This window comes from Lycium barbarum, chromosome 12, assembly GCF_019175385.1.
Source record: "Lycium barbarum isolate Lr01 chromosome 12, ASM1917538v2, whole genome shotgun sequence".
Taxonomy (NCBI): Eukaryota; Viridiplantae; Streptophyta; class Magnoliopsida; order Solanales; family Solanaceae; genus Lycium; species Lycium barbarum.
This window is the reverse complement of record NC_083348.1, coordinates 66,052,606-66,196,784: the sequence shown is the minus strand read 5'-3', so window position 1 is coordinate 66,196,784 and position 144,179 is coordinate 66,052,606. Positions and strand designations below refer to the sequence as shown.

Below are 144,179 nucleotides of genomic sequence, written 5' to 3'. Positions count from 1 at the left end.
CATCTCAAGGTTTAAAGTTCAAGCTTTTAGAATCCTATTCAAGTTTTGGAGCATTTACAGGTATGTGGGGTTTATATCTATTTGTGGGAACATCGTTGTTCTGTCTCACGCCACGTTTTTCCATGATTATATGAAAGTTCACTAAAAACCAGGGTTCTAGACATGTTTATGATAACGCTAAGCTCATGTACCATGATATACCATGTTGTAAGATTACTTCGTTATTGTGTTCTTAATATTCTATTCTGGCTATTGTGAATCTGTTTGTAATCCATGAAAACTCATACTTTGCATTCCATGGGTTCTTACTTGCAAGATATGACCTATTATGCTTATATTCATTAAAATCCTACATGTCTCCATGTTTCATACAAGTTATTTTATATATTATCTTCATGTTGTAATACAAGCAAGAATCGTGTTTACAAGCAAGTTATATAATTCATGGGCTACTAAGCCAGCTATATCCATGTTCATGTTTTAGGAGTTGCACAGATTACCGAGAAGGCTCAGATAGCCTAAAATTACGTATGCCAGCATAGGATAAGGATCGCTCCGCCCAAACGATACCTTTATTTTTACCCATTTTGGTTATTGGATCTATTCATGTTTATGTTCATGTCTTGTACCCGGGTAAGGTACATGATGGCTTAGCTGGACGGGCAGAGATCAAACGCTACGTTCTTACGTGGTGGTTAGATGTCGGTTATACTAATGCTCTCCCATAGATATCTTTACATCCTTAAAATATTTTACTCATGATATACATACATATTCATGTCAGATGATATTCATGTTCATGTTCAGTTTAGAGTTTCAGTTTCAGTTCTATTATTTCCTGTGCCATGTTTATTTCATTCAGTAGCTTTACATACCAGTACAATTCAAGTATAATGACGCTCATTTTATTTGCCTGGGGGCCTGCTTTTCACGATGCAGATTTACAGGACGATGGATTAGCACGTTAGGACTCAGTACATATTAGCTTTTGGTGAGCCCCATTATATTCGGGGGGTTTTGCTTTACTTATGTTATTTCAGTCATGCAGTTAAGGTATGCTGGGGGCCTTGTCTCGTTAAACAGTTTAATGGTCAGATTTATGTCAGCGGTTTCATAGACTAGTCAGTTATGTTATGTTTGATATTCAGAGTCATCTAGCCATTTTAGCTCATTATTATTATATTTGTTCAGACTATTCTGCATTATGATATTGTAATATAGACTTATGATTTATGATCCCACGCTTTACTTAACTTGTGGATATTCATAGTTATTTCGCATCAGTTCATGCCCATGTTGAGTCAGCAAGCCATGTGGTTTGCTCGGTCACAAGCAGTCAGGAATCGAGTGTCGTGTTACGCCCAGGCCATGGTTCGGGGCGTGACAAAGCTTGGTATCAGATCTTAGGTTTAAGTGTCTTACGAATCTATGAAATCGTGTCCAGTGAGGTCACTTTTATATGTGTATGGGCCCCACACATATAAACAATTGACCACCAAGACCTCTAGGATTGTCTCACTTCTTTCGTACTCTAGTTCGTACAATTAGAGCTATGCTTTTAGGAATCCTTCTAACTCGTGCGCATTACATATTTCAGACAATGCTTGCGAAAGGAAAGTACTCTAAGAGGACTACAGCTACCAGGCAGAGGGCTACCACCAACGTTACTCCAAAGGCGGAGCTCAGAATCAAAGGGTTTCAACAGGTACTGCACCCTCATCTACAGGGTGGCCTGGGGAGGTCCATCCCACTGCTACTCCACAACCCAATGCTATTGACATAGATGTTAGGGGATCCATTTGGCCGCTCACCTAAATTGTTGCTAACCAGGAACAACGTCAGGAAACGGCTCCTACCGCAGGTACTAATAGAGGGTCGAATAGCTCCAGGACCTAGGAATTTCTGAACATAAAGCCTCCAGTGTCCACTAGGTTTATTAAGGTATTCTATACCCAGAACTTGATCGATGGGCTTCAGAAAGTCTTTCGTGTTATGCATGCAACGAAGATAGAGGCAGCAGAGTTATGAGCTTATCAGCTGCAGGATGTTGCTTATATTTGGTATGAGACGTGGGAACAGTCCCGCGGAGTGGATGTATCTTCAGTAACTTAACATGAGTTTGTTGATGCTTTCATCGATCACTTCCAGCCGATTGAGGTTAGCGAGACAAAGGCCTACAAATTTGAGAGTCTCAGGCAGAACAGTATGAGCGTGAACAAATATTATCTCAAGTTTTTTCCTTATCTATGTTTTCTCAGTATATGCTTCCCGACATGAGGGCCATAGTTAGGAGATTTGTGTTGGGCCTTACACCTGACTTATGTGGTGATGCGAATATTGCTGCTTAGAACGACAAGATGAATATCACCAAGATAGTTGCCTTTGTTCAGAGCCTTAAGGACCGAATGAAAAAGGAGGAGGCTCTGCAGAAAGAGAAGGATCGGGAATTTAATAAGAGAGTTAAGTCTGCAGGTAACTTCAGTCATGGGTAGGTGGAGGCAGAAAAATTTTCAAGAACATATCATCAGGACCCGCTCCATCTGCAGCCAATGCCCCAGCTTCAAAGTTGAAGAATGGTCAGAAGAGGCAGAATTTCAGTCCAACTTACTCTTATTCTCAGGATAGTGTGGGTCAGACGACTTATGACATTCCGGTTTGCTGTAAGTGTGGTAAGAGACACCCGAGAGTGTGTCACATGGGTATAGATATTTGCTATGGGTGTGGCAAGCAGGGCCATTTTAAGAGATATTGTCCATCAGCGAGACAGGGTACCGGAAGTAATATGGCTCAGTCCACAAATTCAGCGGCACCTTGAAATTTTGAAGCCCAGTCGGGGAATGGTGTGGCTAAGGCAGGAAATGCAGGCGGAGGTCGAAATCGCTTGTATGCTTTAACAGGTCGTCAAGATACAGAGGCACGTGTAGATGTTGTCACATGTACACTAACAGTTTTCACTTTTCACGTATGTGCCCTTATTGACCCATGATCCACGTTATCCTATGTGACCCCATTTGTTGCTAAGAAATTTGAGATTGAACCAGAAAAGTTACATGCAACCTTTGAGATGACCACCCCAGTTGGGGAATCAATAATATTTATAGGGGTTGCCCCGTTTTAGTCTATCATCGCTGAACCACAGTCCACTTAGCAGACTTGGAGATGGTAGACTTTGATGTAATCATGGGTATGGATTGATTATATTTATATTATTCCACCGTGGGTTGTAGAACCAAAATAGTGAGATTTGGTTTCTAACGAACAAGTTATAGAGTGAAGGGAAATTCAGTAGTACCTAGAGATAGGTTTATTTCCTATCTAACAGCCAGAAAGATGATTACTAAGGGGTATATTTATCACTTAGTTCAAGTCAGGGCTACAGATGCCCAGACTCTATTCCTTCAGTCCCTACCAGTTGTTAATGAGTTTCCAGAGGTCTTCCCAGAGTTTCTCGTGACAGGGAGATTGACTTTGGCATTGATCTACTTTCCGACACTCAGTCGATATCCATTCCGCCATACAAAATGGCTCCAACAGTGTTAAAATCCCAGTTAAACGATCTCCTTGACAAGAGATTTATTAGACCGAGTGTCTCACCTTGGGGTGCGCCAGTCTTGGTTGTCCAAAAGAACGATGGTTCCTTACGCATATGCATTGATTACTGTCAGATGAACAATGTCACCATTAGGAACAGATACCCCTTTCCAAGGATAGATAATTTGTTTGACCAACTTCAGGGTGCCCAGTGCTATTCCAAATTGACTTTAGATCAGGATCCTATCAGTTAAAGGTTAAGGAAGTTGATATTTTGAAGATTGTTTTTTCAGAACCCGTTATGGTCATTTCAAAATTCTTGTCATGTCATTTGGATTGAAAAACGCACCACTTGGTTTCATGGATCTTATAAACAGGGTCTTCAAGCCTTATCTTGATTTATTCGTCATTGTCTTCATTGACGATATTTTGGTGTATTCCCGTAGTGAGGCAGAACATATCAGAATAGTGTTGCATACACTTCAGGATCGTTAGCTTTATGCTAAATTCTCAAAGTAAGAGTTTTGGCTTAAGTCAATGGCATTTTTAGGCCATGTAATTTCAGGTGAAGGTGTGAATGTTGACTCTCAGAAAATAGATGCCATAAAGAATTAGCCCAGACCCACTTCAGTTTCTGACATAAGACGTTGCTTGGGTCTGGTAGGCTATTATAGACGTTTCGTAGAGGGATTTTCCTCTATTTCATCTTTGTTGACTAAGTTGACTCAGAAAAAGGTTAAGCAGTGTTTAGATGCATTCAAGCAAAGCTTTGAAGAGTTGAAGAAGAAGTTGACTTCTGTTCCAGTTTTGACGCTACTAGTAGAAACCGAAGGGTTCGTTATATATTGTGATGCTTTGGGAATTGGTGTTGGATGTGTCTTAATGCAGCATGGTAAGGTTGTAGCTTATGCATCTCATCAGCTTAAGACTCATGAAAAGAATTATCCGACTCATCACTTAGAGTTGGCAGCTGTGATTTTTGCACTTAAGATATAGCGTCATTATTTGTATGGAGTGCATGTTGATATTTTCACGTATCATAAAATCCTGCAGTATATCTTCAAGTAAAGAGAGTTGAATCTTAGGCAGAGAAGATGACTCTAATTGCTTAAGGACAATGATGTGGATATTCTCTATCATCCCGGGAAAGCGAATGTGGTAGCCGATACTCTTAATCAGCATTCCATCGGAAGTTTGGCTCACATTGAGTTAGATAAGAGAAGTATGACCAAGGAAGTTCACCGTTTAGCTAATCTAGGAGTTCGACTCTTGGACTCCGAGGACGGTGGTGTTGTTGTTCAGAATAGGGCTTATTCCTCCTTAGTGGCCAAAGTGAAGGAGAAGCATTTTAATGATCCCTTTTTATTGCAGCTGAAAGAAGGGATTCACAAGTATAAGAAAACGACATTTGAACAAGGGGCAGATGATGGTACCTTGAGGTACTGAGGAAGATTTTGTGTTTCAGATGTAGATGGAATCAGAGAGCGAATCATATCAGAAGCTCACAACTCCAGGTATTCCATTCACCCATGTTCTACTAAGATGTATCATGATCTTAAAGAGATTTATTGGTGGAATGATATGAAAAAGAATGTAGCAGATTTCGTGGCTAATGTTTGAATTGTCAGCAAGTGAAAGACGAACACTAGATGCCTGGTCGGTTGGCTCAGAATATTGGTATTCCTGCTTGGAAATGAGAGAAGATAAATATGGACTTCATAACAGGTCTACCTCATTCATCTCGTAGACATGACTCGGTTTAGGTGATTGTGGACTGATTTACCAAGTCAGCGGACTTCTTGACATTTAAGACCATCGATTTAGCAGAAGATTATGCCAAGTTGTATATTCACGAGATTGTCAGATTGCATGGAAGTCCAGTGTGCATTATTTCAGATCGTGTTGCTCAGTTCACAGTGAACTTCTGGAAATCTTTTCATAAGGGATTGGGTATCAAGGTGAACCTCAGCACAACTTTCCACCTCAGACAGACGGCCAAGCAGAGCATACCATTAAGGCTCTTGAGGACATGTTAAGAGCATGCGTAATAGATTTTCAAGGTAATTGGGATAAGCACTTGCCTCTCATTGAGTTTCCTTATAATAACAGTTATCATGCTAGTATTAAGATGACACCGTTTGAAGCTTTGTATGGGCGAAGGCGTAGATCACCTATTGGTTGGTTTGAAGTTGGTGAAGCAGAGTTGTTGGGACAAAGATTTGGTCTATCAGGCTATGGAGAAAGTCAAGTTAATTCATGAGCATTTGAAAACGGCTCAGAGTAGCCAGAAGTCTTATACAGATGTGAGGCAAAGAGACTTAAAGTTTCAAGTCGATGATTAGGCATTCCTTAAAGTCTCAAGCATGAAGGGTGTTATGAGATTTGGGAGGAAAGGGAACTTAGCCCTAGATATATTGGATCTTATAGAATCCTGTGAAGGGTTGGTCAAGTAGCTTATGAGCTTGAATTGCCAAAAGCGTTGGCTGTTGTTCATCCAATATTCTATGTGTCTATGCTGAGGAAGTGTGTGGGAGACCCATTATTGGTTGTTCCAACTGATATTATAACAGTTAACGATGGCCTAACCTATGAAGAGATCCTCGATCGTCGGGTTCGCAAGTTGAGGACTAAGGAAATTGCCTCAGTTAAAGTTTTATGGAGGAGTAGGAAAGTTGAAAAGGCTACATGGGAAGCCGAAGAAGACATAAAATCCAGATATCCCTATTTTTTGAAGAGCAAGTAAACAACGCTCAAGGTAACCCTTCCATAATCCATGCCATGTCTCATGTTTCACGCTTATGTCATGTATCCAGTGCCCATGTTCCAAGTCTCGGTATTCATGTATCCAGGTAACCACGTCATGTTAATTTAGACTCCATGTTTCATGTCATGATTCCATCACGTTCATGTATTCAAGCCATGTCCAGTCCTAATTTTAACAATGACCCATTATTCGAGGAGGAATGATCTCAAAGGGGAGATACTGTATCACCTCATACCTTTAAACTAAGCCGCGTCATTGACTCAGGGATCCCGGAAGCAATAAGGGGGAGTTTAAGTCAAAAAACTAGACTCGATTCTACAGGTGGCATTCGTCGGCCAGATGGACGGACCATCGATTGATCGACGGCCTACCAAAAACACCATCACTAGGAACCTCATTGTGCAAATTCTAAGGACTTTCGCAGACAACTGACGGTACAGACCGTCAATAATGCACCGTCAAAAATTAGACTTAGACCGTCAAATCAACACGATGGACAGTCGACACATCGACGGACTTTTAATCCTCCCCAATAGCAAACAGTATAAATACGACACTTTACTCAAAACAATCAATTTCATAATTCCCAAACCCTAGCACAAAGTTTTTCTTCTCCCATTAATCCAAAAACATCAAGGTAAACCATTCCAAGCCCTTCCAAGTCAATTCTAACATGTATTCATGTAATCTAATAAGGGTTCATCATTCCTAACCTAGGGTTTTTAAGAAAACCCATCTCAAGGTTTAATGTTCAAGCTTTTGGAATTCTATTACAAGTTTTGGAGCGTTTACAGGTATGTGGGGTTTCTATCTACTTGTGGGAACATCATTGTTCTTCCCCAGGCCACGTTCTTCCATGATTATATGAAAGTTCACCAAAAACTAGGGTTCTAGACATGTTTATGATAACCCTAAGCTCATGTACCATGTTATACCATGTTGTAAAATTACTTCGTCATTGTGTTCTTAATATTATATTCTGGTTATTGAGAATCTGTCTGTAATCCATGAAAACCCATACTTTTCATTCCATGGGTTCTTACATGAGAGATATGAACTATTATGCTTATTTTCATGAAAATCCAGCATGTCTCCATGTTTCGTACAAGTTATATTATATATTATCTTCATGTTGTAATACAAGCACGAATCATGTTTACAAGAAAGTTATATAATTCATGGGCTACTAAGCCAGCTATATCTATGTTCAAGTTTTAGGAGTTGCACAGATGACCGAGAAGGCTCAGATAGCCTGAAACTACATATGCCAGCATAGGATAAGGATCGTTCCGCCCAGTTAGGACGATACCTTCATCTTTACCCATTTTGGTTATTGGATCCATTTATGTTCATGTTCATGTTCGTGTCTTGTACTCAGGCAAGGTACAGGATGGCTTAGCTGGACGGGCAGAGATCAGACGCTACGTTCTTATATGGTGGTTACATATCGGCTATACTAATCCTCTCTCACAGATATCTTTTCACACCTAAAATATTCTACTCATGATATACATACATATTTATGTAAGATAATATTCATGTTCATGTCCAGTTTACAGTTTCAGTTCTATTATTTCGTGTGCCATGTTTATTTCATTCAGTAGCTTTACATACCAGTACAATTCAAGTGTCCTGGCACCCCTTTTATTTGCTTGGGTGCCTGCATTTCACGATCCAGATTTACAGGATGATGGATCAGCGCGTTAGGACTCAGAATGTATCAGCTTTTGGTGAGCCCCATTATATTCAGGGTTTTAGCTTTACTTATGTTATTTCAGTCATGCTGTTAAGTCATACCAGGGGCTTGTCCCGTTAAATTGTTTAGTCTTCAGATTCGTGTCAGAGGTTTCATAAACTAGTCAGTTATGTTATGTTAGATATTCAGAGTCGTCTAGCCATTTTGGCTCATTATTATTATTATTATTATGTTTGTTCAGACTATTCTGCATTATGATATTGTAATATTTTCAGACTTATGATTTATGATCCCATGCTTTACTTAACTTGTGCATGTTCAAAGTTATTTCGCATCAGTTCATGCCCATGTTGAGTCAGCAAGCCATGTGGTTCGCTCGGTCACATGCAGTCAGGAATCGAGTGTCGTGTTACGCGCAGGCCATGGTTCGGGGCGTGACAAAGCTTGGTATCAGAGCCTAGGTTCAAGTTTCTTAGGTATCTATGAAACCATGTCCAGTAAGGTCACTTTTATATGTGTGTAGGCCCCACACATATAAACAATTGACCACCAAGACATCCAGGATTGTCTCACTTCTTTCGTACTCTAGTTCCTGCAGTTAGAGCTACGCTTTCAGGAATCCTTCTAACTCCTGCGTATTACGTATTTCAGATAATGCTTGCAAAAAGAAAGTACTCCAAGAGGACTAAAACTACCAGCCAGAGGGCTACCACTAACGTTACTCCAAAGGCGGAGCCTCAGAATCAAAGGGTTGTAACAGGTACTGCCTCATCTACAGGGTGGCCTGGGGAGGTTATTCAGAGTCGTCTAGCCATTTTGGCTCATTATTATTATGTTTATTCAGACTATTCTGCATTATGATATTATAATATTTTCAAACTTATGATTTATGGTGTCACGCTTTACTTAACTTGTGCATGTTCATAATTATTTCGCATCAGTTCATGCCTAAGTTGAGTCAGCAAGCTATGCGGTTCGCTTAGTCACATGCAATCAGGCATCGAGTGTCGTGTTACGCTCAAGCCATTATTCGGGGCGTGACACATATAGAAAGTAATATAAGTTGTAATTTATAGACCTATCCATGTATTTACAAGACTTGACAGCTATGGACCATTTCCTATTTGATTTTCGCACTATCAATTCATGTACTGAAAATGTCGATGGAATTCAAATGTTTTAGTTGGTCAGTTCATTCTTCAAGAGTGCCATGAGTTTGATTATTTTTCCATATAATATCGTGCAGATTGATCCACTACTCCGATATAACAACTTACACCTCTACTATGATTGTGTGACTTGAAAGTGAAAACCCCCAGGCTTACTTCTACTAGTGAGTGTTCTTACAGAATCTTACACCTATACTATATGATTCTAAATATTTATCAAAAGTGCTCATAAGCTGACATGTTTCGTTATCAACATTTTCTTTGAGGGATGGAAGTTAGAGAAGGGAAGAAATACATCATCAAGTGCAAGAAACCTATATGCTAATGTATATATTTTTTTTTATGAAAACAACAATAAAGTTTTTTAGAAGAAAATGACCAAAAAGAACTGAAGAAGAACCTTCAAAATCAATTGTTGTAATATTATTTTTTGGTAATTTGGATTCTACCCCTGATCTAAGAATCCAGTGGTTCATCCTTACAGACTAACTAATTGAGCTATCAATGGATTAAATTACTTTTATTTACTTTTGCTTCGTATCTACTGCCATAGTTATTCTCACAGTTATTACAATGTTGTGTTGTTATGTTTTATTTGTAAGTTATCGTACTTAAACTTCTTTTGATCATCATGTAAGCTCAAATATATTAGTTGTAATGTTGGGCCTATGCACAGCGGGGCCATTTCCAGAGGGATTGTCCATCAGCGAGACAGGGTACCGGTGGTAATGTGACTCAGTCAACAAATTCATCAGCTCCTAAGAATTCTCAAGCCCAGTTAGGGCATAATGCACCTAATTCTGGTAATGCAGGCGGAGGTCGAAACCGCTTGTATGCTTTAGCAGCGTCAGAATATAGAGGCACATGCAGATATTGTCAAGGGTACATTAACATTTTTCACTTTTGACGTTTATGCCCTTATTGACCCAGGAACCACTGTATCTTATGTAACCCCATTTATTGCTAAAAAATATTGGGATAGAACCAGAAAAGTTGCATGAACCCTTTGAAGTGTCTACTCCAGTTGGAGAATCAGTTATAGCTAGACGTATATATAGGGGTTACCTAGTTTTAGTCTATCACTGTAGTTTCGTAGCCGACTTAGCAAAATTGGAAATGATAGATTTTGATGTAATCATGGGCATGAATTGGTTAGCTTCAGGTTATGCCACAGTGGGTTGTAAGACCAAAATAGTAAGGTTTGAGTTTCCTAATGAACCACTCATAGAATGAAATGGCAATTCAGTAGTACCCAGGGGTAGATTTATTTCCTATCTTAAAGCCAGAAAGATAATTTTCAAGAGGTATATCTATCACTTACTTCGAGTCAGGGATACAGATACCCAAGCCCCAAATCTCAAGTCCGTACCAATTATTAATGAGTTTCCAAAAGATCTTCTCGGAGTTCCTCCCGACAGGGAGATAGACTTTGGAATAGATCTACTTCATGGCACTGAGTCGATATCTGCTCCGCCATACAGAATGGCTCTAGCAGAGTTAAAAGCCTAGTTGAAAAATATTCTTGATAAGGGATTTATTAGGCCAAGTGTCTCACCTTGGGTGCGCCAGTCTTGTTTGTCAGAAGGAAAGATGGTTCCTTACTCATGTGCATTGATTACCGTCAGTTGAACACGGTCACCATTAAGAACAGATACCCTTTCTTCAAAATGGATGATTTATTTGACCAACTTCAGGGTGCCTATCGTAATTCCAAGATTGACCTCATATCAGGATACCAACAATTAAAGGTTAAGGAAGTTGATATCCGTAAGATCGTTTTCAGAACCTGTTATGGTCACTTTGAATTTCTTGTCATGTCATTTTGGTTGACAAATGCACCAGCTGCTTTAATGGACTTTATGAACAGTCTTCAAGCCTTATCTTGATTTATTCGTAATTGTGTTTATTGATGATATTTTGGTATATTTTCATAGTGAGACTGAACATGCAGAACATCTTGGAATAGTGTTGCAGACACTTCAGGATCGTGAGCTTTATTCAAAATTTTCCAAGTGTGAATTTTGGCTCGATTCAATGGCGTTTCTCGGTCACATTAATCAGGTGAAGGTGTAAAAGTTGATTCTCAGAAAATTGATGCCGTAAAGAATTGGCCTAGACCCACCTCAGTTTCAGATATAGGAAGTTTCTTGGGTCTGGCAAGCTATTATAGGTGTTATGAAGAGGGTTTTCCCTCTATCTCAGCTCCATTGACTAAGTTAACTCAGAAAAAGGTCAAATTTCAATGGTCAGATGCGTGTGAGAAAAGTTTCGAAGAGTTGAAGAAGAGGTTGACTTCTGCTCCAGTTTTGACACTACCTGAGGGAACCGAAGGATTCGTAGTTTATTGTGATTCTTCGGGAGTTGGTCTCAGATTTATCTTAATTCAACATGGTAAGGTTGTAGCTTATGTATCCCGAAAGCTTAAGGCTCATGAAAAGAATTATCAGACTCATGACTTGGAATTGGCAGCTATGATTTTTTCACCTAAGAAATGACGTTATTATTTGTATGGAGTGCACGTTGATAATTTCACCGATCACAAAAGCCTACAGTAAATTTTAAAGCAAAAAGAGTTGAACCTCAGGCAAAAGAGGTGGCCGAATTGCTTAAAGAATATGATGTATATATCCTCTATCATCCAGGGAAGGCGAGTGTTGTAGCCTATGCTCCTAGTCGGCGTTCCAAGGGAAGTCTAGCTCACGTTGAGGCAGATAAGAGAATTATGACTAAGGAAGTTCACCGCTTAGCTAACATAGGAGTTTGACTTTTGGACTCCGAAGATGGTGGAGTTGTTGTTCAGAACAAGGCGTATTCCTCCTTAGTGGCTGAAGTGAAGGAGAAACAGTTTAGTAAACCCTACTTCTTGCAGCTGAAATAGGGGATTCACAAGCATAAACAATGGCTTTTGAACAAAAGGGGAGATGATGGTGCCTTTAGGTACAGAGGCAGACTATGTGTTCCCGATGTGGATGGGCTCAGAGAGCAAATTATGATAGAAGCCTACAATTTTAGGTATTCATCCATCCAGGTTCCACGAAGATGTACCATGACCTTAAGGAAATTTATTGGTAGAATTATGTGAAAAAGAATATGGCAGATTTTCTGGCTAACTGTCCGCATTATAAGCAAGTGAAAGCCGAGCACCAGAAGCCTGGTAGGTTGGCCCAAAATATTGATATTTCTATTTAGAAATGGGACATGATAAACAAAGACTTTATAACAGGTGTACCTCGCTCAACCTGAAGACATGACTCGATTTGGGTGATTGTGGACCGAATTACCAAGTCAGCATACTTTTCTCCAATCAAGACCACAAATTAGCAGAAAATTATGCCAAGTTGTACATTCATGAGATTGTCAAATTTCATGGGACCCCAGTGTCCATTATTTTAAATCGTGGTGCTCAGTTCACAGCGAACTTCTGGAAATCCTTTCAGAAGGGATTGGATATGTTATATCCTGCATTTTGTACGTTCGGATAATTCGAGATAATTGCGAGAAGTTAAGGGCAAGACCATTTTCCAAAGTTATTCTAAAATACAAGTTATTATGAGAATTATTGGGATCGAAATATTGAGAAAGGTTAAGGGTAAAAATGGAAATTCACAAAAGAGTTTATGGTAATATTGTGGAAAGGCTAGGGGTAAAATGGGAATTTCACAAAGTGTTCAAGAAAATTCTTGAAATGTCACTTTGGCCATGTGACATAAAAAGTGGGCCCCACCCATAGCCATGTGCCCATGCTCTTACTTAAGGGATCAAAGTTTATACAACAAGACAAGTGGATGTATTTGTTATTTTAAGAAAATTCTAGAAAAGGGGAGAAGACCCATGTGTCCACAACTTTTATTTGAGGGACTTAAAAACAAATAAGGATAGATGATGGAAAAAGAAGGATAAATAAGACACATTTCTCATCTTCTTTCCTTAAGAAAAATCAAGAAACTTGGAGAAGCCCCAAGTTGAAGGCCATTTGGCCATGTGCACCCCAACAAGAACCTTGAGAAAAAATTGTTCAAAAATTATTTTCCTACTAATTGGAAGGTCCCTAGCAAAGTGGAGTACCTATTGGAGCAATAAAAATATCTATTCTTGCAAGATTATAACCATGGTCAAGTGAAGAAGTTGAAGGAAAAAGGTAAGAATTAATTTCCTTTTATATGTTATGGATGATTTATGTATGTTGAAGTGTGTAGAAAAGGATTAAATTCATGAAATATGTGTGTATATGTGTTGGCCGAATGGAAGTGGTGTGGTGTAGAAAGAATGGATTAATTTTACTTAGTATTTAGATTGTTGTTGTAATGTATAGAAATAGATGAAAATTCATGAAAATATGAATGTTTTGTTGTGGCCGAATAAGGGGTTGTTTTGGTAAGTTATGGTGAATTGATTTCATTTGATATTCTAGTTGTTGTTGATGTGGATTCTACGATGAGAATGAAAGTTTGATGGCTTGAAATGAAGTTGTAATCGTTGTAGGATTGTTGAAGAGGTTAATGCGACACTAGCATGAATTCTTATAATTGTATGGACGGTATTGTAACATGTGAATTTTGATATAGTTTATGAATCTAGAATAAGGAAAATGTGTTGTTGTTGTCCTTGTTGAAGTTGGAAGATTTCGGACTATGTTGTAAGTTGGCTAGGCCGTTTAAAATATTGTGTGAGTTGCTTGAAGTATTCGTGAGTATCGTTCGAATGGTTTTGGATTAATACTTGAATATGTGAGCAACCATATTGGTTTGATCGTATGTGGTTGGATTGAATATAATTGTTGGTATTATTGTTGATAATGTGGCCGAGTTCCATTCTCGGATTTGTTGTTGTGAAATTGACCGAGTTAGATTCTCGGGGATGGTGTATTTACAGGGGAAATGCTGCCGAAATTTTGGCAGAATATAAATGAATTCATTTGAAAGAATAAGACTAGTATATGGCGATGAATCTAATGATTATGTCAACTTTCTCGAATGTAGACTAACAAGTTTGGATAAATAAGCGTAGCTAATAAGGCGTGGCACAGGTATGTAAGGCTTACCCTTTCTTTCTTTTGGCATGTCCTAGAGCTAAGTAAGGTATGACATGACACGCACCTCGGGGTAATTCTACTCCTTGATTCCGAGTTTGGTTATGATGCCTATTCTCTTTTGTCATGAGTATGTTTCGTATGGTTGAGTCTATTGTATGATCACTAAATGATTAAGTTACTTCATATGGTTTGATATGTATCCGTGATTCCGAGACTCTGTTCGATATGTTCCCGAGGTTGCCTATGATTCTGATTCACTTCTGATATAAGTATGTCTGATATGATCAAGCTTATTATATGATCGAATAATGAGATGAGAATAAAGAGTTTGTTCTGAACGAGTTCTGTAAGTTTTTAATGTCACCAACGTTTGTAAAGGATATTGGATTTGCTTGAAACGTTCGTAAAAGCTCTATGGTAAAAATGTCCGTAACTTTCACATACTAACTCCGATTAACTTGAAATATGTTTATGATCCTTCAAAGGTCGGTATGTGTATGTATATATTGAGTCTTGATATATGTGTATGTGGTTTCGCACTACTCTGTTCGTGCAAGTCTCTGTATGTTTGTTCACTGAGTCCCGGGCCAGAATATGTTCTCGTGCGTATTTCATTGCATTGTTCACCGAGACCCACCAGTAGAGGGCCGGGACACGTTATATGATGATGGCGCCAGATCCGGACCGGATCCCCTCTACCGAGTCCCTTACTGAAGGGTCGGGACATGTTATCCACCGAGTCCCTCACTGGCGGGCCGGGACACGTTACATGATATTTGATGTGGCATGCATGATTTTATCTACCGAGTCCCTCGTTCGAGGGCCGGGACACGTTATGCATATGTGATATACGATGTTGACATATATGATTCTATCCACCGAGTCCCTCACTCGAGGGCCGGGACACGTTATTTGCACATGTGATGTATTATATGGATCGGGCCGTACGTTCCGCGGCATTATTATATTACGTATGACTTTGGCATCTATGTTTTGTGTCTGGAAAAAAAAGCATCTTGATATTCTGGTGTTCTGGTATTTTGGATCTGTACTTCTTCGGATACATGATTCGCGTTTGGAAAATAAGTATTTGGAATTCTGGATAATGTGCTCACCCTTGTACTGCTTGTTTCGATTATGGATCTGTTTTCTGTATTTCATGCTTTGCATACTCAGTACATATTTCGTACTGACTCCCTTTCTTCGGGGGCTGCGTTTCATGCCGCGCAGGTACACCCAGATGAGTTGAAGCTATAATAGAAGATGTCCCAGTGGAGATGGCAAGCTTCATTTTTTCCTGGAGTGTTGCCGAGTCAGAGTTTGTATGATAGGCTTTCTAGACTGATGTTAGAGACTTTGCAGCCAGCGTCGTGGGTATTGGTTGTCAGTCTATAAGCGGCTCCATCAGCCGATATGTCGATCTGTGTTATGTTATAAATTTTGTATAATTACAGATTTTGTTAAGTTTTGAGAACGATAAAAGAATTATTTCGGAAGCTTAATATGTATTTTACTTTTATTTGATTTTCAGAATCCGAAGAAATTATGTGCGTAATAAGAATCTATGGGTTCGCTCGGCTCCGGATATGGGGTCGGGTGCCCATCACACCCTAGAGCATTAGGGTGTGACAGGGTACCCAGGTTAACCTCAACACAACTTTTAATCCGCAGACAGATGGTCAAGCAGAGCATACTATTTAGACTCTTTTGGAAATATTGAGAGCATGCGTCCGAGACTTCAAAGGTAATTGGGTTGATCATTTGTCACTCATTGAATTTTCCTATAATAACAGTTACCATACTAGTATCAAGATGACACCATTTGAAGCTCTGTATGGGCAAACGTGTAGATCACCCATTGACTAGTTTGAGGTTGGTGAAGCAGAATTGTTGGGACCAGATTTGGTCTATCAGGACTTGGAGAAAGTTAAGTTGATTCAAGAGCATTTGAAACCGACACAGAGTATCCAAAGTCTTATACAGATGTGTGGCGTAGAGACTTAGAGTTTCAAGTTGATGATTGGGTGTTCTTAAAGGTTTCACCTATGAAAGGTTTGATGAGATTTGGCACGAAAGGAAAGCTTAGTCCTAAATATTTGAGGCCTTATAGAATCCTGCGAAGGGTTTGCCGAGTAGCTTATGAGTTTGAGTTGCCACAAGAGTTGGAAGTCGTGCACCTAGTGTTCTATATATCCATGTTGAGAATATGTGTGGGAGACCCGTCATTGGTTGTTCCTGCTGACACTATAATGGTTAAGGATGGCATAGCCTCTGAAGAAATCCCCGTAGCATTCTTGATCTTTATGTTCGCAAGTTGAGAACTAAGGATGTAGCCTCAATCAAAGTCCTGTGGAGGAGTAAGAAAGTTGAACAGGCTACATGGAAAGCCGTGGAAGACATGAAATCCAGATATCCTCATTTGTTTGAAGAGCAAGCAGAAAGCGTTCAAGGTACATAACCTTTATATCCATGTCATGTCCCTTACGTATTCATGCCTCACATTTCACATTCACGTTCATGTATTCAGTATTCACGTCTCATGTCCCAGCGTTCATGTTTTCATGAAATCATGTCATGTTAGTTCAGTCCCCATGTTCCATATCATGTTTTCTTCACATTCATGTACTCAAGCCATGTCCAGTCATATTCTTAACCACGACCTATTATTTGAGGACGAATGATCCCAAGGGGGAGATATTGTGACACCTCGTACCTTTAAGCTAAACTATGTTCATGATTCAGGGACTTAGAAACTATGACGCAAGTGTTGGGATTAGAATTTTTGCATCACAACGGTAAAAGGATGTGTTACGTCAATTGTACGGGACGTACTCCAAGCCGTACTTTGTGATCATACATTTTATACAGACCATACTTTAAAGTACGAACCATACTTTCAAGTCGTATTCCACAGTTAAAAAATCACGATCACTAGATCTTGACAATCCAAGTACGGCTCCATTGTACGGGCCGTACATTGTGCCCGTACATTTCTCGATTCAGTGAAAATTATAAAATGTGGGTTCAGTCCAAAATCATATTTTCATATTCTTAAGCCCTAGAACGAAGTGTTTATCCTCCCATCACTCTCATACGCTAAGGTAAGTCTATTCCAAGCCTTTGAAGTGAATTCTAACCTATATCCATGATTTCTAAATGAGAATTCACTATTCCTAACCTATGGTTTTCAAGAAAACTCAACACAAGGATTCAAGACTAAGGCTTTTGGGATTCTTTTCAGGTTCAGATCTTTATACAAATTTTAGAGCGATTAAGATGTGTAGGATTTCTATCTATGTGTGCAAACATCATTGTTTTTTGAGAAAAGACATCATTTCCCCCCCAAACATGGCACGAAAACTCACTTTAACAACTAAACTTAACTGATAATTATTTACCCCCCTAAATAACTTATACAACAATTATTTTGAACCTTACGTGGCCCATACCAGTTGAGAGGTGGGTTTTGTTCACCACTCGCCGTCTGATAGGTCCACGTCATTTTTTTTAATTCCTCAAAATTTATTTTATTATTTCTTTAGTTTCTCCCATCTTCTTCCTTTTTTCCCAATTTTCTTTTCTTTTCCACATCCATCCACGGCAGATCTTCACTTTAATGGAAAATTCAAGTTTCCTCCATTAAAGATGCACTGTGAGCTTCATCACCATCACTTCTCCTTCAATCCATAAATTAACAACATCAAACTATACCCAACATCATATGCTTCACTCCAAAACATCATCATTTTTTACCCATTATTACTATTATTAGCAACCCCATTTCTTTCATAACCATTTTAGAGGCTCTTCCTCAAAATTAAAGACCATCCTATTTGAAGGACAAACTGTGCAATTTCTTTATTTTTCTGCTGTTGCTGCTGCCCCCGTCCCTCCGCCCCTACTCACTCCTCCTCTCCCTCTCCTTCTTCCCCATCGTTTCAAGATTACCACAACAATTCAAGTGAGTCTTTTGCTTTATGTGCTTTGTAACTGAAGATATGAAGCTTGAAAGGACGAATTGTAACAAAAAGTGGAGAAATAAGTGGTTTAGATAAGTGGGTATTGTTTAAATTGGGGAATTTTTAGAAATTGGGTTTGAACAACAACAACACACCCGACAGTGTATTCTTTCTTAGTGGTAATAAAGTAAAGGTGAAGGAATCGCAATGGCATTAAAATCAGTACTCGATTCTTCAATGGCATTAACGTTAACTTATTTTGTTTTTCAATGGCATTAATGTTAACTTATTGTATCTGCTCTCTTCAATTTATCTAGAAAAAGAAAGGAAAAAAATTAAAAAAAGAAGAAGAAAGAAAATGAGGATAGAGAGCAGATACATAGGGAGGATGGGGAAGAAGGAGTTAGAAGCAGGGGAAAGGGAAAAGAATAAGAAAGAAAAGGAAAAAGTTGATTTAAAATAGAAAATAAAATATTAAGAAAATCTTAATATATCATCTGATTAGAAGATGACATCTGTACAGTTGGGACCACTTTTAGTGTTATTTTTTTCCTCCCACGCGCTTTTAAGAAATTGGGTATACTTTCTTGCCACGTCACCCATTAAGGTGGTATTTAATTCAATTGAAAGTTGTTTAAGGGGGTAAATAATTACAAGTAAATTTTAGTTGCTAAATCGAGTTTTGCTGCCAAGTTTCAGGGGGGAATGATGTCTTTTCTCTTGTTTTTCCCACGCCACGTTCTTCCATGATCATATGAAATTTCACTAAAACTAGGGTTTCCAGCCATGTTCATGATAACCCTAAGCGCATGTACTATGATATACCATGTTGTATTATTACTTTGTTTTTTTGTTCTTAATAGCTCACTTTGGTTATTGAGAATCTGTCTGTAATATATAAAACACATACTTTGCATTCCATGGGTTGTTAAATACAAGATATGAACTTTTATGTTTATTTTCATGAACTTCTACATGCTTCCATGTTTTCAAACAAGTTATATTATATATTTATCTTCATGTTATAATATAATCACGAATCATGTTTACAACCATGTTTATATAATTCATGGGCTACTAAGCCAATTATAACCATGTTCATATTTTGGGAGTTGCACAAATTACCGAGGCGGCTCAGACAGCCTGAAACTATGTATGCCAGCGTAAGATAAGGATCGCTCCGCCCAGTTAGGAGGATTCCTTCATGTTTACCCATTGCGAGTTATTGGATCCATTCATGTTCATGTCTTGTACCCTGGCAAGGTACAAGATGGCTTAGATGATCGGGTAGAGATCAGACGCCACGTGATCACGTGGTAGTTATATGTCGGTTATATTAAGGATCTCCCACTCAAAATGTTTTACTCATGTTATATGTATAAATATATATTCATGTCAGATGATACTCATGTTCATGTTTAGCTTACAGATATAGTTGCAATTTTAGTTCTATTATTTCATGTGCTATGTTTATTTCATTCAGTTGCCAACACAATTTGAATGTACTGACGTCCCCTTTTATTTTCCTGGGGGCTTGCATTTCACAATGCAGATTTACAGGACGACGGATCAGCTCGTTTGGACTTCGCATATATCAGTTATTGATGAGCCCCATCTCATTCGGGGTTTTATCTTTATTTATATTTATTTCAGTAATGCAGTTAAGGTATACTGAAGGCCCTATCCCGGTAAACAGTTTAGCAGTTAGACTCATGTCAGGGGTTTCATAGACTAGAATACATCAGTTATGTCATGTCAGATGTTCAGAGTCGTATAGCCAGTATTGGCTCAGCATTTATTATATTTTCAAACTATTTCCGCATCATGATATAAACAGTATTTTCAATATTACTATGATGTCCCATGTTTTATTCCGACTATTCATGTTTTAACTTATATTCGACATCAGTTCATGCCCCATATCGATTCAGCAAGCTATGTGATTCTCTTAGTCACACACAGCAAGGCACTGATTTCCGTGTTACGCCCAGGACATGGTTTGGGGGGTGAACAAATTGGTGAAATGTTGCGACTTCCCAACACAATTGGACACCTTGTCAAGGTTACATTAAAGCACCCCTTCAATAATTCGTCGGTGTTACTTCAGAGGCAGGCATCTGATGTTACGTGAAGGCGTGTCGTTTCACTAATTAAGGCGAAGTATTCCCTCTTTCCCCTATTTAAACTACTAATTTCGGGTTTCAAGAACAATATCTTTCAACTTCCGACATTCTTTTGAACACAAAGCCATTCTTCAATATGTACACTTCATCTTCCTCATCGCTACACTTGGCTGCAACTCAGGCGGCGGGGCTACCCATGGGGGCCCAGAACGACTCTCTAGACCATGAAAACCATAGCTCACCTTCTAACGATACCCAAGAGGTAAACTTGGGCTCCACTACAGCTTAGATCATTCTTCCACTCCACAACTGCTCAGGGGATTTTCATGTTACGCGTCGACTGGAATCTGCCATTACGATTAACTTTTTGGTTACCAGTTCTTGCCTCAATCAGGTAAGTCTGGACTGTTGTTGGGGGCCTGGAGAAAAGATACGCTTGGTTCCTAGGGACGCCAAAATCTCCTACCACTTCGTCGGTAGGTCCACTGTCTATACTTACCCTGTCACTATTGTCTTTACTCTCCCGATCCACCACGTTATTAAAGAATTCTTCCACCGCTACCAACTCTGCATAGGGCAATGAGCCCCTCATGTCTGGAGGATTGTGCAGTGCATTTGGTATTTTGCTGACCGAGCCAATCTGCCTTTTACCTTTGATCACCCAGTCCAATTATACTCCCGTCGCATATTCCGGAGGGGGGGGGGGATAGTGCACTGGCTTCCAGAGCCGTTCGAATCTTGATCACTAATGCCGAAGATGATTATGGTCGTGGATGGAACGATAGGTTTATTATGATACCTACCGATCTTCTGCACAACGCTTCTTCGAAACCATTCCCAAATTTATGGAACTATGCCCGTGAGTATCTTGACCTTATGTTCCTTGTCCTTTAAAGATTCCCCTACCCTGCTTATGCTTTGTTTTCTTTTACAGCGGTCCTCGTGGAACTAGACCACATGCTATGCTTCTTCAGTTGGGTGATGAACCTCTTGCGCTTCTTTATTAGGATTGAAAGGACTTTGAGGAGTATATCTACCGACCGCTAGAGGGGAAAAAGTCACAGTGAGTTTTTAATAAAGACTTTCCTTCCCGTTATCATTTTCTGCTTATCCCAATATTCGGGGACCAATCCTCATGTGAATTTTATGCAAGCTTGCCATCTAAGGGATTATCATCCCGAAAGGCCCCTTCTTGTAAAGAAGCCTGCACCAATCTGGGTCTTGTTGCTGCCAGCTGGAAATGAAGACTTTCTGGGGATACAAACGCGTCTACTTCTGAAGGTATTGGTTCCCGGGTGTGATCTCGTCGCCGAATATTACAGCATTAAAATGAAGCTATGTCGGAAGTGGTGAATTTAGAAGAAGGCGAGGAGGATAGGGCTACTGATGGAGAAGAGAAAGGGCCTTTCGATCCTGTTGCTGACAACCTCAGAGGGACCACGAGCGATGTAAGTGTAGGTCCCTCCGCTCCACCCCTCAAGGGGAGAAAGACGAGACTGATCTGGAGGATCCTCCCTCTTGCCTTGCGGGACTGCTCTTCCAGGTACATTTATTTATTAAGGTTGTCACTTTTTACTTCTAAATTTCTCATCCTTCCACTCGTCTTTATTCGTAAGGCCATGTTTCCATTACTTCAATTCTCAAGACGGTTAGGAGCTCGCCTTCTTCATTCGGAGAAGTGAAGAGGTTAAGATCCGAGAACTCTCACCTGAGGGCTGATCTATCTGAGCTGATGACCCGTAGATCTTTTCTGGACTCCAAAACGAGAGAGAAGCTAAGGAAGCTTGGTCTGCCTAAGAGATAGCCCATCAGGACCTGACAACTGTCTATCGAGAACTTCAGGAGAAGGCAGCATGGGTGGAGGCAGAGAGGTTGGCTGCCCAAGGGTGAGTGCAAGCGCTGGAGGCTTCCCAAACACAACTTAGAGCCCGTAATGTTCGATGGCAGCATCGCCAGGCTGCCTATCAACACTTTTCTAATCGTTTTAGGGACTATGCCGTGCTAAGAACCAGCGCGATATTCTTCTGCACATCAGAGAGGGCCTCATTCAAGATATCGATTCTGCTCTGATGGATGCATAGGTGGATATGGGGGCTGCCGATATTGCTATGGACGACTTCCGTGACCGAACCCCTTTATTTTCTGATGTTTCCTATGGTTCTTCGGATGATGAAGAAGCTGTCCTCTTGCTGAGCCCCTGATTATTGCTCTGCGGGCCTTTGTGCCCGGTTAAAACTGCTCCGATTGTGCCTTTTGATTGTGTTTTTTTTATTGAAGGTTGGGTCTATGTACCCTTAATCTGCTTTTTGTCCAAGCCTGCATGCTCGTAATTATGTCCTTTTCTGAGTTTTTGCCGTTGGATATCGGGTCTTATGTGCCCTTAAAATGATTGTCTGAGCCTAGGTGCTTGAAGGAAAAGATGTTTCCCCCCAGTATTTATATGCGTATGATTGCGTTCATTTGATTTCTTTCACTCTTTGACATGTGCTTTGTTGGAAACAATACTGATTGCAAGTAATGTTGTTGGCTTTTATTTTTAACACTTAGCCGTCGGGGCGTGACCGCTATGCCCATCTACTAGAACTATGTTTATATTCGAGTTTTGGTGTTTAAGCTTAAAAATTGATGACTGGTGCACACATTTTTTCACTTTAGCATTTTGTGTTTGAGGTTATCATTTTTAACTCAATCCGGGTATGTCAGTTCCGAAAATATTTTTGCGGTCATGAATTATTCGTCTAACTTGCAACAAGAGAGGGCGGCCCCCGAATTTCGGTGCTGATGAGTAAGACGTCTCAACCTCATTTAATTGCACAAAGGTACATGAAACATGCACGCTCGGTCTCTAAAGGTCGTCATGTGTTTGAAGCGATTTTTACGGTGCCATATGGCTTCCGAGTTTGGTTTTGCCCTGAACGTTTTTGTTTTTAAGAGATACCTTGTGAATGCTCTTGAAAATAAGTGGGGATTCTTATTTCACATTGCCTAGAGTTTACATGAGCAAACTGCTTGATTGAAGTGCAAAAAATCTTAGTAAGATACACGAGGGCGGTGAAGGTACCGAGTATCGGGTTTGACAATATTTGGTAGAGCTCTCTCCAAGTTTTTCGATTTTTGATCAAATGTGACACGTTTTTGTGCTGTTGCCTCGTTAAAAACCTTACCAGTAAAACCTCTTTGGGAAAAAACCGAGGTCAAGGAAAAGAGTACAACATGTGTCTTCGGTCCTTCTTTCGGCAATCAGGAGGTGGAGAAGCAGGTAGTTCCTCTCAGGGTGATTTCTATCGTGGAGAGGAAGCAAGTTAGGATAAAATAAACAATGTATTTGCGCAATCATACCTGTCATCCTTATCGGAGGTAGTACCTCTTGAGATGGTTGACGTTCCAGCTATTCTTTGATTCTTTTTCGTGCTCGTCCCTGATTCGGTAAAATCTTTTGCCCGCAATCCCCACGATTTGGTATGGGCCTTCTCAATTAGGCCCGAGTTTGCCTGCATTGACGTCCCGTGTTGTGAGGGTGACCTTGTGTAGGACGTAGTCCCCGATTTTGATATGTCTTAAGTTTGTTTTTCTGTTGAAATATCTTTCAACCTTCTACTTCTGCGCTATCATACGCACAAAACCCATTTCTTTCCGTTCTTCGAGCAGTTCCAACCCTACGACCATTGCCTCATTGTTAGATTCGTCTGTGGTTTGGGTGTACGGATGCTTGGTTCCCCAATCCCATAAGTATTAGGGCATTGGCCACATATACCAGGGAAAATAGGGTTTTGCCCGTGCTAGTTTTAGGAGTAGTTCGGTATACCCACAGCACCCCCGGTAGTTCTTCTGGCCATCTCCTCTTGGGCTCCTCCAGCTTCTTTTTGATATTCTGAATTAGGATCTTGTTGGTTGATTCCGCCTGCCTTTTTACACACGGATTGTATAGGGAAGAGGCTATTCGTTTGATTTACAACCCTTCCAGGAATTCGATGATCTTTGCCTCCACAAACTGAGGACTGTTACCGTAGGTTATTTCTTTTGTCACCCCAAACTTGCATATGATGTGATCCCAGATGAATTCAATCACTTCTTTCGGTCGAATTTTATCGAAAGCCTTTGCCTCTACCCACTTCGTGAAATAATTCGTCAGCACCAGCAAGAACCTCACGTTTCCCACGGCCCCTGGCAGGAGGCCTACGATGTTCATCCCCCATTTTAAGAAGGTCCATGGGGCCACCACCGAATGAAGTAGTTCGGCGGGTGGGTGAATCATTGGAGAATGTCGCTGGCATCGGTAGCATTTTTGAACGAAGGCTTTAGCATCCTCCTCTATCCGGGACCAATAATATCCGGCCCTCACTATTTTTCTAACTAGCTATTCGTAACCAACATGGTTCCTATATTTCTCTCATCACGTACTCTTTCTCTATGGGCCCTAAGAATTTGGCTAGGGGCCCCAGGTATGACCTATTGTATAAGTCCCTTTCGCGCATGTTATATCGTGTTGCCTTGACTCTTAGAGCTCTTGCAGCTTTGGTGTCTTCCGGGAGAGTCCCATTATGCAGATAATTCATTATTTCGCTCTGCCTATCCCACGTTAGGCTTGTGGTATTTACCTTATGCATGGCGAGATTCAAGACAGATGTAAGAGGTGCACCACGGAGTCTGATTCCGCTTCCGTTATGCTGGTCAAAGAGCTGAGGTTTGCAAAGGCATCAATTTCAATGTTCATTTCTCGAGGGATTTGGGTGACTGTCCATCGTCAGAAGTGTGCCAATAATATTTTGACTTTCCCAGGTACTCCCACATTCGATCAACCTTGGCTTAGTATTTTTCGAGGATTCGATTTATGATTAGTTGAGAATCACTTTCAGCTCGACTACTTCGGTTCCGAGTCCTCGGACCAGTTCCAAATCTGCAATTCCGGCCTTATACTTGGCCCCATTATTAGTGAAAAGTAAGCATTTTATGGCCTGCCTGATCACGACCCTTGACATGGTCATCAGGATAATTCCTAATCCCGTACCTATTACATTGGATGCCCCGTCCGTACACAAGATCCACTTTCCGGAAGCGGCCTTGAATTCCCGGGCTGCTTCCATCTGAGCACGGGGCATCAAACGCGGACTATAATCTTTCATGAAGTCAGCTAGGGCATGTGACTTGATAGTAGTCCAGGATCGATAGGTGATAACGTAACCACATATCTCGATTGACCTACTCGCAAGCCTGCCCGAAAGCTCGGGTTTGTGCAAGATGTTTCTTTAAGGTAACATTGTTACCACATAAATAGGATGGCATTGAAAGTAAGGTTTCAATTTTTGGGCTATAACTATGAGAGCCAGGGCCAGTTTTTCAAGATGCGGATAACGGGCTTCAGCCTTGGTCAAGGCTTAGCTTATATAACAGACGGGTGATTGCGTACCTTTCATTTCATGGACCATCACAACACTTACCACGGTATCAGAGACAGCTAGTTAGATCGGCAAGGGCTCACATTCTCCGGGGCTCACGAGTAACAGTAGGTACGACAGGTACTTTTTCAAGTCTTTCAACGCCAGCTGATGTTCCGAGGTCCATTAGAAATATTTCTTCTTTTTTAACACGCCAAAAAACTTCTGACAATGCTCATATGATCGGGATATGAACCTCCCAATACTATTACTATGCCGATCACTTGCTGCACCTCTCGGGTACCAGTGACCGTGTTCGGGATCTGCTCAATTGATCGGACATGATCTGGGTTAGCTTTTATTCCCCTGCTAGTCACAATGAACCCAAGGAATTTATCGGGGTTTACTCCGAAAGCACATTTCTCCAAGTTCAGCTACAAATTATGCTTGCGTAGAATATCGAATACTTTCGTAAAATGCTTTATATTTTCCTCTGTTCCCGGGGATTTAACGATTATGTCATATAAATAAACATCCACATTTTGACCTACATAGTGTTCAAACATCCAGCTGGCCAATTGATGAAAGATGGTGCCTGTATTTTTTCAGCTAAATAGCATGACGGTATAACAATAGGTACCATGCTCCGTTATGAATGAAGTCTTTTCTTGGTCCGCCGGGTCTAACCGAATTTGATCAAACTGTGAAAAAAAGTCCAAGAAGCTGTGCAGTTCGTACCCAACCACCGAGTTAACAATTCTGTCAAGACAGGGCATAGGGTACGAGCTTCTTACGCATGCCTTATTTAGATATTTTAAATCTTGATACATTTGAAAGCCATTAGGAATTTTAGGGAGTACCCCCACATTAGCCAGCCAGTCGGGGTATTTTACCTCGTTAATTGTCCCTAGCTAAATGAGTCGAGCCACTTCCTCGTTGATGAACTGGTTACATTCCGCTGATATCGGGTGCCTCTTTTGCTTAACAGGCTGATTGTCCGGCTGCATGATTAATTTATGAATGGTTAACTCTGTCGGGACACCTACAGTATCCACACCCGACCAAATGAAGTTACAAGAATTATCTGCTAAAAAATTAAGTATCTTCCATCGAGACCTGGGGTTCAAGCCCGAGCCTAGGTATACCTGCACCTCAGGGGTTTCTGATCAGCAAGCAATCGAGTCTAGCTTCTCCGCTGTGAATCTCCTTGTATAGTTTCCTCTGGTGCCACGAACCCTCTTGGTATTATGTCTATTGCATCTTTGGAGGGTGGTTTTTATCTGCGGCTCGTTGAGCCTGACCTGGGATCAGACTCCGTGGTCAGGGTTCTGTAATTGCTAGCAACCACTGTCTCCTGTTTCACCTTCGATGGTCGTTAGGGTCATATCTCCTTAATTAGATTATGAATCTCTCTAGATCTCCGCAATTCCGCACAGGGTGGGAAACTTCAAGACCTAATGGTAAGTCGAAGGGACTGCCCTCATGGCATGTAGCCAGGGTTTGCCTAGGACAAAATTATAGGGCATCTCTCCTTCGAGGACGTCGAACAGAGCTTCCGAGGGGATTCCTCCCACACAAGTGACCATCCTGATCTGTCCTCGGGTGGTCTCACTTGATAGGTTGAATCTGGTTTGAACTTTTATTACTGAGATTACTTGTTCCGCCACCTACATCTCTTTGAGCACTCGAAGGAGCACTATACTCACGGAGCTACCTGGATCAATAAGCATACATTTAATATTAAAATTCAAGACTTTTAAGGATATTATCAGTGCGTCAGCGGCTTTTTTCTCTACTTCATCGAAGGTAATGATGTCTTTCGGATGATTTCTTCCCTATTTTTGGGTGGGAGATGGGTCCCATTGCTGCAACTCCTGAGATACCGCCCCCACTAATTTTCCTTCGAAGATTACATTGATCCTTTACTAGGGCCCGTCCCTTTTTTCCCTATCACGCTTATTTCGATTGTCGAAGAACTCCTTTAGCTGCCCCTTACGGAGCAAGTCCATGACCTTGTAACGGAGATATTTGTAATCCTCAGTCAAATGCCCCGGAGTAGCGTGATACTCACACCACAAATCTACGTCCCGCCGGTTCGGGTTGGACCTTACTGCCGTTAGGAATCTGGCCTTCGCCATGTCTTTCATTGCCATGACCAATTCTCCAAATTCCACGTTGAAGTTGTAAAATGCCACACTCGGTGGACCCGAGTATTTTGGCGGCCCATAACGTGGTGCGTCTCTGTCACTCCTGGACTGACCCTGATCATACCGTGACCTGTTGCTTCAGGCCTCGGTCCTTAGAGGGGTACGAGCCGCATACGACTCACACCAATCTCTAGAGCCTCACTGCTTAAATAGAGGGGTAGTTTTAGGCTTTTCCTGGGGGCCTCCCTCTAACTTCGATTCAGGCTTCTATTCTTAGATCATTCTCAATCCCCATCTTAGCAGTATCAATTGTTTACTTCATTCCAGGACTTGGCCGAGAATCCCCTCAGGCTTTCCTTCAGCTTTTTTGATGCGTCTGAACCACTGGTGTTTAACCCATCAGCGAATGCCGCAGCCGCCTAGTCCTATGGAATGGCAAGTAAAGTCATCCTTTCTCGTTGGAATCTTTCTACGTAATTGTGGAGCGATTCATCTTTCCTTTGCTTAATAGTGAAGACGTCCTCTTTGTGTGTTTCCAATTTTCGTGCCCCCCCTCCCCCTTTAAGCTTTCACAGGGGCTTCTGCAAGAGCATCAAAAGAATCAATAGATTTTTCGGGTAAAAAGGTATACCATAAGAGTTTTCCCTTTATAAGCGTTTGAATAAATTTTTTCAGTATGACCGATTCGATCTCGTGCTATTTGAGAACTTGCCCGGTGATTGCTGCTTCGAAGGTCGTGATATGCTCTTCAAGATCCGTGGTCCCTTCATATTTGGGTATTTCCGGCATTTTGAACTTTTTAGGGATAGGTGCGTGTCTCTTCGAGAGTTTCTGCTGTAAATCAGGCCAACTCCACAACTATCTATCCCCACAGACGGCGCCTAACTGTTTTTCGGTGAAAACGGATAGTCGGTTAGAGATTTATATTTAATGGGGTTAAAGAAAAGTGGGTCGTATCCAATCCCGGAAACTCTCCTTTCGGGGTCAAGGTTAGTGATTGCAAGAGTTAGACTGAACGAACTGGGCTTAAGAAATGATAAATGCAATCAAGATAAATATATGTTCAAAGGTAAATGATGAATCCGGATATGTATTGCTTCAGAGAGAAAAATAGGAGATAAGTTACAAGAGATGGAGTGAAGATACCTTTAGCTTACATGATAAGCTATCCATATAGAAACCAAAGCAAGACTTTTCAATCCTAATGGACGACTGATGTGACTCGACTGTACACCCACGTGTTGTTCCGCCATGACACTCTAATCGAGATTCATTAATATGACCCGAGTAGGTGGAAGTGAGTGTCAACTGCCAACTATGGAGGCCTTCCCGACCTCTCCGAGCTCCCGGTTGCGGAAACTAGCCCGAACACGAATTTTACCCCACACAATAAGCATTGCTAGTTTAGATTGTGTTGCGTAAAAATTCTAGTATCCATAGGTGCAGCAAATTGTGTTTCTTTTTAAATGAAAAGTTAAAATTTAAATTCAGACTGGTAAACAGGACATCCGAATCAATAAAAACATAAAACGAATTGTAGGTGGGGCCAGACTTTTAGGGGAATTCCATATATTGACCTGCATTAAATTGATTGACATTAGAGAAAAATGCAAGCCACATTCAATTAGATGTGACCTCTAAATTTTGTAGGACCACATTGAAAACGCAAGAGAGTGCAGTGGCCTTTATTCCCATAATGAAATACGAGTGGTCCTCATAGCCCCTCAATTCCGGTGGGGCCTCTCTTTCTAGTTTCTCGAAGGGGTAATTTTTCCTGAAAAATATTTTTAAATTTTTTATATATATTTAATTGCTCAAGTATTTTGAAAAACATATTCTTGCGAATAACTTTTAAAACTTAGGATTTTTTTTTTTTTGATTTAGAGTAAAAACAATAACTTTCGTAAGTGATATTTCGCACTGATAGTCATTTCCCTGCCTCAAACACCCTATCAACCCCCCCCCCACCCACCCACCCGCACCCCAAATGCTTAACCTCACCTTACTCTACCACCAACCCTCACTCTCGCCCTCAACGCACTCCAAAACATCCCACACACCACCCTTTCAAGCCCAACCCTCTAACCCCACCTCTTACACCCCTTTCATCCTCGGCCCTCTCGAATCCCCCACCACCCACATCCCTTTTCATACCTAGCTCCCTTGACCGCTCGCCCCACCAACCCCTCACCGCCTCCTCCCACTCTTCTACCTTCATAAAATTTGTCCAGATTATATATAAACGTTAATGGAAAAATATTTTCAGTTTACTTACTGAATATCAAATAATAAGTACTCTCTCTGTTTTAATTTGTTTGAACCTATTTCCTTTTTAGTCCTTGTCAAAATGAATGATCTCTTTCCTAATTTGGAAACAAATTCACTTTATGAATGATTTACAGCCATAAAAATTTTCAAGGTTTATTTTGAACCACAAGTTTCAAAAGTCTTCCCTATTTCTTAAATGTCGTGCCCAGTCAAATGGGTTCATATAAATTAAAACGGAGGGAGTAATTTTTTTTTTTTAGAAACTATTTTTTTTAATGCCAAACACACCTTTGAGTCAGTTGGTTCAAATTGAGCATGCTATTTCATTGTTTTTTTTCTTTTGCATATGTATGGAAAACAATGAGACTAGTTGAATAGATAGTACTTTGGTTTGGATCTGCCTATGCTCTCTTTCTTCCTTTAATGTTGCTGCAGGTCAGATTAGGGCTTCGAGTTCTATCTTTTTGTGAGTGAAAAATAAAACTAGGAAAGCGTATTATGGCTTTTTTGCCGTGACATACCGCAGGATAATTAGATTTTTGTTTTTTTAAAATTTTTATTTAGTTTTATGATTTTTTTTATAAGAAATTTTTATTTTTTACACATAAGCGATCTGAAAAAAACATATAACAGATTTGAAAAAGTCATTTTCTTCTATTCAAATTATAAGAGGACAAGAGATCGTATTTTCACATATGGCCTAGAATATGATTAATATTCTCACTTTAACGCAATCAATAATGCTATTGCTATCAATGGAACAGTGTTCTTTTTCTTTCTCCGATTAATATAATAGCGTTAATTTAGTTTTTTCCTACTCCATTTATGAAGTTAAGTCATATATATGTAATTATCTTCTAGAACCTTATTCTATTTTACTGATGGAGAAGTCTGAAGTCCCATATTTTTGGATGGATGGACAGTAAGCAAATCACCCCAACTTGCAAAACACTACAAGTTGAAGGTTAAAAATGCCCCCACTATGTCCTACTCTAGCACTAGAAAGCACAAACACCTTAAAACAACACAACCAATTACAACCCCCCCCCCCCCCCCCGGTTCATTATCATATGTTGAATATTTGGGTTAAATTCACCAATATTCATTTTTCTAACTCTTGTAATTGAAAATTAGCAATTTTCATTGACTTCAAATTTACATGTGAAATTTCAGGATATGGTCATGGAGAAATGTCATGAAGTTTTCTTATAAAATTTAGAACTCTATGATAGTAATTATTTTTTAAATACAAGACCCAAAGAAGAATTATTTTTGTTCCTGTGTATGTTTTGTTTTAAGGTCCCCTCAATTATCAGTTTTAACATTGACCACGACAACTCATCTTCTAATTATGATACTTTCCGTTTCCACTTAACCACTAGACACCACCGCATACCGAATTAGCGAATCATTTTTTTTTCCAGAACTTAGGGTTAATCCTCTATAGATTCTTTACTTTAATTTGAACTAATTATATTCTAAACTAAGTTCGTTTTAATAATTTGGATAGAATATCATGTTGTGACAACTTTCTATCCACCCAATTGAGAAGACTAGAAACAAGTTTACATGTGGTGTTTAGGCAGAGAGGAATGCTGGTATAATGACCTTTTGACCTCTTTTATGAGAAAATGGCAAATAATTCCTTATATCTAAAGGTAGGTTTGAATATAATCTGTTACTTATATTTTTAAGCTGTTTCCAGTCTTAAATTTGCCAAAAATGGAAACTTGTGATTTCCGTTAAATATTTACTGATAGTTAAATTTAACCAAAATTGTGAACGGAAAAAAGATTTAACAAATACCAAAAAAATCCCGTCAAGTTTCAGAAATTGTTACACGAAAAACTTCACTAACAAAAAGTAGACCAAAATAGAATTATTTTACCTTAAAAGACTACATTGAAAGTAGAGCAAAAATTGCTGAAAAAATAAAACTACATCTCTAAATATGGGTTTTTGTTAAATTTATAACCAAAATTCATTAAATATTTGACAAATATAAAAATATTCATTTTTAGTAAACTTAAAAGCAAACTTTTCAAAAATAGGTTAAGAGATTATCTTAAACCTACCTTAACTAAAGAAGTATTTTGTCATTATATCTAATTTAGATGTAGGAGAGATCAAAGTCATGATTAGAATTGTACCGAATAAAGGAAAGAGTCAAATTATGTGTGTAATACAGAGAAGCCAGCTATACTCAGCATTTATGAAAGTGCCAAGTGACCCTTATGCTTAGCTTTGTTAAATTGAAACGATATGATCAAAAGTGATACACATTTCGAGGAAACAAGATTACTGACTTTTATCAATTAGTAGTACCAACAACCTAAACGAAAACACCCACCTTGTGCTACAGTAGTAGGTGATGGACACAGCCGTATTCTTCCATCACCTCTTAATAATTATTTGACTAACTTTAACATGGTTACTCCTTCGTACCATAATAAATATCACTTTAGCCAAAATTTTTATCTCATAATAAGTATTATTTTTAGCAATTATGACATAAATTGATTAGTTTTTTTAATTTTACTCTTAAACAATAAGGTAACATCTAAATAATGATTAAAAAAGCCACATGGTAACTTGATATTGTTAGATTCACAATGTCAAAAGATTTACTTCTTGTGCATGCTCTAATCAAGAGATAAAAGTAATTTGTTTTTATTATATAGGGGTAATTTAGTAAACTTCACATTACATTATTGATTTCTTAATATGAATATTTTTTGCTAAAGTAACACTTATTATGCGACGGAGGAAGTACTACACTGCCTCCCTTCAAAAGTAAGTTAACCTGGTCATAGATTTTGTAAAAATTTGAAAAGAAAAATAAAATTGTGTTAAAAAATAATTTTTAAAATTTAAAATTATGTTTGAACATGCATTTTATTTAAAAGAAAATTAAAATTTTAGAGTGAAAGAAAAGTTTCGGCCAAAAACTGTTCCAAATCAGTGTTTGTTTGGTTTTGTTTGAATGGACCAGCAAGCTTGAAAAAGATATAAAATTCATAAATATCCATTTGCATTTTTTGCAATTGAAAAATTCATGACACTTATTAAAAATAAGGTCGAAAAATAATTAGTGTATGCTATTTCTATTAAAATAAATCGTGATATTTGTGTGGTTATATATTATTTCATTAAGAATAAAAGAAAAGTTTTAAAGTTAAATTATTCTTGATATAAAAGATACAATAATTTTTTAAAATAAATTTAAAAGGTAAGTAAAAAGGATAGTGTACACAATTCGGGACAGAAGAAATTGTAGTTTCGTGACTACAAATATACAAAGTAATTATATCTATCAAAACTCAATAGATGGAAAAAAATTATTTGCAGTTTCTTGTCTCTGTTAAAATTGAAATTCTGACTCTCATAATTTATTCTTTGTCGATTGCTTAAGTCACCCCCTTAGATGTTAACTAGAGTTTAATTGTCTCCTAAGCATATATTCCTTTAATTAAGATTATCTTAGTGGATAGAGTTTTGTCCGTATCAAGCCCACCAAACTCCACTTGCACATAAACCAAAATGCTTAAAAAGCTAAATTCGATATCATGCACTGAATTTTCTATATTAAACCTTTCAAAGTACACTATCAACCATTAAAGTGTTAATAGTACGATTAGTTAAATTAACAATTAAGTCATCAAGTGATTATTATACGAGGAAATCTTTAATTAGACAATTCAATAGTAGGAGCCCACACATCCTATACTAAAAGAGTATTCTTAATTTTACCATGATGGACACATAAAATAGAAAAATCTAATCCCCCCCCCCCCCCCCCCCCAAAAAAAAAAAAAAACTTGGATGTTATGTAATGACACTGTATATTCAGTAGATTCAATAATTTACGTGTAACTGTTAAAAATAATCATATTATGGTAACCTGAAAAAGAGCAAACAGCTTAACATAACATGTCATATTATATTGTTGGTATACAGTATATCATTTAAATCCAAAAATAAGATCAATTTAATAGGAATACTCTTTAAGAACAATGCTACGCCTTTAAAGAGAATATCGATCATTAGAACGTATATAAAATTAATCACGCAGTATAAGTCTTATTTTATCAAAGAAAATCTAATGTGATCATTAAATTACATTATCCGTTAATCGCCTTAAATTAATGCTTTAAATAATGCATGTTCAGTCACTTTGAGCTTCTTAATCTCAGACAAGAATCAAATGAACACTGACCCGACCCGTCAGTCCATAGTCCCTACTACTACACTGCCATTCCTCTCTTTTTTCTCTGACAAATAGCCACAGAAATTTATACAGTTCCTTATTGCAGACATGCAAATTTTTTAATAACTTAGTAAAAAGCAAACAACAGAAAAAAGTGTAAAAGTAAAACAAAGAAACAGAAAGGAAAGGAATAAATGCTCATCAGTTATATCATGTCAAGAAAAAAAAAATTGGAAAAAAAGGGGTAAGGGAGGATTAAAGATCTAAAAAAAGTGCCTGAATCAAATGAGATATAAGTAGCATAATTTACAAAAAGAAAAATTAACAAATTAAATTGCTCGTTGGAACAATCTTGATTCCATTGTTATACCTCATCAAGCTGAGCACTAATCTTTACGAAACAAAGGAGGATAAAAACAGCTCTAAAAACAAATAAACGTGGCTAATAGTACCAGCTTCGACTAATTCTAGTTAAAACCTTATTTCTCCTTTTTTTTTTTTTTTTTCCATCTACTTAAATCAAGATGAAGAAGAAGACCCATTAGTAGCAACAACAGTATCACTTGTGTGAAGTTGGTGAATTATTCCAGCTTGAATATCCTTGTTGTTGTCACTGTTGCTTTCTTGATTATGATGATGATGAAACTCCGAGTCGATGCTGCTGTTATTATGCGTGTTATTTCTACTAACAATACAAAACCCATTAACGTTGTCGTTAGTGTTACCATTGTTGTTGTCGTCTTGATCTAATTTCTTCCCAAAAGTGTTCTTGTTATTATGCATCCATACTTTCAAAACACCCTTTTCAACTCCAATTTCTTTACAGAAATTGTTAACCAGATCTTCATCTCTCTTCTGCATTTTCCACTCAACTCTCTCAGCAAATTCCAACATTTTCACCTTCTGATCTGGTGTGAACTTCGTTCTAAAACGCTTCCTTCCATTAGAATTAGTAACTACCGGAGCTGAACTCGGGTTCAGGTTCGGGTTCAGGTTAGGGTTTTTATCAAAGCCAGCACTTAATGCTAAGAGCATATGTGGTGCAGAAGCAGGATAATAAGCTGATGAAATGGGCGGTGGAGATGGTGAATTAGGGCTACTGTGGTCCCCACGTTGTGGGGGTGGTGGGGGTGGGTGGTGGCGGTGGTGGGGTTGGTATTCAAGTGCTGACGTGGCGATGGGTGGTGGAGGGACCGCAACAAGCGGTTCATCCGGTTCACGGCGGTGGAAATTGCGGTGACATCCACACGCGGCGCATTTTAAGGATGTGGGATCAGTTGGGTTAGCTGTTGGTGAAGGCATAAATTCACCACAACCATCAACAGCATGACCACCTATGCTAGCAGCATGGTTCTTAAGACATTCTTTGTAAATAATTACGACGGGATGGTGATGATGTTGGAGATGGTGAAGGGTAGGGTGATTTTTGCGTTTAAGGACACCATTACTGAAAGGGAAAGGTTTCAGTTTTTGGATCTGAGTAGGGGTTTCAATTTCAGGTTCTTGAGTAGTAGTAGTGGTGGTGGTGGTTGTGGTTGTGTTGTTGTTGGTTAAGTCCATAGCTGATGAAACATCTACTCTCTTTATCTCTTTTCTTAAGAGTTTAGTAGTAGATGATTAGATTTAGGGTCAAGAGTTCAAACAAAAAAGGAACCATCCTTATTCATGGGGAAAGGTTAAGAAGAGTGCTTTAGTAAGTGCGAAGAGAAGAGATGAAAAAGAAATGAAGCGTTTGTGTTTAGGTTTTGTTTTTGGGTTTGGGTTGATGAAGATGATGATAATGAGGATATGACTAGTGATGACCCTAGATAATAAAAAGGCAAACTTTGTGCTTTTGATCCTTCAACTTATGACATGCTATAACTTTGGCCCTTATAATTAATAGATTATAATTCCTTTTTGTTTTCATAGTGGTGTCCAAGCTAACCGCGTGTGTTATCTCCATCAACACAAATATCATGTAACTTTATATATCACGGTTTGGACAGATGCGAGGAAATTATCAGGTGTCTACGTCTCCGCTAAAATTTGTACCTCAAATCTCATGGATCTTAATTCACTTCAATAAAAGACCATATTTTTAAAGAATTCAAACAAGCAATCTTAAATTAATCAAAATACATATTTTCCCGCATTTAGATAAGAAATTAAAAATATTATATTTAGATCTATAATTATATTTCCTTCAAATATAAAAATAGCCGTGCATATTTAACATAAATACATATAAAATTAAGTTCAACAATTAGTAATTTACAAAGTTTATGAAGATTTCACAAATAAAATGTCAAAAGTGGACATCCCAACTAATTGAATGTCTAATATGTGTAATTAGATATTATAAAGATTGAATTAAAATTTATCGATAGTTCGGGGACTAAAAGTGCAATTTCTTTAATAAAAATCTTTGATTTTGTGGTTGTCCTTCTTAACCAATGGTGTTTTTTGACCTTGGTTCCTAATCTAATCTATGGTTAACCTGCAGCTGACCCCACCCCCAACTTGCAGGAATTAAGACTTGGGTGTCATGTGTGTAATAAATACCTCTGATCAGTTAAATGCTTATGGCAATACTCTTGTCGTCTTCTCATTTTGGACAATGATACTTAAGTAATCAATTGCTTAAGTGAGAGGATACAAATTTATCGAAAGGACTAGTGAATTGGATATAATCAATTTGGATTACAAGGTCCAGGAGAGTCATTTAGTGTTCTAATTACTGTCATCGTTTAATTACATGGTCTCCCATCTATCAGACTTTAATTGAAGACCTATTAGTTATAATAATTATAGAGTAGCTCGGTGCATCAAGCATTTTGTGTTCGCGTAGAACTCGGAGAAAGGGCCGCACTCCTAAGAAATAAATGTGATGTAAAAGTTTACCCTAATATAATCATTAGTGATTGATTAGCTCGAACTCCTAATCTATAAATTGTTGACTTTAAAATGAAGACCCGCTAGTTAACCGTTATAAGTGTTATTTTGACTAAATTACTCTAGGTTGAGCAATTCTTTTCTCTTATGACTTAAAATAATTTTCACCTAATTATAAGTTTGTGATAATGTGTAGTTACTCCATGTCGGATCCCTCTGTTATGTGGTCCACACAGAGTGGTTGAGGGTATAAGCGATTTGTCTTTTTTTTTTTTTTTTTTTTTTTTTTATGTTTGTAAACGAATTTCATCTCATAAGCTAATTTTAAATTAAATTAGGTTCAATGTTCATATTTTTTTTACCATACTTTTTGATCTATTGTGTTGATTACAACGTCCTTATAAGTTCAAACAATGCTACTTCTGCTGGTTAATTAATCATCCTACTTGTTAGGACATGATTTAAGTTGTGATAATTATCGATTGAGTAATAATAACTGAACCATAGAAATGGAATTTACTGCAAGCTGTCTGGTGTATTTACTGAACCAACCATATTTGTCAAAGTTACAGTTGGAAAAACAGAGGGTGAACCAGAGCTCCCAATTTTCCAAGACTTTGACTCCATGGTTAAAATTTTTATACACGTTACCAACTTAATACCCATGTGACAGTACCTATCGCATCTGTTGCATCCATTGGAACATAATACTCTGTATTACTATTGAATTTCTATATTTCTATTTTTTTATATATAAGGTAGAAAAGAGTTTTTGTAGTCCTCACAAAACTTTTTCAAAAAATTTCAAAATTTTCAATTAATTATTTCTAGGTCCTAATCTTATTTTTTAAAGTCATTTTTTTTTTATTCTTATGGTCTACTTTTTAAGAGTTGTCGACATTCTGATATCTACCTGTTTTCTATTCAGTACCCGCATTGGTGCTCGCCTAATCCAGATTCGTGTGGCATAGGGCTCAATCGGGAGAAGCGCTCCCTATCAAGGATATTTTCATACCAGGCTCGATCTCGAGACTTCTGATTAAGGGAGGAACAACCCCATCCACTGCATTTTATTTTCCCTGTTGCTTTCTTCTATTGATCTTATCTATTAACCTAAAAAATAGTCATTTCTTCGCTAGATATTCTTGCATCTTGTTGCTCTTTGTTTTCTTTGTTTTCATTTGTTGCTTATTATAGTTTTTTACATGTATGCATTTCTTTTACTTTATATTTGTACTTTAATGAGCTCATAGGTGTTTACCAAGATTAGTACAAAAAAGATTTCATATAGTTTTAAAAATTGTTAAATGATGCCATATAATGTTAAAATAAATACAATATTATCAGTTAAGATCGGGTTATCTTTAAAATCTCTTGTTTGGTACACTAAATTAATCTTTTAAACACATAATGAGTTTGAAGCAGGGCAGAATTAGAGTGTCAGCCACTTTGGTCCAAATTCTATATTTTGTCTTAAAGTTCATTAAATATGTACAAATTATTAATTTAGAACTAAATAACTTTAAAAATTAGGATTCGAAACTCATATATTTCAAATTATGTCTCCGCATTTAATTTGAAATAAATAATTTCATCAAAATGAAAGTTAAGATATTAAAAGAGTGAAATGAAAGTTTTGCTTTTATATATTGAAAATTTACTTATTTGAAGTTTAATTATTACCAACATAAATTATATTTCTTTAATTAAAATATTACTGTACTTTTTATATCTGGAGTTGGGCCCGGCCTTAGCACGGGCCTCGTGAAACTAGTTTGTAAATATGTTCTTGTTACTTACATCATTATCCCCTTTTTGCAAGTGAATTTCATGTCCATATATAACTTCACTTTAGAAAAAATTACTAACTCAAATACTGTTCAAACGTCTACCTGAATAGTTTATTGTTGTTTTAGTCGCCTTGGATCATTTGGTCGACGCTAATTATCTATGAATTACTTATGACAATGTAGATATTAGTATACATTGATTGCTTATTTTAATGATTTTTTAATTTTTTAGTTGCAATCCTTTATATATGGCTAACATATTCCGATTTTATAATTAATTTCACATAAAATAATTTACATATTCTAGGATAGCGAATATTAGCAATGCGGCAAAGGAAAGTTGTGCAGTAGTAAATTATACAGTAATTATTAAGTATATCACTTTATTTTCTTGTATAAATATCCAATAATCTTTTTAAGTATTTTTTGTCTGGGGCGGTGAATCCTGAAATTCTGCAACACTTGACGCTTGTCCAGGAAAGAAACAATAGACCCTCTCACACTGTAGCAGTATAAGTTTTCTATTTTCATATACAGGAATCAATAGGATTATTTCAAATTGTTCAGGCCAAACAGAAAACACTGTGCAAATCTTACGTAAGAATAGTAGCGGCCAAACCTCGAACTTAACCTTTTCCACTTTTGGAGTTTAGTGCATGAAAAACGAGTAGTTAGCAATTAAATAAGTATGATTAAGTCCTCAAAACCTAGCCACGTGTGCTTTGCTAACAACACGTGGACGTGATTATTTAGCTCCAAAAGCTTCCACGTACTATTAGTTGCCATTCTTTTACGTCTTTTTTACTTTAAAAAACACCAAAGTATGATTACGTAATAGTTTGAATTTCTTAATTGTCAGCTTGCCACTTCCTTAATTTAAGTCTTTTTAAACAAGGAATGGATGGGAAAAGAACAAAGGAATCACAGAATCTCAAGAAGCGTAGAACATATGAACATGATCATACTTCTCATCATTGTTTATTTTTTATTTGCTCTTTTGACTCCAAAAAGTTGAAACCGTTTGGGTGCACTGAATCCGGGGCTGAGCTATTTTATGATTTTTTACAGTAACAATTATAGGATTAAGTAACACATAGTACAAAATTTAAGTTTTTATAACCGATTAGTTATTTTAATTAAAATTATCTTAAAAAAAATATTTATTTTGTAATATGGTCTGTTGCTTCAATTTCCAGTCTGAAATGAGGAATTTAAGTTATGAATAACAAATTTTAACGCTCGCAAACCTTCATTTTTTTAATAATTGAAATTCATGTTTAATACATATTTAGATACGCTTTTCAACTTTAATTTTATATGCTCTTTTTTCAAACTTCAATTAAATCATGTCCAAAGACACATCTGAATCAATTAGCTAATTAAGGCTCACATGCCGTGTTAGTTCTTCACAGCATACCTTTGACTTGTGTTTTAAAGTATAAGTCATAAACTATATCCTTAAAGCAAATCACAAATGATATATATAAAAATGGGTCCAATGGCAGCACATTTAAATCTATATATTATTAAAAAGAGGATAGTTTTAGGACAAAAAGTGGTTAATTAGTTAATAATTAGTTAGTAGTTATTGTTAATTAAAATTAATTAAATTAAAATATTTTGTCAAGGAAACATTTGTGGGGTTGAAACTACTGTTCCATGAATCACGATGGAGTCCTAAAACTGTCCGGACTCTTTTTCTTTTTTAGAAGTTATCAACTTTTTTACATTAACTATTTAAACTAAAAAATAAATTTTAATTAAACTAATGTATTTGAATTTAAGTTAAAAGATAAATACTGAGTCCTAAAATCATGCACCATAATCCAAGGTACGTTTAGGACTCTTTTTTTTTTTTTGTGAAGTTATCATACTTTTAATATGAACTATTTAAACTAAAAAATAAATTTTAAATAAAATGATGTATTTTAATTTAAGTTAAACAATAAAAATTTGCAATTCATTTTCTTTTAAATTCTACTTAGGAAAATGAAAATCTGAAGGGGAAAAAGAGAAGACCGTTTTTTCCCTTAAATTTTGACAGTTACTTAAATTTTTTATAGTTTTCTTTTAAATTGTTTAAGGTTTTTACCCTACTTTTGGAGAATTTAAGGCTTAATTTAAGGCATGTATCCTTATAATTAAAAAATGATTGTTGTCCATTTAAATTGAGTACATATCAGCAGTTGATCCTAATAATTAGAAATTAGGATTTATTTTAAATTTTAGAAATATATGTGAAAAAAATATACTTTAAATTTCATGGGAAGATCACGAAATCATATTTAAATGGAACGTGCTAGGATAGTTACAACCGTAATTAAGTACTATATTTAAAGGAACGTCATTTAAAGGATATAACAAGCAATGCACGATTTTTATGGATTATTTTTATGGATCACAAGGTAAGAATTTGGATCAATTGGTTTACTTTCTGTTGTTTGTAGGCCTGTAATTTTCTTCCTTGGTTTGTTTTTTGTATTCGTCCTCTGCATATTAGAGAAAACTTATCAGGGGAACAATCGCTGAAGGCTGCAAAAAACTGCTTCATAGTGTCGTCGTCGGCTAATTCTGAGGTAAGGAACGGATTTTTCACTTCCTGACAAAGATATAGAATTTTTTTTGTCTGGTTTTAATGTTCATATTGATGGTCTTCAAATTTTTTATGTTTTTAATTCTCCTCTTTTCTCTCTATATAACAGGCCTTGAAAGGAAATCTTGCATTGAAAGAATCAAAGAGTTTCTTGAAGTAATTTTCAATTCGGTGAGTCGCTGTGATCTTTATGACTATATTGTTTTCTTCAATTTTTTTGGTCACCTATTTTTTTATAGGACAGATAAAGTTCATGGGTGACCTGGTGTATCAGCATCCACCGTTACAATTCTTGAATCTTTTTATGTAATTGGTCAAATATTTATACAAATAGTTTATCCAAATTAATGATGCATATGATTAAGACTACGTATGTTCAATAATACTAAGAATCACTTATCACTAGATTATATATATGTCGTTGAGAAACTATTTGATCAGTTTATCCTTAAAACATTTCTGCGAAACTTAATAATGAAATAAAGCAAAATTAAAAAAGGATGGCAAACATAATTCATACAAATATATTAGTATATGGACCGTAGTTGCTTCCACTTTAATAACTAAATCATGCCCTCCAAAAATGTTTTGGAGATTGTATTTGGATCATGGCTCTTCTGCATATTTTCTTTTCAATGCAAGAGATATTATTTGGCCATAAACCTATCATTCGCTCAAATGCTAAAATTATATTGTATATTGTTAGACAAAATAACATGTCATAGCAAGAATTAGCATCAAGACTTGCGTTTCAAAGAGAATTGCCGAGGGAGACAAAGGATATAAGGTCAGGAATTGGTAAATTTCATGAATATTCATATCATTATTGAAGGAGCACACATAATGCACTAACAATAAACCCAGTTGAAGGATAAAGCATGCGTACTACAAATGAGATATTTAATCATGAAGTAGACATGAATCTTTTAATATACAATTATCCTTTTGTCAACATACTCAATGCAACTTGATAACAAGAACAATAAAGTACTCAATGAAATCCCACAAAGTAGGGTCTGGAGAGGGTACGTGGAGTGTACGCAAACCTTACCCCTACCTGGGGAGGTAGAGAGGTTATTTCCGTAGACCCTCGGAAGTATTAAGAGTTGTAAAAGTTACCATTCAATTTTTTGCAGGGCTTATCTAGAAAATCTTATCTTTGAAGGATAAGAATAAATTGGATCTTAAAATCCTATACATTATTTTTCTAATTAAAAAAATTATGTTCCTAACAGTTCATAAACTGATACTATTTTGATATTGAGTTGGAATAAATTTCTTAACCTCTTTTATCTTCTCTTAGTAAGCTCGGATATTAACTTATTAAGTCAAGTGATGTGATAGAAAGAGCCACATGATAAAGTTAAAGCATTGTAATAATACCACATTTCATCCAATGCAATGAATGCATCCGATTGTGAGTAAAATATGTTAACACTTGTCATTGATTTGTATATTTGTCTAAAATCGAGTTAGGCTTCGAACATTTCATAATATAGTTGGTTAAACATTTTTGCTCTTTTGTTGTTCTCCGTGCATTACGCGGGACATTTTCCATTGAATGTCGTATAAATGGATTGAGTTACATATATAGAAGAGATTAGAGCAAACATGATCAAGTAACCTATTACTACTTCAAGTAGTTAAGTAGCTTCTGTATCCCCCCTTTGCTCATACATGTTTAATCTGTTTATATGTACTTAAGAACAGAGAAGGGAATCTTAGACTTCTCTTTATTGGTAATGTTTCTCTATTTTTTTGACTCTTTGATCTTCAACTTTTTCATACTTGCACCTTTAGTTGCATTTCCAAAAATGATAACCAAGCTAATATTTTTGCAACTATTCTCTCCATTTCAAATTAAGTGAACTTTTAAAACTTTTTATTTGGTCCAAGATAAGTGAATTGTTCAAAATCTAAGAGGTTATTAATTGAATATTTCCAAAGTTATCCTTATTTTCAATAGTTTTTTCATATCCCAACACTTACTATTTCAATCTTTACGAAAAATTTAGGGAAACACATAGGGTAATTTAGCCAAATGACCATTTCATTAATGGTATTAATTAGATTTTTTAAGGGGTCTGTCACACCCCAAAAATTCAATTATATTGAAATGGAGGGAGTACTAATTAGATGAACATTATGGCTCTCAATTAACACATTGACATTTATCCTTCAAGGTGACGGGAAGATGGCAAAGCAACAACTTTTGAGCCGACAGTAGCATCAACACACACATTTATCTAGACTTGAATCCTCATAAAAAATATTAGTCGATCCACAAAAATGAGAATATAAAATCTGCAATATATCACACATGGTTCATACACATTTGTTTCTATTATCACTGCGTTCATTTTTTCTTTAAACTATCCGCGCATCGCGGGGGTACATATACTAGTTAGGTTGAATACATACACAGTCTCTTAAACTTGTCCGAATTTTTCATTTAGACACCTAAACTTAACCTTATTCCTATGGAACACCTGAGCTCAAGACAAATTGTATCTGTTAGATATGAAAAAACTGCATGAATTTTGACCAACATTTTGAGATGTATTTTTTCACCAAATTGATATAAAAAATATTGAAACTTGTAGTATTTTTTATATAGTTTTCAAATATATAAATTTTAATCTTAAAATATTAAGCTAATATAATATAATTTTAATTTCAAAATTCAGTCGAATTGACTTTCGAAAAAGAATATATATAACATAAATTGAGACGGAGGGAGTACTTAATATAGTGTATATTAGGTCCCCCTTCTGACAAAAGAAAAAAGGAAAAAAACTGCTAGGTCTCCTTTCTCGTCCCGTCTATAGAATACGAATACTCATTAATTTTAGACTAAAACATGGGTGCACAAATTACAAAGATGTAAATTAAATACCAGTAAAGTCCACTATAGACCCATAGCTTTATAACATGGATGAACTCATGGGCATCCCTTCTTTTAAGTAAATAAAAATTAGGTATTGCTATATGCTATTTAAAGTATATGCTATTTAAAGTATCGTACTTTATTTGTTTAGCAAAATTATATTATTGAATGAAAACTTAAGCTTTATGTCTCCATCAACTCAAATTAAAAAAAGGGAAAAAGGAAAAGAGAACAATACTCATGGAAATACCAACATACTAAATACAAAGCGAATTCAAAATTTTCAGAAAACGACGAGCTGTCCTATTCGTGATTAATCTTTCGCATCATGACCTGATATCAAGAAACACCAAAAGATATTGTCAATAACTGTTTTAAATGTTTTGGTTTTAATCCCAAAAAATTAACATTTCATTGAAAGAATTGAATAATAAAACGAAATAGTTGTTTGAATTTTTTTAAGTCCTACATATTTTTTGTTCAAGCAATCCAGTGCCTTTAATGAACACTGTTAGCAAAATCCTTCAGGGAGCTAGCCCTTCGGGCGTGGGTTCGGCCGAACCCAGTATCTTTGGTTCGAACCATATATTTATTTTAGATTTTTAGTCAAATATATACAAATTATTAATTTAGAACCCAGTAACTTTAAAGAATTAGAATCCCGAACCCACAAACTTCAAATTCTGGCTTCGCCTCTGAAATCCTTAGGTTGGTCATTAAAATGGACAGAGTACCAAACGATATACTCCTGTTAGAAGTAGCTTGGTTGATTGAACTGTAGTTTCTGCACGGCACAGTTTAATTTTCTTGATAATTTCAAATTTAATTTAGCATCTCAATTTTTTGATGCCAGATTACTGGGCGTAAGTTCATATTTGATCACTTCCTTGTATATAACGTTAAAATGGCTCACTTAGCATTATTTTGCACTATTTCACTTTTTTTTTTCTTCTTACTTTGTTAGTCTACAAAAGAATATCCTAAACTTGAAATTTGAGCATGGCAAATCTCATAAAAACAGTTTGGACCTCTTCACGGCAGTACACTTACATTAATATACTACAAACTTTGGCACAAAAAATAATGGATACTGCTATTACAGTAATCTCCAGTTTTCAGAAGAAGAAAAAAGGTGACAAGCATTGGAATGCAAGGTGTGCAGTCAATACTGCAATATTGAGAGCTCATCTGCTTAATCTGCAAACAAAATTATACTAATAAAAGAATGATTCTTTTTGGCACCAATCGATGGTTAGTTCCGAATCTCTGTATATTTTAATTTACCCAATTTGGTAATTAGGTTTCACATCTCATTACCAAAATGACTAATTTCCTTCCCTTTCCTACCAATTCCCTTGCTTCTCGGGTTTCCCAATTTAAATAAGTCCCTCATATCATCTCTTTTGCTTCACAAGCAATTGTCTCCTAATTCTCGACAACTCTCCTCTTGATATAGATTATATTATAAATTAGTGCCATAGTTAATTCATTAATTACCAAATTTATTTTACACTATCAAAGTATAGATCTAAACAGGTTTCCTCCTCACAAGAGAATGATGGTTTCTGACTTACCCCACGTAACTAGGACCTTTAATTAACCTAAAGATTAGAGATGGATGTGCTTAGTTATATAACTACCAATTCTGTTATAGAATACTTTCAGTTGATGTATAATTTAGAAATAAAATTAGAAATGCGAGTATAATTCAGCCAGTAGCTACAAAACCTAGTTTTACCCTTTCCCGTATGAATAACAAAGCCACACAGACTCAAAAAGACATGAAGTTAAAATATTATAACAAACGTTACATGTATTGATAATGTAATCCTGAGATTTAAACTTACTTATATAAGCAAGAAATTATATTTAAAAGATAATTAAACAAGTACAACCTCTCTATCTCTCAAGGTAAGGGTAAGGTCTCTACCCTTCTCATACTACACTGGTATATTGTCGTCGTCGTTGTAATTAAACAAGTGGTCTTTGTACCTCCATCCTCGACAATTTAACTGGGCCATGTTGAGAGTCACAAGGGGAAAGTGCACAAATGGCCGTTTGAAGACCACCATTTAAAATAGGGAAAAGGATACAAATAGCCATCCGAGTGAAACTATTGATACACGATGGCCCAAGAATTTTAAAAGTCATTTTTTAGCCATTTCAAACTAATTTCATTTTCTAGCCATTTTTCAACTAATTCCAGCATATGTATAGAAACTGTATCATTATCGTATTGTATATGTATAGAAACTGTATCATTATCGTATAGAATATGTATCCCTAAAGTATATGTATAGAAAATATATCAATGTTATATAATTTGTATATAATAAATGTATAATCAAAGTATAATTAGCAAATGTATCATTGGTGTATCATTTATGTTTAACAAATGTATAATTAATGTATACTTACTAATTATACACATATTATACATGTTTTGGGATATTTCTTGAAGGCTCAATTCATGTAATCTTACTAATTATACACATAATATACATGTTTTGAGATATTTTTTGAATGCTCAATATAATTTTTTCATCGATCTTTACTGGTGACTTTTTGATCTTTTGTGGCGACTTTAGTTGCCCCAAATAGTCCTGTTCTTTTTGTAGCAAACCTTTAGTGACGATTTTTTGATATTTTGTCGCGACTATAGACTCCACAAAAAGTCTGATTTTTTCTTTTGTAGTGAATGGACTGTTGGGCTAGCGCTTGGCAATACTTTGGGCCGAATGACCAACTCGGGGTATTAAGCCCAAACACGGGCCGAACAAAATTCTAATGTCTACTGTGTGTCCTTTTCCCTTTAAAATATAGGCGAAATTTACAAAATATTAAAATTTAACCACTTAGAAATCAATTTACAATTCTTCGAGTCTAAAGTTGGAACAGGACAAGCCTAACTTTAGACCTTAAGTTTGATGTTTGAATGGGAGTTCAACCCATTATAGTAAGGTAAAATTTGATATATACATACACTCCTAATAACTATTGACAAGATTTTAGTTAACGATTAGGTTTAGCAACTAAAGCTTAAAAAAAGATTCAATGTATAACAAACTCGTACAAACGAACTAAAAAAATAGGAGAATCTATGTTGAATTCATAATTGTACACTTCTTCCCATCCAAAATTCAAATTCCTCAGAAAAAAGATTGCAAACATTATCAAGTATTTAATGCCACTTTTAGCTTCTTCTTTTTTCCCTTTCCAAAAGCATGTTGGTTTCATGGATCTCGATTTGTTTGGAGCTTTAGAGATCCCAGTGGGTACCATTAACCGTTTTTCAGAGGGGGTCAGGTTGTAGTTAGCAGTCAGAGTTCCGATCAAAGGTCTCGATCGAGGTTTGAGTTTCATATTAATGTGTATATTGTGTTGTATGTTGGTATAAATTACACAAGATATTTCATAGATATATACAGACATGTATATCGCATAATATCAATGTACATCACACAATATTTTCATAGATATACATAAACATATATATCAATGTACTGATATACAAGAGATAGACTGTTATACAGGGCGATATAGACTAATATATAAGGTGAGATACATATATACAGAGGGGGTTACACAAATGAAGTCTCATTCAACTAAAATTTTGAATCTGAAAATCATCTCAAATCCACCTCAAACCATCTCCAAAAGCCGTCAAAATCAATATTCAAACACCTTAAAACGTTTCTAAGAAAAACCAATATTATCCAACCAAAGGCTATACAATTCAACACCAAAACTCTAAAAGACCCAGCATATATTGTAAATTACAACCTAAAAGAGTGTTTATTAATAAGCATATGAAAGAGAGATTCAAGGAGAGAGGTTTAAAGTATTGGGAGAAGAATTTGGAGAGAAATAGAAGAAAATTATTCGAAGAGAGAGGGGGGGAGGGATCGCTTTCTTTTACAGTGAGATAATCTAATTTGGCTATAAAATACTAATTTATTAAATTAAAATATGAATGTGGACTACAAATAAGTTTGGAGTTTTATGTTATTAGGCTAAATTATCATGCAAAGCCAAATTCCCTTATAATAGAGTTGATTTTGATGCAAAGCACAAGATAATCACTAAAATAATGACATAGTACGTTATTTGAAGGTTTAAGAAGAATTATACGACGAGTGTTGACTCAGTAGCTTCAGCTCTGCAAAACAAAACTGACTAGATAAAGAAAGAGGTTGAAATTAAAAATATTGTTGGAGAAACTAGGAAGTGAAAAATAGGTAACATATGGAAGATAAAATTGATTCTTCTCTAAATCGTGATACCTCTATGTGGCGTTTTTGAGTTATAGGAGCTAAAGGATTGATAAGGACTAAGGCATCTATACGCTTCTCTTATCCCTCTATGTATTGAAAAGTGAGCTAATCAAATATGGTATTAGAGTGTACTAGTAGTGTTGCCAATATAGTAACATCCTACGATTCAGAAATACGTTAAATTGAAATAGTTAATCAATGGTTGTTCAAAATATGGATAAGGAGGAGGAGGAGGAGGAGCGATGATCTAGTTTGGTTTGAAGTATGCCCTTTTAGACAATGATTTAATTTTTTAAAGAAATTGACTAAGTTTAAAGTAGAACATTTAAAAGTCGATATCTGGTGCAAATTCTTCGAGTAATGACTATAACCAAACCATTAATAATTTATAGCTATGTATTGATTTGAGCTCAATTGGGTCAAGCAAAGTCCAAACCAAACTCACACTTCCTAGATATCATGCACAGGTGCAAGTGCAAGCACACATACAGTCATTTGGAGGGATCACTATTTAAGTTATAACCAAAACTAATAAATTTTTATAAATTTAGCCGCTTAAGAATTAACTTTAGATCTACGGGACTGAAATTGAAAAAAATTGAGTTTGAAGTTACAAACTTTAGACGTGTGGGTATGAAATTGGGCTTGCCAAAACCTAACATGAGACAAATTATCAAAAATCTGACATATCGCTCGTGTTAGAAAATTTTAGATGTTTTATCTGAAGTTCACCTTGGCAATCCCAAACTTCAAACCCATATATTTGAATTTTGAAACTGCCAAGCAACATTTCAGATAAAAATGTCTAAAATTAGCATAGCCCGAGTAAGACTAATAAGAAATATCTTGAAGTGAATCACTTTATCATTATTTTTCTAAGTACTGAAATGTAAAATCCCGCAAATTTCTTTTTTGGTTGAAGTGATGCAAACACTCTTAAACTTGACACGGTTTCGTAGTTCAGTCCCTGAACTATTGCCACACTTAAAAACACCCATGATCTTGACTAAATGGATTTTAATTCACCCTCGCGTAGACATGCCACGGTAAATGGAATGCACTCGCCGTCCACTTGGCATTTTCGTCCTATGTGTCCTCCACATAGATAAAAATTGGAAAAAAAATGTAAAACAGATTCTTTTTATTTAAAAATGGTAAAACTGATTTTGTTTTTTATAAAAAATCTGGAACAATGGAATATTTCCTTTAAATCTGGAAAATTTGATTTAAAAAAAAATAAAAAAATAGATTTTAATTAAAATATTTGTAAAAAAGGATTTAAAAAAAAATGAAAACTTGATATTTTTTTTAAAAGTGTCCTAAAAAATTCAAATTTTCATGATTCTTTTTAGACACTTCTTTAAAAAAGAACTGGAAAACAGTGGATTAAAACTGGAGTTTTATACAAATATGGAAAAACTGATTTTTTTAAAAAATGTGGAAAACCCATTTTTTTTTAAAAAAAAGTTCCCCGAAAAATAAATTATTTTTTAAATCTAGAAAATAATTATCAGTTTTCCAGTTTATTCTTAAAAAAACCAGTATTCCAGATTTTAAAAAAGTTCAGGTTTTTAATCAAAAATTCAATTTTGCACATTCTTTTTTAGAAAAATGGGTTTATTTAGTTTTCTAGATTTTAAAAAAGCCAGGTTTTTTAATAAAAAAATAATCAATTTTCCAGATTTTATTTTTAAAGTAACGGGTTTCACACATTTTTTTTTTTTAAAAAAATTCAGTTTTCAAGATTTAAAAAGTTCCAGATTTTTTAATAAAAAAATCAGTCCAGATTTATTAATAAAAAAATCAGTCTAGATTTATTTTTAAAAAATGGGTTTTCCCCATTTTTAAAAAAACTAGTTTTTTCTGATTTAAAAAAAAAAAAAAAATTTAATGGAGGAAGAGGATGATTTAGATGTTGGAGTAGGAATTTTTTTTAAAGAGATGTAAAAAAAATTGATTTTTTTTTTTTTTAAAAAGAAGCTGATGTGGAGCCTCCCATGTGCCTGAAAGTGTTTGTGCACACTTGCTGTGCCATGTGGCAACGCAGAGCCAAGATCAGGGGCGTTTTTAAGTGTGACAATAGTTCAGGGACCGAACTACGAAACCGTGTCAAGTCTATGGGTATTTTCATCACTTCAGCCTTCTTTTTTCAATATGGACCAATTATTAGCTCAACTATTTGAGGATAAGGAATTTTTATGTGTTTGGAGTTCACTTGGAGGTCCACAGAACCTTAGAGATGTGTTAACGGACGTTCGGTATGTTATGAAACATAATATTAATATCAGAATGACTTGAAAGTGAGTAAAACGAAGAAAAAAAAATAAGGACTTAAGGAAGAGTTGTGTGTCGCACAACCATAGCATTGTTATAAAACTAAGAATTACATAATCTCCTGTGAAGTAGCTGCTCGTCCCACAAAAATTTGGAGAAGTCTTAGTTTTGGCCTGGCGCTCTAGGAGAAATTCCATATTTTCTTGACGCTATAGTAGTGCTTTGCACATCAAATTCTCAGGCCCAGAAAAATGTAGAACATAAAAATAAAAAATCGGGAAAAGAGAATTAGTTTCCTAAAATTCAAATGTAATCGTCTCTCTTAACCCCCAAAGCGACCTAGACTAATCCCCCAACACCCTGGTGAATTCTTAACGCAATTCAAGTTGGATTTTTACCCCAATAAAAAATTCTAACAAGAATCCATCTTGAAATTACTAGGTTATCAATAGGGTCATTTGCACTTTTCCCCTATTTTGTGCTTGTCTTTCATTTTTGCCTCTCAATACAAATAACTTTTTTGCGGGACTAAATTTATATTGTTGCATCATAATATCCCACAAATTATGCCTTACGCCCTTAAGAACTTATGCCTAAGTTCGATTTTAAACAACAAAAAATAAATACCAGCACAATTGAAGGGCAAATGGTGCAATTAAGTGTAATCAATAAGAGCTAAAGATCAAGGTTTCTCCTCAAAGCTAGAGTTTTGCAAATTGAGGTAAGCTTGGTAACCTTCCTCCAATTACGATCCTTAGAAGAGATTATAGTCGATATTCGTTCCTAGAAATTACTACAAAAACTTAAATTAAATATGAACGCTATAAATTTAGAAGAATCAAACCTAGGGTTTTAAAAGTTGGAAACAGATTATAAGCTAGTAGGATTTATAGTTCGAATTTAATCTTTTTAAGTCATTAGGTTCTAAATTAATAATTAGTACATATTCAATGATTTTTTTAACACAATTACAAGATTTGAACTAAAGCTATTAGGTTCGGCTGAACCCATAGCCGAAGCTTTAATTCCGCTCGTAATCGAAAATTATGGAACCTTTATAATTGATTCTTGACAAAATTGAGTAGAGATTGAATTGAAAAAGTTAAATGGAAAAGGCTCAAATATGCCATCGAACCATCAGAAATGACTCATTTATACCATTTGTCAATAGTTTGACTCATTTATGCCATCGAACTATCGAAAATGACTCATTTATGTCATTCATCAATAGTTTGGCTAATTTATGCCATCGTCGTTACCAAAATGGCTCATCCATGCCATTTTTCATTAACGTCGGTTTTACAATACTAGATATAACACGTGACTTCTAACTAGATTATGGTTGTAGGTGGGTTGGGTGTATGGGTCAGGTTTTTTATTAATTTGGGATTTAAAATTGAGTTGGTTTAATTAAACGACATAGACCTCTAATTGGAGGTCACGTGTCATATCTAGTATTATAAAACTAGCGTTAATAAAAAATAGCATGGATGAGTCATTTTGGTAACGGGCGATGGCATAAATGAGCCAAACTATTGATGAGCTGCATAATGAGCCATTTCCGATAGTTCGATGGCATAAATGAGCCATACTATTGATGAGTGACATAAATGAGTCATTTCCGATAGTTTGATGACATATTTGAGCTTTTTCCGAAGTTAAATCTTTTGGATCGAAGCAAAGAATGGTGCTCGAAAGAAGAACAAAGATAAGTTGACACAATGCTTTTACTAAAGTAGTGATCTCACAAAGATCATGTCACCAGAGGCAGGGGTGTGAGGGTCACTAGCACTCTGCTCGTGAGTCTGGAACCAAACTGACCCCAAAAAAGTGTTTTTGAACCAAAATACCCCAACAAAAAAAAAGTTACAAAACTGCCTTTAGGTCTTTGTTTTTTTTTTTTTCTTTTTGTTAACCCCTCTTTCATTACACTTTTTAATGTACTTTGACCATAGATTAATCATGCTTCGGGACCCCGAAACTTCAATATTTTATATAGAAACCTACTTATTTTTGTACGATTAATAAGATAAGTTCAATACATCAAGGATAAGAAAATCTTCGGATTGCCGTTTTAGTGGTTGAAAAGTGCTCAAACGCCATTTTTGTTTGAAGGCTTGGTGTCATTAGCTTTAAGTTCTTTATGATTTAGGGTTTAGATTTAAGTATACTATTTTTTAGTCAAAATTGCAGCATTCATACCAATCTCAAAATAATTAAATTGCATCATTCATAACAATACGAAAATACTTAAACATGTTCATTAATAAGAAACCCAAACTTTTTAAAATACAATCGTCAAAGAAAGGAAAAAAAACTTAAAAAACATTCATCAATTAATGCCCTTGAGTTGATCTTCCGCCGCCACTGTGAGATATTCCACCACCACTAGATCTACCACCATGAGAGTTTCCTCCACCACGAGAGGTACTTCCACCGCGAAATGTAGTTTGACCACCGTGCCGTAAAGGACACTTGCGCTTATCATGACCAACATAATTGCAAAATGAGCATTTTCGAGTATATCTCCCTAGTGGAACATCCATTTCATTATGAATACGGGAGTATGCTTTCTTTTTGAATTTACGGATAAATGATTTATTTGCAACCATTGAAAATGGATACGGTGGCCAATAACCCTCACTACCAAGTGGGTAGAACCTTCCAACATACGTTTTTGCATAATTTTCAACTGTATATTCCTCAGTCATGTACGGGAGACGTTCTTTCCCATTGCGATAAAACACTTGAAGGCATGAGAACATGGCATGTGATATGATTGCCACTTGCCGCATGTGCATGTTCTTGAAATCTCACAAATTGTGTGGACATTACCTCCTTTACCTTGGTGCACACTTGTTGTGAGTTCAAATATGCGCTCTGCAGAGTTGTACTCCATCCGGGCATGTTGCTGAGCCTTAAATTTGTGATACTCGAACAGTTTTGACGGTTTTGGCATCCATCTTAGACCTTCTGCTGCATGTGCTTTGGCATCTTTTGATCTATTGACGAACCGCTCCATAACCTGCTTAAAAGTCATTCTCATCATTGCAGTGACGGGTAGTCCCCGTACAGATTTCAACAAGCCATTAAATGACTTAGAGTTGTTTGTTGTCAGCATACCCCATCGCCTACCTTCATCCAGGTGTAATGTCCATTTCTTTATCAATTGCATTCAACAAGTGGAAGGCTTCCTCATTCGCCCGCCTAATAATGTCCGTCTACAGGTCAAACTTCTTCTCTTGATGCGTTGTTGCAGCAGCCCACATCCAATTACAAAGTGCTGGGCTTCGATATGCCTTTTAGAAGTTTGCCTTCAAATGCCTTAAACAATAACGATGGTAGGCAAACGGTGGATGCCACCCCTGCAAATTAAACATATTGTGCAATATGCCAACATTTCTGTCTGAGATCACACATATTCCCATGCGATCCTTAATAACGTGTTGCCTTAATTAGTCCAAAAATATACCCCACGTACTAATGCTCTCATTAGCTGCAATTGCAAAAGCTAGAGGGAATATAGCTCTATTTGCATCCATTCCAAATGCAATTAGCAACTTTATGTCGTATACCCCGTACACATGTATTCCATCTATTGATATTATAGGCCGATAATGAGCAAAATCATCAATGCATGGTTTGAATGCCCAAAACACAAACTCAAAAATATTACCGGGCACACCAGGTTCCGATTTGAGCTTCCATTCAACAACAGTACCATGATTAAAGTGTTGTAGAGCCGCTATGTATCTCGGCAACTTCTTGAAAGAGCCCTCCCAATTGCCGTAGACTATCTCATGTGCACGCCTACGCCCAAGATACGCCTTCTTCTTACTAACAGTTTTGCTATATACTTTCAGGACGACTGCAATACAATATTTAAAAGGGAACCTGAATAAGTTGAAATATCAGCATATAGCAACGAGGAACATCATATTAACATCAAAAATAAAATAAACTTAGGCGAAGGGGATACTTTGGGTTTTTTCCAATGTCTCCAACTAACACATGAGAAATCATATTGGTATCTAGATTGCAATGATCATCTGGGAGGTCACGCATATCATAAGTGTGCTTTGTGTAGAACTTTGAAATAGTCCACATCTTTTCAGTAGTTTCCTTACCACGAAGCATCCATTCGCAGCCTTGATATTTTCGCTTGCAGACCAATCGCCAAACTTTTCGTGTGGAATCGTCAACTTTAAACTCCCTCATCCCCTGGATGCAATAAATCTTAACAACCCTTTGCAGTGATTTTTTCCAATCGAAAATCATGCCTTTTTCAATGCGAGCCTTTTGTTTGAAAAGATCCACTAGCTCTTTCCACAAACTTCACCGAATATGATCATCATCCCTAGTAAAGACAAAGGCATCTGGGCGATCTTGAAGATGATCAAGATAGGGGATCGTACTGTGAGATGTTCGATGAAGATTAATATTTAGATCCAAGTAGGATTCGGACTGTGAGATGTCCGATGAAGATTAATATTTTTTTTTATATAAAGTAAGTAGGTAGGGTCATAAAGACCCCCCCCCCCCCAAACTAGGAGTACATGGGGGTTTGCAACTATATAAGTAGCACTTTCTTTTGTTATTAGACTGCAACGTATTCAATGTCAAGTAGCAAAAACTCAGCTTGGTCTTTACTCCTTCCAAAAGAACCAAATAGCAGTGATAATGAGAGTTCAAATCAAAGCAGTTTTTCGAGTGATACCAGTGATTTCAAACTAGACGAGCTAAATCCCCACCTTCTTATAGAGCATAATGATGATTTCTGCAGTGTGAAATATTCCGATCCGCGAGAATATTATTGCTGTTTAGGCCGAGAATGGTCACATCAGCTTACTGAATCAGAACGTCTTGTTCGTGACTTGGAAAATCTCAACGCTCCAATCCCAACAAGGTACTCCATACCATGCCTCGAGTAGGTCCAGAAGCTTGCGAGCTTGCCTGTTACACCTCGGAAATTTTTCCGTACTTGTGTGATGAGTAGAACTATGAAGGGCTTGAGTGAATGATGTTTTATTAAGTCGGGAATGGCTAATTAAGATTCTTTGGAAATAAGAAAGTCGCGGAAAATTTTCAGTCCAGTGGTCGTATATGGCACTATACGGCCCGTAAAGTAATTTACGGACCGTGTAGTGCAATCGTCTTTCAGCTTGCCAAAACTCTCAAGTTCTGCCAAGTGTTGAATATGGTTAAATACGACCCAGTTTACGGCCCGTAAATTGGTTTACGGACCGTAAACCAGGTCGTAAAATGCCATGTTCCTCAGCCAAAGCTTTCTGTTTTTGAAATGATTAAATACGGCCATGGAGGACGGACCGTAAATCAAAATACGGTCCGTATATGGTGGTTTACGACCACTGTTCATCCCGACAAGAATTCATTAAAGATTAGATTTTGGGATTATTAAGAGGGACTTAAGCCCATTTCATGTCATTTTTCATCCAAACACTTCAAGAAAACTCTAGAGTGTTCTTCAACACTTCAACTCTAAGAATATCAAGAAAATCCAAGGAAACCTAAGATTATCAACACTAAATTCATAAAAATAAGTGTAAGAACACATCAAAGGATCTTCTAAGTCAAGAAATTCCCAAGAAGGTGGAACTAATTTTTTGGTCTAAGTAAAGAATTGCAACTCGAGACTTGTTCAACCATCATCCAAGGTAAGTTTCATGATTATTCCATGTTGTTTGAAGTATTGGAAAGCTTAGGCACTTGAAATGTAGAAGAACATAGAAATAGGTCATTATTGAGTGAATAGTGACATAAATGAATGATAGTGGAATTGAACTATGAATATTGAAGTTTTGTTAGTACAAATACGTTATAAATGATGTTTATATCATGAAACAAGCATTAAATGCATGAAAACACAAGGATGAGCTAGAAGTAGAAATAAGGGAAAATTGGAGGAAAATGGTGGATTTTTCCAAATGTACGTAAACGACGATTGTCGATTGTGGTATTGTAAGTAATATTATGAATGTTGAGAGTTAATATAAAACATGAGAAAATTAGTATGAGCGAAGGAAGCGTTGTCCGACTTCTCCTAGAATTAGCGACGCGTTCTTATAGTTAGTTTACTAATGTTGATACGAATTCTCTTATGAAGGTAACGACGTGATATCGACGGAGAACAAGTGAGCGATATCTTAGCTAAACGACCAAGGTATGTGAGGCTAGTCCTTCTTTCTAATGACATGAATCTTTTAGCTTGAATCCCTATTCCTTTCATGAGTTCTTACATTCTAAGAAGTTAAAAGCTTATACCTATGAATGTCTATATGAGATAAGTTATACGATATGATGACACTAGAATGATGATGATGTTATTCCTTGCCTACACTCACCTTATGTACTAGTTCTTTCAAGGTGAGGCGGAATGTCCATAATGGTTCCATAATGTAACCGGGGGATCACGACCTTACGTCACCCCGATAGAGTAAAGTTGATCATGAGCCTCATACACGCATTATGATAAGATAAGTATTTTATGATAAGCATATTACTATGAGTATTTACGTTAAGCATGTCATGAGCATTTCACACCGTGCCTAGTTGGCCGGGCAGACACCGCTTCGGTGGGCGGCGATACGGATACACCATGACCTTTGGGCATGGGCAGACACCACTAGTGGGCGGCATGAGATGGTACCCGGGACGCGGAAGGCCTGGACGCGGGCTAATATTATTGATTATCACACCGTTCCGACATGGACGGGCAGCTTGCATATGATGCATACATGTTATGATGATGAGTATGAGTAAGATAGCATGCATTACTTCATTTATGATTATCAGTCAGATCCAGATGTCTCATGTTGATGTTATCCCCATATTATTGATGTCTCATTTCATTATGTATGCCTCTCATACTCGGTACAATATTCGTACTGACGTCCTTTCTTCGGACGTTGTGTTCATGCCCACAGGTAGACAGGGAGGAGAGCTTGGCCCAGGTCCTCAGTAGCTGTCAGCTGATAGATAGCACTCAATTGTTCGGAGGTGCTTATGGATATTCTTTTGATGTACATTCATATATGCATATTTTGGGCATGACGGAGTCTTGTTCCGTCTATGTATTCATTATGTTAGTAGAGGCTCGTAGATACGCAGTGTGGGTTAGATGGTCTCACAAGAATGCTATTATTGTATATTTTATTTTGATGGCCAAGAGGCAATGTATATAAGTATTTATATTTTATTTATAATATGATTTGTCATGGTATTTGTATACTAAGTTGGTAATAGACTATTGAGTGAGTAAGATAAGTAGTAGAGTGAGCGGTGCTCGGTAACTAGCTCCGGGTACCCGTCGCGGCCCCTAGTCGGGTCGTGACAGAAGTGGTATCAGAGCAGTTCGTCCTAGGAAGTGTCTACGAGCCGTGTCTAGTAGAGTCTTGTTTATGGTGTGTTGCGCGCCACGCTAATAAACAAGAGGCTACAGGGCATTTAGGAAAATGACCATCTTTCTTCTCATGAGATCGTGCGATAGAGCCATGTCTAGGATTATGTTCTTCCTAAAAGTGCGTTATGGATTCAGAAAAGTACCGCCGAAAGGAAAAGCTACAGCTACCAGAAAGACAAAGCTACGACGAAGAAGCGGGCAGAAAGGGAGCCTCCGGCGGAGGTAGAGGAAAGTGAATCGCAAAGTGAGGCCGCGCCCAATGTAGAAGAGCAGGGAGGAGCCTCAGCTCCGATTCCTCCACCGGGTACTTCGGGTCAACAGGTGTCCGAGGCCATACATTTATTGACACGGTTGGTTGCCGCTCAGGCACAACGACATAATGCGGGCCCAATTGATCGTTCGGCTAGTACAAGAGCCCGTTATTTCCTTACTCTAAACCCTCCAGAATTTTTTGGGTCGAAGCCGGATGAGGACCCACAAGGTTTTATCGATGAGATGTTGCGGACGCTGAAACTTATGCATGCTTCTGAGACCGAATCCGTGGAGTTGGCCTCATAAAGACTTCGCGACGTGGCGGTACTACGGTATAAAAATTGAGTGATATCAAGGGGAGAGAACGCACCACCTCCCGTTTGGCAAGAATTTTTGGATGCCTTTTTTCGTCATTACTTGCCACCTGAAGTCCGCCGAGCTAGAGCGGACAGGTTCTTGAATTTGAAACAGGGAAGCATGAGTGCCCGAGAGTATAGTATGCAATTCAACTCATTGGCCTGGTATGCTCCGACTATGGTGGTTGACATGGGAGACCGAGTCTATAGATTTGTGAGTGGTTTAGGACCACACTTGTTCAGAGATTGTTTGACGGCTTCTTTGCAAGATGGGATGGATATTTCCCGGATACAGGCCCATGCTCAGAACCTCGAGGAACGACAACGACAACCGAGAAGTGATGGTGAGGGTGACAGAAGACAAGGTAAGAGGGCTAGATCTATGGGGGAGAGCAGTGAGTACCGAGGGGGACCGAGAAAGACGCATTCTAGGCACTCAGGTCAGTCAGTGACTAGTGCACCTCCTAGATTCTCAGATAGGAGGGTTAATCGTTCTACTCAGTCAGGCCAGGGGCAGAGTTCGAGGGCCTCAGATTCGCAGTCTAGGGGAGACTTTAGCCAGAGGAGACCTCGAGTACCGCGGTGTAGCCAGTGCGGTAAATTGCATTCCGGACAATGTCGTCTGGATTCAGATGCTTGCTACGCCTGCGGGCAGGTTGGTCATATGATGAGAGATTGCCCTTCAGCGAGAGGTAAAGTTGGGACTCAGCCTACGGGGTCAGCAGTTGGGTCCTCTTCAGTGCGCCCGGCAGCGCAGTTTTCTCATACCACAACAGGTAGAGGCAGAGGCAGAGGGGGAACATCTACTCCAGGTGCTGTTCAGCCCCGTGTGTATGCTTTAGCTGGCCGACAGGATCTTAAGTCTTCCCCAGATATTGTCACAGGTACCTTGAATATATTTTCCTGTGACGTATATGCTCTGATTGATCCGGGTTCTACCTTCTCATATATTACTCCGTATATCGCTGATTGTGTTGGGGTGAGACCCGAGCCGATTAAACTTTTAGAGGTATTCACTCTGGTTGGTGATCCCGTAATAGCGAGACAAGTATATAAGGACTGTGTAGTCATTATATGTGATCGCCAGACGACAGCGGATTTGTTTGAACTTGAGATGATAGATTTCGATGTAATTATGGGTATGGATTGGTTGGCATTGTGTTATGCTAATGTTTGCTGCCGGACCAAGGTAGTTCGATTCCAATTTCCGGGAGATCCCGTACTTGAGTGGAAAGGTAATACGGCATCCCCAAAGGGTAGGTTTATTTCCTACCTCAAGGCGCGAAAGATGATAGCCAAAGGTTATATTTGTCATCTAGTTCGGGTTCATGACACGGAAGCGGAAGTGCCAACTTTCCAGTCTGTCCCGGTAGTGAATGAATTCCCAGATGTGTTTCCCGATGAGTACCAGTCCTTCCTCCAGAAAGGGAGATTGATTTCGCCATTGATGTATTACCAAACACCGAGCCTATCTCTATTCCTCCTTATCGAATGGCTCCAGCAGAGTTGAAGGAGCTAAAGGCACAATTTAAGGATTTGCTCGAGAAGGGTTTCATCAGGCCCAGTTCTTCGCCGTGGGGAGCACCAGTCCTGTTCGTAAAGAAGAAAGACGGATCTCTACGAATGTGCATCGACTACAGGCAGTTGAACAAAGTGACAATAAAGAATAAATACCCTCTCCCCAGAATTGACGACTTGTTCGATCAATTGCAAGGTGCTAAGTGGTATTCCAAGATAGATTTAAGATCGGGTGATCATCAAGTGAGGATCAGAGAAGAAGACATTCTCAAGACAGCCTTCAGAACGAGGTACGACCATTATGAGTTTCGAGTAATGTCGTTCGGGTTGACGAATGCCCTGGCAGTGTTCATGAATTTAATGAATAATGTGTTTAGGCCGTTCTTGGATCTCTTTGTGATAGTGTTCATCGACGATATCCTGGTATATTCTCGCACGGAATCAGAACATGCAGATCATCTAAGAATTGTTCTTGGCGTTCTTCGAGATCGGGAATTGTATGCAAAGTTTTCAAAGTGCGAGTTTTGGCTTAATTCTGTAGCATTTCTAGGCCATGTTATTTCAGATGATGGTATCCGAGTCGACACTCAGAAAATAGAAGTTGTGAAGACTTGGCCAAGACCTACGACGCCTACAGAAGTTCGTAGTTTTCTGGGTTTGGCAGGTTATTATCGAAGATTCGTAGAAGGCTTCTCATCTATTTCAGCCCTATTGACAAAGTTAACCCAGAAGTCGGCTAAATTCCAGTGGAGTGATGCCTGTGAGCGTAGCTTCCAAGAGTTGAAAAACAGGTTGACCTCAGCGCCAGTGCTAACACTTCCAGAAGGATCAGATGGCTATGTAGTATATTGTGACGCCTCCGGTGTGGGATTAGGATGTGTATTGATGCAGAATGGGAATGTTATTGCATATGCCTCGAGACAATTGCGAAAACATGAACAAAATTATCCTACTCATGATCTTGAGCTAGCTGCGGTCATTCATGCATTGAAAATGTGGAGGCACTACTTATATGGTGTGCATGTGGACATCTATACGGATCACAAAAGCCTTCAATATATTTTCAAACAGAAAGAGTTGAACCTGCGGCAAAGGCGATGGTTAGAATTACTGAAGGATTACGACGTGAACATTCTATATCATCCAGGAAAGGCGAATGTAGTAGCAGATGCACTTAGCCGCCGATCGATGGGTAGTTTATGTGGAGTTCCTTCGGAAAAGCGAGAAATGGTTCGCGAGGTCCATCAGTTAGCAAGTCTCGGCGTACGGCCAATTGATTCAGGAGATGCAAGTATTAGCATCAATGACCCCACAGTTTCATCATTGAATCTAGAAGTGAAGGAACAACAATATGAAGATCCTCAGTTAAGCCACTATCGAGATCTATCTCAGGAAAAAGAGAAGTCTCCTTTTGAAGTTTCCGTAGATGGAGTTCTTAGATACCGAGACAGATTGTGTGTACCGGATGTGGCGAGACTACGCCAGTGAATTTTAGAGGAAGCGCACCATTCTCGGTATTCCATTCATCCAGGAGCAACTAAGATGTATCATGACCTTAAATTAATGTATTGGTGGGATGGCATCAAGCGAGACATAGCAGAATTTGTAGCACAGTGCCCATATTGCTAGCAGGTGAAGGCCGAGCATCAAAAACCAGGAGGCTTATTGCAAGCAATTGAGATTCCTACGTGGAAATGGGAAGAAACTAATATGGATTTTGTGGTAGGATTACCCCGTACGCGAGGGAAGTATGATTCTATATGGGTGATCGTGGATAGACTCACGAAAGCAGCTCATTTTCTCCCCGTTAGAACCACATATTCAGCGGAAGATTATGCTAAATTGTATCTCAAGGAGATTGTACGACTTTATGGTATTCCTTTGGCCATTATCCCAGACAGAGGGGCACAGTTCACAGCCAAGTTCTGGAAGTCCTTTCAAGAAGGTTTAGGTACTCAAGTTAAGCTCAGCACGGCGTTCCATTCGCAGATCGACGGACAAGCCGAGCGTACTTTTCAGACCTTGGAAGATATTCTACGAGCGTGTGTGCTGGACTTTGGTGGTAGTTGGGATGAGCATTTGCCTCTTATTGAATTTGCCTATAATAACAACTATCATTCCAGTATTCAAATGGCTCCAAACGAGGCCTTATATGGAAGAAAATGCAGATCTCCAATTGGATGGTTTGAAACCGGAGAAGTACAATTGATAGGCCCCGACTTGATCCAACAAGCAGTTGAAAAGGTTAAAGTGATTCGAGACCGACTGTTAACAGCTCAAACTCGCCAAAAGTCTTATGCAGATAATCGCCGACGAGACTTGGAATTTCAAGTGGGCGATTGGGTGTTCCTGAAGGTATCACCGATGAAGGGAGTGATGAGATTTGGCAAGAAGGGAAAGCTAAGTCCCAGATATATCGGACCCTACCAAATCATTCGCAAGGTGAGTCGAGTAGCCTATGAATTGGACTTGCCTTCAGAGCTCGAATCCGTGCATCCAGTATTCCATGTTTCGATGCTCCGCAAGTGTATTGGAGACCCAACAAGAATAGTTCCGGTTGATGATGTGCAAGTAACAGAGAAGCTAACATACCAGGAAATGCCCATTGCCATTTTGGATAGACAAGTACGAAGGCTTCGGAATAAAGAGGTTGCTTCAGTCAAAGTTCTATGGCGGAACAATAATCGGGAAGAAATGACTTGGGAAGCGGAGGAGAAGATGAAATCTATGTACCCCCATTTGTTCCAACCCCCAGAAGAGATTCAAGATGAGACGTCGATGATGTAAGGTATGTATGTTTTAATTTTATGTTTTTGGTCGTGTGTGGCCATAAATGTGTTGATATTGTGATATAGCCCTGTGAGGCGAAGATATTGTGGGTTGTTGTAATGGGAAGGTAGTGTCCAAATTACAAGGGAAACTCTGGCAAAATGTTTCTAGAATTCCCAAGTGTCGAACATTCGAGGACGAATGTTCCAAAAGGGGGGAAGAATGTTACACCTCGGAAATTTTTCCGTACTTGTGTGATGAGTAGAACTATGAAGGGCTTGAGTGAATGATGTTTTATTAAGTCGGGAATGGCTAATTAAGAATTTTCGAAAATAAGAAAGTCGCGAAAAATTTTCAGTCCAGTGGTCGTATATGGCACTATACGGCCCGTAAAGTGATTTACGGACCGTGTAGTGCAATCGTCTTTCAGCTTGCCAAAAATCTCTGCCAAGTGTTGAATATGGTTAAATACGACCCAGTTTACGGCTCGTAAAATGGTTTACGGACCGTAAACCAGGTCGTAAAATGCCATGTTCCTCAGCCAAAGCTTTCTGTTTTTGAAATGATTAAATACGGCCATGGAGGACGGACCGTATTTTGATTTACGGTCCGTATATGGTGGTTTACGACCACTGTTCATCCCGACAAGAATTCATTAAAGATTAGATTTTGGGATTATTAAGAGGGACTTAAGCCCATTTCACGTCATTTTTCATCCAAACACTTCAAGAAAACTCTAGAGTGTTCTTCAACACTTCAACTCTAAGAATATCAAGAAAATCCAAGGAAACCTAAGATTATCAACACTAAATTCATAAAAATAAGTGTAAGAACACATCAAAGGATCTTCTCAGTCAAGAAATTCCCAAGAAGGTGGAACTAGGGTTTTGGTCTAAGTAAAGAATTGCAACTCGAGACTTGTTCAACCATCATCCAAGGTAAGTTTCATGATTATTCCATGTTGTTTGAAGTATTGGAAAGCTTAGGCACTTGAAATGTAGAAGAACATAGAAATGGGTCATTATTGAGTGAATAGTGACATAAATGAATGATAGTGGAATTGAACTATGAATATTGAAGTGTTGTGAGTACAAATACGTTATAAATGATGTTTATATCATGAAACAAGCATTAAATGCATGAAAACGCAAGGATGAGCTAGAAGTAGAAATAAGGGAAAATTGGAGGAAAATGGTGGATTTTTCCAAATGTACGTAAACGACGATTGTCGATTGTGGTATTGTAAGTAATATTATGAATGTTGGGAGTTAATATAAAACATGAGAAAAGTAGTATGAGCGAAGGAAGCGTTGTCCGACATCTCCTAGAATTAGCAACGCGTTCTTATAGTTAGTTTACTAATGTTGATACGAATTCTCTTATGAAGGTAACGACGTGATATCGACGGAGAACAAGTGAGCGATATCTTAGCTAAACGACCAAGGTATGTGAGGCTAGTCCTTCTTTCTAATGGCATGAATCTTTTAGCTTGAATCCCTATTCCTTTCATGAGTTCTTACATTCTAAGAAGTTAAAAGCTTATACCTATGAATGTCTATATGAGATAAGTTATACGATATGATGACACTAGAATGATGATGATGTTATTCCTTGCCTACATTCACCTTATGTACTAGTCCTTTCAAGGTGAGGCGGAATGTCCATAATGGTTCCATAATGTAACCGGGGGATCACGACCTTACGTCACCCCGATAGAGTAAAGTTGATCATGAGCCTCATACACGCATTATGATAAGATAAGTATTTTATGATAAGCATATTACTATGAGTATTTACGTTAAGCATGTCATGAGCATTTCACACCGTGCCTAGTTGGCCGGGCAGACACCGCTTCGGCGGGCGGCGATACGGATACACCATGACCTTCGGGCATGGGCAGACACCACTAGTGGGCGGCATGAGATGGTACCCGGGACGCGGAAGGCCTGGACGCGGGCTAATATTATTGATTATCACACCGTTCCGACATGGACGGGCAGCTTGCATATGATGCATACATGTTATGATGATGAGTATGAGTAAGATAGCATGCATTACTTCATTTATGATTATCAGTCAGATCCAGATGTCTCATGTTGATGTTATTCCCATATTATTGATGTCTCATTTCATTATGTATGCCTCTCATACTCGGTACAATATTCGTACTGACGTCCTTTCTTCGGACGCTGTGTTCATGCCCACAGGTAGACAGGGAGGAGAGCTTGGCCCAGGTCCTCAGTAGCTGTCAGCTGATAGATAGCACTCCATTGTTCGGAGGTGCTTATGACTATTCTTTTGATGTACATTCATATATGCATATTTTGGGCATGACGGAGTCTTGTTTCGTCTATGTATTCATTATGTTAGTAGAGGCTCGTAGATACGCAGTGTGGGTTAGATGGTCTCACAAGAATGCTATTATTGTATATTTTATTTTGATGGCCAAGAGGCAATGTATATAAGTATTTATATTTTATTTAGAATATGATTTCTCATGCTATTTGTATACTAAGTTGGTAATAGACTATTGAGTGAGTAAGATAAGTAGTAGAGTGAGCGGTGCTCGGTAACTAGCTCCGGGTACCCGTCGCGGCCCCTAGTCGGGTCGTGACATTGCCGTACAAAGGATTACAAAAGAAACAACAGAATGCTGGCAAGACGATGTAGATTTTACATGGTAAAGTGGGCCGAAGAACAAGCATCATCAACCGGTAGAGAACTAACATCTACTGAAAAAAGATGTGTCTTAAGAAACTGCTAATATTTTTCTGAGGACTTCTATTCTGACGATGATTAAGAATGTTGTGAGTTTTAAGTTTAATTTATGATGATGTTGTTATTTTGAAGAATATTAGTATGTTTAGTTTTTCGTCAACTCAAGGGCATAAATTGATGAACGTATTTTAAGTTTTCTTTTTTTGATGATTGTATGTTTACTAGTTTTGGTTTATTATTAATGAACAGGTTTTACTAAATCATAAAGAACTTAAAGCTAATGACACCAATCCTTTAAACAAAAATGGCGTTCGAGCACTTTTCAACCACTAAAACGGCAATCCGAAGATTTTCTTATCCTTGATGTATTGAGCCTACCTTATTAATCGCACAAAAATAAGTAGGGTTCTATATAAAATATTGAAGTTTTGGGGTCCCGAAGCATGATTAATCGATGGTCAAAGTATGTTAAAAAGTGTAATGAAAGAGGAGTTAACCAAAAGAAAGAAAAAAAAAATACTGCGCTAAAAGCAGTTTTGTAACATTTTTTTTGTTGGGATATTTTGGTTCAAAAACACCTTTTTGGGGTCATTTTGGTTCCGGACTCTCCGCTCGCCAAGGTTTAACGTCATTTCACTTTTGGCATCTAACAAAATAAATTTTAACATTATTTCACTCATGATATCCGAGAAAGCATTATTTCACTCCTATAATTTAAACCTTTTACAATTCAAATTGCATGACATGAAGAAGAACTAGAGTTTAAACTATCTCAGTATAAGAAACCTTACAAAAATTCCTCGATTTTTAAATTGAATAACTAAAATTCCATTAAACCTTTCGAATTTAAGCATATTGTACTGGAATTTTACTTGAGAAAACTTTACTTTGAGTTTTCCCATGTTTTACATCCAGTTCATCAATTCCTACTAATGCACAACACTTGGAATAAGAAGCCCAATAGCAGTGCACCAGCTAATTCCATTCTAACGCAATTGAGTTTCCCGCTCTCCTCAAAAAGGAAAAAACCTTACGATTTTTTTTTCTTTTCCTTTTCTTCTGTAATTGGAAGTACTTCGCCCCTTAGAGTTTCCTTTAACTTTGTTTTTACGTAATTGAGTCATTTAATTGACACATATAATTGTTCAATTATGTAAATTGTTTCATCTAAAATATTGTTCTAGTGTGTGAACTGTTACTTTATAACCTTTTTCTTTTAATTGTGAAAACAAGCTTTAGCTTCGGTCTATACCAAAATGCTGAAAATTTGCTCCTGTTTGGCCATAAATTTTGAAGTTAAAACTTGAAACGAAAATCTGAGTTTCTGAAGTTGCGTTTGGACATGCATTTTACTTGAAAAAAGTTTGAAATCTTCTAAGTGGAACTGAAATTTCACCCAAAAACTGGCTTGGAACTTGAAATTTTTTTTGAAAATAAATTATCAAACTCTGATAGAATTTCATGGCCAAACGGATATTTGAAGATAAAATTTCAAAATCTAATCCAAAATCTACGGCGAACCACTAGCTTAGTCATAAATGACCATTTTAATTGCTTCGGCAGGTTAATCTGATGATTATGGAATATACTTGTGTACAACGGCTTATCTCTTGCTTAAATGTTTTGCATTTTCATCTTTGATTATAAATGCACAGATGCGTCTTAATAAAGTTTCAGAGTTCATCCACAATTCAACTAATCAAAATAACTTGGAGAGTGTTTTCATTTCCAGCAGATAATTAATTTGGTAACTCATAACTGCTTGTTTTCCTCTTTTTGAGATGTCCATTGCAGTTTTACTTTTTAATTAAGTGTTTCTTTTTTGTTAAAGGATGGAGAGACATATGAAGTTGTTCCTGGAAGTGATTTCGTGATTACACGTGTGGCATTCTGAGATAATTCCTCTAAGTACCTCATCAATGACCGGCCAAGTAACTTTACAGAGGTCACCAAGAACCTGAAAGGCAAAGGGGTTGACTTAGATAATAACCGGTTTTTGATTCTGCAGGTCTGTTTATATCAATCACTTGGTCGACGTTAACTTTGCGAATATTGTTTGATTATGGTTGGATTTTGCAGGGTGAGGTTGAGCAAATATCACTGATGAAGCCAAAGGCACAAGGAGCCCATGATGAAGGCTTTCTGGAGTATCTAGAAGATATTATTGGAACCAACAAATATGTTGAGAAGATTGAAGAATCATTTAAGCAGTAAGTTCTCAACCCATATCCTAAACTCTCTTATTGTTGCTAGGGTATGAAACTTTTTGAACTGTCGTGTATTCTGTTCAATCCAGAATAAAAATTTTGGCATGAATAAGCAATGAGATTTAATGTCAAACTCTTATAAGTTTAAATTGAAATTGGTGATATCTGCCTAGTTATGCTATTCAGTTATTAATTTGCTTTCCATGTTATTAACTGTCCCTGTTCTCTCCTACATATGCATTTGAAGTGCTCATTCTTGCAACTATGTACATTAATTTACCACTAGAATGAATCACTGCTCATCGAGAAGAGTATGTGCCTAAGCAAGTGCATTCAATGCTTCTAGAGCATGCATTTACTATTTCTTGATGCTCTTGTAGCCTAGAATCCCTCAATGAAAGAAGGTCTGGCGTTGTTCAAATGGTCAAGTTAGCAGAGAAAGAAAGAGATAACTTGGAGGTATATTTGACCTATGTTGTTCGGACTGTCCAAAAATGTTACCACACCTATGTTGGATCCTCCAAAAATGTACTACTTTTGGAGGATCCGACACACACCCCAAAACATTTTTGAAGAGTCCAATCAACATAGATTTTGACCATTATGAGATTCCTATTTCCTTGAAATTACCGAAAATTAATTATACTATCTTGGTTTCATTTGTCAGGGTATGAAGAATTAAGCTGAAGCCCACATGCTTAAAGAATTATCACTGTTAAAATGGCGAGAGAAAGCTACAAAACTGGCTTTTGAAGATTATTTAACTCGAATTTCAGAGATGCAAGCAAACATTTCTGGACAGGAAAAGAACCTTAAATTAGGGAGGTGGGGTATTTTTCTAAACAAAGGTTGCACAAATGCAAACATTCCATATGTGATATGTTGAAATCTAGTGGAGCTAATTACTGGCTTATTTTAGGGAGAAAGTTCGAGAAAGTAACAAAATATTGAAGGAGCTCGAGGCAAAGTATTCAAAGCAATTTCATAAACAAGAGGTATGGACAAGAATTGCATTAATCCCTTGCATTTTCCCATAAAACCAGAATAAGATATTTGCCGTTTCCCTGGGACTCTGCATCTGTTAATATGTTTTTGGTTTTAGAAACTGGCGTTACTGTTTACCCCGGATTTGGATAAGCAATTAAAACTGTCGGTGAGGTATAGGATATGTGGTTATATCTTGAACTTATTTGGTAGAGAAAAGAAATGTGTGACTATGCTACAAGGAGCAATTGATGACCGATGGTTTGCTCTAGACTTGTGTATCTACTAGCAAATAAGCGTTATTTGATTTAAGAAACGTAAGAGATAAAGCACAACAAATATGGACCGAAATCTGATATGAGAGAGATTCTTATATATAGTTTGCTATTACAAAGTGTTCTTGATATGAAAAGTCCAACCCTCTAAAAGGAGGACAATGCCCCCTATTTATAGTGTTGCCCCATGGGCTTCATACAACATAAAAAATAATAGAATAAAGAAAAAGTTCTGAGTTGGATTAGGTAGACCGTACAGTCTGACACCTGTACGATTGACAGTTGGACACTGCAGGACGCCATCGACGCGTGGCAACTGCGCAACGGGTCTCCCGGACCACCGGCCACGACCAAACGGACATACGGCCTCGAATAACCGGTCATGGAATAAACGGACCAAACGACGCCCTTCCTTTGCTCCGGTCCAAGCGTTTCCCCGGTTCAGAATGGGAGCCTTCATGCACATTCTTGCCCCTTTCTTCTCTCGGCCTTCGGTCCCACCGGTTAAACATATACTCGGTTTTTACCGTATACAGATAGTCCCCACACTTCCTGGATCGTAGATTTGTCGGAGTGACGGGGAGTGGATGAATCACTAAACCGGTGACTCCCTTTGTCTGTCGTTATCTTTTCGTTTTTGGCGGGAACAGTTGCGCCACGTTCTTCTGCCATCGGCCACGTGTCTCTTCCCGGATGGTTTGCTCTGACAATCGCCGCACGCACGTCGTTTCAAGTCATTCCTTATTAATTATGGGGCACGTGGCGCTCCCCGGTTGGCTGGGGAATCGTAACCGTCACAGCCCTTACCTATATAAGGCCCTTTTACCTCTTCATTCTAACACTTTTACGACCCATTTCTTCTTCATTTTCACTCTTTGCTGCATTTCTTCATCTTCATCACAACTGTTCATCCTCTATTCGAAATTCGTTGTTGATTCATCGTTTACTCTACGTGAAAGAAAGAAACTTTGCCCCTCTCTTACACTATTTTATTATTGTTCATTGCTGCTTCTCATCTTCTGATACTTCCTATATCGCCTGTTCCCTTGTTTCCCTTTTTAACTCCTTTTTCGAATCCACTCGACTTCTCTTTTTTCACATTTTCAGATGTCCGAAACCACTTCCCATGACATTCCTTTGGTTTCGTCTCCGGGAACCGAGGCTACTTCCCCTTCTAAGACAAAGGGCTCCTTCGAGCCCACGGCCTCAGACATTATACTGGCCAAAACCAATTTCAACAAAGACTTAGAGGTCGAAAAACCCTCCTCGGTATCCGACAGACGGTATGATGTGAGACGATACCCCTCCTCTATTATCGAGGATAAACTTGATCTGGTCCGGTCTGACTGTGGATGGTGCAATCGTCCGATCCGAGTTTCGCCCCTAGGCCCGATGAGTCAGTCACCGACTATCGGGAGGGCTACTTGTATGTCTATACTTACCCTTTCACCCTCAAGCTCAACCCTTCGATTGATCCGGTCATCCTGGACATGTGCCGGACCTATGATGTGACCTTGGCACAGATTGGTCCGATTGTTTGGAGGGTCGTAGCGTGCCTCTGGCTGTTGGCCAACAATGCCGGAAAGGAGCTCACGCTGGCCCACCTGATACGCTTATACTCCCCGAGGTTGTTCTGGGGTGGCGTAATAAAACTTGCCAAGCGTAGCCGGAATTCATTTTTCTCAAAAATGGACGAGGACAGAGACAGGGGCTGGTTGGAGCGATATGTCCGGGTGAGGACTGAGGACATCATTCCGGCCAGTTATATGCCCTTCCCGGAGAAGTGGAACAACAAGCGTAAGTCTGAACCCTTAAGTGATTGCTTCTGTATGTTTTGTCAAATTTTGACCCCACTTTCTCACCGTTTTTCTTATTGATATCAACCAATGGGTATATTCCTCCAGTCGTCCGGAACCTGAGCGAATGGGTCACTGCACTTCTTAGCCAACATATCCACGATAACCGGACGTGGGGCCACCTGTCACATGGCCTATGGGTCGCCCAGAACCACGGTAGTATTTTGCTTCTTCCTGTGTTCACTGCACCTTCTACTATCCGTATTCATTACGTTTTTTACTTTCAGGTTTACCCGAAGGCTCGGTGGATCCGAGGCCGGAGTCGGCAGCCGAACCCACAATGTCGGCACCCGAGTTTGACTCAGTGGGTGCATCTCGTACCCTTGCTGCTGCTGCTGCTGCCAAGAGGAAAAGGCCCTTGGACAAAGGGCAAAAGTCGAAGAAGAGGGTGAGGAGCGTCACTCGGACCTTATGGGATGAAACAGAGCCCGACATTATTATTCGGAGAGTCGATGCCGATCCTCCCGTGGCTCCGATCCCGGAGGAGGCTGTCGCCGTTCCGCCCCTTCCTTCTGCTGGTGAAGGACTTTTAGTTCCAGTTTCACATACAGGTGCGGAAGAAATTCTTTCCCCGGCTCCTCTAAGGTCGATTGATTTCGTCGACATTTCAGGTCAAAACTTCTTCCGAAGAAGCGCCCCTGCAAAGGACAAGAAGGCCCGGGGAGGCGGCCGCTGCTGAAGCCGGTCAAAGGACTGAGCCGGTCCCGGAGATCGAAGTCCCCATTGACGTTCACCTGACGCCCGAGCATGAGCCTGCTGCAACTACAGAGCCTCCGAACTTTGCTGAAGATACTGAGGCTGCTCCAAGTTCCTTTACTCTGGTTCCAAGGCCTGACGAATTTGAGGATATGTTCTCGGGCACTCCTCCCACTACCGGCGAAGCTGCAGGATTCGAGCATCTCCCTATCCCTCGGGCCACGAGGTTGGCCAGCCGGACCTCCGAATCTGGGGCCAGGGACAGCTTGGTGAGTATCTTTCCGGCCCCAAGCGTGGATCCGAGGAGAACAAAGTCGGTTGTGGTCACTGTCCCCGAGGACTGCAGCTTTCTTTCTCGCCCGATGGGTGTGGCGAGCTATCTGCGGCCTCTCGTCTCGGATTCGGACAAGCGGAAGATGACCGGGGTCTCTTGGCAGTGCCTCATTAACGAGGGCATGCATGCGGGCAACCGGGTTAGATTGTTTTTTGGCCGTCCTTGCATAACTTCACTGAGAATTTTAGCCTTGCTTTGTTCAAGTTTTTAACTTGCTTCATTCATAGAGTGTGGTGCTCGTCAATGAAACCTTCATCCGCGCCCAGCAAGAGATGGACGATCTTAGGGGCCAACTGGATGCCCAGGGCCGGGAAATGAAGAAATATCTGCACCTTCTGCAGGAGAAGGAGGAGGAGTTGAACCGAGCAGTCGCTCTTTCCAATCTCCGACCCGAGCTTGACGTAGTGAAGGACGAAAACCGTCAGTTAAAGAGTGAGCTGGCCGCGATGACCGAATACAATTGGAGTCTCAAAGCTAATAAGATCGGCCTTAGCCAAGACAATGCACAAATTTCCTCGAGGCTCGGCGAGCTCGAAACCACCTTCTCCCAACTCCGGGAGGAGCTGGATTTAGTGAAGTCGGATTCTGCGAGCATGGCCGAGAGGAATCGACTGATCGAATCTGAGAGTGCCCGATATCAAGAGTGTACAAGGGTGTTTGAGGAGAAGGCGGAGATGAGGGCCCGGATGTGTGACGATCTGAAAAATAAACTTAAGGAGACGGCTGATGCAAATGACACTCTCCAGGCCGAGCTTCAATCGGCCATCCATATGCAGAATGTTCTTGGAGAGGCTCGGGATGCTCTGGAGGCGAGGTTAGCCAAGGCCGAGGCCGATTTGGAAGAAGCTCTGAAGAGCGTGAAAGTCGCCGAGGATCAAGCCACTATTGTTGCTAAGTACGAGAAATGGAAATCTCGGAGGATCACCCTCGAGCAAGCCGAGCATGGCTTTACTGATCTTCCGGCCCTTATCGGTGAGGCTAAAAGGATCGAGGAAGAGGCCAAGGGTGCCCTTGGTTCTGACTCCGATGACTCTGAACGGACAGTGTCCGAACGTTCTGGCTCCAGCCATTCCGGGTAGATTAGGGCCTATACTTGGCTTTTATTTTTATTCTTTGCCTTTGTAGGGCTTTGGTTTTGATGTAAAAACATCCCTTGTACAAATTTTGTGTAAATGAAAAAATACATTTTTCTAGTTCCTTCGTTTGAACGTTTGCTTATTTATTCTTCACTGAATTGTTGGCCCGTTTTACGGACAAGCTGACTCGTAGTCATTAGTTCACTGTGCCCGTAGGACTTACCTAATGATTTGTGAATTCAGACGCCTCCGAATCACGATAGGCATTTCCTTAGGGCCGGTATTTTTTGATAATATTTTAGGGCCGGTATTCTCTCGGGCACCCGAATCTCAGCCTTGGCTGAATTTTGACGTAACAATCCCCGGTTGGGGAAGTTAGAAAATTTCGGCTCGGATCGTTGTGACCTCGTTGCCCGAATCTCAGCCTTGATTTTGCCGTAGCAAACACTCGGTGGACACGATTCATTTTGATCGTTTGGTCCTTACATCGGAGCCTAACATTTTTGGCCCGATTTTGTTTGTTGAGGGCGGCCTCCGGAGTGGGTGTGATAGTCCTCTAGCTCTTAGCCGAACTGCAAGATAGGGTGAGTGCTATTAAGTCTCCATTCGTTGGGTGTGACCCCGAGAATCTGGATGTTTGTCCTTTATCTTTGTCAAGTAACACGTTGTACTTGTTGCCTCATTAAAAACCTTGTCGGAAAACCCATTTTGGGACAAAACCGCACTAAGGAAAATAGTGCAACACGTGTTTTCAGATTTAGATTCTTTTCCTTGCCTGGTACTCGGCTTTCTGCAAAAAAGGAAAGGTCAAGGTAGAAAACATGGGGTGCTTTTACCTCAGCAGTAGTATCTTTTCAGATGAGCCACATTCCAATTATTACGCAACCGTTGCCCGTCCATGGACTCCAACTGGTATGATCCTTTACCCGTTACCTCGGTTATCTTGTAAGGTCCTTCCAGTTCGGACCCAGTTTTCCTTCGTTGGGATTCTTGGTGTTCAAGGTAACTTTTCGGAGCACCAAGTCCCCAACTTGGAAATGACGAAAATTGGCTCTCCGATTGTAGTACCTTTCCACCCTTTGTTTCTGGGCTGCGATACGGACCAACGCCTTTCGCGGAGTTCATCCGTGAGGTCGAGTCTGACGGCTATGGCCTCCCCGTTTGACTCCTCGGTTGTATACTGAAGCCGGAGGGTCGGTTCACCAACTTCCACGGGGATAAGGGCTTCAGCCCCGTAGACCAACGAGAAAAGAGTTTCGCCCGTGCTTGATTTCGAAGTAGTTCTGTAGGCCCATAGTACCTCCGGTAATATTTCTCTCCAATGGTGCTTTGATGCTTCGAGTCTTTTCCTCAGATTTTGGATTATTGTCTTGTTCGTGGACTCCGCCTCTCCATTCGCACACGGGTGATACGGAGTTGATACAACTTTCTTGATCTTCAACCTTTCGAGGAATTTGTTGACTTTGCCACCCACAAACTGGGGCCCGTTATCACAAGTTATCTTAGCGGGGATGCCGAAACGACAGATGATGTGATCCCATATGAAGTCAATGACTTCCTTTTCTCTGATTTTTTTGAAGGCCTGTGCTTCAACCCATTTGGAGAAATAATCAGTCATAAACAAAATAAAACGGCTTTACCTGGTGCCCATGGTAATGGACCGACGATGTCCATTCCCCACTTCATGAAAGGACAGGGTGACAGCACCGAATGCAACAACTCCCCAGGCTGATGAATCATCGGAGCATGTCTCTGACACTCGTAGCATTTACGGACAAAGTTCTTTGAGTCTTCCTCCATCTGGTTCCAACAATAACCGGCCCTGATAATCTTTCGGACCAGAGTATCGGCGCCGGAGTGATTGCCGCAGGTTCCTTCGTGCACCTCTCTCATCACATACTCCATCTCCCCGGGACCCAAACACTTTGCCAAGGGTCGGAAGAAAGACCGTCGATACAATTGGCCGTCTACCAAACAAAAACGCGCAGCTTTGGTCCTTAATGACCACGATTCTTTCGGGTCATTCGGGAGCTTCCCATCACGCAAGTAGTCGATATACTTGTTGCGCCAATCCCAAGTTAAACCCATTGTGTTTATTTCGGCGGGTCCATTTTCTATTGTCGTGTTTAATAAGTGCACCGTTGTACCGGGGTTGATTTTCTCCCCTTCGACCGAGGATCCCAAATTTGCTAATGCAACGGCTTCGCTGTTCTGCTCCCTCGGTATGTGCTGTATGGTCCATTCATTAAATTGATGTAGTATCACTTGGATTTTTTCAAGAAACCTTTGCATCCGTTCGTCCTTGACCTCGAAGACGCCGTTCACCTGGTTTACGACCAAAAGCGAATCGCACTTTGCATCTATTATTTCGGCCCCCATACTTCGAGCCAATTCCAAACCTGCAATCATAGCCTCATACTCGGCTTCATTGTCAGTCAATTTAGCAGTTCTAATAGACTGTCGAGTGGCATCACCGGCCGGGGTTCTAAGGATGATTCATAGCCCGGAACCTTTGAGGCTCGAGGCCCCATCCGTATGTAGAGACCAAATGCCCGAGGCCTTTCCCGAGGTCAGCAGAAGCTCTTTTTCGACCTCGGGGACCATGGCCGGGGTAAAATCTGCCACGAAGTCGGCCAAGATCTGGGAATTGATGGCCGTTCGAGGTTTGTACTTGATATCATACCCGCTAATTTCTATAGCACATTTAGTTAGCCTACCCGATAATTCCGGTTTATGCATGATGATTTTTAGGGGGTAAGTGGTTACTACGCATATCGGATGGCATTGAAAGTAGGGCTTGAGCTTTCTAGAAGCGCTTACCAGTGCCAATGCCAATTTTTCCAAGTGGGAATAACGGGTCTTCGCATCCCCCAAAGTTCTACTCACGTAATAGATAGGGAATGGTGTACCTGATTCTTCTCGGACCAAAACGCCACTTACCGCTACTTCAGAGACAGCAAGGTAGAGAAAACGTTGCTCGTCCGTTTTTGGCATGTGCAGCAGCGGTGGGCTGGACAGGTATCTTTTTAATTCTTGTAAAGCCTTTTGACACTCCAGTGTTCAAACGAAATCGTTCTTCTTTCTCAGTAAGGAGAAGAAGTGGTGGCTCTTGTCCGAGGATCTTGATATGAAACGGCTTAGCGCCGCTATCCTTCCGGTGAGCCTCTGCACTCCTTTGACATTGTTCACTACTTCGATATCCTCGATGGCCTTGATTTTGTTCGGGTTGACTTTGATACCCCGGTTCGACACCATGAAGCCCAAATATTTACCGGACCGGACGCCGAAGGCGCATTTTTCCGGGTTAAGCTTCATGTTATACTTGCGGAGCACATCGAAGGTTTCCTGCAAAAGCTTTAAATGGTCCTCTGTTTCCAGGGACTTGACAACCATGTCGTCAATATAAACTTCTATTGTTTTTCCTATTTGTTCTTCGAACATCCCATTAACTAGGCGTTGGTACGTTGCACCGACATTTTTTAGGCCAAAAGGCATGACATTATAACAGTAAGTCCCGTACCGGGTAATGAAGGATGTTTTCTCTTGATCCTCCGGGTGCATCCGAATTTGGTTATAACCGGAGTAAGCATCGAGAAAACTTAACATCTCATGTCCGGCCGTAGCATCGATCATTCTGTCGATGTGAGGCAACAAAAATGAATCCTTCGGGCATGCTTTATTTAAATCCTTGTAATCAACACACATTCAAAATTTATAACCTTTCTTGGGCACCACTACCACATTAGCCAGCCAATCCGGGTACTTTACCTCCCGGATAGAATCTATTTTTAAATGCTTTGTTACCTCGTCTTTTACGAAGGCGTGTTTTGCTTCCGCCATGGGCCTTCTCTTCTGCATCACTGGGGGAAACTTCCTGTCCAAGCTAAGCTTGTGAGCTGCTACTTCTGGTGATATACATGTCATATCTATATGGGACCATGCGAAGCATTCTGCGTTAGCTCGAACAAATTTAATTAACTCGTTCCTGAGCTCCGGGGTTAGCCCCGTGCCCAGGTATACCTTTCTGTCCGGTAGGTACTCGAACAGGATGATCTTCTCCAGCTTCTCTACAGTCGACTTGGTCGCATCCGAGTCATCCGGCATGACAAACGATCTGGGTACATCGAAATCATCCCCTTCATACCCCAGATCCGACCCGGTGTGCTTTGATTGTTATTTGGTGTCCTCCCCTCCGGTTAGATATTCCTTCTTCTGAGCCGATTCTTTGGGTCGAGGTGTTGCTTCCTCAACTGCGAATATCTCCCTTGCAGTGGGTTGTTCACCTCGGATGGTTTTTATCCTTTCCGGGGTGGGGAATTTCAGCAGCTGATGCAGTGTTGAGGGCACGACCCTCATGCTATGTATCCAGGGTCTGACTAGTAATGCGTTATACTTCATGTCCCCTTCGATCACATAGAACACCGTTTGCCGAATGGTGCCATCGACGTTCACGGGCAATGAGATCTCTCCCTTTGTGGTTTCGCTCGCCATGTTGAACCCGCTGAGTACCCGGGCTACCGGTACGATCTGATCGAGCAGCCCTAACCCGATGATGTTGGCCGAGCTACCCGGGTCAATCAATATACGTTTAACCTTAGTTTTAAAGATAAGGACCGAAATTACCAATGCATCATTGTGCGGTTGAATGATGCCCTCCGCGTCCTCGTTGCTGAAAGAGATAGAACCCTCGGGTAAATGGTCTCGGCTGCGCTTCTCACGAACAACAGAAACCTTGGCCCGTTTCATTACCGGTCCCCGAGGGGCATCGATACCCCCAACTATCATGTTGACTGTATGCTGGGGCTCTACCGGCTCGGCCCTTCGATTAGCCTCCCTTTCCTTGTAGTGACCTTTGGCTCGTTCACTCAGCAGTTCTCGGAGATAACCATTCTTCAGTAACCGGGCTACCTCATCTCTCAACTGGCGACAATCCTCGGTTCTGTGACCATGGGTTCCATGGTATTCACACACCATGCTCGGGTCCAGTTGGCCCGGATCCGACCTTAGAGGTCTCGGCCATCTTACATCCGGGACACGCCCGATGGCCGAGATGAGACCCGAGGTACTGACGTTGAAGTTGTACTCCGATATCTTTGGTGAGTCCTTGTTGCCGGCAGAGCTTCCGGCATCGCTCCTGAATGAGAGACCCCGACTACTCGATAGGCGCTCGACCCGTTTACTACCCCGACCAGAGAAACGGCTTGGGCTCACCCTTGATCTTTCCGACCTAAAACTTTGCTTCTCCGAATGGGAATATGGCCGATACCTTTCCTTCGACGATTCGGCCTTTGTTTCGTAACCCTTCATTGGTCTCTCAAAACTTTTATTCACATTTATTGGCCCCGGGGGGAGTTCGAATTGATCATCCTCCACCCGAATCTTCGACTTGTATCGGTTATGGACATCAACCCATGTCACAACCTCGTATTCCAGCAAGCTTTCTTTTAATTTGAACGAAGCTGTTGAACTTTGAACATTGAGCCCCTTTGTGAAAGCTTGTGCGGCCCATTCTTCTGGAATCGGGGGGAGTTCCATCCGTTCCCTTTGGAATCGGTTGACGAATTCACGCGGTAACTCATCGTCTCTTTGGGTTATACGAAAAATATCGGCCTTACGGGCCTGCACCTTTTTGGCACCGGCGTGAACTTTGATGAAGGCATCAGCGAGCATTTCGAAAGAAGTGATCGAATGTTCGGGCAGATGGTCGTACCATGTCAATGCTCCTTTTGACAAGGTTTCCCCGAACGTTTTCAGCAATACCGATTCAATTTCGTCCTCCTCTATATCATTGCCTTTTATGGCGCATGTGTATGAGGTCACGTGTTCGTGCGGGTCCGTTGTGTCGTCATATTTCTGGATATCCGGCATTTTAAACCTCTTCGGGATTAATTTCGGGGCTGCACTCGGAGGAAAAGGCCTTTGGATGTACCTCTTCGAATCCGGCCCCTTCCGTAAAGGTGGATCCCCCGGTATTTGATCCACCCGAGAGTTGTATGTTTTGACCCTCTTTTCGGTCGAGTCTACCTACTTTGTCAAAGTCTCGAGCATTTTCAGAACCTCGGTGGAAGAGCCAGCTCCGGATCCATTGCTCTCGATAACGCGTGCCTCCTCCCTTCTGGGTTCAGCAACACCGCTCATTTTTTTTGGGGTCGTTGTATCCCCTCCGTTTTGCAACCGGGCTATTGCGATTCCCTGTTAGGCGATCGCCGCTCTCTGCTCCTGCAACATTTCAAAAATTAAACGTAAGTCAATATTGTCATTAGGTGTTCCCGGTTCTTTCCGGTCCTGTGCCCGGGACGAAGTAATAGAATTGCGGGTATTTAGAGGATCAGTGGCCGGTAAGGTGGCATTCTCCTGGTCCACGGTGTTTTGACGGTTGAGGCCCTCCCTCGAATTAACGGGGTTAGGATCAGCGGGGTTTGGTGGTCCTCGTGGACCGCTTCCTTCGTTTTCGGCCACAATTTCGTTGTTGTTGACGTGACCAGATTGCCCACTGTCAGCCATTTAGTCCGTTTTTTCTAACACGAACAGAAGGTTTTTTTGATTTAGATGGGTAAGGTAGAGATCAATATAGAAGACCACTATTATCCTAGCCCCACGATGGGCGCCAAACTGTTTACCCGGATTTGGATAATCAATTAAAACTGTCGGTGAGGTATAGGATATGTGGTTATATCTTGAACTTATTTGGTAGAGAAAAGAAATGCGTGACTATGCTACAAGGAGCAATTGATGACCAATGGTTTGCTCTAGATTCGTGTATCTACTAGCAAATAAGCGTTATTTGATTTAAGAAACGTAAGAGATAAAGCACAGCAAATATGAACCGAAATCTGATATAAGAGAGATTCTTATATATAGTTTGCTACTACAAAGTGTTCTTGATATGAAAAAGCCAACCCTCTAAAAGGAAAACAATGCCCCCTATTTATAGTGTTGCCCCATGGGCTTCAAACAACATAAAAAATAATAGAATAAAGAAAAAGTTCTGAGTTGGATTAGGTAGACCGTACGGTCTGACACCCGTACGATTGGCAGGTGGACACTGCAGGACGCCATCGACGCGTGGCAACCGCGCAACGGGTCTCCCGAACCACCGGCCACGACCAAACGGACATACGGCCTCGAACAACCGGTCATGGAATAAACGGACCAAATGACACCCTTCCTTTGCTCCGGTCCAAGCGTTTCCCCGGTTCAGAATGGGAGCCTTCATGCACGTTCTTGCCCCTTTATTCCCTCGGCCTTCGGTCCAACCGGTTTAACATATACCCAGTTTTTACCGTATACAGTTACTGTTATTCTCTTCCTACTTATTGATTTTGAACAATCACCTTGCTTTGAATACAATAGCCTTCTTTTGTTTGAAAATTTAGGAGCTTGATAACAGTTTGAGGCACTGCAAGGACGAGTTCAAGGTATTTGAGAGGCAAGATGTAAATACCAAGAGGATTTATGTCACTTGAAGCAGAAAGTAATGAAGCTTAATGATAAACTTGATAAGGTATGAAAAACTGAAAGTTGTTTCCCAGATTAAAATTCATAAATATATGGAAATACCTGGTTCTTTTTTATTGATGTGCATCTTTTTCTGTTTTTTTGGATGTTAGGATTCCACAAAAATTACTGACCTAACAAATGACTGTGAGAAGGCGGAAACTCTGATTCCAAAACTGGAGAAAGATATTCCCAAACTGCAACAGCTTTTGGTGGATGAGGAAAAGATCTTACAGGAAATGACGGATAATTCTAAAGGTAGAGTATCTTCAGCCAGGCTTACTTATGTGTTTAAGTTTATGATACTTTGAAAGTTCTTTTGCTAACTCATTTTGCAGTATGTTACAAGGGTAGACAATACCGTCTGGTTTGGCATAATTAAGATGCCTATTATAAAGAGGAGCTTTTTTTTAATTGTTGTGTATTAGTAGTACATATATGATGGTATCGTAAACAGCTGGTTTCCCTGTTAAGGTTTCATAGTTCCTTTTTCATTGAATGAAATCTTTGCCCTGATTAATCAGCATCCTTTCTTTTGGTGTTTTTTGCTTGTGAGTTAGATGTTGGATTAAAAAACTCGGTGCACAGAATTGTCTTTTGCTATAGCCTGTGGTTTATATAATGGTCTCATTCTTGTATGATGTTGACAAATAGGTGAGACTGAGGTTTTCCGAAGTGAGCTTGCTGATGTTTGCACTGAACTAGAGTCTTGGGAGAAGCTATTAATTGAGCACAAGGGAAAACTTGAAGTTGCATCAACTGAAAGTAAACTTCTGACTGAAAAGGTATTTCGCCAATTTACAACATTAAGATTGTTCTTTCTCATTTATTTCATACTCTGACAATCATCACTGTAATTTGGTTCACATATATCTTAAGCAACCTGCTTTTATCAACTACAACGGCAGGAAATATTTTCCTTCGAGCTTCTTTTTCAAATATGAAGAAGTTGGTTAAGGACAGTAAATTATACCCTTTTTCGCTGCCTGGTACTCGTCCACATGGTGTTTCCTTCTTTCAAGATTAGGCTGTGAAAGTGCAGAGTGAAAAGATTTCCTAATAAAATCAGGTTTGTTAGGTCTCTAAGTACACATTTGAATTTCCACTCGGGTACCAAACTGATCCATGCCCTCTAAAATTGTTATCTGGGCAGAGCTTTATACCTCTCAATGCATCTAACTGCGAGGGAAAAAAAATCTCAAAGCAGCTTTGTGCTTGATCTGTAATATGACAAGTTTATTGGCTCAATCATGGAACTTCATGTAATAAATTTCCTTGCCAAAAGTTGTCAAAATATACAAACTGAAAACATAGAGATTCGGAAAATTATTTTAATCTATGTCTAACTGAATAATCTTAAGACATGACGGCAATATCAAGTGCTACATGCAGTTGGTTGGTTGATAAATTTCATATTTATAATTTTTTTTCATATGTAAAACTGCTTCATTAGTTAAGTTTGCTCTAGATTATATCATTTATTGAAAATTGTTGTTTACTTATTTCAGCATGAAGCTGCTCGTGCTGCTTATGAGGAAGCTCAAGAGCAGATTGTGGAGATACAAATAAGAATAGAGATGAAATCGACAAGCATAAATGGCACCAGGAAAAGCGCTTGAAAATCTGAAGCTTAAAGCATCTGAAGCTCGAATTCTGGAACAAGTATGCATCAAGCAGGGGCGGAGCCAGCCCATCGGATGTGGGTTCGGCCGAACCCAGTAGCTTTTATCCGAACCATGTATTTGTATTAAATTTTTTGTCAGATATGTACAAATTATTAATTAAGAACCCAATAGCTTTAAAGAATTAGAACCCCGAACCCACAAACTTCGAATCCTAGCTCCGCCTCTGGCATCAAGAGTCTGCCTCTGCATTTGTCACTTTTGACCATTTTTGTGATGTCTTCTGAGCTCTGGTGATGCATTGAGTGATTGTAGGAATGCCTCCAAGAACAAGAAAATTGATTCCTCTTGAACAAGCTGCTCGACAAAAGCTTTCTAAGCTTTTAGCTGTAATGGAATCTGAAAAGAGCCAAGGATTTGTTCTAAAGCTATATTGCATGCTAAGGAGGCAAATCTTATACAGCGCACTTATGGTCGAATGGGTGATTTAGGTGCTATAGATGGTCAGTGTTTCTGTTCATGTTTAATACTAGTTGATAGTCTTGATACTCCTTTAATTCATATGTTTTCTTTCATTTGTAGGCTAAATTTGCATATTACTATTAACTTGACACTTTAGGATCTGGTCACTCAGTACTTAATAAGGGAAAATTTGGAAAAATAAAGTTAATTCTTCTCGTTGTTGTTCATCCTTTCTATCCATGTCCAGTACAAATGAAGAGAACAATGTATATACTGCTTTCAAAAGTACACAAGTCAAAATTTGATTTTATTCATGGTAGTGTCAATTCGAACAAAGCATTATATTACTTTAAAATTACAATTTTGAAATACTTCTTATCTGTTTGTGTAGGAAATATTTTCCGTCTGTCCTTTCATTCCTTGAATTGGTTAATATACAAAATATTCTGACCTAAAATAGGAGATTACAAAATATACAAAATATTCTAACCTAAAATAGCAGACTACAAAATATTCTAACTAATATTTACATAATCTATCACACCCCCGCAGTCGAAACGGGAGATTTACGAACGCTGAGACTGTCCCGAAAATCTTCAAATAAGACTTGTGGTAGTCCCTTGGTGAAAATATCGGCAATCTGATAACGCGATGGAACATGAAGGACACGAACCTGTCCTAACACAACCTTCTCACGAACAAAGTGAATGTCCATTTTAATGTGCTTGGTGCACTGATGTTGCACTGGATTTCCTGAAAGATAAATGACACTCACATTGTCACAATACACCATAGTAGCCTTATGAATAGGACAATGTAATTCCAACTGAAGATTGCGAAGCCAGCATGACTTGGAGACAACATTAGCAACCCCCCTATACTCCGCCTCAGCACTCGAATGAGAGAGGGTAGGTTGGCGTTTCGAAGACCATGATATCAAGTTATCTCCAAGGAAGACACAATAACCAGATGTTGACCGACGTGTGTCAGGGCAGCCCCCCCAATTCGCATCAGTGTAGAAAAGGAGGTCAGTAACTGAGGATGGATAAAGATGCAAACCATAATCAAGTGTACCCTGAATGTAACAGATGATACGTTTAAGAGCATGCATATGAACCTGTCGCGGTGCATGTATGTGTAAGCATACCTGTTGAACAACATAAGAGATATCCGACCTCATGAAAGTAAGATACTAAAGTGCACCTGCGAGACTGCGATAGTGAGTCGGGTCATCATATGGAGCACCCGATGTGCTGCTCACCTTCGGTTTCGTATCAACTAGAGTAGAAGTAGCCTTACAACAAGACATCCCAGCTCGATCAATGATTTTTTCGGCATACTTGCGTTGCGACAAAAACAGGCCATCCTTATGGCGAGTGACATGAATGCCAAGGAAATAATTCAAAGGACCCAGATCCTTCATAGCAATTCCGAGGCAAGGAGAGCCATAATGGAGCATCGGAGAGAATCTGAGGAAGCAGTAAGAATAATATCATCAGCATAAAGTAAAATGTATGCCATATCGGACCCCTTTTTGTAGATGAACAAATAATTGTCAGATCTGCTGTTTGAAAAACCAAGAGAAGAGACATAATTCGCAAAACACTTGTACCATGCCCTCGGGGCCTGCTTAAGTCCATATAAGGACTTACGGAGTAAACATACATAATCCGGATGAGTGGGATCTCTGAAACCCAAAGGTTGATGCATATACACTGTTTCCTTGAGCTCACCGTGTAAGAAAGCATTCTTGACATCTAGCTGATGAATAGGCCACTTCTTTGATAATGAAAGACTGAGAACGGTACGGATCGTAGCCGGCTTGACCACCGGACTGAAGGTCTCACCACAATCAATGCCAACCTATTGAGTCTTTCCATCACCTACAAGACGAGTTTTATGCCTCTCAAAATCACCATTAGACTTTTCTTTATGAGTGAAAATCCACATAGAACGAATAACATTCACATTAGGTGGACAGGGCACCAACTCCCACGTCTTATTTTTAATAAGAGCATCAAATTCATCATCCATAGCCATTTTCCAATTCGGGTCACGAAGGACGGTCACAGGGTTACGAGGGAGAGGGGATTTCGTAACCATGGTATTCAAGTTAAACGTACGTTTTTGCTAAAAATTACCATTTTGACTCCGGGTCACCATTCGGGGTGGATTGGTAGATTGGGGCGGCTGGGGTGATGTTTGTGTGGGTGTGGGAGATGGAGCCGAGGGCTTTTGGCCCAAGGCAGAGGGGAGAGGGGTAGGTGCGGCAGGGGAGGCGGCTGGTGGAGGCGTTGCTGACGGATGGGAGGTGGCAGTAGGAGCCACGGTGGGAGGGGGGTAGTCGGCTGGGTCACGGGTGCAGTGTGGGGTGGGTTGGGCCGGCTATCCAGATCAGAAGCCATATGATGCCACCAAAATGGGGAAATCCCATCATCCAAAAAATCATAAGTAGTTGAAGTGGGAGAATGTAAATTGGAAAATGGGAAAACATTCTCATCATAAATCACGTGACGAGAAATAATGACTTTGTGGGACGATAAATCATAACACTTATACCCTCTATGATTCGTAAGATACCCCAAAAATACACACGGTGTAGACCAGTCTTGCAATTTGTGGATAGTCGTAGAAGGAAAGAGGGGATAGCATAAACACCCAAAAACCCGAAGATGAGAGTAAGATGGCTTTCTTTGGTATAGCACTTGAAGAGGAGAAACATGACCTAATAATTTACTTGGTAAAATATTAAGAAGATATGTTGCCATTTGTAAGGCGTGATGCCAAAACGAAGGGGGAAGAGAAGCATGAGCAAGGAGAGTCCGAGTGATATTATTGATAGAACGGATTTTTCTTTCGGCTTTCCCATTTTGTGATGACGTATGTGGACAAGAAAGACGAAATGACATCCCATTAGACTCACAAAATTTCCCGAAGTGACCATTATCATATTCCCTCCCATTATCACATTGGACATTTTTAATATGACGTTCAAATTGGGTATGAATGTGGGTTTTTAAAGCTAAGAATTTCGCATAGACGTTGGATTTCTTAGCAAAAGGAAAAGTCCATAAAAACATCGAAAAATAATCCAAAAAAAGAACATAATATCGATGACCCAGTGAACTTAACACGGGAGAGGTCCATAAATCACTATGAATAATATCAAATGGCATCAAAGTTTCGGAAATAGAAGAATCAAACGACAACTTAATGTGTTTACCAAGAACGCAAGAACGACAAATACTAGAATGACTAGATTTATTACATTCAATGCTTTTATTAAGCCTAAGACAATCTAAAATAGAATTTCCTGGATGACCCAAACGATCATGCCAAAAATGAGAGGACAATGCCGCAAAGGTTGATGGAGTGGTGGTTGGATATTTGATGGTGGTGAATGGATAAAGATCTCCCCGACTATCACATCGCATTAGTGCCATCCCAGTCTGAAAATCCTTCACAGAAAACCCATATGGATCAAATTCAACAGCCACAGAATTATTAGTAGTAAACTTCCGTACTGGAATTAAATTCTTAATGAGTTTAGGAGCATGTAAGACATTCCGCAATGATAAAGAGGGGTTTGGGGGAGGCAAACTAGTATGACCACAACCACGAATTGGAATCGAATGACCATTTCTCACAACAATACCATTATTTTGATTGCTCAAATTAAAATAAGATGAGAGATTACCGTCCGAGGATGTCATATGAGAAGTGGCCCCGGTATCCATGTACCAATTTTGACCGGGCGGGTTCAAGGTCATGGTGTGCATTGCGGACTCGATGTCGGTTGGAACATATGACCCATGAGGGGCCACTGCTGCCGTGTAGAGCTGCTGGCCTGGAGGAGGGCCCAATATACCCTGCTGCCGTGGTGGGCCAGGCGGGGGACGAGCCCAAGAAGTCGTCGGCTACGGGCAGGGGGGAGCAGTAGCAGCCCAGCGAGGCTGCGGTACCCACTGCCAGTGGCCAAACTGTCCGGCAAGCCACTGCTGCGAAGAGTAGCTCGTTGGCTGCGGACTACCGCTGCTACGGCCTGGACCACCACGCCCGCCGCTGCTGCTAGTGTTTTTACCGTCGCCTGAGCCGCGGCCAGAACCATTTTTTTGGCCAGTCCCAGAATTTAGGCGGTGGGATTTTTCGGTTTTCCCTTGGTGTGAGCTTGTGTTTTCAGAGGGCAGTGTTGCGTCGTCGACCGCGGCTACCATAGCCGAACCAGACCCGTGAGACACCATCGCCGCAAGTTCACGTTCTTCCAAAACAAGGGAAGACCGAGCCTCTGTGAATGGGGGGAGAGGCTTAGCATGGCGAATTTGTGTCCCAACCCCTTTGTACGCTTCAGTGAGACCCGAAACCAGTTGAAGGGCAAGACGATTATTCGTCACGGGAGTCCCGACGTTTTTCAGTTGATCCGCAAGGCTCTTTAGACGTTGACAATAGGCGGAGGCATTGGGAAAATCCTCACGAGAGTCACCGCACGAGAGTTTTGATGATCTTGGAATATATCACGCAAGTGAACCCAAGCGTCCATGGCAGTAGCGTCTGGTTCAATGATGGTGTTTAACAGATCATTCGAAATTGTCGAATAAATCCATTGAAATACGGTGGCGTCAGTGGTCGTCCATAATTCGACTTCCTCATCAGTTTTGGGAGCTAGCTTCTCCTTACCTGTGGGTGGAGGAATGATGTGATGAAGGACCTTGCGAGAACGAGCATGAATCTTGGAAAGCTCGGCCCATGTTCCGTATTGTGAGTTCTCCATCTCAAGAGTAACAGAGATGTGATTCTTGATATTGGAGACCACGAGGGCCGGGTGGAACGAGGGCTTAGCCGGAGTGGTAGTTGCGTCGGCCATGGCGGAAAAAAATAAAAAAGTGACTGAAAGAGGAAGAAGAAAGAGGGACTAGGGCGTAGCGGAAGGAGGAAGAAGAAAGAAACCCTAATCTGATACCATGTAGGAAATATTTTCCGTCTGTCCTTTCATTCCTTGAATTGGTTAATATACAAAATATTCTGACCTAAAATAGGAGATTACAAAATATACAAAATATTCTAACCTAAAATAGCAGACTACAAAATATTCTAACTAATATTTACATAATCTATCAGTTTGCAATTGGTATGATTGGTATGAGTTCTATCTATTGAATAGGCCTCTCAACCCCTTGAACAAAGAGATATAGGGGATAAAATCTTTTATGTTGTTTCAACAGTCTCTCTGATTCTTCATTTGTGTTATGCAGGAAAAGCAATCTGCTTATTTGCTTAGAATCAAAGAAAAAGCTAGCACGCCAGAAGGAGCCCCACACCTTTTTGATTCAATTAAGGCTCAAGATAAGAGAATGAAGTTTGCATTTTTTGCAGCACTAGGAAACACAGTTGTCGCCAAAGATATTGATCAGGTGAGGCCGTGAGGGGTTAATTAACTTTGTTAACGTTAGATTTTTCAATCATTTTTCATAAATGGGATATTGTTTTGCGAGGATATCTATAGTCAATGATTCTCTATTGTCTGTAAACAACTGAGCAACAAAACGTGATAAACTTGTTCCCTAATATCAAGATGACAATCAGCAAACAGATTAACATAGTAAGTATGATATGAAAGCTTAAGTCTGTCACAGAGATATCCATGTTATGTTGGAAAATTGTCCATGTAGTTCCATAAATATCATCGAAGTTATTGAACCAAGCTCTGTGCTCAATGTTAACTTTGCAGGCTAGACGCATTGCATATGGAGGAGACAAAGAATTTCGGTGAGTTGTGACACTTGATGGAGCCCTTTTTTGAAAAAACTGGGACGATAGGTGGTGGTGGGGGTACCCCACGAGGTGGGAAGATGGGAACATCTAGCTTAGCTGCTAGTGTTTCTCCAGAAGCTGTGTCAAATGCAGAAAGTGAGCTTTCGATATTGGTTGAAAGTTTGGAGAACGTATTCCGAAGAATTACTGTTGCAGTGAAGTGTTACCAGCCTCAGAGAAGCCCATGTCTCAACTTGATAGCTAAAAGCCTCAAGGAGGTCTGAGCTGCCCCTGGAGTTTTGTTGTTCTTGTTGTGGTTATATATATATATATATTTTATTTTTTTTAATTATTTTGTTTTGCAATTCTTTCATCGGAAGCTAACTGATATTTGTTTCGTTGGGACAGATTGACAGTTTAAAGTCCCAAAACAATGATTTGAAAAGGCAACTGAATTCCTTAAGGGTTGCATCGGAACCCAGCAAGGATGTGTTATTAAACTGTATTGCAAAAACGTTGAAACAGTAAAAAATAATTTCTGAAACCAGAAAACAGAAACTGGACAGATTCTGGAAAAACCAGTAGAAAATGAAAACAGAAACTGGAAAAATAAGAACAATCTCTGAAAAATATTTAAGAATTAAAATCGAGCTCACTGGATGCACAATGTGTCCTTAAGGAAATTATTCCCCTCAAGTACCCGAGGTTAATGGAATATATCCTCCCAGGATAAAACAATCTTAATCACCGGTGTATCGGTACCTAAAACAACGGTGTCAGCGAACCACTCAACGGCAGTAAACTACACTGGAATTTATTTGTATAGAAGAAGAAGCTTTGAAGTTCAGAAATTTTGTAAGGAAAATTCTGAGGAATCAAAATTTGGTCCAAAAAGATTATCAATCAATTAGATCATTTGACCAAATCCAAATCCGAAGTCGAAGCCGAAGCCGAGCCGAGCGACGACGACGGCGCGAGGGGAGACCCTCTTCTTAACGCTTTAGCAACAAGAAAGAGTACTTCTACTTTTAAGTAGGAGAACTTTTCTTTCCACTACCAATGAGGGACAAATGCTCATTTTATAAAGCAAGAGGAACAACTCATTTTCCCTCCACTTCTTTTCCCTCTATTTCCCATTCAATCTATCATTTAAACCCAACAATCCCCCACATGAATGGGGAATGGCTATAAGATAAAGGAATGCACGGACAAGTGTGTAATTTACAAGCAAGGATTAATTGCATCTGGATAAGTAGGTTTCCCTTTGAACTTTCCGTAGTGAACATATGTCGGATATACTCGGTCAATCGGTAGATTTGATATCTTTGAACCGTCGAGCTTTGGTGTATACCTAGACAATCAATCGGTAGATTTGATAAAGGAATGCACGGACAAGTATGTCACACAATCAATCCTTTACCGGTTATGGTTCTTACGGTTGTGTTCGTTTCAGCCATGAACACCTCCTGGTTTCATGAGTGTATAGAGAATGAGCTTCTTACAATCATCCTCTTTGAAGCGGCTTACACTTCACACTCACATAGGTGATTCCTAAACGTGTTATCGCGTAGATACACTATTTGGTCAAACCTGCCAAACTTAGAAACCATTAAAAAACTTAAGCTTTATTAACTCGTTAAAAAAAATCTTAACGTTTTATCCTTATTCCTGAAAATTGTCTTCATCACGAGAATGGATTGAGTTATTTGACAATGCCGAACCGACAGTCACAACTTTTTTTGATCTCCTTGAACCTAGCTCTAGGGATCTCTAGTCTGCTAGGTAAAGTTATCGTCATGATGACTTGTCCTTATCCTTAAACCTATTCCCTTAGATGATCTTTCAACCGCCTCTCTAGATAGGCCTTTTGTTAGCGGATCCGATACGTTATCTCTTGACTTTACATAGTCAATAGTGATAACACCACTACAGAGTAATTGTCTAACGGTATTGTGTCGCCGTCGAATGTGACACGATTTTCCATTATACATAACGCTCCCTGCCCTACCTATTGCCGCTTAGCTATCACAATGTATACATATAGGTGCCAAAGGTTTGGGCCAAAATGGAATATCTTCCAGGAAATTTCGGAGCCATTCAGCTTCTTCACCGGCCTTGTCTAAAGCTATAAATTAAGATTCCATTGTAGAGCGGGCGATGCATGTCTGTTTTGATGATTTCCAAGACACTACTCCTCCACTAACGGTGAAAACATATCCACTCGTGGATTTAACTTCAGATGATCCGGTGATCCAGTTTGCATCACTATATCCCTCAATTACTGCGGGATATTTATTATAATGCAAAGCATAGTTTTGGGTGTGTTTCAAATACCCCAAGACTCGTTTCATTGCCATCCAATGAGTTTGATTGGGATTACTCGTGAATCGACTCACCTTACTAATAGCACATGCTATATCTGGTCGTGTACAATTCATAATATACATCAAGCTTCCCAAAACTCGTGCATAGTCTAATTGTGAGTCACTTTCACCTTCATTCTTTTGAAGTGCAAAACTAATATCAATTGGAGTCTTTGCAACATTGAAATTTAAATACTTGAACTTTTCACGTACCTTTTCAATATAATGTGACTGTGATAATGCACCTTGTGGAGTTTTATGGATCCAAATTCCTAAGATCAAATCAGCAACCCCTAAGTCTTTCATGTCAAATTTGCTAGCGAGCATACGCTGTTGACACTCAATTTTGTCCCGCCTCCCCTCCGAAATACCTATTTTGCGCGTCTGATATTTTGGAAAATTTAAAAATACACATTTAGATTTTTTACTATAATTATTAGTCTCTTATTAATACCCACGTTTTATTATTCCATTGCAATTATCATTATTATAATTATTATTTTATTATTAATTAGTATCATCATTATTTTATTATTAATTATTATCATTATTATTATTGTTATTTTGTTATTAATTATTATCATTTGTTATTATCAATAATTGTTATTTACTATTATTATTATTATTATTATTATTATTATCATTATTGTTATTATTATTACAATCATTATTATGAGTATCAGTATTATCATTATCATTTATCATTATCATTATTATTAATTATTGGTACTATTATTATTATTATTAATTATTACTGCTATTATTAATTCTTACCATTATCTTCATTATTATTATTAATTATTTTTATCGTTATTATTACTAATTATGATTAATTAATTATTGTTATTCTCATTATTACCATTATCACCATCATCATTATTATTATTATTATTATTATTATTATTATTATTATTATTATTATTATTATTATTATTATTATTATTATTAGCAGTATTATTACCGCTGTTCATTCACTACTATTATTTAGTATTATTGAAATTTGCATTTTTTCAGCGTTTTTTGCCAACTTCCGCATACACATCGCATTTATTTCGCGCGTTAAAATGACGACGTTTATTTATTGTTAAAATATTACTGCACGGCTATTGCAACATCATATAATTTCATTACCCGAGTCCTAATAATTACACATTTTTGTACTAGGTGATGTTTTGTCGCACTCAGTATATCATTAACTAAAATGGGTCTTTTATTCAAATTTAGAAGTCAAGCCATTTCTTGCACTCAGTCCGTATTTTGATTTATCGGATCCCAAATCAAAGTCCGACCAACTCGTAAATATTATTTGACCAGCCCATAGTTTTGACCCAAATTTTTAGACCAGTCCATTTTAAATTTATTAGTCCATTCTTTTAATACCCGGTCAAAATCGACCCAGTCCAAAAAGACCGGGCCCGGCCCATTTCCCACTTTAACAAGGGAAACCCTAGGGTTTCCCTCATTTCCCATTTCACTCTGCCGCACACCCCATTCCCTTTCCCTCCTTCTTCGCTCCTCCTCTCTGTCTCGTCTCCCCCTCCCACGTTACCACTGCCACTCCACCACGCCCTGTCCCCCACGCCACTGCAACTTCACCACGCCCTGTCCCCCACGCCACTGCCACCCCCCACACCTTCCTGTCACCACCCACCTTCGTTTGTCACCCGCTCTTCTCTCTCTTCCTTCAAACAAATCGGAATCTTATAAAGGAAGGGAGCAAAAATCAGGAAGGGGACGTTTTTTTTGGGTTTTCAAGGAAGAGATCGAGAAATCCCCTCTGGAAAATATAAGTTCTTGAGCCATCTAAAAAATTCCCTTACAAGAACGGATCTAAAACCCCTCAAGAATCACAATTTTTTTTTTTTGGAGAACCCCAAATTGCCTTGCAAAAGCAAATCCCCCTTTTAAAAATAAGCTTTTAGTCGCACAACATTCGCCTAAAATATTAGCCCATTTTTTGTGTTTTAAAAAATATTCGAAGCATCGAATCATCCCTTTTATTCTCATTTTTTGCTCTGGTTACTGTTTCGCATCCTAGTCTACGCCAACCCTGGAGATTCGAAGTGCGTCGAGGTTAGATCGAAACCTTCGCCTCATTTCGCTGCACCCGAAGAAAAGTTGAGTGCATCACATGAGGCTAGCATATGAACATATTTTCTGTCCTTGCTTACGTGCATCCAGACTGCATAACCATGTCTATATCCTTTGCTTGTCCATTCTTAGCTTAGCATGATTTTATTATGACACAGTTTGACTTGCAAGTTGATATTGTATAACTGTCATCATTAGCATGAGTTTATATGGCCTTACTTAATCAAAATATGTGTCAAATGTTCTTGATAGAACTAAAAGGAACTCTGAGTTCAACTCTAGTAGTCTGCATACATATATATATATATATATATATATATATATATATATATATATATATATATATATATATATATATATATATATATCTAGCATTTCTAAGTAAGTCTTGTAGGTGTATTAAGGTTCATCATTGACTGACTGATGTTAAAATGTTAGTTGCATGTCAAATGTTCACCCTCCGCTGAATCTGAATCTATTTTATTCACTTCTGTATAAACCTGTTGTCTTTAAAAAAAAAAGGGGGTATCACATGAACTAACTAAAAGCATATTCTCCGGGAGTATTGTGTAAACCTAAAATGCTGGTATTTGCTAGTCTATACATAATCCGCTGGTCTGTTCTGAATTTACATTATATATGTTTAGTCTTATTTATTTAGTAGATACTAATCCTTTTCCTTTCATTTTATGCATAACCACCGCATACGAGTCCGAGAGACTCGTCTCCTTCCGCGTTCAGTGTTGGGCTAAAAGCCCAACGTGCTCACTTCTCTCCGTCCAGCCCTGTCAGCAGCAAAAAAAAAACAAAAAGAAAGAAATGAAATTTCTGGGCAAGCCCAATAGCATGCACGATCACAGCAGCCCAAAATGGGCTGAGCCCATTTAATTATATTTTGCGCCTCTATTTTATTTTATTGCATTTAACTTGTATTGTTTTGACTAACACTTCATCTTACTCTTGTTTTCTACTTAGCTTAGATGAATTATAGGAGCATCAGCGTAAATAGTTTTAGAAATAACGGGTAGTTAATTTAAAGGGGAATGAATAATTACTGCCATAAGCTTCATTCCTTTCTATTTATGTTAAAACTATTCATAATATATAACATTTATTTTATTGGAATAATTGATTTTCAAAATAGCACGACTATATATTTTGAGTTAAGAGAATCATATTTTATTCTTGCTATCTTAGAAATTCCTAAATGTCATTAATACGCAAATATAAAACCCCAAGTATGTTTTATAAATGACTTCTCAAGTTTCGAATCAATCGTGCATATTTTTAGCTAAGTTAATGAGTTAATAAAAGAGAAATAAAACTCATGTCCCTTTGCATCATATTTATAAAATAAAGCTAGATTTTGTTTTGCATCATCATATTAACACAATTTTATTCAGAGTTCAAATTTTCTAAAACCTGTTACTTGTAAACCATTATATTTTCAAATTAGCTTTCTATAGTATTTAAAGTCTTTCTTTATGCAAATCATTATATCTGCTACAAATCCCATTTTAAATAACATTATCATATTTCCATTCAAAGCATTAACAACATTTATAAGTATTACTTAAATAGCATTATTATATTTTTTCAAAACCTTAGCAACATTTATAAGTCTTATTTTTAAAATAGTATTTAAAATCTTCTTTCATGCAAATCTATCACATTTGTTTCTGCAAGTCTTATTTCAAATACCCTTGCTATATTCTCATTCAAAAGTCTTAACAACATTTATAAGTCTTATTTTTAAAAGCATTTAAAGTTTTTTTTCCTTTATGCAAATTACTATATTTTTACAAGTTAGTTTAAATGGCATTATTATATTCCCTTTAAAACCTTAGTAAGATGTACAAGCTATTTTCATAAAAATTAAGCACTAGATTTAATCTTAATTAATTAAACTAAGTTTGACCGGATAACCGTATTTAACGGATTCTAAAGGATGCCTAACCCCTTCCCTTTAGGATGATATAGAACCCTTACCTAGAATGACACTGATTAAGCAGACTATTAACGGAGGTTTAATTAGCTTCACCTTAGTTAATAATTAGGTGTCCTAATTCACCGTAAAATCAATTAGGTGGCGACTCCTTAAAACGAAGCAAAATAAATAGGATTCACCAAAATGTTGTACTCCGCTTCAACCCGGTTAAAACGGGGTATAACAGCTTGGCGACTCCACTGGGGAACTATAGGTTCTAACCATAATAAACTTAGGTTAATAATTAATTGGTTGGATGTTTGGTTGTTTTTCTTTTTGCCTTTATTGTTGCTTTATTTGTTTCTCTTATGTTCTTTTAAGTGATTGTTTTATTATGTGAAATTTTCTATGTAATAATATGTTACTGCTTTCTTAAACTGGCATTCCGTTCATATTTCCTCCATTCCTGGAAAATTCACACAAATTCACACACTTAAAGCGGTTTCGCGGTTCGCGGCCGTGCACTACTAAATTACCCTTTAGTTGGATCGATCTTGTGGATTTAGTCGATCGGCGGTGCAGTCGACGACCACGGACTTTCCACCCCCAAGTTGTCCGCTTGGGTGGAACCTTGCGTCATAGGAAGCCAACTCCTAGTCAGCCTAAGATAGAGCTAAACCAAAACCCTTTTAAGGACATGCACGAGCCTAGGAGGCTTAATACCCAAGGTGTATTAAGTCCATTAGTCAGCCTTGTCCAAATGTCCGAGTGGGTCTATGACCCCAAGCGACGGTCATCATGTTATGTGTATTAATTTGAAGGATAAACATGTATGTTATATGGACCGTGTGCTATTTAGGTAGAACTAACCATTTGTGAACGCAGGTAGCCATGAGTCAACACAACATTTACCCGAGGTTTAGCATGGTTTTGAGCGTTCCTCCTCAACTAAAAGCATGGTGGATCGAATTGGGTGACTACGGACAGCGGGTAGTACGTGGAGCGTTGGGGCATTTACCGTCTTTAATGGATATCCAACCGTGTAGAGACATCATCGAGGCAGCAACTGTGTTTTGGGACGAGAAAAGGGCCGTGTTTAGGTTTGGCAATAATGAAATGGCTCCATTGTTAGAAGAAATAGGGGGCTATGTAGAAAATGCTGCTTTGTTACGTAAGAGGAAAAAATGGCAAAATTGTGGCATGATTATTCCAAAAGAGCCTTCACCAAAAGAATTGGTTGACAGTTTCGGATTTAGGAAGGGTAAAGGCGTAGAATGCTTACAAGGGTCTGCAATACCGTTTGATTACTTGTATCATAGATTTGGCCATCAACGGAGTTTCACCCATCATCAAGATGAATTCTTCTCGCATGACTCTTGGGAACAAAAACGATGCTTTGCCTTCGCAGTATGTTTTTTAGGCACTATGGTATTCCCTAAAGGGACAACAAGAGATATTCACACCCGACTCATTACCGTAACTGAAGCTCTATTTAGTGGCGTTGAAGGGAAGTACTACACAGTGGTCCCCATGATCGTGGCAGATATTTACCGAGCATTAGGACGTTGCAAGCACGGCTACAAGCATTTTGAGGGATGCAACTTGCTTTTACAGATTTGGTTGATGGAACATCTTCAAAAGGTTGACAGAAGTCTAGCACTTCGAAAGCCGACGGGTGAAAATCACATTCTGGGACATGTTCCAGGAGCAATTGTGACTAATAGGACATTCGAAAAGCCAAATTATGTAGAAGGGTGGGTAAGATTTCTCAGCCATTTGAACGATGATTCAATTCAATGGATGTTCAGTTGGTTTCCATCTGAGGGTTTGGTATTTCGTGTGAAGATCGTGTTGTTTTTAGTTTTGATAGGACTTCGGGGCTTGCAACCTTACACCCCACTGAGAATTTTAAGGTAATCTGGAAGAAAGCAAAACATACCTTTAGTGGCAGACATGGATCGTTATCGAGCCGACTACAAGGAAGGAAAAATTCCTTTTGCAAAAGAGGTTATCAGCATGTGGAAATCAAGGGCAACTATGAAAGTAGATTCAATCGAGCCAAATAGATACCAAGCTGGATGCGAGGATAACTACCTGGAGTGGCTCAAGAGCAACGAAGGGCCTTCCTCATTTTAATTAGCTTATGAAAGTCAAGTAGTAATTCTAATAATTTCTTTTCATTGAGATTTCAAATTCTAAACACTGTATGTTTTGGGGCCTTCAATTAATAGCACATTGGGATGACATATAATTGCATATTTTATCCTTCAAATCCGCGTTAGGCCCACCTCTGGCACAAAAGAGGTCCTTTGCATAATAGGTCGCCCTGTATCTTCTTTTATTATGTGATTTGTTTGCTATGCAGTATGTGTGTTGTTTGCTATGCAATATGTGCTTCTTTCAACGTTGTTTGCTAAATGTTCACATTATTTTAAGCAACAATCATTCGCACCATACTAACACAGTTTTTTTTTTCATTCTTTGAAGGTTTTTATTTTACTTTTATTATTCCCCCAAGGTTGATTTGTGTTGACTGCGAACTGGCAGACCACCCATACTTCACGAGATCAAAAGCACGAGATCAAAAGCACGAGCATCCGGCGATATGAATGATTCAGGGGCATTCGAACAAACTGGCTTAGGACTCGTCACCCTTCCAAGAGACGAACCTGAGGCTTCAGGAGGGGGAAATGATGAACTCATTGCCCAATTGTTGCAGCAAATGGACAATATGCAAACTGAAATTGAGCGACTGCGAAATCTCACCAACCTGTCCATCACCCTGAACGCTCCTCACCCGGAACACAGAACAAACACAACAATTCCACCGTCCTTTTCGCCCGTCGATTCACCCGCTCCTCAGCCCTCTCCCTCAAACCCTCCACTTTTCACAGTCCATCCAAATACTACCAACCCCCAACCAACTAACCAGCAACAATCCACCTCGCAACAATCGAACCCACAACAAGCCATTCCACCCCAGATCCACTCGCAACCAACCATCCCGCAACAAACCAGCAGCAAACCACCCCGCAGCAAACCAACATACAACAAACTACCTCACAGCCAAACGACCCACAACAAGCCAATCTCCAGCAAACTAACTTTCAACAAACCAATTCGCAACCTTTCACTACTCCCTACATTCCTCAACCTGCAGTTACCCAAACTAACCCATATACACAAAACTACCAAGCAGCTCAACACACACCACTAGCACACATTGCTAGCCATAACACGCAGTATGTGCCAGAAGCTCAGCCTTTCACTACCCAGGTACAGAACTTGCAGCATCCAGAGGTTGACCCTTATGAGGAGTTGGAAAGGGAAGCCAGGGCGAGAGCGGACGAGGATGTGGCAAAAGAGCTTCGCAGTCTAAGGGAAGCAGTCAGAAATATCCAAACCAATAGGGGATGTGAAGGACTTGAATATGAGGATCTGTGCATTCATCCTGACATCGAGTTACCTGCTGGATATAAAGTACCAAAGTTTGACATGTTCGATGGGAAGGGAAACCCTCGAGCTCATATGAGATCATATTGCGATAAGCTTGTCGGAGTGGGTAAAGATCAAGCTATCAGAATGAAACTATTTATAAGAAGTTTAACGGGAGAGGCACTCGATTGGTACACATACCAAGACCCGCAGAGATGGCACAGTTGGGGAGAGATGGCCCAGGAATTCATGGACAGATTCAGGTTCAACACTGAGACTATCCCGGATCGGTTTTATTTGATGAAGCTGGAGAGAAAATCAACAGAAACTTTCCGGGAATACGCTATGCGCTGGAGAGCAGAAGCCGCAAAAGTCCAGCCCCCGATGGCAGAGAGTGAAATGACAATGCTCTTTGTACAATCTCTAAAAGACCCCACATACTATGAGAGAATGTTAAGCGTCATTGGACAGAAGTTTTCTGAAGTCATCAGGATGGGGGACTTCATTGAAGAAGGGATTAAAACAGGGAGAGTTACAAATCTGGCGGCTTTGCAGGCCACGAGTTAGGCTATTCAGGCGGATCCTTCTAAGAAGAAGAGAGACGGAGTGTCCCCGGTCATGGCCATCCAAGACCGAAGACCAACCCAAAAATCAACCCACCAATATCCTTCACCCCAGCCTTCGCATTACAACCAGTACACCCAAACACCTCAGCCTTATTACCAACCCCCATCTACCCCCCTTCCTGTTTACCATACTCAACCAGCATACTACTCACCTCGAACCCCTTCCTATCAAAACCCATCACAACACCGGCCAACCTACTCACCACAACCCCAGTACCATTCACCAAACCGCCCACAAAACGCACCCAGACCGCGCCCAAATGTCGAAAGAAAACCAACCAAGACTTACACACCGTTATCCGAACCCTTAGCCCAACTGTACGAGAGGCTGAAAATGGCAGGAATACTCCAACCGATTCAGGGAAGAATTCCTGATCCCCTCCCTGGATGGTATGACGGGGCCAAACATTGTGCGTATCATTCGGGAGTTGCGGGGCAGGATACCGGAAATTGCTATGCTCTCAAGGACAGAGTTGAAGCATTGATCAAGGAAGGGGTCATACAGCTTAAGGAAGCTCCCCCGAACATAAACAACAATCCGCTGCCGAATCACGGCGACGCAAATGTGCACATGATCACCATTGACGAAGATTGCAATCTGGAGGGGACTATCGCGCCAGTTAAGAAAAGGGAGAAGATTGAATCGTCAGCTTGTGTTGCTCCAATAATCACGGTTCAAATGAGGGCCCCATTCGAAGTGCTCACTCCAAGGCCCAGGATCACAACCTTAGTTGCTTCAGCACCTTCTCGTAACACCAAAGCAGTCCCTTGGAATTATCAGTCTGATGAAAGGGGCGAAGAGAAAGGAAGAGTGGTAGTGGAAACCGTTGCCGCCGGAATGACTAGGTCTGGACAGTGCTATGCTCCCGAAGAGGTAGCACGAGGGGCACCAAGCAAGGAAAATGGCCCGAAGAAGACTGTTACCGAGGCTGAAGTCGAAGAATTCTGGAGGAAAATGCCAACCAAGGAATACTCTGTTGTAGAACAATTGAAGAAAACGCCAGCTCAGATTTCCTTATTTGCATTATTGATGAGTTCTGAGGCTCATAGGAGTGCTCTAGCGAAAATACTGAATGAAGCCTATGTTCCGCCCGAGACGTCCAGCGAGAAACTATCAGCTATGGTGGGGGAAATCCTGGAAACCCACCGAGTTTCTTTTCATGATGACGAGTTGCCACCTGAAGGTTTGGAGCATAACAAAGCATTGAACATCACCATCAGATGCAGGGATAAGTTCATCTCCAAGGTGTTGATTGACGGAGGTTCAGCTGTGAATATATGTCCTGTTACTACTCTACGAGCCTTAGGGATTGATGTCGGGAAACTCCGCGACAGTCAGGTCAGAGTCAAAGGTTTTGACGGAGCCCAAAGAGACGTTGTTGGAGAGATCGACTTGGCTCTGGAGATTGGGCCTGTGGAGTTCATGGTGGAGTTCCAAGTAATGGACATATCTACTAGTTACAACCTGCTGATAGGAAGGCCATGGATCCACATGGCTGGCGCGGTTCCCTCCACCTTGCATCAGAGTCTGAAGTTTGTTTGGAATCATCAAGAAGTGGTGATCCATGGAGAAGGCAGCAATTTCCTCTACCCGGAAAGCTCAGTTCCTCTTATTGAAAGCGTAGAAAGGCTAGATCAGTTTTCCATATCAAGGAAAATACGTGCGTTGCTCAAGCAAAAAAGGTGAAACTGCCATAGGTGCTTATGATGGTGGCATGGGAGATGCTGAAGAATGGCTTCCGACCCGGTCGAGGCCTTGGTTTGAACTTGAATGGAATTGTGGAACCAATTCAGCTGCCTGGGCAGAAATATACGTTCGGTCTCGGATATGATCCCACTCCCGAAGAGATTGCACTGGCTAGTCTCAAAAGAAGAAGTGACGTTCCTTTGCCAAAGCCTGTTACTCTCCTGAATCAGTCATTTCTCAAAGCATCCGCTGCCCAAGCATCAGAGGGAAAACTTGAAGACAGCCTCCTGGAAAGTTTTAAGGGTCTATTCATTGCCGAGGAGGGAGCTGAATGCAACATGATTTCGGATGGGTGCTCTGAAGACACGACTATCTGGGATGCAGAACCTGGATGCCGTTTGAACAATTGGAGTTGTACCCCGCCCCCGTTTCTTCGGGAGTCTTGGTAGACAAATTGTATTCAGTATTTAATGTAACAAACACGATTCGAAATTGAGGCCTGAATCGTGCCAATGCTTTTGTTATTTTGCCTCCAAAACTTTTGAAAGCTCAAATGCGAATTTCAAGCCCTGCTTTTACTTATATATTTTCCGTCTTTGTTTAATTAATTTTTCTCTTATTTTTCAGCAATCAAATTAATAAATCTGCCGATACTGTGAATGTGACACATAATGAAACAAGCGAGCCCGTAGTAAATGCCGAGCAAGACTCTGAAGAGTGTGAAGAGGATATGCAACCGGAAGGATTAACTAAGGATATTGAATATTTTGAAAATAAGCCAAAGCCAAATTTGGATGAAACGGAAATTATAAATTTGAGTAATTCAAAAATCATGATGGAAGTGAGAATCAGTGTCCACTTGACCCCGTCGCAGAGGGAAAAATTGATCAACCTTTTGAGAGAATATATAGATGTGTTCGCTTGGTCTTAAGATGATATGCCAGGTTTAAGCACTGACATTGTTTCGCATAAGTTGCCTCTCGATCCATCCTGTCCTCCGGTGAAACAAAAGAAGAGAAACATTAAATCAGATTTGAATTTAAAAATTAAAGAAGATATCTCCAAACAATTTGATGCAAAGGTTATTCGTACTACGATGTACCCCACTTGGCTAGCCAATGTCGTGCCCGTACCAAAGAAGGATGGCAAAGTTAGAGTATGCGTAGATTATCGGGATCTCAACAAGGCTAGCCCGAAAGATGACTTTCCCCTCCCGAATATCCACATGCTCATTGATAATTGTGCGATGCATGAGTTGCAGTCTTTCGTGGATTGCTACGCGGGATATCACCAAATCTTAATGGACGAGGAAGATGCTGAGAAAACAACATTCATCACACCTTGGGGAGTGTACTATTATCGGGTGATGCCTTTTGGGCTCAAGAACGCAGGTGCTACCTATATGAGAGCCATGACCACTATTTTCCATGATATGATCCATAAAGAGATTGAAGTCTATGTGGATGATATCATCATCAAGTCACGAAAGAGCTCAGATCATCTGGCGGATTTGAGAAAGTTCTTCGACAGGTTGAGACGATACAATCTGAAGTTAAAGCCCGCAAAATGTGCATTTGGTGTTCCTGCAGGGAAGCTGTTGGGTTTTATCGTGAGCAGGAGAGGTATAGAGTTGGACCCCTCGAAGATAAAGGTTATTCAAGAATTGCCTGCCCCAAAGAGTCGAAAGGATGTGATGAGTTTCCTCGGTCGACTCAATTATATTAGTCGATTCATAGCACAATCGACGGTGATATGCGAGCCAATAATCAAGTTGTTGATGGAGGATGCTGCTACCAAATGGACTGAAGATTGCCAAAAAGCTTTTGACAGAATCAAGGAGTATTTGTCCAATCCACCTGTTTTGGTACCTCCAGAAGCTGGAAGACCTTTGTTGTTGTATTTGTCTATATCAGCGAACGCATTTGGATGTGTGTTGGGACAGCATGATGAGACGGGGAAGAAAGAGCAAGCAATATATTATTTAAGCAAGAAGTTCACACCTTACGAGGCGAGATATACTTTATTGGAACGCACTTGTTGTGCCTTGACTTGGGTAGCACAGAAGTTGAGACATTATCTGTCTGCATACACCACTTATCTCATTTCAAGGATGGATCCACTCAAGTATATCTGCAGAAGCCTATGCCTACTGGGAAGCTAGCCAAATGGAAAATTTTGCTAAGTGAGTTCGATATTATATATGTTACTCAAAAGGCTGTCAAGGGGTAGGCGATAACAGATCATCTTGCTAAAAACCCTGTGGATGAAGAATATATGCCCCTCAAAACTTATTTCCCAGACGAAAAGGTGTTGTTTGTCGGGGAAGATATTGCCGAAGAATACCCAGGGTGGAGAATGTTCTTTGATGGGGCGGCCAACTCCAAGGGAGTAGGCGTTGGAGCGGTATAGATTTCAGAGTCAGGCCAGCATTATCCCATTTCAGCAAAGCTCGGGTTTCCGTGCACCAATAATATGGCGGAGTATGAAGCTTGTATTCTTGGCCTCAGAATGGCCGCTGATATGAATGTGCAAGAACTTCTGGTTATAGGCGATTCAGACTTATTGGTCCATCAAGTGCGAGGCGAATGGATCACTAAGAACATAAAGATACTTCTGTACCTGCATTGCGTGAAAGATCTATGTAAGAGATTTGTCAAAGTAGAATTCAAACATGTTCCAAGGGCCCAGAATGAACTTGCTGATGCTTTAGCAACCTTGTCTTCCATGATTCAGCATCCAGACAAAAATTACATAGATCCTGTTAAGGTGAACGTGCATGATCAACAAGCTTATTGTTTCTGTGTGGACGAAGAGCCTGATGGAGAACCTTGGTACTATGACATTAAGAAGTATCTTAAGGCAGGAGACTATCCAGAGGGCATAACCAATGTTCAGAAGAAAACCCTTCGGAGATTAGCAAACCATTTTTTCCTAAGTGGGGAAATCCTGTACAAGAGGACTCCAGACTTAGGGCTACTAAGGTGTGTTGACGCTAAAGAAGCGGCCCAGTTGGTTGAAGAAGTGCATGGCGGTACATGCGGGCCTCATATGAATGGTTTTACTCTGGCCAAGAAAATTCTTCGAGCAGGCTATTTCTGGATGACTATGGAATCAGTTTGTATCTGCTTTGTACAAAAATGTCACCGATGTCAGATTCATGGCGATTTGATTCGAGTGCCGCCAAATGAATTAAATGTGACGAGTTCCCCGTAGCCCTTCGCAGCCTGGGGCATGGATGTCATTGGTCCTATCGAGCCAGCCGCATCAAATGGGCACAAGTTCATTTTGGTAGCCATTGACTACTTCACAAAGTGGGTGGAAGCATCTTCGTACAAGTCAGTAACGAAGAAGGTAGTGGCAGATTTTGTTCGCAACAACATTATTTGTCGATTCGGGATCCGGAGTCGATTGTAACAGATAATGGAGCTAATCTTAACAGTGATTTGATGCGGGAGATTTGCGAAACATTTAAGATTACTCATCGCAATTCCACTCCTTATCGACCTCAAATGAATGGAGCAGTTGAAGCAGCCAATAAAAACATCAAGAGAATATTGAGGAATATGATTGATAATTACAGGCATTGGCACGAAAAACTGTCGTTAGTTCTTCTCGGTTATCGCACTACTGTGAGGACTTCAACTGGGGCAACGCCTTATCTTTTGGTCTATGGGACAGAGGCGGTGTTACCTGCAGAGGTAGAGATACCATCGTTGAGAATTATCCAAGAAGCTGAGTTAAGCGATGCTAAATGGATACAGAATCGATACGAATAATTGATGCTCATTGATGGAAAGAGAATGAATGCAGTTTGTCATGGGAAGCTTTATCAGAACAGAATGGCCAAAGCTTTCAACAAGAAGGTAAGACCGAGGCAATTCAAACCGGGGCAATTGGTACTGAAACGCATATTCCTATGTCAAGATGAAGCTAAAGGAAAATTTGCACCTAACTGGCAAGGACCTTATATGGTTCATCGAGTATTGACCGGAGGAGTTTTAATCCTAGCAGAAATGGATGGTGAAATTTGGCCAAAAGCTATCAATGCAGATGTCGTCAAGAGATATTACATCTAGGAGCTCTCTTTTATTTTGTATGGAGTATTTTGCAATAATTTTCCATGTAACGGAGCTACTCTCCCTCGGCGGGATGCGTAACAAACCTATATCGGGTTGGGCAAGACAAAATCTCAAATTCATTTCTGCTTGTATTTTGAACTACGCTTGACCTGATTCCCATGGGGGATACGTAGGCGGCCCACATAGGCCTCGGTCACATCACTTTATTCCCTCAATTTCATTTCTGCTTGTAATTTGAACTACGCCTGACCTGATTCCCATGGGGGATACGTAGGCGGCCCGCATAGGCCTCGGTCACTTTATTACAAAAAACTCAATTTCATTTCTGCTTGTATTTTGAACTACGCCTGACCTGATTCCCATGGGGGATACGTAGGCGGCCCGCATAGGCCTCGGTCACTTTATTACAAAAACCTCAATTTCATTTCTGCTTGTATTTTGAACTACGCCTGACCTGATTCCCATGGGGGATACGTAGGCAGCCTATATAGGCTCGGTCTTGCCATTTTAAAAGCTCAACATCCCCTGTGCTAGAAACTGGGACAAATTTTTAAAGGCATCGCCGCCAGACGACATCGAGAGACTAGGAAGAATATTGTTCCAACAGAGTCATCCGGCAAAGGAAAACTTCGGAAAAGGGGCATTCGCTTTGTTTGACAATGTGTCACAGTTCCAAGTTCAACAGAAATCATTTATCACTATACACATATTTTACTATGTCTATTTTTTTTTTGGAAAAAATGTGACTGTAATCAGACTGTTTACTAGTTGTCCAAGACTTAAAATGAGCGGAGGTTACAAGTTCAGACGAACTTAGAGACGAAGCTGAGCACCGCCTTTCATATGTCGCATGGGCTGTGCACCGCCTTTCATACGTTGCATGGGCTGCGCGCTGCCCTTTTAAAATTTCTGCATAAGGCTGAACACCGCCTTTCATATGTCGCATGGGCTGTGCACCGCCCTTTGAATTTTCTGCATAAGGCTGAGCACCGCCTTTCATGTTTGCATGGGCTGCGCACCGCCCTTTGAATTTTCTGCATAAGGCTGAGCATCGCCTTTCATGATTGCATGGGCTGCGCACCGCCCTTTGCATTTTCTGCATAAGGCTGAGCACCGCCTTTCATATGTTGCATGGGCTGCGCACTGCCCTTTTAAAATTTATGCATAAGGCTGAGCACCGCCTTTCATATGTCGCATGGGCTGTGCACCGCCCTTTGAATTTTCTGCATAAGGCTGAGCACCGCCTTTCATACGTTGCATGGGCTGCGCGCTGCCCTTTTAAAATTTCTGCATAAGGCTGAGCACCGCCTTTCATATGTCGCATGGGCTGTGCACCGCCCTTTGAATTTTCTGCATAAGGCTGAGCACCGCCTTTCATACGTTGCATGGGCTGCGCGCTGCCCTTTTAAAATTTCTGCATAAGGCTGAGCACCGCCTTTCATGTTTGCATGGGCTGCGCACCGCCCTTTGAATTTTCTGCATAAGGCTGAGCACCGCCTTTAATATATTGCATGGGCTGTGCATCGCCCTTTTAAAATTTCTGCATAAGGCTGAGCACCGCCTTTCATATGTTGTGCGGGCTGTGCACCGCCCTTTTGAAATTTCTGCATAAGGCCGAGCACCGCCTTTCATATATTGCATGGGCTGTGCACCGCCCCGTTGAAATTTTTGCATAAGGTTGAGCACCGCCCCTTTGAAGATTTCTGCATAAGGCATCGCACTGCATTCGCATTGCTGTGTTATTTTTTGCCCCTGCGTACGCTCGCAGCTGCGTTGCACCGCACCTGCTTTGCTTTATTATTTTCAAATGCCCCTGCGTATGCTCGCAGACGCACCACACCACATCTGTCATTTTAATCATTTGCAGTTTTATGAGCTTATCTTATCACTTTACTTTCGATATTTATTTTTACTGACTATTTTATCTAGTCTAAGCTTCGCAGGAACCTTAGCGCAACGTGGAACTATTTCTTCTGCAGCGAACTGGAGAAAATGCGTCGGGAAGGAAAGCAAACTTTCCGACAAGGATCGAAGATCTACCTCGAACACACAGCTCCAAACCCAAGTATTCCGCTTGCATCCCAGCACATTCATATTTCAGAACTCTTAAGTTCGGCCCAGCGTCGACATAATCCGACACTGGTGCAATGGTTTGCAAAGATTCGCGCCAATCGGAATTCATTAGTCATAAGGTGTCGTAGTTGTCCCAGAACTACACACGGCCTGATTCTCGTACAGCCCGAGATATGTAGGCGATTCAGAGGCCAGAGTTCGGCCGTAATTTTCTTTACCCTTAGGCCTCCATAATCCTTTAGCCGGGACAAAATAGGCTACTAAGTCAACATCTTTGCCCGACAATTTCTTTCATCATTACCGGGCAAAGAGGGACAAGTTTTTGACACCCAATTTTGTCCCGCCTCCCCTCCGAAATACCTATTTTGCGCGTCTGATATTTTGGAAAATTTTAAAATACATATTTAGATTTTTTACTATAATTATTAGTCTCTTATTAATACCCACGTTTTATTATTCCATTGCAATTATCATTATTATAATTATTATTTTATTATTAATTAGTATCATCATTATTTTATTATTAATTATTATCATTATTATTATTGTTATTTTGTTATTAATTATTATCATTTGTTATTATCAATAATTGTTATTTACTATTATTATTATTATTATTATCATTATTGTTATTATTATTACAATCATTATTATGAGTATCAATATTATCATTATCATTTATCATTATCATTATTATTAATTATTGGTACTATTATTATTATTATTAATTATTACTGCTATTAGTAATTCTTACCATTATCTTCATTATTATTATTATTAATTATTTTTATCGTTATTATTACTAATTATGATTAATTAATTATTGTTATTCTCATTATTACCATTATCACTATTATTATTATTATTATTATTATTATTATTATTATTATTATTATTATTATTATTATTATTATTATTAGCAGTATTATTATCGTTGTTCATTCACTACTATTATTTAGTATTATTGAAATTTGCATTTTTTCAGCGTTTTTTGCCAACTTCCGCATACACATCGCATTTATTTCGCGCGTTAAAATGACGACGTTTATTTATTGTTAAAATATTACTGCACGGCTAGTGCAACATCATATAATTTCATTACCCGAGTCCTAATAATTACACATTTTTGTACTAGGTGATGTTTTGTCGCACTCAGTATATCATTAACTAAAATGGGTCTTTTATTCAAATTTAGAAGCCAAGCCATTTCTTGCACTCAGTCTGTATTTTGATTTATCGGATCCCAAATCAAAGTCCGACCAACTCGTAAATATTTTTGACCAGCCCATATTTTTTACCCAAATTTTTAGACCAGTCCATTTTAAATTTATTAGTCCATTCTTTTAATACCCGGTCAAAATCGACGCAGTCCAAAAAGACCGGGTCCGGCCCATTTCCCACTTTAACAAGGGAAACCCTAGGGTTTCCCTCATTTCCCATTTCACTCCGCCGCACACCCCATTCCCTTTCCCTCCTTCTTCACTCCTCCTCTCTGTCTCGTCTCCCCCTCCCACGTTACCACTGCCACTCCACCACGCCCTGTCCCCCACGCCACTGCCACCCCCACACCTTCTGGTCACCACCCACCTTCGTTTGTCACCCGCTCTTCTCTCTCTTCCTTCAAACAAATCGGAATCTTATAAAGGGAGGGAGCAAAAATCAAGAAGGGGACCTTTTTTTGGGTTTTCAAGGAAGAGATCGAGAAATCCCCTCTGGAAAATATAAGTTCTTGAGCCGTCCAAAAAATTCCCTTACAAGAACGGATCTAAAACCCCTCAAGAATCACAGATTTGTTTTTTTGGAGAACCCCAAATTGCCTTGCAAAAGAAAATCCCCCTTTTAAAAATAAGCTTTTAGTCGCACAACATTCGCCTAAAATATTAGCCCATTTTTTGTGTTTTAAAAAATATTCGAAGCATCGAATCATCCCTTTTATTCTCATTTTTTGCTCTGGTTACTGTTTCGCATCCGAGTCTACGAAAACCCTGGAGATTCGAAGTGCTTCGAGGTTAGATCGAAACCTTCGCCTCATTTCGCTGCACCCGAAGCAAAGTTGAGTGCATCACATGAGGCTAGCATATGAACATATTTTTTGTCCTTGCTTACGTGCATCCAGACTGCATAATCATGTCTATATCCTTTGCTTGTCCATTCTTAGCTTAGCATGATTTTATTATGACACAGTTTGACTTGCAAGTTAATATTGTATAACTGTCATCATTAGCATTAGTTTATATGGCCTTACTTAATCAAAATATGTGTCAAATGTTCTTGATAGAACTAAAAGGAACTCTGAGTTCAACTCTAGTAGTCTGCATACATATATATATATATATCTAGCATTTCTAAGTAAGTCTTGTAGGTGTATTAAGGTTCATCATTGACTGACTGATGTTAAAATGTTAGTTGCATGTCAAATGTTCACCCTCCGCTGAATCTGAATCTATTTTATTCACTTCTGTATAAACCTGTTGTCTTTAAAAAAAAAAAAGGGGGTATCACATGAACTTACTAAAAGCATATTCTCCAGGAGTATTGTGTAAACCTAAAATGCTGGTATTTGCTAGTCTATACATAATCCGCTGGTCTGTTCTGAATTTACATTATATATGTTTAGTCTTATTTATTTAGTAGATACTAATCCTTTTCCTTTCATTTTATGCATAACCACCGCATACGAGTCCGAGAGACTCGTCTCCTTCCGCGTTCGGTGTTGGGCTAAAAGCCCAACGTGCTCACTTCTCTCCGTCCAGCCCTGTCAGCAGCAAAAAAAAAACAAAAAGAAAGAAATGAAATTTCTGGGCAAGCCCAATAGCATGCACGATCACAGCAGCCCAAAATGGGCTGAGCCCATTTAATTATATTTTGCGCCTCTATTTTATTTTATTGCATTTAACTTGTATTGTTTTGACTAACACTTCATCTTACTCTTGTTTTCTACTTAGCTTAGATGAATTATAGGAGCATCAGCGTAGATAGTTTTAGAAATAACGGGTAGTTAATTTAAAGGGGAATGAATAATTACTGCCATAAGCTTCATTCCTTTCTATTTATGTTAAAACTATTCATAATATATAACATTTATTTTATTGGAATAATTGATTTTCAAAATAGCACGACTATATATTTTGAGTTAAGAGAATCATATTTTATTCTTGCTATCTTAGAAATTCCTAAATGTCATTAATACGCAAATATAAAACCCCAAGTATGTTTTATAAATGACTTCTCAAGTTTCGAATCAATCATGCATATTTTTAGCTAAGTTAATGAGTTAATAAAAGAGAAATAAAACTCATGTCCCTTTGCATCATATTTATAAAATAAAGCTAGATTTTGTTTTGCATCATCATATTAACACAATTTTATTCAGAGTTCAAATTTTCTAAAACCTATTACTTGTAAACCATTATATTTTCAAATTAGCTTTCAATAGTATTTAAAGTCTTTCTTTATGCAAATCATTATATCTGCTACAAATCCCATTTTAAATAACATTATCATATTTCCATTCAAAGCATTAACAACATTTATAAGTATTACTTAAATAGCATTATTATATTTTTTCAAAACCTTAGCAACATTTATAAGTCTTATTTTTAAAATAGTATTTAAAATCTTCTTTCATGCAAATCTATCACATTTTTTTCTGCAAGTCTTATTTCAAATACCCTTGCTCTATTCTCATTCAAAAGTCTTAACAACATTTATAAGTCTTATTTTTAAAAGCATTTAAAGTTTTTTTTCCTATATGAAAATTACTATATTTTTACAAGTTAGTTTAAATGGCATTATTATATTCCCTTTAAAACCTTAGTAAGATGTACATGCTATTTTCTTAAAAATTAAGCACTAGATTTAATCTTAATTAATTAAACTAAGTTTGACCGGATAACCGTATTTAACGGATTCTAAAGGATGCCTAACCCCTTCCCTTTAGGATGATATAGAACTCTTACCTAGAATCACACTGATTAAGCAGGCTATTAACGGAGGTTTAATTAGCTTCACCTTAGTTAATAAATAGGTGTCCTAATTCACCGTAAAATCAATTAGGTGGCGACTCCTTAAAACGAAGCAAAATAAATAGGATTCACCAAAATGTTGTACTCCGCTTCAACCCGGTTAAAACGGGGTATAACATACGCTTCGTAGCATTTACATCGACAATATCTCTACTCATTATCAACATGTCATCAACATATAAACAAACAATGACTTCATGATTTGGAGTATTTTTAATGTAAACACATTTGTCACACTCATTAATCTTAAATCTATTTGTCAACATTGTTTGGTCAAATTTCGCACGCCATTGTTTGGGTGCTTGTTTAAGTCCATAAAGTGACTTAACAAGTTTGCACACTTTCCTTTCTTTACCAGGAACCACAAAACCCTCAGGTTATTCCATGTAAATTTCTTCCCAATTCTCCATTTAAGAAAGCTGTCTTGACATCCATTTGATAGATTTCAAGACCATATACGGCCGCCAGTGCCACTAACATCCGAATAGATGTTATTCTTGTTACCGGCGAGTATGTGTCAAAGTAATCAAGGCCTTTTTTTTCTATAACCTTTGACCACAAGTCTTTCCTTATATTTGTCAATAGTGCCATCAGCTTTCATTTTCCTTTTAAAAATCCATTTTGATCCTAAAGGTTTATTTCCAGGAGGAAGATCAACCAATTCCCATGTATGGTTGTTCAAAATTGATTCAATCTCACTATTGACTACCTCTTTCCAAAATGCTGAATCAGAAGATGACATCGCTGCTTTAAATGTTTGAGGCTCATTTTCAAGCAAGCATGTCACAAAATCTGGTCCAAAGGAAGTAGATGTCCTTTGACGTTTGCTACGCCTTGGATCCTCTTCACTTGGTGTACTTTCCTTTGGTTCTTCCAGCGGTCGTTTAGATCTGTCACTTGACGACTCACATTCAGTTTTATACGGATAAATGTTTTCAAAGAATTCAGCATTATCTGATTCAATTACCGTATTAACATGAATTTCGGGATTGTCTGATTTGTGAAACAAAAACCGACAAGCTTTGTTGTTTGTAGCATAGCCAATAAAAACACAATCCACAGTTTTTGCTCCGATTTTTACCCTTTTGGGCAAAGGAACTTGGACCTTTGCTAAACACCCCCACACTTCATATGGAATAGATTGTGTTTTGTTGTGGGGCACCCTGTTGAGTATTCGATTAGCTGTAAGGATAGCTTCCCCCCAAAAGCTCTGCGGTAAACCGGAACTTATTAATAAAGCATTCATCATCTCCTTTAATGTTCGGTTTTTCCTTTCCGCAATTCCATTTGATTGTGGTGTGTAGGGGGCAGTAGTTTGATGAATAATCCCATATTCTAAACATATCTCTGCAAAAGGAGATTCGTATTCTCCACCCCTATCACTTCTAATCATTTTTATCTGTTTATTCAATTGGTTTTCCACTTTGTTTTTGTATTGCTTAAATGCATCAATTGCTTCATCCTTACTATTAAGCAAATACACATAGCAATATCGAGTGCAATCGTCAATAAAAGTCATAAAATACTTTTTCCGATCACGAGATGGTATTGACTTCATATCACATATATCTGTGTGGATTAAGTCTAAAGGATTTGAACTAGACTTATATGGATGTTTAACAAACTCAGATTCAACATAGATTTCACATTTTGATTTATTACACTCGAATTTAGGCAATACTTCTAAATTAATCAATTTTCGCAAGGTTTTGTAGTTGACATGTCCTAAACGAACATGCCATAAATCATTTGACTCCAATAAGTAAGACGAAGCTGAATTCTTATTAATACTGTCAACAACCATTACATTGAGTTTGAAAAGGCCCTCGGTGAGGTAGCCCTTTCCTATGAACATATCATTCTTACTTATTACAATTTTCTCACTGACCAGCACGCACTTAAATCCGTTTTTGGCGAGTAGTCTGGCTGAAACTAAATTCTTCCTAATTGTTGGAACGTGCAGAACATTGTTGAGAGTCAGCACCTTGTCGGAAGTCATCTTCAGAAGTATCTTCCCATATCCTTCAACCTTGGCTGTTGCAGTATATCCCACAAACAGTTCCTCTTCGGGTCCAGCGCGAGCATAGGTTGCAAATGCTTCCTTTACAGCGCAAACATGTTGAGTGGCACCAGAATCAAGCCACCACTCCTTTGGGTTTCCAACCAAATTGCACTCCGATAGCATTGCACACAGATCATCCATGTCATCATTCTTCTCCACCATATTGGCTTGTCCCTTTCCCTTGTCCTTTTTCGGGAGACGACAATCTGGGGCTTTGTGGCCAGCTTTCCCACAATTATAGCAATTGCCCTTGAATTTTTTCTTGTTCTGCTCCTTACTCTTTCCAAAAGGTTTCTTCCTTTTCTTTGGAGCAGCTTCTTCAACGATGTTCACTCCCATAATCGTTGAATTTCCACGCGACTTCTTTTTAGCTGTTTTGTTATCTTCCTCAATCTTGAGATGAATCACAAGATCTTCCAACTTCATTTCTTTGCGCTTGTGCTTTAGATAATTTTTGAAATCTCTCCACGAGGGAGGCAACTTTTCAATCATTGCAGCCACTTGAAATGCTTCGTTAACTACCATGCCTTTAGAAATAAGGTCATGAAAAATAAGTCGAAGCTCTTGAACTTGGGTTCCAAGATATGGGAAAGAAGACCGAAGCCGAAGCCGAAGCCGAGCGACGACGACGACGCGAGGGGAGACCCTCTTCTTAACCCTTTAGCAACAAGAAGGAGTACTTCTACTTTTAAGCAGGAGAACTTTTCTTTCCACTACCAATGAGGGACAAATGCTCATTTTATAAAGCAAGAGGAACAACTCATTTCCCCTCCACTTCTTTTCCCTCCATTTCACATTCAATCTATCATTTAAACCCAACAGGATGAAGTTAGTAGATTGAAGGAGCTCAAGAAAATAATTTCTGCTGAAGAAAAGGAAATGGACAGGCTTACAACAGTTAAAGAAGGTAAAGTTTTGCTTAATTAAGGCATTTTGCAAGACACTTCTCTAATTTCCTAAAGCATGACAAGTGGTAAAAGCTGCTCTAAGCAAGTATTTAATTGCTTCAGGCTACAGAACTTCAGGAAAAAAAATGGAGAATGCTGGTGGTGAGCGCTTGAAAAATCAAAAGGCAAAGGTTACCAAAATTCAATCTGTAAGTGGACATTACCTTGTGCATGTTGAATTGCGTACTTGAGTACACCATTCATGCTGCTTTTATTTTGTCTTCATTCACCAGGATATTAATAAAAAAAAAAAGCACAGAGATCAGCCGTAGCAAAGTTCAGATAGAAACAGGACAGAAAATGATTAAGAAACTTACAAAAGGGATCGAAGAATCAAAGAAAGAGAAGGAAAGACTGGTCGCAGAGAAAGAAAAGTTGCTTTTTACCTTTAAAGAGACTGAACAGAAAGCTTTTGTTGTTAAAGAGGGCTATAATAAGATAAAGGAGGTTAGAGAATATCTCCAATTACTCTTAGCATATTATGATTATGAATGTTGCACTAAAGTTGTCTATAGCTCTCTTTGTTTTCCTTTGATCTTTTTTCATGGTTCTCTAGCTCATTGATCAGCACTCTGATGCTCTGAATGATGCTAAAAATGAGTATGAAACTTTGAAGAAGACTGTGGAACAATTGCGTTCTTCAGAAATTTTGTGCCGGTCTCTATAAAGTTTTCTTGCTTCTCTATGCAATGAGTTTCTAATCCAGTTCAACTCGAGCTCAAGTTACAAGATATGAAGAAGGCCTATAAAGACTTGGAGCTCAAAGGGGAAGGATATAAGAAAAAGCTTGATGATTTGCTTATTGCTCCTTCAAAGCATATTGAGCGGTAAGCTGGATTTCTTTCAAATGAGCTGCGAGTGGATGCTGATTTTCTTGCTTATTGCTCTTTCATTTATATTTTTGCTTTATTCATTGCAGGACTTTTAATTATAAAAGTCCAACAACAACAACAACAGCATACCCAGTGTAGTCCCACATAGTGGGGTCTGGAAGGGTAAGATGTACGTAGACCTTACCTCTATCTTTATAGGGTAGAGAGGTTGTTTCCGATAGACCCTCGGCTAAATAGAACATAGTCAAATGCAGAAATGTAAGAGAAATAAGACAGCAAAATATGAAGATAACAAACAAATAAGGTAACACAGTCATACACACATAAGGATAATGATCTACGCGGTACCAAAATAAAAATATAACTACTAAGAAAGAGAAGAAGAAGAGATGGAAAGGCTCAACGCGACGAAAATCAACTGCCTACTAACCTTCTATCCTAATCCTCGACCTCCAAATCTTCCTATCTAAGGTCATGTCCTCCGTCAACTGAAGTTGTGCCATGTCCTGTCTAATCACCTCCCCCCAGTTCTTCTTCGGTCTACCTCTACCTATCCTAACTCCTACGACCGCCAATCTCTCGCACCTCCTCTTCACATGCCCGAACCATCTCAGTGTTGCTTCCCTCATCTTGTCCGCCACGGACGCCACCCCAACCTTGTCCCGTATATCTTCATTCCTAATCATATCCCTCCTAGTATGACCACTCTATCTGAGCATCCCCATCTCCGCTACCTTCATCTTCTGGACGTGACCATTCTTGACAGGCCAACATTCTGCCTCATACAATAAAGCTGGCCCAACCACCACTTTGTAGAACTTATCTTTCAGCCTAGGCGATAACTTCTTATCGCAAAGCAGCCCAGAGGCGAGCCTCCATTTCATCCACTCTGCACCAATCTGATGTGCGACATCCTCGTCAATCTCCCTATCCCCTTGTATTATGGACCCAAGATACTTGAAACTTTCTCTTTTGGGTATAGCTTGAGTAATGAGAAGGCACTCTTCAACGGTTAATATCTTTAAGTATCATAAACAAACAAAGCCGTGTACTATTAATTTATTAAGATGGGGTCGAATTGTAGAACTTTCATATTCTAATAGATACATGTACGAATAGAGTTTGAGATAATTAAATATGTCAAAATAGAATTATAGTTTAATTATTTTCTTTATATTTATTTAGGAATAAATATTTAATTATTTCTCTAATATTTAGGACTTCAAAACCGCTATTTTTAGAGGTAATTCTTCTTCTGTCTTTGACTTGTAATAATCAAAGTAAATTGTAGCTTTCTATTGAAATTGAACATGATGTTTCTTAATTTTGTTTAGTTGACGAAATAAACAAAAGAAGTTAATTTCATCGTGATTTTTCGATGCAAAGAACAAATCATGTTATTTGTTGTATGTTTATGAATTGTTATTTTTCCCAAATCATTCTGTAGATTTGAGGATGAAAAAATCAGAAGTGCTGATTTAACATGGTGACTTTCTTCTTCTTTGTCTAATGCACTTTGTGCCTGAATGAACAACTATGTATGTTTTAGATTATAAATTGTTTTTATAAGATTTCCAATTATAGATATTTTTCTTTTGTTACATTATATTAACATGTAAAATACCATTTTTTGTTGTTTTAACTTTTTTATGTAATAGGTAAGATGATACGTGAGTTCAAACCACTCTAATAGCTTGTTTGACCATGCTTTTGGGAGGTCAAAAGTGCTCATTTTTAACCAAAAAGTACATATTTTTGAAAAAGTGAGGTATTTGATCAAGATTTTGGGAGAAAATAAATTGTTTTTCAGAAGCTAAAAAGGTAAGTTTTTCCCAAATTTGCGTCAACATAATAATATTTATTCATCATTTAAATAGATATTGCATTTATTTTAACGTCAATTTTTGTTTTCCAATAATTTATGTATATATTTATTGTTTGACGCGATACAGTTGCACGTACACTGAACTAGACAAAATTCTCATTTACTATTTTCCTTTAATTATTAAGTATTTAATTATGCACAGAGTACTCATAATTTGTTCGAGGAGTTTTTCTCTTCAAGAAGTCTATTTTCGTTACAAAAGGAAAATAAGTTCGATCCTATTCGATTGTTACATATTTGTAGGTAATTTTATTAACTCGATTGTTGCATGTTAAGATCTTTCCCCTTAGAGCTTCCATTAATGCTTAATAAAACAACTAATACTTATTATTTTAGAGTTTTTTAAAAAAAATTATTTCCCCTTAGAAGTTTCATTAATGCTTAATAATTTGGAATAAAATAAAAATTCCTACTAAAACTTATTATTTTAGAATTTAAGAAAAAGATATGCAAGAAACACTGGGACAATAATTTTTTGGAGACATAAAATAGTACTTTAGTGTTGAAAGTGCGCAGAATGGAATTAAAATTTATCCACTTTGGATTTTTGTAACCATCACCACAAGCATATACATGCCAAGTTAATATATAGCAATTGATTTCAACATAAAATTTCATGTTAAAATAAAAATCTGCCGTTACTTTTGGTAAAATGCCTTAATTTTTGGCGAAAGAAAACTGCCATATTTTTTTACGAAAGAAAATCCGCAGTCAGGATCTGAATTACTTTCCAACTTAATTGAACGTGTGTAGTTGTGTACCATGATAAACTAATTGTGTGTTTTTCTTTGCCATTTTATGTAGGGGCAAGTGAAACTAAATCAGATTGTTGCAGAGCCAATTGTGAGGTGGATGGTGATGTTTCTTTCGTAGAAAACCCAATTCATGGAAGGTTGGACAATTTTTTTTTTTTTTAAAGTTATATGAAATAGTTTTGGCTAGGATTTTAGGTTGAAGGTATATGTCGTCGCTTTATTTTTTGTTATGTATTTTGACATTACACTTTTTATGTTGATACCATTATTATATATTTGCGTGTATGTTTTAGAGTTATGATGTTTATTTTCTTCATTTATATTGTTGTTATACATGGATTTAGTCTTGAAAATTATATATTTGTTGCTTCATGATTTTCTAATTATTATCATGCCGTGATCTAACTAATTACGTCAATTGTTGTTTTCAAATAATCTATGTATATGTTTATTGTTTGACACGATACACACGTGCAACGTGATAACGTCCAAATACACTCCTCAAAGAGAAAGTGTACACGGTCGTATGCAATATATTTACCCAACTATGAGTCGGGGTCGATCCCACAGGGAACAATGTGCTAGGCGATTAAGAAAATAAGGAATTTTTACTAACTAAGCTCTGCCAAACGATAAATGATATTTAGGTTTTTGAGAAATATTATAACTAATGCGGAAATGTAAACTAACCTAGAAAGCGAGTAAAATGATCAATGGCCACAAGTTTGGATACAAAGGAAATTACACTCAAGTAACGATCCAATGTATTTCACGATTTTACAACTAAGAACGGGTTTGTGTCAATAGATAATGATATCTAAAATCTCATTGAAAGTCTTCCAACCAAATCAATGAATTTCACTCTAAGCTTTTCCAAGCCTTAGAGTGTGATATTAGGCACAATCAATTTAACCTCAAGTAACTATCCTCTTCCGAGCTCAAGTTATTAGATGAGTTTAATGACCCAAATTCTTGTTAATTAATCTTTCCCAACCTAGATTTCCTTTTCCAAGCTCAATCTAAGTAAATGGGTGAGTCCTAGGGTTAGCTAATCCCTTTGGAAACATTCAAGAACGAGATTAATTAAATCAACAAAGACCCACTTCTATAGCAATAAGAATCATTCAATACATAAGCATAACAAGAGTTTCAAACCAAACTTTAATCAAGAATACTTTCATAAACGAGATTCAAGTCTAGAAATGAAATACTACACACTAAAATATTCAATACAAAACAAGGAGTTGAAGAAAGGTTTAAGAATTATCTCATTAAAGTGCTCCAATCTTCTCCTCCAATGGTGTAGGTGAAAACCCTAGCCTCCAAAACTTGCAAAATGACCAAAAGATGTGTTTTACAAACCCTAAAAGAGTATTTATATCATCCCAAAAACGGAAACAAAATCTGGGCAAAAATACCCTCGTGCACAACATGCTGCACAACATGCGGTTCGCATGTTCAACATGCTGCACCGCATGTTCAACATGCTGCACAGCATGTTGTTCGCATGTTCAACATGCTGCTTCGCATGTTCAACATGCTGCTTCGCATGTTCAACATGCTGCACCGCATGTTCAACATGCTGCACCGCATGTTCAACATGCTGCACGCATGTGTTGCTAGCATATGCTGCCAGAAAGTGCTTCTTGTTCAATTTTTGCTCCGTTTTGCTTCATTTTGCTCTCCGGACATCTTATCCTACAAAACAACATAAAAACACACAAAGTAACAACAAAAGTTCTTAAAGAGTCACAAAAATTTAAGGAATTAGCATCGAATATCGCGTAATTTCACGACTTATCAATACCCCCAACTTAAAGTCTTTGCTTGTCCTCAAGCAAATCAAAACTAAAATCTCAATGAGGAATCACTTTAAGCACAAGAACATGACTTTGGTTGGTACCAACAATTAGGCTACAAGCATGTGAAGATTTAACCAAATAACTCCCTCATTTCAAAATACAATTTCAAGAATGCAATAGAGAATTAAAACTAACAAGCAACAACACTCAAGTCTCAATAAGTGACTCAAAACCACTAGTTTCCTAGATATGCTCAATTGACTCAACTTGGAATTTAACATCACCACTCTATCGTAATCCATATGCCCTCACAAGAAAGAAAGTCCCAAAATCACTATATTCACAACAACAACACAAGGGACAAATACACAAAAGTCACTCACGCTCAACAAAGAAGTTCTAGTGCTAACAAATATCACACCATAAGCTTGCCCTTATTTTCGTTCATCACTAACTCAAGAACTTTCAGTCGGAGATCACATAGGGACTTTTTAAGATCGTAATGTAGGCTTAGGGAAGGGTAGGATAAGTATTTGAGATACAAGTGATTACACCCTCCTTGAACACTACAAAAACTTTCCTCTTCATTTCAAAACATCGCTCCTTCCTTTGCATACTAGTTTCCCTAGTTATTCAAACTTTTTTTTTTTTTTTTTTTTTTTTTTTTCCTTTCTTTTGAATTTTTCACAACACCAACCTTCACCGCTCTCAAGCAACACTAACACCCCCAACTTAGGCTTTTGGCCTCAAATTCACAATTTCATGTTCAAAGAGGGAAAGGTTCAAAAGAGAGACTTTTCATCAAACATGGTAAAGGCTTGTAATGTGGCAATCAAAGAAAAAGTCATAAGCTCAAATGGGGTTACTAGTGATATTATTTATGCAATGGTAGGCTAGAAAGACTAAAGAGGTTTTTTTCACAAAGATAGCCCAAGGTCATCTCTCCAACCAACATAATCAAAATTAGCATTGAACGACTAACCGGGCAAGTTCTAGATGATAAAAGTAAACACAAGATTTATTCAACAAACACTCACACACATGGCATATGAACTAGTCAAGATGGATCAATTTCACTTTCCAAGCAAGAACAACTAGTGCAATATCTCATAATCCAAAGTCAACACACTAGTAGGTAAAGAGTCACAAAATGAGCCAAAAAGTTGTCACAAAGATCATTCTTTCCTATGCACCTTGCTTTTTAACTTTCACAACAATTTGGAGAGGTATTCACATTTCAATTTCACATGTAAGAGACTAACTCTATTCGTACCAAACAAGCCAAGAGTTTTCACATTTTTCCTCAAAGGAGAATAAAATAACAAGAGTGACTAATCCACAATATGTCAAAAGAACAAAATTTTCAAAAATTTTGAGCAAGTGTCAAAATATAATGCGCTACCGCGTGCCACCCCCAACTATAAACATTGCAGTGTCCTCGCTGCACATAATCAAAACAAAACATAAAAATAGAAAAGGAAAAAAGAAAAAAAAAAGAAATTTTTTTTTTTTTTTTTTTTTTTTTTTTTTTTTTTTTTGCTGGCATGACATGCGACCGAACATGCGATTCGCATGTATGACATGCGAGTCGCATGTGATGTCATCAGTTTTTTTTTTTTTTTTTTTTTTTTTTTTTTTTTTTTAGTCTCTGTCACCAGATGCGACGACACATGCGATTCGCATGTATGACATGCGAATCGCATGTTATGACACCAGAAAAAAATATTTCGCAGCTTTTACTGGTTTTGGGGGCTGTCCGGGTATCCGATTTGCTCAAAATAACTCCAAAAATTCTGAAATTTTGCAGATTAGTCAAAAACCATAGACTAAACTATTCTAAAAAAAATAAAATTTCAAAAACGACTTAAAATTTTCAAAACGATGGGTTGCCTCCCACCAAGCGCTTAAGTTAACGTCGCGGCACGACGGTTACCTTTACCACTTTTCCCTCCACTTGGAGGATATGAATTTGCGCCCCAACTTTGAATCAAGATCATGATGACGCTCATGGGGCGGTCGTAGAAAAATGTGGCCAACTTTCGGGTATCGCATTTTGCACTTCTTGGCCCTTAAGTGAGGCATGCCATTTTGTCTTCTTGGCATAGCAAACTTTAAAATGAAAACGCTTTCTTCTTCATCTCCAAAATTCTCCATTGGCTCGGTTAGTTCAACTTCCATATCATCAACCAAGCACAATGTCGAAAAATGGTTAGAATGTGGTCCAACGCGCTCAAATTCCAAATTTACATGAGTTTTGACATCCTCACCAAAAAATGAACTAGAGTCTTCAAAAACCATTTCATGAACTTTTCTATGCAACTCTAGTATCATTTCTTCAATCTCGGCATCATTCACTATTTTTGGGTTGGTAGGTTGGCAATTTACCATGAGCTCATGAAAATCAATCTTGACCTCTTCTTCATTGGAAACCAACTCAAAACTACTATCCATGACTATTTGATGTTGAGTATTGCATACCTCAACTTTTGCATTCAATTCGGTATTCAAGTCACGGATAGCAATTTCAAGTTCCTTCAACTCTTGACTTTGCTCAACATGGATTTTTAAAAAAATTTCCATCATCCTTGAAATGCCTTCACGATGATCTCCATAGGCTCCAAGTTGTTGAGCTTGAGTCATAAGCCAATCTTGGCTCACAACTTCCACTTTGTCAAGACTTTCTTCAAGTTGAGGGTCATTCAAAGCTTGTAGAAATTCACTCTTGGAGACATTCATGTTTTGGTCACTTTCTTGCCTACTTTCAACACCCTCAAGTTGTTGAGAATTATAAGTATGAACCAATGATTTCATTTGATCCTCCAAGATGTGAATAGCTTTGTCATTGCAATTAATTGCTTGCCTCAAGTCATCAAGTGGTTGCCTCAAGTCTTTAACCGCTAAGTCTTGTTTTTCAACTTTTTCAAGAATGGTCTCTAACATGAGCATTATCCTCTCATTTTGAGCATTTGAGGCTTCTTCCATTTCCTTATCCCTACTATCATCAAAATCAAAACTAGAATAGTCATAGTGGGGGTTCGGGGAAGGGAAGGACAAATAATCACAATTATCCCAATGACCATTTTGACCACCACATCTATCACATATACTCCACTCATAGGTTTGGGATTGTGCGCACAACCCGCCCCCGGAAGAATTCAAACAATTTTGCCATGAGTGTGGTCCTCCGCAATAAAGACAAGGGTCATCAAAGTATGCATAACTACCATCCGACCAATTATCATTATATGATGCCATTTTTTTTTTAAACTGAACAGTTTTTGCAAAAATCAAAAACTGGACAGTTTTTCAGAACTGGACAGTTTCTGCAGAAGCAAAAACTGGACAGTTTTTCAGAACTGGACAGTTTTGTAATTCTGCAAAACTGGTCAGTTTTTCAGAACTGGACAGTTTCTGCAGAAGCAAAAACTGGACAGTTTTTCAGAACTGGACAGTTTTGCAATTCTGCAAAACTGGTCAGTTTTTTTTTTTTTTTTTTTTTTTTTTTTTAAAGCAATGAAAGTTTGAACCAAAGCAAGTTAGCTTAAATCCCAAACTAACCTAAATACGCCAAATTGTTCCCCGGCAGCGGCGCCATTTTTGATAACGTCCAAATACACTCCTCAAAGAGAAAGTGTACACGGTCGTATGCAATATATTTACCCAACTATGAGTCGGGGTCGATCCCACAGGGAACAATGTGCTAGGCGATTAAGAAAATAAGGAATTTTTACTAACTAAGCTCTGCCAAACGATAAATGATATTTAGGTTTTTGAGAAATATTATAACTAATGCGGAAATGTAAACTAACCTAGAAAGCGAGTAAAATGATCAATGGCCACAAGTTTGGATACAAAGGAAATTACACTCAAGTAACGATCCAATGTATTTCACGATTTTACAACTAAGAACGGGTTTGTGTCAATAGATAATGATATCTAAAATCTCATTGAAAGTCTTCCAACCAAATCAATGAATTTCACTCTAAGCTTTTCCAAGCCTTAGAGTGTGATATTAGGCACAATCAATTTAACCTCAAGTAACTATCCTCTTCCGAGCTCAAGTTATTAGATGAGTTTAATGACCCAAATTCTTGTTAATTAATCTTTCCCAACCTAGATTTCCTTTTCCAAGCTCAATCTAAGTAAATGGGTGAGTCCTAGGGTTAGCTAATCCCTTTGGAAACATTCAAGAACGAGATTAATTAAATCAACAAAGACCCACTTCTATAGCAATAAGAATCATTCAATACATAAGCATAACAAGAGTTTCAAACCAAACTTTAATCAAGAATACTTTCATAAACGAGATTCAAGTCTAGAAATGAAATACTACACACTAAAATATTCAATACAAAACAAGGAGTTGAAGAAAGGTTTAAGAATTATCTCATTAAAGTGCTCCAATCTTCTCCTCCAATGGTGTAGGTGAAAACCCTAGCCTCCAAAACTTGCAAAATGACCAAAAGATGTGTTTTACAAACCCTAAAAGAGTAATTATATCATCCCAAAAACGGAAACAAAATCTGGGCAAAAATACCCTCGTGCACAACATGCTGCACAACATGCGGTTCGCATGTTCAACATGCTGCACCGCATGTTCAACATGCTGCACAGCATGTTGTTCGCATGTTCAACATGCTGCTTCGCATGTTCAACATGCTGCACCGCATGTTCAACATGCTGCACCGCATGTTCAACATGCTGCACGCATGTGTTGCTAGCATATGCTGCCAGAAAGTGCTTCTTGTTCAATTTTTGCTCCGTTTTGCTTCATTTTGCTCTCCGGACATCTTATCCTACAAAACAACATAAAAACACACAAAGTAACAACAAAAGTTCTTAAAGAGTCACAAAAATTTAAGGAATTAGCATCGAATATCGCGTAATTTCACGACTTATCACAACGCACGTATACTAAACCAGTCCACTACAAAAGACTAACATATTTATGTATAGTTTAAAATTCTTCAACTTTGAACTTCTTAATTTAGGTTTAAAGACATGCTCTGGTTGCAATTAAAATATCATGACATATATAACATCACAAATGTTAAAACTTCAGGAATTGTGCACTAATCCTTCGCGGGAATTACTATCCCCTAAGTGATGATACACAAAAAGTGTATTGCAATCTCTTTGTGCAAAAAAGTCGTTTAAATTTTGTTTTTAAAACCTTTTTTTTTTTTTTTGTTAAATGTGTAATTCCCTGCCTTTTCGTTTGATTTTCCCTCTTCTTTCTCTTTTTTTTTCTCTTTTATTTTCTCTCCTCCACTACTATCATCGCCGGCACCACCATCTTCTCCACCAATACCATAAGCCACCAATACATCCTCCATTACGAAAAATGAAAGAGAATCTTGAATTATAAGCCACTCTAATGATATTTGAGAACTCTCAGCCGGAGAAAATGAAATATTCCTGATATATATATATATATATATATATATATATATATTTGGTAAATAATGAAAATATGGTGAACATATGCTCGAGTATGCGAGCGTGTAGTAATAGTTAGCATTAAAAAAACTCAGGTAACCCTAGAATTTGTGTATCATTAAAAATAGTTATGCTAAATAATAGGCTATCAAATTTTTCGAGCAAACTGCCATTAATTGCAAAGTTGCCTATGCAAGACGAATTTGCTTATAAGTACTTGGTTTAATTAATTCTTATTCTCTTTAAAATTGAATTTTTATTTGAAAAGTTGGCGAAGACAGATGCTTTGATACAAAAACCTTGTTTGTTGTTGGAAAAAAATATCAAAGAGGATAAAAAGAACCGTGTGATTTATAATTCAATCAAAAGGATTTTAGAAAATATGGTTTCCGAATTTTTTTGTTAATTCACATGGGAAAATTATTTTGATTACAACTACTACTAGATGAATGTTTTGACGTAACACGCACATGCATCTCTAATCTGAGGTCAGTTTCCATTTTCTTGGGTTTTGTTTGTATGTTAAAAAGCTTCTTGTTTTATAAATACTCCTATTGATTAGATTGTAGTGAAATTTCCGTTTCCCTGAAGTGCATTAAAAAGATTGTATTGAACTTATTCTTTTGTCTTGGAAGAATTAGGTCCAATGGCATTAGGTTAAACTCCTGTTTATAGTTTCCCTTGCTTACCTAAGTTTAGGCAGAACAAACGCACGTAATTTAAACTAATGTAATTAAATTTTGTGAGTGAAGTTCAAACCCTCATCACCAGGGTGGGAACTTCCACCATTTGCCACTAGCACCTTGGGCCATTTGTTACTAGTCATTTATACGATTTCATATGTACATATATCTATACACCTTGTTTTCATCGAAACTTTTGAGTCACGTGATAGCCCTTTAGGCCTTAGTAGATCCGCCCCTGGTATTACCTTTCACTACTAAAAAACTGGCAAAATTGGACGGACAAAAAATCGACGGACTGCGTCGCTTTGAAAAATTGACGGAAAACCGGCGCAGTGCGTCGGTTTTGTGTATTTCTATTTTTTTTTAATTAAAAAACCGACGGACAACGTCGGTTTTTTCAGAAAAATTTTGAAATTATATTTCCGCCAATTGTTTTTTACAAAAACTGACGTCCCACGTCGGTTTTATTAAAAAAATAATTAATTTATTAAAAATATATTAAATAATTTATAATTCATTTTGTTTTGTAAAATATTAATAAACGAATTTTTTTTAAAGAAACCGACGGACTACGTCGGTTTTTAATTATTTTTTTTTGTCAAAGGCTGGTCAAAATTTTAAAAAACTTGACGGACCGCGTCGATTTTTCCGTTGGTTTTTTTTTAACAATATGAAAGAAACGGGTTTGGCATATCATTTGTCATCTTCCCCCCAAAAAAACCCCACTTCTCTCTAAAATAAAAGACCCTGACCCGCCGTCCACCCCCCTCTGCCCACGCCCACCACCTGCTGCTAGCCGCCGCCCACCCGCCGCTACCTGCGCAGCCCAACCCCACCTACCCCAGCCCCGTTTTTAACTTGTAATTTGAGGTAGTTTCTTTTAAATTAGGGCTTTTAAAATTCTTTCAATTTTAGTTTTATTTGTAGATTTTAGGCCCAATGTTAGTCTATTTAGCTTTGTTAAACATCATTTGTAATGTTATTAATGTTGAATTTGTGAAAAAATGTAAACTATATTTGACTAGTTTACTTTTTTTTTTTTTGCTTGAGATTGTGCTATATTTTATGTTCATTGTCAATGTATTTGTGTTAGCTTAGTTATCATTGTTTGTAATATTATTGTTATACCCCATTTAAACGGGGTTAAAGTAGGAGTACAACATATTGGTGATTCCTATTTGTTTTATCTTAAGGAGACGCCACCTAATTAATTTAATGGTGAATTAGGGCACCTAATTTATTAACTAAGGTAAAGCCTAACTAAACCTCCGTTAATGGTCTGCTTAATTAGCGTGATTCTAGGTAAGGGTTCTAGATTATCCTAAAGGGAAGGGATTAGGCATCCTTTAGAATCCGTTAACTACGGTTACCGTCCAAACTTAGGTTAATTAATTAGGGCTAAAGACGCAAATATAACATTTAAATTTTAAGAAAAATGGCTTGTAAATGTTGCTAAGGTTTTAAAGGAAAATATAATAATGCTATTTAAAATAATACTTATAAATATTGCCAAGGCTTTAAATAAAAATGCTATTTAGAATAAGACTTGTATAAAATATAATAATTTGCATAAAAGGAGACTTCAAATGTCATTTAAAATAAACTTATAAATGTTGCTAAGGCTTTAAATAATAATGCTATTTAAAATAAGATTTGCATAAAATATAATAATTTGCATATAAGTAGAAGTTTTAAGAGAAGACTTAGCAAATTTGAACTTTGAATAAAATTATATTATATGAATATGGCAATGTAGAAAAATCTAGACTTATTTTTATAAATAGGATGCAAAAGGAAGTGATTTTTCTTTCTCTTTTTTATTAACTTTATTTAACTATATTTGGCTAAAATATGTATAATTGGATAAATCTTGACAAATTGTTTATAGCATATACTTAAGTTCATATTTGCGTATTAGTGACATTTTAATTTTCTAAGATAGTAATAATAAATCGTGATTCCTTTAGCTCAAAATATGTAGTCATGCTCTTTTGAAAATCAATTATTCTAATGAAAATAAATATTGTAGATACTATGAATAATTTAACAAAAAAGAAAGAGAGAATGAAATCTTAAATTAACTACCCATTACTAAAACTAAACTCCACTAATTTCACGAAGGCTCATCTAAATTAACAAAACAAAGTGTTAGTCATACAATATAAATTAAATGCACAAAAAATAAAATAGAGGAGCAAATAAGTTGCCAATTTTTAAGACTGCTATGATCATGCTACTGTTGGGCTTTGGCCCAGTAATCCGAAATTAAATGAATCGGCCCATTTAGGCTGATTGCTGCGGATCTGCTGCTGTTGTTCCTGTCTATTGGGCTTTGGCCCAGAATTTTTATGTTTTTTTCTATTTTTGCCGGGGACAGGGGCTGGACAGGAGAGAGGTCATGTTAGGCTTTTATCCCAACTCCGAATGCGGAAGAAGGACGAGTCTCTCGGACTCGTATGCGATGGTCATGCATAAAACGAAAGAAAAAGGGTTAGTATATAATAAAAGACTAAGGCCTAAATAAAGAAAACTAAGTGTACAGATTGAATTAGCACATAACACAATAATAGGACACTTAGAGAAAATGTTCAAGCCCAAATAAGCTAATAATAAAGAAACGACTGAAGCCCATGTGATCTATTTCATATCACTAAATAACTTAGGCCCAGTAGAGTCATATTCCATATCTTTGAACAGAGGCCCAGTGAATAGAGAAAGGAATTCCCAAAATCATCAACACTTAATAGTAGAACTAACTGTCTAGGATGATACCTTCAATATACGTTAGATATACCATCATATACATGTTAAGATAGATGTACAGAGTTGAATATACTCTGTGTATATGAGTATATACCTTTGATATACCACAAGAAAGTTAATCACACAAGAGAAGAAACAATAAAAAATAATCATGCTAATGCATTTAGACTCAGAGAATTCATATAGGCATCAGCAAACCAAATCAAAGCTAGGCAAATAATGTGCAGAATCAATATACATGACAAACAGGTCCTAAGATTCAACAGAACTGAAGCAGTTTAAGGTGCAAACATAAGGCATCAATTTCAGACCAAGAAAGAAGAAAATCCAAAGCATAAACATATATTCTGCTTCTTATTTTACATATTAGGAGGGTCCCATAGGACATGAATTCCCACGAGGGAACCCCAGCAACCTAGGATAGGGGAATTGGACTGAGTTAGCTAGAAACTCGAAGCCCTTTTCCCTTTTCCTTTGATCCTAGGTAAGTCACACTCATGTTCCTCCATACTAAGTGACACCTCTTTAACTACCTTAGTTTAAACCAAACTAGCACACTGACTCTAGATCATACTTAAGTTCACATTTCTACAATCAGTTTCTCATTCATCATGAACATATAAAAATGAAAACAAAACACTGAGTCACAAACATAACACAGACAGGCAGAGTAGCAGGCCTCAAAGTCATTTTGAAACAAGTAGTATATGATAGTGTTATGGCTATTGCAAACACAGACATACATCATAAATGATTGATTCCCAGGATACTTTTTAGGTAAGGGAGTAGACAGGTTTAAAGGGGGTTCACACAGCATGTATTCATCAAACTTGACCAAAATAGGACCTCAAACATGTATCATAAGTTTCCCAGAATACTAGATAGATTCACAGATGCTACAAGTTGCATTTAAAAATCCTTCTACACACATTCTGAGACTTTAGAATACCAAACCAATCGACCTAAACTCATATCATGGACTTCATAATTCGAAACAGAACCAATAAGGAACATACAAAAGTCTTGGTCACTCATTAAGCGAAGTGATAGGTCACAGACCAAAGCACAAATCCCATAGTTTGAAACAGGGTCATAAAAAGAGACACACAAAGGTTGTGGTCACTTTCAAATCAAACAAATGCCATTTTAGTCTTAGCAAAATCATTTTTCAATCTCATAGGCTTAAGGGTTCTACTTAACACTATGAAGACAGTATTGAACTCAAACGATACACCGTAGAAAAAATAATCATATTGTATCCAGATAGGGATCATAAGTGATTTTAAACTCAAACACTTGAACAAATATAGGCGTGCTTCAAATACTACATCAGTCTAACATGCTAATCTGATTTTAAAAAAAAAAAGTTAAGTGTACTAATCATACTGTCACATAGAGAAATTTAGGAATCTACTTATCATATATTTAGATCTCAGGTAGCAGACCAACATGAGTGAAGATTTAGCATAATCAAACAACAAGACAATCAGCCACAGGGAACTTAACTATATCAACATGCTTATCAGGATAAGAACCAAGATCAAACTGAACCGAACTAACACAACACGCTTAGTTAAAGCATATTAAGCTAAACTAACCTATCAGGCATATTTAACTAAAAATCAAACTGGACTAAGGCTAATATAAAAACATGTTTCACTACATTAAACTACTAAACATACTTATTTAAATAAATTAAACTAACTTAACACAGGAACATGCTTAACCACATAGGCTAACTAAATTAACACATAATCGTGCTTAACTAAGCTAAAATTAATATCAACACAGAGGCACAGATAATTTAAACTAAAAAAATGCAAGAAAAATAAAACGGACAGGGAAATTACTGACCTTCTTCAGGTGCAGCGAAGTGGGGTTTGAGCCTCCGATCCAACTCAAAACACCACCAAATTCGAACTTGCGTGTGCTCAGATTTGAACAAATACCAAGGGCAAAAACAAACAGAAAAGGATTTAGTGTTTTGAGACGATATCCATAAAATTAACAACTAATATTTTTAAAGGGGAATTTGAGCGGCTAGAGAACTCTTGTTTTAGGGATCCGATGGCGGCTAAAAAAAGACTTTAATTTTTAGGGAATTTCCGCGGCTAAAAGACCTCCCCTTCAATGACTCCCGAAACGATTATTTATAGGGATGAACTAGGGTTTTGCTAGGGTTTGACAACTGAAAATTGGGCGGGATTCTTAGTCGAAAATCTTTTCAAATCGAACGTTAGGGTTCTGTCGTCACTCAGAAAACCCAGAAGAAGAACACAACATTCATTAAGATTTGTACTCGAAAATCAATGGAACAGACAAAAGAGATGAATTTTTGAATTCACAAATGGCCAAACCCATTAAAACGATTTCAGATCAAAAAGAGACAAAGAAGGAAGACGACGACTTACCAACGGTTGAACACTGATGGGGGGGGGGGGGGGGTACAAACATTAATTTCTTTCCCACTCTGTGCTTTTCCATTTTGGTCGAAGAAGAGAGAGAGAAAGAGAGGGAAGAGGAGAGAGGAAAGGTGCATGTGCGGCACTGAAGAAAAGAGGAGATAACCCTAATGTTCATTATTGTTTAAGCGAGTCGGGTCGGGTCCAGGGCTGGTCGGGTCGGTGAATAAAATGTTGGGCTGGGTATTAAAATGGCCTCATACGGATTGGGCTGATGAATTAAAATATGGGCTGAATGAAAGAAATAGTTTGGCTTCTAAATTTAAATAAAAGACCTATTTTAATTAATTATATATTAACGTGTGTCAAAATATTATTTAATATAAACGCATATATTTATTAGTGCTCGGATAAAAATAAAATTATATGACGTCGTATTAGTCGTGAGATAATATCAGTAAATAAACGCTATTATTTAACTGCGCAAAATAAATGTGATGCGTATGCATAAGGTGGTAAAAAATGCTGAAATGATTATAATGCAAATTATGATAATACTGGTAATAATAATAATAATAATAACAAAATAATAATAATAATAATAATAATAGTGATAATAATAATAATGATAAACATAATAACAACTAGTGACTGCAATAGAATAATGAAACGCCGGTATTAATAAAAGCTAAAATCATAGTAAAGTATAAATAATTATTTTTTAAAGTTGCCAAAAATACTAGAAACGTAAATAGATATTTCGGAGGAAAGGTGAGACAAAATTGGGTGTCAACAATTATTGATGTTGAATTAGTGCAAAAATGTATACTTTATTTGACTAGTTTTTTTTTTTTTTTTTTTGGATTGTGCTTTTTGTTAGAATCCATAAGTTAGTAGAACTTTTATTGAGCATTCAAAATTAGAATTGGTTGAGATTGTACTTTTCAAAGTTAGAATTGTTAAGTTATAGTATTTCTATAATCTCAAAACTAAAGTGTAGACTTTATTTGACTAGATTTACTTTTCCATTTTTGGAATTGGTTGGGATTGTGCTTTTCAAAGTTATATTAAAGTTAGAATCCATAGGTTATTAAAGTTAGAATTGTTATTGAGAATTCAAAGTTAGAATTGGTTAGGATTGTGCTTTTCAAGGTTAGAATGTTAAGTTATAATATTTCTATAACCTCAAAACTAAAATGTAGATTTTATTTGGCTAGATTTACTTTTCAATTTTTAGAATTGGTTGGGATTGTGCTTTTCAAAGTTATATTGAAGTTATAATCCATAAGTTAGAATTGTTATTGAGAATTGAAAGTTAGAATTGGTTGGTGTTGTGCTTTCTTAAATTATTGTTAAATTTGTGAAAAAATGTAAACTTTATTTGACTAGTTTACTTTTCATATATATATATATATATATATATATATATATATATATATATATATATATATATATATATATATATATATATATATATGAAAAGTAAACTAGTCAAATAAAGTTGACTAGTTTTATGCTCATTGTCAATGTATTTGTGTTAGCTTAGTTAGAATTGGTTGGGATTGTGCTTTTTCAAGTTATATTAAAGTTAGAATCCATAAGTTATTAAAGTTAGAATTGTTATTGAGAATTCAAAGTTAGAATTGGCTGTGATTGTGCTTTTCAAAGTTAGAATTGTTAAGTCATAATATTTCTATAACCTCTAAACTAAAGCGTAGATTTTATTTGACTAGATTTACTTTTCGATTTTTAGAAATAAAGTTAGAATCCATAAGTTATTAAAGTTAGAATTGTTATTCAGAATTCAAAGTTAGAATTGGTTTGGATTGTGCTTTTACAAGTTATATTAAAGTTAGAATCCGTAATTTATTAAAGTTAGATTTGTTATTGAGAATTCAAAGTTAGAATTGGTTAGGATTGTGCTTTTAAAAGTTATATTAAAGTTAGAATCCATAAGTTATTAAAGTTAGAATTGGTTGGGATTGTATTTTCTTAAGTTATATTTTAAGTTAGAATTCTTAAGTTAAAATATATTTCTATAACCTCAATAATTTGTGGGTATATTTTTGTAGATGGATCGTATGTGGATGTATAATACAAATAATAGTGATCGTGTGGGTGTACACGATGAATTTGTTGACAAGTTTACACACATGCAATGTCACTTCACCCTTTTCAAAATGAAGGGCTAATTAGGTGTGCTTGTTCTCGTTCCGGTGTAAAAGGTATTTTGAAACCGGAAGCGGTTAGGGTTCATTTATATAGTCGTGTGGCTTATGTTTTAGTTTGGATTTCATAATGGATTTATGTTTTATGCTTTGTGGACTTATGTTAAAACTATGTAGAACTAGTTAATGGTACTTTTGGTTGGACATTTAAATATTTTTGAACTTTGAAGGTCTATTTAGATCGTATTTAATGTGTTTAGATAGTGTTTGATGTGTTTGATTGTTACTTAGGGTGATTTTATGTGTTGCAGCTCTTTTAGAATTGATTTGGAGCATTTTAATGCTAGTTTTGAGCAGCTTTTGGTACTGGTTTTTGAGCAGATGTGGCTGCAGAAAATGCAGCAATTGCATGCAGGAAATTTTCTAAAAAACCGACTCAGTCCGTCGGTTTTCTGGAAATTAATTCTTAAAATTTTTGAGAAAACCGACGCACAGTGTCGGTTTTTTATTTAAAATAAAAAAATTAAATAAAAAACCGACGCACTGCGTCGGTTTTTTCATAAAATTTATATTTTTTTTTATTTAAGATAAAAAATCTGAAATTAAAAAAATTGACTCAGTCCGTCGGTTTTTTAAATTTTTTTAAAATTATTAGATAAAGATTGACGGACCACGTAAGCGACACAGTCCGTCGCAAAAAACCGAGGCTATGTAAACCGATGGACCGTAAAGGGTCGGTTTCCCATCGATATCATTGAAAAAACCGATGCGGTCCGTCGGTTTTTGACAGTTTTTTAGTAGTGTTTACTGTTCCACCTAATTTGATATTGTCTCAAGTAATACTCCTTTCGCCTTATTTTACGTGATATTATTTGATCGGATACAAAATTATAAAAGGAGATTATTTTTTTTGTTGAAAATTTATAATCTAAAACAAATCATAATTTTTTTTGTGTGACTATAAATCATCTCTTTAAAGATAAAATGAGAAATTCAAATCAAATTACATATTTTTAAATATAAAAAATATTAACTTTTTTGGACATAAAATACATTATATTAAGGGCAAAGAGTATAAAAGATTTATGTCAGTTGATTAACAACATAAATTTTATTTATTATAGTATGTCTCTTATCACTTTTACTGGATTATAATTAACACTTGTCATTAATATTTAAATCTAATTACCTCATATGAGTAATATAATTGTAAGAATAATATTTACCCTACCGTTACATTGAACCGAGACTCGTTGCCAATTATAAGGCTCACTGGAGCTCAGATCAGTGGAGCTAAATCAGAGCTGCAAATGATGGATATTATCAAGAAGACTCAGCAATTTAGGGATAGATACAAGGGAAAAGACATAGATTCACCCTTAAACTATACCGCAAAAGTCATTTTCACACTTGAACTTCAATGGTGACCTATTACACACCTAAACATTTTAAAAGTGAATTTATTTACCCCCGAGAGCTGATGTGGCATAAAATATAAAATAATTTTAAAATGAGCGCGTTTTATTAAAATTAATTCATTTTTCCATTTTTTTAATACCAAATTCATATTTTTTAATCCCACCCTCCATCCCATGCCCGCCCCCGCCCCCGCCCCCACACAGATCCCATTTCTTCTTCAATTTTCTGCCACTGCTTCCCCCTTCTCCTCCTCCTCCTCCTCCCCCTCCCCTATCTTCACGCCCCCTGCCCCTTTCCTCCATTTTTTCATCACATTGTTTAATTTCTTCACTGCAACTTTTCAACTAATTCTTGATAAACCCAACTTGGAAAATTGCTTCCCATGGCGGAACCGAAGGAACATCTCTCATATGCCATATCTGCTATGCACCGTTTTATTACTGCTATTAGTATATCATAAGAGCAATTAATTGTTACTTTCTAATTTCATTATCAAAAAAAAAAAAAACACAATCTAATGGAATTTGCAGAGATTTAGTAGTAACCTAGGTTTCATGGCTACAAAATTCCAAGTTTAAATGGCTCCAAAATTTGAACCTTTTCTTGTACTATTTTGATTATTTTTTTTCAAGAAAGGAAGAGAATAGACAAAAATACTTCTGGGTTTGTTCAATTTTGGTGAAATGGAGAAAAAGAAGACGAAGGATTTTGGGGGTGGCGTTGGAGGAGAAGAGGGCGTGGTGGTGGTGGTGGAATGGAGGTAGAGGAAATGAAGATGAAAAAGAAGGGGTTGGGGGGGGGGGGGGGGGGGGGGGGGGGGGCTGTGCTAATGGAGATGAAGTGAAAAGGGAAATTTTTTTTAAAAAACTTCATCTCCATGGGAGATGAAGTGAAGAAACACGAGGAAGGCACAGTGAAGAAGACACAGTGAAAAGGGAAAAAGTTTTTAAAAAAGTGGGGCCCACAAATAAATAAGTAAGGGAAAAAAGCAAATAACGTGTCGCGCGCGTGTGGAGCACCTCCACACATGAGACTGGTTAAATGTCCGTCGGGGGGTAATAATATCACTTTTTTATATGTTAGGTGTGTAATAGGTCACCTGCATAGTTTGAGTGTGAACTCGATATTTTGGGTATAGTTTAAGTGTCATTTGATGTATTTTGCCTAGATACAAAGATATATTTCTTTTTTTAGCTTTTTATCGCTTTATGCATTTTACTTTGTTGTTGGACCCTTTGATTTTTTGATGAAAGAAAAATAAACCCTTGGGGTCTTAATTAAAAAAAACTAATAATAATAGGGGTTGCGGTCAGATGAATAAGATTCCTTCGTTCTTAATCAGAGATCTAAGGTTCGAATTCTAAATATTGAAAAAATCATTTTAGGGATCGACTCTACCTTAAATAGATTTTACGCGGAACGAATACGAATTAATCGAGCTCCAATGCTAGTAGCAAACACCGAGTGAAAAAAAATTTAGACTATTCAAGATTTCCAATCCCAAAATTCTAGAACCTTCCGCACACAACCACCCAATACACTAATACAGCCTATAAAAGAAAGACGATCGTTCATAAAAAAATTCTTAGCTTCCCCCTCTCATCAACGTACAGTTAGCTATAGCCTACAACCTACATATCTTCGAATGGCTACATTAGCTACAGATATGGAGATGTCATCGGAGTTACCGTTGTTCTCTCTCGAACTCAAAGGGCTAACCCCAACTGAAGCCAGATCAAGAATTCTCCCTTATGTACTTCTATTCGCTACTGATTTACCAGTGCTAGAACATCCACACAATGTTGTGGTGCTGGTGGACTCATCCAACAGAACAATCACCTTTGTCGAAGGTGACCCAGATGCTATTTCCTTGAGTAAGGGTCTTTGCCTGCATCAAAAGCTTCAATAGAAGCTATGTCGGTGGTTAAGGTTTTAGATGAAGGGACTGATTGTTCTATTTGTTTGCCAGATTTTGAAGTCGGTGGAGAAGCTACGGAGATGCCTTGTGAACATCGTTTTCATTCGAGTTGTATTGACACGTGGTTGGGGATTGCCCGATTTGTAGGTAAAAATGCCAGTGGATGAAGAGGGGGAGAACGAAGAGGGAAAAAATGGTGGTGATGGTGGTGGTAATGCGATGGGGGGAGAATGAGTCACGTTTGTGTTCCATGTTATCCTTATACGAGATAGAGAATCTGAGAACGTGTTGATAGCAGTGAGAGAGGGTGTCAGAGATAGCGATCAATCCGAAGCTCATGTCAGAGATCAATCAAAATCTTATGTGAGCTATGACGATCAATCCGAAGCTCATGTCAGATATCGAGATCAATCTGAAGCTCGATATGGCAATCAATCTGTAACTCAAGATATGTCCATTGACAACAATTAATTTTCTTATTTATTTTTCTTCTTCTAATTTTGGATTAGAAGAAGGTATCCATAAGATAGTAAGGTATCCATAACAGGTTCACTATAAAAAAGAACCAATAATGATATTGACCAAAAATAATTAAAAAAAAGACAGTGTGATTTAGTGCGGATTGTGCGCTATAAAGGATGCAATTTGGTTAAGACCTCATAAATATTGACGGGGTAGAAGGTGTAAGGCCAAATAAACTCCATTGATACTAGGATGGCAACGATGCAGGTGCGGTGCGGTTTCTGTCTTAACCCGCAACATTACAACCTGCCTCGACCTACATCGCGTAGCTTCTTCAACCGCGTTAACTGGTCCTGCAACCACACTGATGCAAGCCCAACTCTATCGAGCTTCTTGAAGATGGAGCCTTTGAAGATTATGGGAGGTCAATATAGGACGATATTCAAGATATGGGAGATAGCTTGGATAGAAGGCTTCAAGATGATGACATTCAAGATATGGAAGATAGCTTGGGAGGCTGTTTGTGAAAAGAGGCTATTTGGAGAAGGAGTCTATGCATCCAAAAGAGGCTAATACTTAAATGCAAGACTTTTTCAAGTTTCATTTCCAAGGGAGACATCCAAACAAGGCCCTTACTTCATTAAGGGTATAATTGTAATAGAGCTAGTTGTCTTCCTTATTTTCTTAGTATAAACAGTAAACTAAACATTTCAGTACTTAGTTTTTGATGAATTATGAATATTTTGAGTGTTTTATGATTATCTCTAGAGAGAGAAACTTGTGAGAGGCCTTTGGTAGGCTCTTGTTGAATCTTGTATTGTTGAGAGGTTGGTTGCTTGGGAATTCAATTCCCTTGAGGTCAACTTAAAAATTTGGTGTTTCTTTTGATGATAATTTAGAGGTCTTAGTTTTATATAACTTTAGTTGCTAAATTGAATCTTAAGTTGTGTCAAATTATCTATATTTTCTTTTCCTTTTGTTTGTCTTCTTAATTTCTCGTTTCCGCGTATCCGTTCTTGTATCAATTGGTATCAGAGCTTAGTTTAGGTTTGTTCCATCAAATCTAGTCTTGGGTTTTGATTAAAAAAATAGAAATTCATAAAAAAAATCTCGAATTTTCTTGTTGATTTTGTTGAATCTAGTGTTAGATTAGAGTTTATTAGTGTTTCTAGAGTCCAAATCTTCCATTTCGAGCTATTTGGAGTTGGGTTTGTGTTCCACCATTGTTGAGCTTCAAAGCTTCAACAACAAGGTTGGTGGGTTTGAAGAAGGAGAAGAATTGAAGGTTCAAGTTGATTGAGGTTTGTTCTCTAGTGGATAAGGACTCTAAATCCGAAATTTGGAGGTAATTGACCAAGGATTTAAGGATCTACCATTTTTGGTATTTGAAGTTTTGAAGAACTCAAGAACTTGAAACGTTAGTCTTGTGATTCGGTTGAAATTGAAGGTTGAAACTTATTGGGTTTTGTTCTCTACATCAAAGAGAACTTAAATCCGAAATTTGAGCTAATTTGGAGTTGGTTTGAGGGTAGTTGAATTTTTGAATTGTTCTTGTGTTCTTGAAGACCTTCAAATCTTCATAAGGAAGAAGACTCTCCAAAGGGTCATTTGATCCAAAAGTTGTCAAATAAAGTTGTGAAAAGTGTTTGTGGGCCCAAGTAAGTAAAAAAAAAAATCAGAAATACTTAGTCTAATTTTCTGATTTTTCAAAAAAAATAAGGTGCCACGTCAGCTGCCACATCAGCGGTCCGACGCGACGGGGGCGTGGGGCCCAAATTCAGAGAGTGGATTTTTCTAAGTGTTGGCATATTTTGGTCCAACTTTGAGGGGCCATATATTTGTGTGTATAAGGAGTTACGGAACCCATAATATATGTAAATTCAAGTTCAGAGAGTCTACTTTCCGAATCAACAAGTTGTTCATCAATAAGAGGTCTGCAGAAAAGGTTATGGCCGTTATAAAAACATGATGCAAGCAGTTCCGAATTTTCTAAGTGTTGGCCAAAAACTTCCCAAATTTTTCTAAGTGTTTGGCCAAGGTTTGTTCACTTCTTCTTCTCATTCCTTTGATTCTCCTAGCTAATTAACAACTAGTAATTGATCTTTACTTGGTTGTTAATTAGTTCTTGAGTCCTTTCTTTCAAGCCAATTCTTTTCGTTCTTTTCTCGTTTTACAACTTCATCGTTAATTTCTTGATTCAAGTGTGTTTGTTTTAATTGAGCCATCCTTTTTTTTTTCTTCGAGTCTAACAAGAATCCATTCCGATATCGAGTAGTAATTGTGTACCTTGCAAGCAACCGAATCCAATCGAGAATCAACATCGGCTGATCCAATTAAGTGGTAAAAGGCAAGAGTGTGTGAGTTCATTTGAGTGGTGCTAGTGTCACAACCCAACTGGAGGGCCGCGACGGGCACCCGGTGCTAGCCCACCCGGGCACCTCTTAACATACCTTTACATTTACATCTAGGTGAGCCACATATAAAATCATACATTTCTATTTATCAATCATATTAATCCCATTGGACAACAACACCTTTATATCAACATTAGCAACTGTGCCCATATCAATGTACATAAGCCGACGAGGCTAACAGAATAATACCCAAAATACAGGCCGACAAGGCCAAACACATCTAACCATATACACATGTCTACGAGCCTCTAAGGAGAGTATGTCATATCATATAGGTGGGACAGGACCCCGCTATGCCCATAAATATATACGCAAAAGAATCCATACCAAAAGCTATAGCTCCGAATGAAGTGGAGCTCCGCTATGTAGTCCCTGAGAAATATAGCTATGGATCAAGCCTGTCTCCCTGGCCACCTGCGGGCATGACATATACATAATAGCTCATAAGCATCTTTACTATTATCATCACTATCATCATCGTCATCATTATCGTCATCGTTATCACTATCGTCGTTCATTACATCTATCCTTATAGGATTATTCGTCATATGAGGAATTTAGTACAATCGTAATACATATCAAGAATCATGAGCTTAATAGCTCTGAAGATAGAATCATTTGGAGGACATCATAGACTTATAGAAGATTTAGATGATTGGCCAAAGAACCATGCCTTATGAAAGAAGGGTTAGCCTTACATACCTTTCCGTTCAACTATTTTATCACTTGCACGTTCTCCTCCAATGCTCACGTTTCTACCTTCATTAGAGTTATACTATCATTAGAAAATCGATAGCTAGTATACATGACTAAGGCTAGAGAAAATTGGACAGCATCTCCTTTATTTATACGACATTCCTCCATATCGTAAATCAACTCTCAAACGTCAATAATACGTTCACAATATCATAACAATAGTCTTTATTCATGCACATTATCTATATTTCTCAATTCACTTCCAATCACCCATATCCATGGTCATAACACACGACTACATTCATTCATATACATCGCCTATCCCATGTTCTTAACATCATTTATAACATATCCATATCACAACACATCAAGAATCATGACTCAATTCAAGCTATTACTCAAAATGGCACTATTTCCACATTCATGACCCATTTTTCTATATCCTTCTATAATCCAAGTGTTTCAACTTTCAAATACCTTAAAAAACATTGAAATACCATAAATCGTACCTTAGATGTTGTAGGAACAAGCTTTGGGTGGAAATACTTCACTTGAGCCAAAACCCTACTTCATCTCCAATGAGATTCTTGACTTGGATGATCTTTAATGGGTTTCTTACACTTGATTCACTTAGTTTATGTTGTTGATCACTAATATCTCTTGAATCTTGTGGAAGAAATGTAGAGAGATGTTTTAGAGAGAAGGGGTGTGATAGGGAAATGAAATGAAATGAAACTTGGATCCCTTATTAAATACACCAAACTCTGTCCCGACCAGTTCTACGGACCAACATACGGTCCGTATAAATTATACTGACCGTATGTCTGGCCGTAGATTTGGTCCAGAGAGGGGTTCCAATCTGGGTTGAATGTACGGTTCAACATACAGTCCGTATGTTTTATACGACCAGTATGTTTGGCCGTATAATCCCTAGTTTCCTGAAGTTCGTTTTCGTCGACTCGTTTGATCTCCAATCCTTATGGAACCTTCTTAACACTTGTCTATCACCTCATTAACAATCTAAGGGACGTTATAACTCTTCTCCAAATCATTGTTAAATCCTCGTTAACTCGTTACTCGCAATTCCCTTTTGATACCTATCGCATGTCTTGCCTTCTCTTGGCAAACTTTCTCCCCCTATCTCGAACATCTTTGAAATCTTAATTAGGGTCATCAAATGTCATTCCTTACTTATCGAAATACAGTATACTTCGTGCTCTTTGTTAGTCTATTCACTTGTGCATCAACGAAAAATTTTCCGAGGTGTAACATTCTCCCCCCCCCCCCCCCCCCTTAAGAACATTCGTCCTCGAATGTTAAGTCCTCGAGGATTTTATAAACATTTCGCCAGAGTTTCCCCTGTAATGTGGCACTACCATCCAGTCACAACAACCCATAATAACAATGCCTCACAGGGCCACAACATAATAGCAATGGAATTTGGCCACACACGACCTAAAAGCATAAAAAGGAAAACATGCATACCTTATGATCTTGATGTCTCATCTTGGATTTCTTCTAAGGGATGAAATAAATGCGGGTACTTGGATCTCATAATTTCTTCCGCTTCCCATGTCATTTCTTCTTGTTTGTTGTTTCTCCATAAAACCTTAACTGAGGTCACCTCTTTGTTTCTAAGCCTCCGTACCTGCCTATCTAGTATGGCTATGGGTACCTCTTCATAAGTCAACTTCTCTGTCACTTGAACATCATTTACTGGCACGATCCTAGTAGGATCTCCAACACATTTAAGAAGCATCGAGACATGGAAAACTGGGTGAACTGACTCTAAATCAGGAGGTAGATCTAACTCATAAGCCACTTTGCCTACTTTGCGCACAATCTCATAAGGCCCAATGTATCGGGGACTAAGTTTTCCCTTTTTGCCAAATCTCATTACACCCTTCATTGGTGACACTTTCAAGAATACCCAATCCTTCACTTGGAACTCTAAGTTCCTTCGACGATTATCCGCATAGGACGTTTGACGACTTTGAGCTGCTAGTAACCGGTCTTGTATGAGCTTGACTTTCTTTATGGCTTGCTGGACCAAGTCTGGCCCTATCAATTTAGTCTCTCCTACCTCGAACCACCCAATTGGGGATCTACACTTTCGCCCATATAAAGCCTCATACGGTGCCATTTGAATGCTAGAATGATAACTATTGTTATAAGCAAATTCAATGAGTGGCAAGTGATCATCCCAATTACCTCCAAAATCTATCATACATGTCCGTAACATATCCTCAAGAGTCTGAATGGTGCGTTCAGCTTGTCCATCAGTCTGCGGATGAAATGTCGTGCTAAGGCTCACTTGGGTCCCTAAATCCTCTTGGAAGGACTTCCAAAAATAGTTGTAAACTGAGTCCCTCTATCAGAGATAATAGATGCTGAGACACCATGGAGTCGCACTATCTCTTTAACATAAAGCTTTGCATAATCTTCCGCCACATACGTCGTTCTGACTGGTAAGAAATGAGCTGACTTCGTGAGTCTGTCCACAATCACCCATATAGAATCATACTTACGTCGAGAACGGGGTAAGCCTGTAATGAAGTCCATGTTAATTACTTCCCACTTCCAAGTTGGAATTTCTATAGCTTGCAACAATCCACCCAGCTTTTGGTGCTCGATTTTCACTTGTTGACAGTTGGGACATTGAGCTACGAATTCCGCTATATCTTTCTTCATCCCATTCCACCAATATATAAACTTAAGATCATGGTACATTTTCGTTGCTCCGTGGTGGACAGAATAACGGGAACAATAAGCTTCTCTTAACATTTGGTGGCGTAAACCTGCCACGTTAGGAACACATAATATGCCTCGGCATCGGAGAACTCCGTCTCCTGCAAGCTCAAATGATGACTCCTCCTTCTGAGGAAGTGTATCTCTGTAATGCATTAGCATGGAATCTTCGTATTGTCGCTCTTTCACTTCCGCTACTAGCGACGAGACTGCTGAATTCTGAATGCTAGTTCCCCTGGTATCTGAGTCCACTACTCTAACTCCTAGGCTAGCTAACTGCTGGAGCTCACGAGTCATTTCTCTCTTCTCTGGTCGTACATCATACAAACTTCCCATAGATCTACGGCTAAGAGCATCAGCCACAACATTTGCCTTTCCGGGGTGATATAGGATATCAACATCATAATCCTTTAACAATTCCAACCATCGTCGTTGCCGCAAATTCAACTCTTTCTACTTGAAGATATACTGAAGACTCTTATGATCTGTATAAATATCCACATGGACACCATATAAATAATGTCTCCACATCATTAATGCATGAACCACTGTAGCCAATTCTAGATCATGGGTTGGATAATTTTTCTCATGTTTTCGTAATTTCCTTGAAGCATACGCAATCACCTTACCATGTTGCATCAACACACAACCAAGCCCAATGCCTGAAGCATCGCAATAAATAACATAACCTTCCAATCCCTCTGGAAGTGTCAGGACTGGGGCAGAAGTTAATCTATCTTTTAACTCTTGGAAACTACGTTCACAAGCATCTGTCCATTGAAACTTAGTTGATTTCTGGGTCAGCTTTGTGAGTGGTGAGAAATAGAAGAAAAACCTTCAACAAATATCCTGTAATAACATGCTAAGCCCAGAAAGCTACGAACCTCCATACGAGTTGTGGGCCTTGGCCAAGTCTTCACGTTCTCAATCTTTTGGCTATCTACCCGAATACCATCGGCTGCAACAATGTGCCCCAGAAATGTCACTGAGTTCAACTAAAACTCACACTTAGAAAATTTTGCAAACAACTCTCGAGTTTGAAGAACTCTAAAGACAGTACGCAAATGATCCGCATGTTTTTCCTCGGATCTAGAGTACACCAAGATATCGACGATGAATACAATCACAAACAGATCTAGGAAGGGCCTGAACACATTGTTCATCAAATCAATAAATACTGCCGGTGCATTAGTTAGCCCAAATGACATTACTCGGAACTCAAAATGGACATACCTTGTTCTGAAGGCTGTCTTAGGGATATCTTTCTCCCTAACTCTCACTTGGTGATACCCGGACCTTAAATCTATCTTTGAAAACTATTTGGCACCTTGTAATTGGTTAAATAAGTCATCAATCCTCGGAAGAGGATATTTGTTCTTAATCGTCACCTTGTTCAATTGCCGATAGTCAATCCACATTCTCAAGGAGCCATCTTTATTTTGGACAAACAATACGGGTGCTCCCCATGGGGATGAACTAGGCCTAATAAAGCCTTTCTCAAGCAGGTCTTTCAATTGCTCCTTCAATTCTTTCCATTCTGTGGGAGCCATTCTATAAGGAGGAATAGATATAGGCTTAGTGTCTGGCAACACATCAATACCAAAATCAATCTCCCGCTCAGGAGGGAGGCCTGGAAGCTCTTCCAGGAACACATCCGGAAATTCATTCACCACGGGAACTGACTGAAGAGTTGGCGATTCAGCTTCTACATCTTGAACCCG

General features: G+C 38.3%; 1 protein-coding gene and 1 pseudogene across 1 annotated transcript; one reads left to right on the top strand and one right to left on the bottom strand.

The window, feature by feature from the left end:
- Window positions 1-34,559: 34,559 nt before the first annotated feature.
- Window positions 34,560-36,056, bottom strand: LOC132623044 (zinc-finger homeodomain protein 9-like). Its single transcript, XM_060337742.1, has one exon. The coding sequence runs from the start codon at window positions 35,829-35,831 to the stop codon at window positions 34,791-34,793; it is 1,041 nt and encodes a 346-aa protein (XP_060193725.1). The 5' UTR covers window positions 35,832-36,056; the 3' UTR covers window positions 34,560-34,790.
- Window positions 36,057-67,651: 31,595 nt separating this feature from the next.
- Window positions 67,652-114,899, top strand: LOC132624365 (structural maintenance of chromosomes protein 4-like; annotated as a pseudogene).
- The last annotated feature ends 29,280 nt before the right edge of the window (window positions 114,900-144,179 follow it).

Coding starts and splice junctions, on each gene's coding strand:
- LOC132623044 (XM_060337742.1), bottom strand. CDS start 35,831: ATGGACTTAACCAACAACAACACAACCACAACCACCACCACCACTACT.